The following is a 141,684-nucleotide window of genomic DNA, read 5'->3' on the forward strand; positions in this document are numbered from 1 at the left end:
ACTTGATCGATTTTAAAAGTGCGTCCGAACCCCGCGCATGCGCAATCTCAATCTCAATGTCGACACAAAATTGAAATAAACCACCCTTTTCTGTCATTATTTAGGACGGATATTTCTCTAATAATAAAAATATTAATATAATTGGCCAATTTCTTAGGCATATGATGTAGCGAATTCCCATGAAGATTTAAATTAATTTAAATTAATTTCAATCAATGGGATAGCAACCACCACCGGAAGATCGCGGAGAAATCGGTAAACTCAACGGAGTTAATTCAGAAAAATACCAAAAAAAATTGTTTGTAGGATATACAATATTTACTCTCTTTATTTCTCATCAAATCAGTATATACTCCCACACACACGTGTATCTTAAGAGCCCCTCCTAAAGGGGGGCTTATAAAAAAGACACTGAAGATATTTTTTCATAATATAGTCAAGAAAGACCTTATTCCTACTTAAAAAATATTTTCTTTAAAGATTAATGTTACATCGGTCACTAATTAAGACAAATCTACCCCAAATAACACGTACACAAAATTGAACCCAGTTTCTCACATTATTTCCTCAAATAAATCATGTTTGCGGACACCATTCTGATCGTATTTATCTCAATATGTACAGCATTATTGGGAGAAGGTATGAAGATGTGCAAGATAGTTTTTGATTTTGAGATAAAGAAGATCTAAATCATTTTGTGACCACCTCAAAATATTCGAACTTTGATTTCGACAGGTCCTTAACTCCACTGCCTTCATGCATGTCATGTGCAATCGTATTTTTACTTCCCAATTTGATATGTCCACAAAAATTCTTAAACAACCTTCACCACACTCTGCTGAAACGATCAATGAATTCTTTAAACTGTGCAGCTCCATTTGATCATGATTTATAAACAAGTTCAATTTAACAAGTAAGCCCTTGGTCATAAGTGCTGATTTTAATTACCAGCATTGTAATTTTACATTGAGAGTTTTTAACATTGTACATTTTATAACACCTTGTTTTACATGCTTTGTATTTTTATATTGTATATTTTGTAAAGTTGTATGTTGCCATTGGCCCCTTCTTTCAGGCCTCACTTGGCTCCTTGTCTACCGAACGGAGACGTACCAAAAACTAAAGGCAGAAGTTGATAAGCAGAGCAAAAAATGTAAGTCTGCATGCAGAACCTCACTGAACAATCTAACAGATTCTCCAGTGACAAATCTGAGTTTAGTGAGGTGTCTGTCATGGTGATATACAGCTACAAGATTGAGGAGACTACCAGTACACTCATCTAAAATGGATAATTCGAACCAGGATGGTTGCTTATGTCTATCTCGCACACAAGGGGATGCATGATGCATTTATTCTTCCATAATATTTATTTATTCCAGTGGAGAGGCAGAAAGAAAGCACATCCGAAAGTGCTGATAGGAGTCAAAAGAAGAAATTAGGTGAGTTGCAGAGTTTTGAATGAGGGAGGTAAAATGTGCAGGTATCAGGTGTCTAATGCATCTTGCTAATATCAAAAGCCAGTGAATGCAAATATTATGATGTAGTGAAAAAAATTGATTTCCCCTAGAATTGTTTATACATGTAGCTCTTGTATATCAAATGCAACTTTTATGGTGCACTTTTCATCAAAAGTATAAATTTACAAGGTATCATTTCTCATAATGTTTAAGGTGAATATTTGACATATCGAACATGTCAAAACACAAAACTAGTTAGCTAATTCTGAAAACAATGGTTACTGAGTAACTCTTTCACTATAAGGTCATTGTTTTATTAATCAAGTATGTTCAAACAAGTTGGAGACGCTTGATTGGCAAGTGTAATTAGTATAAGTCTTTCAATCAGAAACATGTTTGATTTGTCAAAGTTTGTATTATGTCTCCTTGGTGATTTTGTGTTGTTATAGTTTTCATGGTAAATCAAGGATGGTATAATGGTCATTCAGGTCTTGGACTCCAGCCTGGGAACACACATATTTGGACTTCCAATCTGTATTTGTAATTGTAACTATCAATGTATTTGCTTTCATGAAAGTTTATTGAATTAGAAGAAGTGAACAGAACCTACAGGACTCCAATTTATTTCTACCGCTAGTCTCCTTCCTTTTTCCCCCATAATATTTGGTGGAGAACCCAAAGGATCCAAGAGAAACAAGAGGAAGACGCCAAGCGAGTGACTCAGCTCATCATGACGATATCGACGCTACCTCAAAGTATCACATCGGTGATAGCAACTCTTGGATTGACCAGCACCCCTAACGAATGGGATATTTCAGCAACTGCAGAAGGCACGTCGCTAACTCTCTTCTGGAATGCGGATGGAGCTGTAAAACGAACTGCTGTACCTCTACGGATGAAAGGTTTAAAATCGCCTTCAACACTTCGGCGTGATAAACACCGTATGGAGCTGTATTTACAGACAATCAAAGGACAAAACGTGAGTGACAAGTCAATTAGCATGCCTTCAGTGTCTGCGCTAGGCCCACAGAGGTAGGTTTCAGCAATTGCCAAGCCAGATTCTGCAGAGACACTAGTCAACAATGAAATGAACTCCTCCCAAAAGGAAGATCGGCAGTTAATTCAAAGTAGAAGTGTGTCGTCACAAACCGATGAAGAACTGGTCCCTACAGTTGTGTCGGTTAGTGTTCAGTGCAAATCGGACTCAAAATCATATGCAACTCAGTTTGCTCCAGAGACAATGTCTACCACAGTGCAATGCAGCCAAGAAAAAGTCTCCAAGGCGGTACAGTACGTATCCAGCAACCCATCTGTTTCTGTGCAGGTCGCCTCCGAGCATCGCTCAACTTCTGTCCAATGTGAAATGACCAGTCTGTCTGACAATAATGCAGTGAAAAAAAAAACGGAAGTAGTACCAATCCAGAACGTGCACAACGATGAACTATGGACCAACTCATTGAACAATGCCACCCATTTCGTTTCATCCAGGAATAGTGTTTCAAATACAGTGCCTGCATGTTTACCAAATAACCCAGGAATAAGGAATAACAACCAAGAAAATCCGATGAATGGGGGTCCATCATTTCCCATGTACAGGATACCGAAAATGGGTTCTGCTGGGTGCACCCAGAACATCGCCTCACCATGGACTTCAGTAAGGCAAATGCAATGTTAAATTTAAGATACTAAACAAAAACAAAAAGAGTAGGGTTTCAGATGTGTGGACAATTGGAATTTGCAGGAGCAAATCTCTTAAAACAACAGGAGTATTTTATGGGGTAAATTTTGTTATCACATGACACTGAATATAAACTGAATTTTAGAACAATGAAATGATTTGATCTGCGTTTGACATTTATACTGGACTTCTGGCCACATTCTGAAGACGCAACTATTTTCATCTGCCTCGAAAAAGATGTTATGAATTATAAAATTGACTTTCATTTTGATGAGTTTATGTGCACAATATAGCTATTTTGACTATGGAATAGTGTGAAGAATTATGTTCACTTATTGAATTTCATGTTACTTCATTTTGCAATTTCATGTATACTTTTATATGGTTTCGTCTTAAGTGACTTCATTTTGTAATTTCATCTATACTGCTATTTAATCTTGTCTTTTGTAGACAGCATATAATTCGCAGGAGCGAATTTGATTTTTAAAACAACAGGAGTCTTTTATGGTGCACTTTTCATCAAAAGTATAAATTTACAAGGTATCATTTCTCATAATGTTTAAGGTGAATATTTGACATATCGAACATGTCAAAACACAAAACTAGTTAGCTAATTCTGAAAACAATGGTTACTGAGTAACTCTTTCACTATAAGGTCATTGTTTTATTAATCAAGTATGTTCAAACAAGTTGGAGACGCTTGATTGGCAAGTGTAATTAGTATAAGTCTTTCAATCAGAAACATGTTTGATTTGTCAAAGTTTGTATTATGTCTCCTTGGTGATTTTGTGTTGTTATAGTTTTCATGGTAAATCAAGGATGGTATAATGGTCATTCAGGTCTTGGACTCCAGCCTGGGAACACACATATTTGGACTTCCAATCTGTATTTGTAATTGTAACTATCAATGTATTTGCTTTCATGAAAGTTTATTGAATTAGAAGAAGTGAACAGAACCTACAGGACTCCAATTTATTTCTACCGCTAGTCTCCTTCCTTTTTCCCCCATAATACAACCCAATGTTTAAACATGTATATTTTCCTTGATATAATTTCCCTTCATTTTTACAGAACGTCAGGAAGAAAAGTTAAAAACTAACAACAGGGATTTATCATTTGTATGTATCACTCACTTCCTTAACTTTTAGGAACTAGTCCTGTTGTAATGCTCTTTGTCAGTAACTCCCTTAACAATGAATTAGATGAGTAATTTCTGGAGGTATTGCAGAGCTTTGAATAAAACAGAAAGTACGACTTTTAACAGACAGCACTGCACAGCTTTGCTCCTGTCTCACTTTATGACAAATTGCTTATGATATTGTTTACTACTACATGTAATGCAATTTCTTGCCCTCTGCTCTGAACCTTGGCTCTGAATTTGAAATATTTTGTTGGTAACAGATTTTCTAATGATCTCAAAATGATGAACCCATATATTTTGTAAACCATCCACGTTATCTTTCAGGTCAAAATGAAGTCAATGTTTGCCATCGGTTTTGCCTTCACTGCCTTGCTTAGCATGTTCAACTCCATGTAAGTATGTAACATCTTTTTCAAAGTCATTAGAAGTAAGAAACATTGCATTTGCTAACTGTTGAGTCTGCCATGGGTTCCTCAGCCATGTGTCAGCAGGTGGCAGACCAATGTGCCTTGCACCAAGAACAACAGGATTCTAAAAAAGGAACAGTAAAATTTTACTAGGTTTATTTGAATATTAAACATGGGCTCTGCGCCATTGTGATCCTTCAAAGAGGAGGCTCGGCTCATTGGTGATGAATACCTTTACTTTTTCTCCACCCCGTTTATGTAGTGATGTTTCTGTTCTGGTCATGTAAAGACAACATTAATCTTCTTTTCTTCAGATTCGACGGAAGGGTCGTTGCCAAATTGCCATTTGTCCCCATCTCTTGGTTACAAGGAATCTCACACCGGAACATCATGGGCTCAGATTATACTGATTGTTCCTTTATATTCCTCTACATCCTGTGTACCATGTCCATCAGACAGGTGAGTGCACTTCAGCCATTCTGTATCTGTTTTAAAACATTGCTGGGATGTGGAATTGGGTGTCTCTCTTTGTTGAGCCAGTGTGTGTTCCGAATATACATCTGTGAGAGGCCTTGTTAGGCATTCTGGACAGTTTCAACTCTCCGTTCTGAGGTTCACGTCATCAGCACTACCTCTGCTACACTTCTGCTGACATTTTGACAAGAGGATTTGACTTAGGCTACCAAAAAACCCAATGATGTACTACAAGTAATCTTTCTTTGTTTACCGTTACAGAATGTCCAGAAGATGCTGGGATTCGCACCGTCTCGTTCAGCCAACAAACAAGGCGGTCTATTTATGCCACCGACAGCACAAACAAAGTAACAGGTTGTTCAATAGAACTTTCATACACATGCAGCCTCGCCTCGAATTGTAGAGATCCCTCATCGGTATTGAGTGCACCTTCCGGAAAGGACACCGCTGTTGATATTGAGTAAAGGGATATTTCTTCTTTGACATTATTGGAGGGAAGGTTTGCAACCTGGACTTGGCAATGATTCACCTACCCACTACAAAATTGAATTTTGTATTCAGAACAGACTTGGTTTCTATGTGGGAAACCATATGGTTTTCACTGATCTTTATTTCGATGTTAGTTGTTGGTTTAGCAATTGTAACTGACCAAGGGCCTGTGTGTGGTTTCTCCCTGCAATTGAGTCAGTCCTTCACACTGGCGAGACATTCCCTTCATAGCTCTTGACAGAAAGGGCGATCATATCAAAATAGTTAGCTGGAAACATTTTTGTATCATTCAGGAATTCAGCTTTATATATGATTGTGGAGGAAATATGACAAATCGGAATCTTATTTTAACAGTCAAATAATCATGTTGTGATTTCCACTGCCACTGGTCTGTCCTTAAAATATCGAAGCAGGGTATCAAGTGCTGCATATAAACAATGTATTGGCAACAAAGATGATAGCATGTAAGCCCTGGGTGTCTGTCATATACTGGGTATATCTTGAAGTTTTGCAGAAAAATAATTTCTACACTTCAACAAATTGCAAACATCTACCTGGTAAATACTTTGAAAACAATTACATGTACCTCTGGAGTGATTCATTTGGTCACTGTCTACTTGTCAAATTTAAAATCATTTAATTGTATTTTAAAAAGTTTAATAAAATATTGATATTAACTTTGATATCTGTATTCGTTCGTCAAGCGAAATAATACCAAACTGGAGGAATTGGCTGGCTCACCAATTACAGGGTGTATTGTACTTGAACAACTTAGATTGCAACTAATGTGTTTCAGATGTATAGTGGAACATCGCTTAGTGGACACCTCTATTAAGGACACTCGTTTTGGTCCCAAATTGGTTATTTCCATTCAAATTGACCTCTCTTATCAGGACACCTCTATCAAGGACAGCACTTGTCAGTCCCGAGGGTGTTGTATAGAGGATCTACTACATTCTTCCAAGACCACATTCCTTATCAAAGAAGCATGGTGCTTTTTCTGTGGGCTGCCCCCTTCTTCCTCCAAACAAAAGAACAGCTGTCCCTTCTTCCTCTACACCAAAGAAGGACTCTCCCTTTTTCTAAAACAAAAAAAGACTATCCATTCTTCCTCTAAACCATAAACAACACGGTAATTTTCCCCCCGAAACCAAAGAACGGCTGTCCCTTCTTCCTCTAAAGAACACCATCATTTGATTTCTTCCTTCAAGAGAGACTGCCTGCACTTCCTTTAAAGCAAAGAAATACTATCAATTCTTCCTCTAAAACAATGAAAGACTGCCCGTACTTCCCCTGAACTGAACTAAAACAGACTTTCTTCTCTTCCTCAAAAGCAAAGAAACAAAGATGTATTTTTGAAATATATCATTATCAATATAAACACAACTAAAGCTATAGATTCATCTCTTAGTCATTCTACATGTATTTCATTATAATCATTCAACATAGCCTCCTACAAAGGTCTACGCCATTCGTTACATATTTGAAACATCGTTTCACAGTACACTACAATCTGCTTCGGCTGCCAAAATTAAACAGTTAACGCATTAGAGATCACGACACTTCCCTATCAAGGACAGCACTTGCCAGTCCCGACGGTGTGCTTATCAGAGAGGTTCTACTGTACTGTTTGTGTCCCTGTTCCAGCTGGCTTCCACAAAAAGTCACCTTTCAAAACTTTGAGCAACTCATCACACAATATTAGTCTCAAACATTGGCTTATTGTCAATGAACCTATCGAATCTGAAGCAAGATAAATCGATACTTTGATAATCCCCATCGTATATCAATTCCATGACTGCACGTCCAATTGCTGGTGCGTGTTGGAGTCCATGTCCACTCGATCCGTTACAAAACAAAAAGTTGGTGAAGTACGGGTGACTCCCAATGATTAGGTTTTCGTCCATGTAGTTGTAGTCGTAGTAACCGGCCCAGGCACTTTTAACCTGGAACAAAGGAAGGAAGAATTTGAAAAAGTATGTCGGAGAAAAATATATTGTTGGTTCAGAAAGAAATTATTTTGATTAAGTCAGCAACACTGTGGAGTGGCTGCATATGAGCAATACATTCACAAGAGCAAATGCAGAACACATAACATCAAGTCACAACGTTACCACTGTCATCCTTAACTTATTTCGAAGACATTAAACTTGCTTCTATTAAACCTAGTGGACGCTGTTTAGGATGACCCCTTTACCGTTCAAATCTAACTTTCATCAGCGAGCTAGATTATGTTTTTACCTTTATCTCTTCGAAGCCTTTCACTCTGTGTGCGAGTATGGGCCAAATGTCGTTGTTGAAAAATTCATAATCAACATCTAACGTGTCGGTGGGTGGTTCTTCCTCTGACTGTAATAGATGAAACAAAATGAATGATTCTCAACTCAAAAACCAGGAAGCAAACACTAATATTCAACTTTTTACGGGGCCTGACATTTTCATAATTTCAGCGGAGCCACAAACAGACCAGGAAAACACAAAAGGCCAGGAAATATCAACAAATCTACGACTAATCAAAATTTCTTAAAAACCTACTCGAAAAAGCATGCAAATACAAGTATAGTTTGTACTGCAAGCACATCACTGAGCATAAACTCTTTTTTTTTATTATGTCACTTACATTAACATGCATGTAAACCAGTTGCCTCTCACATATCTACGACCATAAGATGAATTGGATCTAATAGGCTGATTAATACGCCAACACCCGCCCATCAGTGTTGAACGGATGCCGAAAATCTGGAAGCCTACATGTACTTTCATCTCTTTCAAGATTTTGATTGTGCATCTGACACCAGTGGTGACCACTATGGAAAAGGTTATACCAGTGGTGACCACTATGGAAAAGGTTATACCAGTGGTGACCAATGTGGAAAAGTGTTAAAGTGTAATCAGGTCTTTCAAAGGTAAGTACTGATAACAACAGAATGGACACAGACAGGACAGGAAACTTTTTGGAGAAAGTCAGCTGTAAACACAAGCAGATGTTGATGGCGTGTGCTACATGTACAAGGAGATGGTCAGGAATCATTTCATAAAGCTTTTCAGATGCCTTTACAGAGCATTTGAGACGGTTTCAAGAATAGATACTGAATTTCCAGGTGATGGTTGTCTCACCAGACGTTGTTGCGTTGGTGCTATGAAGCAGGCCAAAACCAAAGGTTGGCACAGAGATTTGGGTCAAGATGACCATGCCATCCAAGCAGTGTTTGGTGGGACAACCAATACCGAAAGTGAGGTATAAGTTTCTGTTCCAAAACACCTCGAATTTAACATTGAAATCATTTTGACTGCTTTTCGACCACTACCATATTTTGTACCAACCCAACCCGGTTAAGGTTGCCTAACAATATCCCCTGCCACGAAAATGAGGCACAGTGCTTTATACACTGTAAGGAGTGCTACATGTATGCTGTAACCAAGGTGTTTTTTGAACAGAAATGCGTTTGAGCTGGTTAGAAAACTATTCACAGCCTTTGGTACAATCAAAGATTCATTTCTACATTCTATGATAGGGGAGTATAGAATTAGATAAGGCCGGAAAATTAGAGTAGGCATGAATTATATTTATAGTATACAGAACAGGTCTGTCTGAAAATGAAAAGGAGAGAACCCCCAGTGAGGGGAGGGCATGAGACACACATTGGTACTTACACAAAGCGTTGCTGATTTTACCAAGTGACCAAAAATCTGCAATTTTTCTGAATTTGGGATAGTGCTGCCACCAGTTACTCGCACATGAACAAAAAATATCACGGGGATATTCAAAGCCACTATTCCACCGGACACACTTATCAACTGGTATACGTTACAATGCTTTCTGAATCTTCAAGTTTCAATTAGCACTGTGGTTAATGAGAGATAGTGTTATTAGTATCGTACACAATATTGACATGGGAAGGAGTCTACAATCCCAATCACAGCCCAAAAGAGGTCATCAATTGACAAAATAAGTGCCTTTGTTCAAAGGATTTATCGTTGAATGCAATCAAACTACCGGTACATCATTTCTGATCAGGAATTGTCAATTTTAACCTGGAAATATTTCAGATTGGTCACTTTGTGAAATTGGCGACAAAATGTTAAAAGGGAGAGGAAAGAGGTAAGAGAGCTACCGATTGAGGTGTTTCAGGAATTGGTACTTTTGGAGACGAGCTGCCGATGAAATGTCCACCGAGTCCCTCTTTCCGAAAATAGACGCCTGTCGGGTCGATCACCATGGGAGTGCTTAGGCCAGGTCCTTTAGGAGCATGCCAGGAGTACACAAAACGTTTCCTGAGAAAAAAGGAACATGTACAATACCATACTGTGCTTAGGTGTTGAGTGCATTGAAAAAAGTGATATGCATGAAAATTTGTCCATGACATAAATCAGGGCTTCATCTTCTTCTGCATTTGATTTTGGACATCACACTCTCAATTCTGTATCAGTCACAAAGACAGCAGTACAAGCTAGTTCATCCAGCCATCCTTGGTGTTCAATTCTGTTCCATCTGGCCAAATCTGGCTGAGAACAGGCTGGGAAGTCGAGGCAATTCCTGCAGTACATGTAAGTGGAGTGGAGTTGGCACTTGGACAGTGCTGCATCACCAAACCAAGTCTCTTCACGTTGACTCGTAGACAAGGTGTCCAGTTCTGAGATATCAAACGATTTCAAACTCCCTTCTGTCTAGGAGTCTGAGAGTATAGCAGAGTCAACTAACCTTGCTTCCACTGGGAGCGGTAGCTGAAATATCCCTTCACCCGTGCCGATGCCTGCCAGTTCTGCAATCTTTCCAGCAGAGTGTCCAGCAGCATTGATGACAAAAGCGGTGGAAATTGGATGAATCTCATTTTCTGGCGACAAAACCTGGAAAGTATTACAAAAATCCTTTAATCTAGTGTTCTTTGATCGGTTTTGAATTGTTCTCATCCAATTTTACAGAGACTGGCAATAACTCAGGTTTTCTGTCCAAAGATTGTGGAAAGTTGGAGAGAAAACTCTGAACTTACATTGACATATCTGAGCACCTTCTTCTCCTCAATTTTCCCTCCGACCACATGCTCCCTGTCTGAGAGGAACTCAAAACCTGTCACCTCGCCTTGGATGTACTTGACCCCAAGAGACTGGGCTTTACGTTTGAAGGAAGTCAGCAGGCACCATGGGTCAAACCATCCTTCGTTTTCTATGCCTGAAAGTGAAATACCAAATCAGAATATTTTCAATATCATCCAACAAGAACCTGTCACCGCCTCTTTTGGGCTTTACACTTGAAAGAAAAACCAGAAGGCAACTTGGTGCATGATGTCTTAAAATCTGTAAAGTCACTCAGCAGTCAGCAAGCACTCTACTATTGACCCCTAGCTGGTATTAGGAACCCGATGACAAGTCGGGGACGAGATGTTGGTCTTTGCTTACATGATGCGGAATGTTCACAAACACTGATATCACAACACATACCATAGGTGCCAGCCTCTATATCATCTGTGTTCAACCACGGCCATTTTCCCTTCAGTTGTTCCGCGGACATGAACTCAACTGCTGCACCCATTTCCCTGCAGGAGCAAAACAGAACTCAACATTTATCAAGGCAGCAAATGAATGCTTGCTTTCTATTATAATCAGGGCCTTGTTGAGGTAGTTCAACTGTCTTAGGGTCTCTGCTAGAGAGTTCTTTGGAGAAATAATTGAATTCACATTGACACACAGGCAGGCTGGATGAAGAAGAAGAAGAAGACTACATACCTTTGAAGTTTGTAATTCTTCTCCAAGCAATCAGCGCCAGCCTTAGTGGCCAAGAACAAGTAGCCCTGAGGATTGAATTGGACATCTGGTGGGTCCATATCTGACGTCGAAAAAAAAAACATGCGAACAATAATATTCTGAGGCTGCAACATTCAAAATAGTTTGGCATGTCTTAAAATCAATGATAGTAGCAGAAGTCAAGCTCAGATTTGCCAACCTGCTAAAGGGCATCCACTTTTAACAGGACACTTTTAAGATATGCAAGTGGCCCAAAGGATGATGGTTCCTCCTTTACCCAAGACACTGGAATGTTTACTCACCAAACACGCTAAGGTGTTGCTTGATATTTCGGAGGAAATCTGCCCCAAACATTGACATTTGGATATTCTCTGGGATGGAGAACTGTTGACGGATGCCACCAACGGACAGGACGGTTGAACATTGTGTATACTGAAAGAAATCATATTTACATAAGTTACAAAAGACCTCTATTAGGCCCCATAAAAAAATGTCGGCATATTGTTCATTCTTTTACTTTTGTGTCTTTTTCAATAACTGTGACTGTGTACCCTTCAGGACTTCTCTGCTTCAGAAAATATGCCACGGCTGAGCCAACGATTCCTCCCCCGATGATCGTGATGTCGGATTCAACTGGATAGCCATGTTCAAGGTCAACCTTCCCTGAAAGAAAGAGGAGCACATTTTTAAAGGTTTTTTATTCATGCAGACTACTGCACTTGGAGAATACAACTTGAAAGCCTTTTTTCGGGTCCCAGCAGAGGCCGATGGATGGAGGCACTTGTTCCTTGCTGATATATGCGGTGTTGTTGCTGTCAGCTGTCAGCTGTCCTAGGGAGGCCCTGTCCTTCTGCATGCTATAGAGCGCCAGGGTTTTGTGGTCACGGTTGTGCAATCGGCTCACCTCGGGTAAATCAACGAGGCCTCCTCGACCCTCCGCTGCGCGGCGGATAGGGTCGAGGTTGCCTGGACTAACCGGTATAAGATACCTTTACGATAGGCCTAGGCCTAAACCAATCCTTCTGTCTGCTGGGGGGGGGGGGGCTTTAGTTGTCACTATTGACTATATACATGTCTGATGTAGTATCATTTACGTAGTCAATGACAATCACAATGTGATTGTGAATGTCTAGACTAGTCTACTGTCAGTGTCATAACTCTCATGCTTGCATGAAGTGTGGAACATACCTTCCAACTCCTTTTTGATGACCCCCCATGGACTTTTGTAGTGTCCTGGCTTTGGCAACTTGATCGGTGGCTTCTTGCCATTTCTGCCTCCCGTGCAATACGCCCGGACAAAGCTGTTTAAAAGAAATCGAGACATTTTATTATGGACCTGAAAAACTTCTCATGTTGACATTATGGATTTGTGTACCTCATGTACATGGGGTGTACTGCTTGTGTACATTTTGTACATAAATCTTTTTTAGTACTACAGATAAGCGACTGATTCTGTACTAATCGCGATGCAAAAAATAAACAATTGTAAATATCATAAAAGCACTTCAGAGTTGTAATTTCGTATCAACTTGTTCCAAGAGATAGATTTTTCAGTTTGCTATTCAATCTGACATGTTTTAGTGGATGTTTTGCTCATTTTTTTAGTTCAGTCCAAAATTGATATTCTGTACAATTTCTCTCCATTTAAAAAACTTTGCGATTTGGCGGGAGTTTTGCACACTTCCGTGTTTACATTTTATTGTCAATTTCTCATCAGATTTCTAATTCAGTTGCAGTCTTATATAACCAGCTGTAACTGATCTGATGTCGATATAGACATTCATAAACATATGTCAATCGTGACTGATAGGTATATTTTATTTTCCTTATTGAAATGATTGCAGAGAAGGAGATCACCTGATGATCACTGATCATGCTGATCACACAATGAATGATTCAGTTCAGACAATGATTATGTCGACAATCATTTATCATTAGTCTCAGTCATAGTGCATCAATCATTGCATTAATCAATCTAAATCTCAATGACAATGAATGATGAATCAATAAATGACATTGTCTTTGAATGACAGTCGTCCGTTGACAATCACAATGTCATGATGTCAATGACAATGACAATGTCAATGACAATGACCACTTGACTTGTTCATACTTTCGGCCAACTTGACTATATTCTATTATTGGAATAAAGATAGGCCTAGTGCATAATCCGTCCAAAAAGGCGATAGAAAAAAACCGCTAGGCCTACAGCATAATAGAATACTGATATCCGTGTTAAAAAGCGTGAAATCGAAATGCACCAAGTTTGTCAAAATTAAATTGGGCTGTGATTAACCGTGGGCTAAGCTACTGATGAATGACGGAACCCCGGCATCGAACAAACAAGAAAATACTTCCCGCGCAGCAGCCGCCATGCCTGTCGCATGCGTCATGCCGGTTATGGCCTCAGCATCTCATCAGATCGCACACCTACGTGCAGCCAACCTGGCGTGGATGGTGACCTGCAGCATAAAACAAACTATACTTCATTTCCATTGCAGGAATTCAACTTTCAAAACCGAACTATAAAGTATCACTATCAGTGACTGGGCTAAAATTGAGAAGATGACCTCCTCCACCTCTTACATGAGCACATGTTATGAAAGCTATCTGCAAAATGACGGCTCAAAAGATGGCCCTGGAAATTTGAAAAGAAAGAGAGAACATTCATCATTGGACAACACTTGTAAGTAATAATCGCAAAACGGGTAATAAAGCGTCTTTCCCAAGGTCATCAACAAAGAGGTCATAGGTTGCTACATCGAATGATACCAATCTGAGAGTTTAGGATCTTTGTGAATGTCTGATACTCTGATGTGAGCGATGGACATAGTAACAATCTCGTTATGGACCTATGATGTAGGCCTATGAGTAGATTATACAAAGTCTCAAGCTGAAGTTTCACTAAACAATGTACTACAAACAAGTTTGTCATCGGTGTTGCTGTGAATTGTTCATGTTAGGCCATGTTCAAGTTTTATATTTGTAAGTTCTTCTTAATGTTACAGCTTTCTGATTGGACTTGTATGAGGTTTTGATGAGCTAAGGTCTAAATTACTTCACACTTTTCAGGTGAGCCTGAAGACTTGGACGAAGACTCGTGCTGCATGTTAGAATATGTCCCGAAAATTGCTGAGTTTTTCCGTATCGTTGAGAAGATTGGTGAAGGGACCTTCAGCAGTGTTTACTTGGCAAAGTTGAAGTCGCAGCCAGACGTTGATCAGATGTTCGCGTTGAAGCATATCATCCCAACTAGTCATCCGTCACGCATTGAAAATGAGCTGAAGTGCCTGCAGTTGATTGGGTAAGACATGTAAGATTATCCACTCATGTCCTGTACCCGCTTTATAGGACGATGCTGACAGGAGCAACAAATGAAATTGTGTGAGTGGTCATTTGAGTGGGACGTCATACCTCATTGCATCTTTGTGCAGGATTGGACACAAGTGGAATTATTGACGACATCTGACAACATTTGTCACCAGAACAGGAGTGTCCATCTATTCTAAGATTGAGAGAAATACAAGAGGGCTAAAAGCTTTGAGTGTTGTGTTTCCTAAACTCTTCATGCTTGTACTTGCAGGGGTGTTGACAATGTGATTGGTGTAAGCTGCTGCATCCGAGAGAAGGACCATGTAGTCATAGTCATGCCTTACTTCAAACATGACAAATTTCAGGTGGGTATATTCATTAGGACATTTTGTGTGTGTGTGGGGGGTGGGGGGTAACACTCTGCTGTCATGAATAATTCGATATCATCCAGGCTAAGTAAAGATGTAATCCGATGTCCCTTCAGAAATTAGAAAATATCTGGCTCTCCAATAATCCTTTGTAATAAGTATCTTTCTTTGTTCCAGAGTTACCTCCAGTCCATGACTATCTCAGAGATCTGCAGCTACATGAAGCATTTACTGATTTCTTTGAGAAGGGTTCATCAGTTCGATATCATTCATCGAGATGTCAAACCTAGCAATTTCTTGTACAATAGAAAGAGGAAAAGGTACATGACTTGTAGAGGCCTATTCAGTATCGTCAAAGGGGTATTATTTCTGAACAAGGCCATTTTGCACAACAAATCATTGGATATGTCTCGAGTGGACAACCTGTTTAGACAGTTGAATCTAAGTTGAACTACCATTTATGAACAGACACAGCCACCTTTGATAAAGGCCTTCACAGAGTATGCTTATGTGCGAGAATCTACTCAATGTGAATGTGGAAACCCGACTCCAGCTCATCTGCTTCAGTCCTGCTCCCTCATGGAGAACAGAGAGGAATACTGGCAAATCGCCACCACCACACTGACAACAAAGCACTGGGGGCAAACTGTCATATTTCGCTACCAAAACAGACTGACTGTCTAGCGTCCTCTCAAAATATCCGAATGCAGAGGAAGAGGAATCCAAGTTGTAAAATTTGTCTAGTCTAGTTTTAAAAGAATTTTCCATGTTTGTTTCAGTTATGCTCTTGTCGACTTTGGCCTCGCTCATAAAGCTACGGTGCTACTAAAGGAAAAGAAAGAGGAAGATTCAGATAAAGCGAGCCTATCTCCGGGCAAGCGCAAGACTCGCAGATCAGTGGAGAACAAGGTGAGGCCGAAAATCAAGACTTCAGGTCAGCCCCCTGAAACTGTCATTTGAATGATGTGTTATGATTGTCCTTTCTCCCTGTTCCAGACTCCAGCCTCCCCGGAGAAGTCACAACAGACCGACACGAAGAGTAGTTTGAGCGAACGAAGTCAGAATATCTTTGATAGCGGAAAAATGACAATGAAAACAAACGAAAAGGCATCTGAGGCAAAGAAAAGTCGCATTCCAGATAAACCTGTTGCAGTATTCAAGGCTTTTAAATCGCCGCGGCGAACATTGTTGAATACGCGGGCCATCATGGCGAGTACTGGGTTGACACTGACGCGGAATGATTCTGTGAAGCGGTCAATGGATGGAACATTGGCCCATCGTCGGACGTTGTCGAAACCTTTCGGGTTCAGAGGAGGACAGTCCACTGTTACCTGCCATTGTTTTGGGACGCCATCGGTTTGTACGATGTGTGTTTCAAGGTGAGATCAGAACAGAAACCGAGTTGCCATTGTATGCTCTTACAATTTTAGTTATGCTCATTTCTGAGGAATTGATTTCACTCTCACTATTTTGTTTTCAGGGCAAACCAGTCAGCGCCCCGTGCCGGAACCCCAGGCTACAGATCACCGGAAGTCCTCATGAAGTGTCCGTCTCAATCAACATCAGTCGATATCTGGTCTGCAGGCGTTATATTCCTTTCACTCCTCACCCAACGTTATCCATTTTTCCGAGCCAACAATGACATGACGGCCCTTGCTCAGATCATCAGTGTCATGGGAAGCGGGGATGTGCAGAAGGCTGCGTTGACTTACAGTGAGTGTTCACAACTGATATTAGACATAAGTCAGGGCTGGCAGTAATTTCTCTTCAGGCTGTTGTCTTCTTCCACTCATAAATGTTCCGCATCTTTTTCAGACAAGAGTATGATCTGCAGTCCAAACAGGCCCACAGCCCATCTGAAGAACATGTGCATCGCACTTCGGCGATGTACCAAGTCACCAAAGCATCGCGCCAAGCGATCGTGTCCGGAAAAACCGGACGAACACGACCCGCTCTGTGACGTCCCAGACACGGCGTACGATCTCCTGAAACGGTTACTGGATGTGGATCCGAACACGAGGATAACAGCGGAGGATGCATTGAATCATCCTTACTTCACATCTTGATCTTGAATTTGAACTTGACTTTGATCTTGTAGACTGGTTCCCTGTCACAGTAATGTACATGTATGGTAGACACCTTCCCCTGTTCAAGTGGTAAGCTGATAATTCTAGGATGGGTACTGTCCAAGGGATAGTCGCATCTGATTGGTGGGTGTACAATGACGATATTCACTGACTGAGAGCAAAATAATAACAACATCGGCAATTACCAGAAGAAAAGTGTTTCATTAGAAGTGTCTATTTTAAGTGTTGGAGAACGCTTTTGTCTGCTTGGGTCTTTTCTATGGTTTGTAGTCTTGTTGATATGAAAATTTTTACTTTTTGTAATAAATAACTGCCAATTAATTGAATACCTGATGTTGTTGTATTTGATAGTACCAGTAGTCCCATTTGTCGATTTCTTGGAAGTGATGATGTTCTTTTCAATATTCAACACTGATACCGAGATGTGGATCCTACTCTTGCTGTGGTCCACCTGCATATGCATCCCTGGTGGAAACCCAGGCTCCTGGCAGGTCCAACCGTGCCAGACAGGTCTTAGGCAAAGGTCCACACCAAAGTTGGCCAAAGATTTGATGATGACCCTTTGAGGAAGCACCCCTCCATTTGCTGGGCAGCTATGGGCCAGCAATTCATTCCGTCCTTATACAAAGTCAAAGACCCTGTCTAGGTACCGAGGATAGGTTTGTTGATTCCCCATTTGTATCCATGCCACAGATCCATTATTGCATTGAATCTTTGGGGCTTCACACAGATCAAAGTTGATACGAAAGCGGGATGTCATTGCATCCTTTGATAAACAGCAATAAGTCATGATCTTTGGACATGTCAATCTCAGACATATGACAAAAAAACAAGGGGAAAAGTTTATAAAACACAACATACATTTTATTTATAACAATTCAACTAGACACAATGTGGACTAAGTACATGTACACAATGTTCTATGGCAATACATGTAGTTATCTGGATAAATTGTTCACACACTAGCATGTTCATATTCATGAACCACTACTACATACATTTGATGATTCTAAACCACACATTTCTACATGTCTACGCCTCTCAAGTTGGCCACACTGACCAGAATATTTACCTTAATGTGTACCTGGACTATTATTTTCCAATTTCATACTGAAATGACACATTTTACACCAAGCAGTGCCAGAATACCTGAAAATGCCAGGGTTTGTTTTTATTCTGCAGACTCGCACAGGGTTCCTTGTTATCTTCATTCTGTTGAACATGTCATTAACTATGTGTCATCAAGGGGCAATTCATCAGTTCCAACATTGGCTCCATCTTCTGCAGATTCAATTTCCCTCCCTGTCTTGGCCGCGTGTAAATGCCGACTTCATGATGCAGCACCTTCTTTGAGAACACCTGGTACTGATTTGAAAGTGTCTTCCAAAACAGAATTCACTTCTGCGAGTCGTTTTTGGAGTGACCTGTGTTGAGCGTCTAATCTGCCTTCTGGAGATTCATCGATATCAGCTTTTACACCATTGTTTGTCTTCAATAACATTTCAGAGCCGAGTAACTTTTTTGAATCATAACTTGAAGATCTAGTGATTTGGTGATCTGCGACCTCAGGCAAGTCCCTATCTTTATTTTCTAAAGAACGTTGGGGCTCCTCATCGGAATCATACATCATTTCACTGTCACTCCCAGAATTGGAATAATTTGCTATTCCAACAGAAAACTCCTCTAAATCTCCCGTCTCAGATTCAATCGCACCTTCCATGACTGTTGCAGCCCTCGGTGTACCATTATGGACATTATCGTTTGGCCCACTATGCTCCATCACATTATCAGACCCGCCCTCCTCAACCGCATGATCAGAAGCGTCCACCGGTTCTTTCTTAATCAACATACCCATTGTAACATGCGGCGAACTTGTCTCCCATTTAGGAGATTTGACTTTGGACTTGGCAGCACGTTTCTTGGATGCTGGTGCCTTAAAGCTTGACCATGTGTTGCGCTCCGTACCGACCGGGATAGGCCCAGATGTAATCCTCAACGGCACTGCCTCAGGATGATGCTTCTTCACATGTTTCTTAAGCTTGCTGCTCTGTTTGAAACATTTATCGCAAAGATCACATCCGTACGGCTTGGTATCCGAATGCGTCTGTTCATGAGCGATCAAATTACTCTGCGCAGTGAAAGCTTTGTCACACAACTTGCACTTAAAAGGTTTTTCACCTGTGTGGATGCGCTCGTGTGCGATCAAATTACTTGGCGCCGAAAACACCTGACCACAATGTTTACAAGAGTAGGGTTTTTCACCAGTATGAATACGCAAGTGACTTTGAAGATGCGAGCTCCGGGCGAACACTTTTCCACAGAACTGGCACTCGTAATTCGTCTCATGCATCCGTGCATGCTTCTTTAACAAGTACCCATTAGAAAAGACGCGTTTGCATAACTCGCATTTGTGTTCTACTTTTTCACGGAAATGTAATGCCTCGTGATTCGTCAACGTGCGCTGGCAAAGCACAGATTTGTTACAGTAGCGACAAACGAATGGTGTCTCACCCGTGTGGACCGATTCGTGACGTTTCAGGTCTGTACGTCGCTTGAACGTTTTGTGGCATATTCCACAACTGTACGGTCTTTCACCGGTGTGCGTTCTTTCATGTGCCGTCAGGTTGGAATGTGACGAAAAAGCACGGCCACAGTACTGACAAGAGTAAGGTCTTTCTCCAGTATGAATACGGGAATGGGTAGTCAAGTGACTACTCTGCTTGAACGTCTTCTCGCAACATTCACATTTATAAGATTTTTCTCCGATGTGGATGTTTTCGTAATGTTTGACAAGATTTCCCTTCAGGGCGAAAGATTTTTCACAATAATCACACTGAAAAGGTTTTTCACCAGTGTGAATACGCAAGTGGCGATTCAAGCCCCCAACCCCTGAGAAAATTTTATCGCAGTGTTCGCATTTGTACGGTTTCAAGCCAAGGTGTTCGCGCTCGTGGCAAATCAGATCCTTCCTCGACACAAATGTTCCATCACAATGTTTACACTTAAGTGGATTGTTTGCAAAACGCATATTACGGCGTCTGCTAGAATCCACCCCCTGTATCGTGGAGTCCGAGAGAGCCCCGCCCAAATACCGCGGCTTAAACTTGTCATCCAATGACACATTGTCCAGATCTATTTCTCCATGACTGCTACTGCTCTGTCCGGAATGCTCCAGTTCAAAACTTCCTGGGGTGTGCTCAATCATGCCAATGGAACTTGAGAGCTCCGGTGAGTCGACTGGTTCCGTCTTGATCCCATCTGCCAGCGACTCAATCTTGGCATCGTGCACATCTTGTTTTGCTTCAGAAGGATGAGCACCTTCGACGAAAATACCATCATGCTCCTTCGCCTCAGAATCTGTACCACTGTCAGAATATTGTTCATCATTGTCTGGATGATAATCTTCATCCCCATTATCACCCTTTTCAGCATCATGAGCCTCTGTTTCATACTCCTCAGGATCGATTGGTTCTTCTTTTATGAATGTGGTAGAGACAGGCTGTACGACTTGTTCTGTATCACTATCTTCCATCGTGGCAGTGTTTTTTTAAATGTCAGTAAGTTATAACAGTACAGTTCACCACACGGGGTCGAGAGTGAGACGTGGCCTGGTCGTGGGTATGCTCTTTAGACAGCGTCAACTTTTTCACCACTTCGTACCTTTCAATTCAAGGGTACATACATGCATATCTGCATATATGTCAATTGTCATGAAGCTGTGTGTTCACTCCACAACAACAGACGACACACTTGTGAAATGTGCTTTGGCCGGGGCCCATCTTCACTAATTAGTAATTTTCTTCGATCGTGAAGAGAAATTACTCCTTTTCCCGCATTTCTGAGGTTACTAACAATCATCTGCCTTATGTGCATCGATTAAACATCGAAAGTATTGCACCGAAATGTGTTTTAAATGACAAATATTCATATTTTTTTCTGAATAAAAATCGTGCAACGATACCTCGAGAAGTACCACTTTTTGACAGTCTGCTAGCGACAATAAACGCAACGGAATATTTTGTAACTATTTTCACACAGTGTGCCTCAAAAACAAGGCGTTCGGTAAACATGATCCCCATAGCGATTTGAAGCATGTAACGTGTCAATTGGCTAATTAAAGAAATATGTAATCCTCTCATAATACTATATCGAGTCGTAGAGAATTATTGTTTTCTTTAATCAGCCAACAAACTCACACATACATCTGGATGATCTTGGTGAATATATATGCTCAAAATATCCTTTTTTGAGAACAGAGTGCAATTAATTTAATATTTAGACACAGGAAAAGAACTGAGGCAGCAGTTTGTCATTTGCCCAGCCACATTTTGTCCAAGCCAGAGACACACTCAGAATATACAGTATATTCTGAATACTGGAAGGGCCAACATCTAAGAAAGAACTGAAGTGTTGTTCACAAGAAAGTGGAATCCTGTGAATTTTTTTGGGCCACCCCTGTACAAAAGCAAAAGCAGATGTTTTTACACAAATATAGAAGTATTTTTTATTTTATAACTTAACGCCTACACACTTTTAGAGCGGTTTACAGGTTTATACATGAATAATCTACCTTTGTTTTTTTTTGTTTACAACAGATTGAAAAAAAATACACAAAACTTTCCAAGACCTTGTCTTGTCAAGACAAGATTAGTTTGGTTTCATAAAACAGGAAGAAAACGTATCCTGCACCAAAAACATAGCATGATTGCAGATATGAGAGAATATAGTATACTTTTTTGTTCATTATAATACAATAAAATTGTCACACTTGAAGACACTAACTCAATATATCTACCTTAGTAAAAAATATTTCAAAGACACTGCCAAGACAGATGTAGTAGGCCATCTGTGTGAACTGGCAACCACACACAGCATACAACCTGGTTTATAATGAACTGTGACCCATATTGAGCCTAATGACTGTAAGCCAGCGACCACAGGGTAATACAAGAAATTGCAGAACTTCTGCAACCATCAGCAAGTCATCAATATTCATAACAGCAAACGAACAGACTCCACAACTTTCAACCCCTCCTCCTAGACAGAACGGGATTTTTCAGTTTGTTGGTAACTTCTCGATGGGTATGTTGAACCGGAAATCTTCAGGGAAGAGAACCTGGGCCTTCGGGTACATCAACTTGTACGACTGACGAATGGTTACCTCTGCAACACCAGCAATCTCGCCAATGTCTGAAAGAAGAGGAAGAGAGGTTTGTGATTAGTTCTTGAACGATGCGGGCCATCGATTATTTTAAATTTTTTAAAAGATCACTCAAGACTGACCTTTTTATTGAAGGTTTTGGGTAATTATTTTATCTCACCTTTTTATGCATGTACAAAATGGTTTTATCTCTGTAAAGCGCCGCTGACAATTTATTTTTAAGCGGCACTATATAAAGTTTTATTATTATTATTATTATTATTATTATTATATTGAAGAAAAGGGCAAGGTTTGACAAATCACATTCTCTATCAGTCATGACCGTGGCAGCAGAAAACAAATGGCAAAGGATTTGGTTGTGCTATAGTCCAATAACTAATGCAGGAAATGAGATGAAACAAACTTCGAAATTGATCACAGCTGCATGTGGCAGAAATTTTGTCAGAATGATATTTTGGGCGTTATTTGAAATCAGATTCACTTCATCTTTTTTCTGTCACCTCATGCCTCACCTTTTGGCGCTTTCTTATGTTCTGATGCTTGGGACGCCATATAAATGGCAGCAGCTGCTACTGATATTGGACTCCGCCTGAAGAAGAAATGAATTTTATTTATCGCAAAGGTGAAGTAGTGCAATGTGAATGTCTAGGCCCCTGGCAAAGCAGTCACCCAGGATGTTGAGCAAGGGCACCACAAGTGAAGTGTTCAGGACATCGCCCATGCCTAAAAGTCAAATTTGTTTATCATATTGTCATGAAAATGACACCTAATGAAAGGGCAGCTCGACTTGGATTATGAGACACTTTTTACTACTGAACTTCTATATCTCTCATGCCAGGCAATGAAGTATAGTAACGATGCTGAAAGAGTGTCAGCACCAAAACTTGTAACTCTTACCCCGACACGAGATCCAGGTCCATGGCTTTGCGTGCTATATGGGTGGCGGCCTTCTGTACAGATTGCGGTAGGTTGAGATTGGAGCAGAAACGAGACTGGAGAAAGAAGTGAGAAGAGATCAAAACATATTCAGGTATGGGGAAAAAACCTTTCTGTAGAACTCGCATGAGCCCCTAAGGTACCCATTTATATGCCTGGGTGGAGAGAGAGACCAACCTTGTCTCACCCCAACAGTCAGTTTCAAACAAGGAACATCTTCACTGCTAGCTGAGAGTCCGAGCCACAGGCAGAGAAGGCCAAGCTTTGTTGATGGCAAATGTGCCGCTTGGCATCAATGAGGCATGAAGCATGAGTAAATGCTGCATTGTTATAGAGATTTGTGCGGATTTCTGTCTCTTATAGACAAAATCCTGTCTCTTATAGACATAATCCAGTCTCTTATAGACATAATCCTGTCTCTTATAGACATAATCCTGTCTCTTATAGACAAAATCAACGAGTGAATCGTAAAGGAAAACGAATGAGCCGCCAACTATCGCATAGCGGACATAATACTTACCATGAAATCGCCAGTTGTAATCAGTTCGACGCTTGTTTCCAAGGTTTTCAAAATCAGTTTGAAAACTCGGCCAATGTCTTTCTTGGAGATCTTCGATACAGCACAGATTTCTAAATGGCAAAAATGAATAACACCTTGTCAGGGGGCCATCAAAAATACTTAATATATATAGAACAGGAGTGTCATTGACATCACTTACTGGGCCAGAGAATCCTCTGGAGCAACACCCCCTTGACATGGACAGGAGAGATGACCAGCCATGAAATTTGTTTGGGCTTTGGTCAGGCCACTGAAGACTATGGTCGAATTCAGAAGGTGCCAGTGCAGCACACCAGAGCATGCGCTCCAGAACTGCTTATGCTGGTCCATCCACCCACCCAGAAGCTATGAACTGGTGTGAATGAATCAGCACATCACATGGACCCATGTGGCCGCCTGAAATTCCCAAGACTGGGTATAACAGTCGCTGTATGAGAGCCTTACCTTTGAATGTCCTGGGGACACCTTCTTGTCTACAAGCAATGTACAAACATGCAGCAGCTATAGCCTCATTACTTCGGCCTTTCAGTGACTTAGATTCATGGACTTGTTTGAATAATGTGTTGGCGCGATCCTGCAATGGAAAACAGGACAATGCAGCGATACTTTCTGAGGCAGAAAAAAGGAAATCTTCTAAAAATCGGGAAGGTTTCATCCCTGAATCAAAAGACAACTGTCCTCTACATCAAGGGTCAGGTTTTGAATGCAATGTTCAAAGAGGTGCTGCCTTCTTAATGCCATCTTTTCTTTTTTGCGTTATAAAGTCGGCCGCGTGGCCTGTGAATTTACAAATCCTAAGAGAAGCAAAACTCTCGATTTGCTCTTGGTTTTAAATGATTGCTTACCGGTATCATCCGGGGTAAATTCAATCGGTCTCCCATTGTGTTAATTTCCTTGATCGCTCCAAGAAGTGTCCGGTCTGAGCTGCTCAACTGGAAACAAAAACAAAGGGATTCAGTTTACATGAAAGATTTACAAAGGAAAAACAAGTGCAGTTACAATGAAAATACTCTTGGACGTGACAGGGCTGAGAGCAAAAAAAAGACATTTGAAATGTTTTTTCTAAGACAGGAACTGCTCTCACATCTCATGAGGAGAGAAATTCTTGGTGAAACAGATGTGGACAGTGGTGTCGATGAGGCAACAGACTTTCCTGTATCTTTCACTACAGCAGACTTTTGCCAAGTATTTTTGGTCCACATGAACCCGCAGACCACTAAGTGTACGCCTGACAAAAGAAACGTTGACATCTTATGTGAAACTCACGGTTCTTCTGTTCTTGAAATTGTTTCCAAATGCGTCAGGAGCGGTGCCCTTGTCAAACTGGATCATGGTTGAGAGATCACCACCACCTAACAAAGGGTTCTGGAAAAAGAATGAAACAAGAAAATTAACAATTTCTGGAATGAATTGAGTGGTTCTATCGCAAAATCTCAAGCGTCCCTGTGAAAGAACACTATAGCCGGGGTGGCGTAGGGTAGAGGATGAATTCTTTATGTGAAAAAAATAAAACCAATGGCTTGTAGAAATACAGCCTCGGGCAGTCAAGCCCCCACCTGCCCTTGAGTCAAAGGCAAGGCACTGCCACCTCAAAACCAGCCTAGGCAATCCAAAGAGCTGTGGTTCCAATCCAAGTCAAGGCAACTTGATTTTTCCGTACTTTTTTATAATATGAATGTCAGCCATTGCCAAATGTTATCTCTTGATGTACATTGTTCATGTTATTGAACTGAACAGCTGGTCCTGAAACAGGTCTTAAACAGGTTTTGATATTCACCTCTGAAGCACCAACACGACACATGTCTTTTGAATTTTTGTCGTTGCTGAATGTCCTCCACTCTGATCCGACGTCAATGACTCTGGAAGACAAATCAAATGAGGGATTTTGTATCTAGTCAATTCCGATTTTCATTGCATGTGATTACCAGTAATAACACAATGAAGTGGCTTAGTAGGACTGCTAAAAGCATGAATAATTTCTCTAGTGCTCACAATACGAGTTGACCAACAAATGCAATGTCTTAAAAACAAAACGTCTTCACAGAGGTCAACATGTCAATGATTGAAAGAGACTCATTTCATTGGGCCCAAGTTTGTAGCCTGTCATCCTGCATCCACCAGAGCTAAAGTCAAGAGGAGCAAGTTACGTGTACATTTTTAGCCACAATTGCAGTGCCTCTAAAGCACTCAAATTTTTAGGCCTGAAAAGATCTTTTTCACTCTGGTTTTGGGTCTTTTTACTTCATCAGACCAAGCAATCTTAACTCATTGTTTTTATTCCTTACCTATCACCGACCACAAGTCCACACTCTGAACACACCATGTCCCCTGCATGGTAGTCCTCTATCATATGCGCATCAGGATGATTACGACACCCTACTTGACCTGAACGTGACCTGCAATTAAAACAAATTCATATCATGGAACGTCTCATTTCTCTGCATGTGGACATAAAAATTGAAATACCAAATATATGGCAACACCTCATGACTTCTCTGGGTTCAAAATCGGAGTAACATTAGGCCTACATGGACGACAGTAAGTCGAAAAGCAGGTCAAAAGGTCATGATGATGTACATCATAATGTACTGGTAGTGGTAGGTGTTGTAAAATCTAAAAATGCTGACACACACAGTCAGCAGTGTGTCATCACACAGACAATCGAGTTTTTCTATCATCATAGCATCATGCAAAAACTGTTAGTTTATCATGTTCCCGTTCACTAAATTCTGGTTCAAAGTGTTCTTTAATTATTCATCTTTCGTCTTGACAACAGTATAGATATCTTAGAGTGCATCTTTTGTCAGAATTTGAAGAAATATAAGGAGAAAATCTACTACGTACCGGCTTGTGCTGGCCATTGTGAAGATCTGACTCAATGCAGATTTTGCTGCGAATGGAAATTTATCTTGCGCGACAAAATTAACGTGCGCGAGAATACCAGTTTTTTTCGCTCTTCCACGAGAATTTCTGTTGGAGATACGAAAACCTTGCAGACGAATTTTGCAATAATGTGCAAAGAAGTTTAACAAAATCATCATTTTCCTTACATCTCCTTCATCAAAAGTAAATACACTGTTAAATCCCAATACTCTTCTTGTACTCATTGTAATTAGTCGATAATGTAATACCTTAGTCTCATTATTTACACGGAAATTGTGATATAAACTTACGCATTTTTATTTATATTTTTACTACGGCGACGTACGGGGTGTTCCAAAAAGCTAGCGTTACCAAGAAATTTACACCATTGCATAGCTAAAGCCCTGGTATGCCTACCGTTCTGTTTTATGATCCTACCAAGGTTGCTTTAGTTCTGTTTATTTCATTTTTCAGGATTTCTGACGTGATTCTGCCAGTCGTGTCTACTCTAGTCTAGTATGTCTAGGCTATACTAGTTAGTCTAGGCTAATTAGCAGCTGACAATTATGTCTCGAAAGATCATCTCCCTTGTTTCAACCATTGGTCTGTCTGCCGGACTGGGAACTGTACTCGGTATCAACTATGAAAGACACAACCGAGAAAAGCATTTGAGTCACCTGAGAGATTTATTCAACCTTCCAACAATCAAAGCAGCAGAAAAAGAGTCAGTTAAACTTCCAGCCACTCAAAACAAGACCCTCACTGTATCCAAAGACCACGTTGACGCTAACGTCCCAAGCAATGCCACTCAAATCATGCGCTTTGGCTTCCCAGGTTACGATAGCATAAAAACAAACCATGACTATGTCCTATCTTATGATAAAAAGAATCGTGTTCCACATTGGGTTTACGAGCACTTATCAAGGACGAAAATGAACGTCCCGAAAAACTTGACTGATCGAAACCAGTCAGAATTCCTACCCGATAGAGCAATTCATCGCTATTTCCGTGCTACTAATGAGGACTATCAAGGGAGTGGATATGACCGCGGCCATCTTGCGGCAGCGGCAAATCACCGCTTGTCACAGGCATCATATCAGGAGACATTCTTATTGAGTAACATTGCACCGCAGGTAAAGATCAATCTAATTGAAGTTGAGAGCAGATGTTGTATGTAAAGTCCCTAATAGTGTCGGTAAGACAATGACACATTTAGTCCTGGTCCTTGCTAGCACTTGTAGGACATTGTTGTCTCCACAATGTCACATCCAGTCCTATAGGTGAGATTGTGTATCACATTCAGTCTCATTTGATATTGAGACTGTCACATCTGGTCATATTTGAGTCTGTGTCACATTCTTTCTCAGATGAGACACTGTCACATTCAGTCATAGAAAAGTTTGTCTCGCATGACAGTGTCTGATGAGAAACTTGTATCCAGTCAAGAGTTTGTGTCATGTCCTTTCTCCGATGAGCCAGTGTCACATCCGGTCATGGTTGAGTCTGTGTTATGTCCATTGTCAGATAAGACATTGTCACAACCTGTCAAAGTTGAGTCTGTGTCACATCCATTGTCAAGTAGGACATTGTCACATCCAGTTATAGAAGAGTCTATATCATGTCCATTCTTTAGATGAGAGACTGTTCATCTAGCTCTAGATGCAGTTCCTCTTCACTTAATGAGTCACCATTATTTAGAGGATTCAAGATGAACATTTCTATGGAATGTGATGTGCAAGACTGAAGTAGAAATGATATCTTCAACACCTGTTTTTCCTGTATTTCAGGTTGGTAATGGTTTCAATCGACATGCTTGGAATGACCTAGAGAAGATGACAAGGTCACTTGCCAGAAATTTCAAGAATGTCTATGTCTGCTCAGGACCACTCTATTTGCCCAGGTAAGAGGAGACTTTACTGAAAGGTGCCCCAGAAATGCAAAATTATGTAAATGTAAATGGAAAAGCATTGAAGTGTTGCCTGTCCCTGTTGGTGTATAGTCCCTGTATGCTTGGGGTAATCATTACGTGGGGGGGAATCATCGGTGTTACTTTTGTTTGGTTGAATGCCCAAGTTTCAGGTGGAGCAGCATCTTCCCGTAGCAGGTTTTGGAGCTCTCCCAAAATACATTCCTGTGGTGTATTTTAGGACCTATGCAAGGGATGGTGGAGCAATTACTAATCTCACAAGACGTCCTTCTGGATTCCTTTACACATCAGCTTCAGCTTATTATTAATTTCTTCTTGTCGTCTTTTCAGGAGAGAATCAGATGGCAGAAACTACATCAGATATGAAGTGATCGGCCAAAACAACATTGCAGTACCGACACATTTCTTCAAAGTCCTGATTATGGAGACGGAGCAAAATGATCTGGAATTGTTATCATTCATCCTGCCAAATCAATGTTTGCCAGAAAAGGTCGACTTAAATGCATTTGTTGTACCAATTGACTCTATTGAACGAGTAGCTGGGCTTGTATTTTTTAATGAGAATAATCCGCCAAGGTTTAAGAAAATTAACGGGAGGAGATTGTTCTAAGAGTTTTTTTCTCATACGCCAAGCAAGATTCAAAGGGGTTAACGGAGAAAGCGGATCAAACTAGTTGGCCTCATCGCCACCAGGGGTGCTAGAATCTTATATAATAATGCAGATTGTTGATGTGTATCTACATGCTGCCGGAGTGGAACAAAGGAAACAGCCCCTGTCACCTCGGAGGTCATGGGTTGGATTCCCAGTTGGTCATGTTATACTCATGTGATAGAAGGGGGACCGTCTTGGACAGTGTAGGCTTCCTCCAGCTTGCCCAGTTTCCTCAGACAGAAGTAGCGCAATGACACGATAAAACATTCTTCATACCAATGCAACTACATTGCATTTATAAGCTACATTTTCATACAGCAAATATTTTGTTCATTGACGAGTCGTCGAATCGTCTAGTCATTTACAATGTGTGTGATAATGTTTATGAATATTGTCTCTTTAATCCATGGTTGTTGATAATCTGCATATCGGGATTTTTGTGCGATGCTTTGAATAATAAAATGTGTTCATCAGATGTATATTCTTGATGAGTTCTTCACTTTGAAATGCATACCTGATGAGACTTTGTGCCTTGCAGAGAGATTGGAGGATATAGATTGTATATAGATAGTCTTTTGATGAGGGAGGATACATCTCGGTTGGACTGGACGACATCAAAAATATGTTACCGAGAAAATAACCCAAGACATCAAATACAAGTCCGGTACTCAAAATGGATGTTGATGAAGGACATAGGAACACAGATATAGAAAAACCATTTTATTTATCAAACAGAGTACATGTTTACAATAACTCGCCTCATTTCATGTCTCACAACGACCACAAAACTTATATCACTAAATTCATATATATCTATTGTCATGATTGTCCTGAGAAACTATCCACAAATCCATAGAAATGTGTGCCTGCAATTTAAACCAAGAATATGGATGCGGCAGGACTAGAATACGTTAGATTCCTTAATCAAATATTATCATAATCCAATGCATAAATATGAAAATTATCACAAAAAGAGATCACTTCAGTAATTGTATACTTGTACCATAAGTAATCTGACTTTGCATTGTCAAGTGCGTAAGTTTAATCTACATAGGTTTCACTCAGAAGTCGGTAGTTTGAAATTTGGAAAATTTCAAATTATGTGCATACATACCAAATATAAATTTCAGCAGAAAGATATACAAATTCTACAAATACCAAGTTTCAGCTTAATCGTATGCATGATACTGCATTACAACATTACGGTATAGGGCGTTTCTATTTTCTTGGACACCAGTTATTAAGAACGGTGTACGCCTTGAACGAAATTCAAATCCATTCATTTACTGGGCTGTCTATCACAAAATTATTTCTATTTCAAACAGACTAGTACACATTTTCCGCTCCCCTTACTTACATTTTACAACAACTGGAGAGCAGCTGCACTCACACATTTAAATACAGAGATCATGATGAAATTGAGCAAGATCTTATCTGGAGTTGCTCACTAATATTTCAAAAACACCTAGGTACATGTGAGGTAAGCATCTTTCCCAAAGCAAGCTCCATTAAGTCCTGTGCACATCGACTTGAATTTGTGTGGCAACTCCTGGCTGTTGTTCTGAAACTGTCTCTGCCCGATGCTGGTCTGAGTTTTCTGGCTTCCTCCCGAGAATCTGCATGGCGGCTATCTTGGCACGGCGGTATGCTCCGATGAATGTGATACCAAGAAATCTGAAGCGATATAGAGTAAGCTGATTAATTAGTTTCAATTAAACATAAATCATGCTTAAAGAGATAAGAGACACTCATGCTTACGGAGATAATGGACACTCTCCTGCATAAAGAGATAACGGACACTCTCATGCTTAAAGAGATAACAGACACTCATGCTTAAAGAGATAATGGACACTCTCCTGCATAAAGAGATAACGGACACTCTCATGCTTAAAGAGATAAGAGACACTCATGCTTAAGGAGATAATGGACACTCTCCTGCATAAAGAGATAACGGACACTCTCATGCTTAAAGAGATAACAGACACTCATGCTTAAGGAGATAATGGACACTCTCCTGCATAAACAGATAACGGACACTCTCATGCTTAAAGAGATAACAGACACTCATGCTTAAGGAGATAATGGACACTCTCCTGCATAAACAGATAACGGACACTCTCATGCTTAAAGAGATAAGAGACACTCATGCTTAAGGAGATAATGGACACTCTCCTGCATAAAGAGATAACGGACACTCTCATGCTTAAAGAGATAACAGACACTCATGCTTAAGGAGATAATGGACACTCTCCTGCATAAAAAGATAACGGACACTCTCATGCTTAAAGAGATAACGGACACTCTCATGCTTAAAGAGATAACAGACACTCATGCTTAAGGAGATAATGGACACTCCCCTGCGTAAAGAGATAACGGACACTCTCATGCTTAAAGAGATAACAGACACTCTCATGCTTAAAGAGATAACGGACATTCTCATAGAAGCTCCCTACAGGTCTGCTTTAAAACTCGCCACCAGTGTGAGTCTGAGATCCCGACCCACTTATTTATTGTTGATGCTGTGATAACTAAACACCAATTGCCGAGGCTGACATTACCAAGCTGATTGCCAATAAATTTCACAAGCAGGCAGCTCACTAGTCAACATACTCTGAGCATTAAAATTGGACAGCTTTGTGTGTGTGACTTTGACAGTGTTTGGTGATGGATACAGATTCTGTACTACAACGGTAAGTGATGGTTCTGTCGGATGCCATAATTGGGATGAAAATTCATGACATCCCATGGTTTGCCTGCCCCTTTAAAATAACATGGTTCATTGTTTACATGAAGTGAATACAGAGGCCGAATACTGGCCGAAGGACACCACCCTGACCACAAAACTCTCGGGCTCTATGGCGGAACTCTCTATTAGGGACAACAGGCTAATGCAAACCCGCCAAAGGCAAATGTAACTGTTATAAGGATACAACAAACTATGATGTACTGACAGCGAAATCCTCCTCCCTGCTCAACCCAATCCTATGAATCCCTCACCCAAGTTGTCCCTTTAACACACTTTTACGACAGTGTGTCCCCAAGTTCCATCCATCGTCATTCACTAAATGACCGTGAAACTAGACAGAAGCCTCGTTGTCAAACATGTAAAGGAAAAATATCTTATTTGTAGAGATATTTCATAGTCAACAGAACGCTTTTCAAATATGAATACTGAAATATGGCACAGCTGCACAATTGAGCCTTTCACGTACTGAGCCATTAACAACACTCGACACATCGGATTGTGAGCGCTGCAAGGCTGCATGGAACTCCAGATAAAGCATTCTTCTTCAATTACCAGCAGTGAATATAGCTGTTTAAATTTTACACAGGGAATCACAAATTGTTCAAATTTGATGTTTTCAAAGACGGTAAGCTATACTAAATCGTTTTGAATTTATGTTTGACATATATCTTGCTATTTTAAAAAATCATGTAGGCCTATTAAAATGTACATGGAGAGGCATATCTTTTTTTATATCAATGGTGTACTATGTATTTTATTTCGAAATTGCAAACATTGATGCAATGTTTCAGTGAATTTGCACTACAGCTTGCTCAACTCAACAGATGCAAAAATAACAAGGCTTGTGTTAAGATCGAAGGAAAACTTTGCAAACAAAATGTGTATGGATATCTTGTTATGATCATCTTGCAACAGATGCACGATACAAGGCCGGGGAAAACTTTGCAAACAAAATGTGTATGGATATCATATTACTTCATCTTGCAATAGGAGCACTATACCAGGTCAGGAAAACTTTCCTTAGTTGGATACAGCAGCAGAATGACTGTCATGTGTTTTGAGGCTGTTGAACAAGATGACACTTGAAATCTTCGGGCCAAAATATATTTTTTGGGTGGCTTTGGGGGGGGGTTGTTCCCACTCTAACCCCCCCCCCCCAATCTACGCCAATCTACGCACACGGTATATTAGAACTTACACATACATTTCGTTGTCAGTGCCAAGTAAACATCTTATCATCCCCAGGTATTAATGTGTGTATTGACCCTCAAGCAAACAACACGCTGCCAAAATAAACACTAAGGATAATTTGTCAGCCACTTGGGAAAATTAAGTTATTGCAGTGTCACAGAATGTTTGAAATGAAATGTCAATATCCATGGACTGTTCCCTTGGGGATTTGTGGCATTGTTCCATCATCGCCATTTCATGGTGACTGTTTCCTCAATTAGTGTTTGCTTGCTGTACGGCTGCCCCCTGCCCCGGCATGGCTCGGATCAGCCTTCCCCCCCTGCTCTCTCACCGTTTTATTATTCACGGTAATAAATTTCAACTTGTTTTTCCAGAAAACAGCATCCACTCTGTAATGTTTGTTTTCTACCATTTTAATTGTTGGCCAATAAAATCATGACATTGCTCTCAAATGAATTTGAAACTAAGCAGTTAGTAATCTGATGTCAACAATAAAACCACAACTGATGTATGTTTTACTACAATAGCTATGGCAACTAATGCAACCTTATTTTCATTAGCCAGGTTTGAAAGTGCATTAAAAAACACAAATCAGCTCTAGGATGCTGATGATATGCACCAGCACATTTCATTTGGTAATTGCCTATTTGATATATATCCAACCAAAAGCAATTAAGTATGAAGGTATCAAAGTTACATCCTCCCCCACTTCATTAGATCACTAGCACGGCCATATTTAACTTTTGGCACAGAGGGGGTGGGGGATGAGGGGCAGATGCCACCCTGCCACTCCCCACTAGATACAGCCCTGAAAATATGCCAAGTGTGCTTGTTCCACAAACATTTTGTATCTAATTTTTCAGAGTGACCCGCAGCCAGCAAATCATCTGTTATAGCGGCTGAACCGATATTGTGGTGAATAACGGCGAGAAAAATGGAGTACTATTCAATGTCTACGACAACATCGAACATGTCGATTGACGAAATCTTTATCCCTTCACCGACAGTTGCAATTCTCATTGGGATTGACGTCTGCTTCATCATCCTTTGCATTGTGGGAAATTTATCCGTGCTAATCACAACAGCAAAGGCGAAGACTTTACGCACACCCTCGTTTTTGTTTGTCCTCTCTGTAGTTCTCGGCCACCTATTGGTCGGATTCTTCATCTTACCAATGTTTATCATCAGCCACTTTCCGGAAAAGTACATGACCACGCCGATATGTAAGGTGATTATGTATTTGTCGAAAATAGCGAGTAATGCAAGCATATTGTCCTTGATCCCGTTAACTGTTGACAGCTTTTTGAAAAACAGCCGCTTCAACAGGAAGAAGAATTTAACATATTCAAATGCTCTCATCCAGTTAGCAATTGTTTGGACTATTTCGATTGCATATGCCTTATTTTTTCCGTTAGTCTACGAAATGGTCGAAAAGGTTTTCCCAAAGGCAAACAATCCGTCGCAATTCTGGTCGACAAATATGTGCGACTTCCCAACCAGACAGTCCAAAGCTCACAAAATGTTCTTAATCATCGATATGCTAATCATGTACATTATACCGGTCATCATACTTGCTTCGATGTACATCCACATCTTCTGGTGGCAGTGGAAGGGCCTGGCGAAAAAAAAGGTGCACGAAATAAACGCAAAGGGTCGCGCAGCCGTAACAAAAGCTGGCGTGTTATTCCTAACAGCATTCGTGTTCTGCAGCCTTGGCAACTACGGTATCATGATGTATACCAACTGGGGACCAGGTCACTTTGTGAATATTCATTTGTGGCAATCCGTCTCGGCTTTATTCGCTTACACCCAAAGCTGGCTAAACGTCGTACTTTTGATACTTTTCAATAAACCGTTCCGGGATGCGCTACTTCATCGTAAGGTCAACAGCACACAGGAGCAGATTTCGGAGATGAAGGAGTTGAAGAACGGCACATCAGGAAGTCTCGAAAATATTGCAGAAATACAGACAAATATGGGTAAAAATCAGGAAAATATTGCAGAAATACAGAAAAATATGGATAAAAATCAGGAAAATATTGCAAGGATTGAAACCCAAGTTTAGGACAAAGCCACTTGATCAAGGCTTGAAGTCAGAACGGAAGATAAAACCACTTTTTGGGGTACATCAAAATTAATTTGAAACCTAAGAGAAAGGCTTACTTTGTCTGGGACTGAGGGGTTCATGATTTTGGCTTTTTGACGAAAACAAACTGGCAGTCAAGTGTTGCCTTTTCAAAATGTATATCAAGGGCGGGGTCATGATTTTTACAAACCTCCATTCGTCTTTCTATTAGGGACACCTGGTTGTCAACATTTGATATTTCAAAACGTACATTAACAACCATGGCCGTCAAAGAGTTAAAGGGTGAACTAATCAACAGACAACACTACCCTACATGTTGCATCAAAGAAGTTGTTTACCAGGAAACCAGTTGTTTACCAGAGCTAGAGCATACTTAGCGTGATGCAAAGTTAATGGTGATAGTAACCACCAGACAATCGTTAATAGATAGCGGGCTTTGAGCAACAGTTCTCTATACTTTCATATATCACTGTTCAATGTTGTTAACCATGCATTGTGAACTATACGTATCGACAGATGGTATGCTCATTAATATTAGATGTTGTTGCGGTCTGTCTGTGTTGTTGTGGTCTGAGGTGTGGGACTGTAGCAAGATTAACACAAGGAAAAACACAACAATTTCTTAAGCAATCTTAATCTCAAATTTCAGCATCCTGCCCTTTAAAGGGGGAGTATTGGCAGGAGCTAGGTGGTCAACCTGTTGTCCTAAGGTGAATAATTATGCACAGTTTGGCAACTTGGTTGTATTTGATTAAGTCATGAATAAATCTCTCCTACATGACTGAATAGTTTTGACGTATCATACTGTGACATAGAAGAGACCCCTATTGACAACCTAGTATAACTTTATCTTGCCCACCTTGCTTCTGCCTACAGTCTCCCTGTAGAAACCCAGCAACGAAGAAAAGTCTAGCTGTGATTTAGCCAGGATGGATGGTGCTAGAAAAGTGTCACAAGGAAGTTAATTCCAGGCGTTTAGTTGTTCTGTTTGGAAAAAGTTCTTCTTAATGAAGTTTGATCTCTAGCGGGTTTCGGCCAGCTTAAGCCAGTGAATTGTTTTATCACTGTTTCTCGGAAAATATAAACAGGTTATTTTTTTACCAAATGTTCACTAAAGTGTTAGCGATGTTTGTGAGTTCAGTCGAGGCTAAAACCAAGACCTTATATATTATTTGTACAACCTACTAAAAACACTTAATAATACTTGCGTTACCGGTGTATGATATTTGATAGCATGATATTCTAAGAAATCTTTGCCACAAGAATAAAAAATGTATTGGATTTGGCACACCCCCACTACAAAGTTATTAGCAACTGCATATGAGATGCATGGATGTCAAGGCAACGTCATGTTTAACAGGATTTTGATATAGGGTAAATTTTGCGAATGTTGGCCTCTGGGTCAATCGTGATATAAACTATTCCTCCATCCAGACAGCCTGTATTAGTGCCCAATGACGACCCAGCCAGACTTACTTTACACTGTTAGAAATGCCATATTATCAAATGAAATGCTGTGTTTAATTTTCAAATAATAAACCAATCATACATAAAACACAAAAAATTGTTAGTACACTTCTTACTCTTAGATTTTCATGTACACTTGCTCGTTAGAATACGAACAATTTGGTACTTAAAATAGTTCCAACTGTTGCCAGATTGCATTTCTCAGTACTTGTAGCAGTAGCTATAGTCCTTTAAAGGCGTACGCCGTTTGTTAAAAAAATTTGAAATTCATAATTGAATTTGAAAATTTCCAATTACATCAATGCGTACTGAATAAAAATTTCAACAATGCCTTGGGTCTACAGATATACGAATACTTCAGTACCGAGTTTCTGCGGAGTTGTGTGCATGATAACTGCACTATGGCATTACGTACAACTGCATTTCTTTTTTTCCTAGACCACCTAAAAATGGTGTGACCCTTAATAATTGAAAGGCAAGCACTTCAAATAGTCGATAACCTCATCCGAGACAATCACATGGCATGGAACCAAAAACCAACATTGACAAACCATCAACTCCCAGTTACATTTTAAGTGGAAAACAAACAGATGTGGTCGACACCATTAATATTGTGTACATGCGCTTATAGGGAGACCCTGTTATACTGACGGGAAGATCACTTTTTAATGGCCCAGTTCTTTGAAGTATCAGCGGACAAGTGCATATTTTAACACCGACCGAATAAAGCCACTTGAAATAATAACCAATTTGCAATGAAATTCCCTGCGATTTTTTAATCATAAACATATAAGGCGATGAGCTTTTATATTTTTGGTTTTATACTCAACGCCCTTTGCCGGTAAACACTTACCAACAACCGACAAATGGACTACAAAAGCACGGACCAGCTAAAATTATATATCATTTCAACTCGTTACACGAATCGTGATTGGTATAATTTTGATCACGTTGTCATTTGCCGCTCGACTAATCTGTCGTTTCACTGCAGCTACACAAAGGCTAACAAAGTAATGGGCAGGTGATTGATTGATGTCGCTTGTTTAAATCAGTCATCAGAAAATTATATGCTGCACGAGCACATCATTTATTCGGGAGGTCGTCGTAAACAAAAGGACTGCAACATGCAATGGAACCTCCCTTAGAGGACACCTCTCTATTACCGCCACCTCTCTACTAGTTTTGATGCAAAGTTAGTGCATCCCATTCAACTTGACCTCTAATCAGGACATATCTCTATTAAGGACAACACTTGTCAGACCCAAGGGTATCCTTTAGAGAAGTTTTATAAGGTGAGACTCTTGCTATTGGTGCACAGATCAGCCTTCTCTACCAAAACCCGAACTGGTAGAATATTTTGGACTGCCTTGGATATTCTTAACCTAGATTTCCCAAAAATGAAACAAAACAATACTCTAAAACAATGCTCATTGCCTCTAACATGTCTAAACGTCTGACAGAACAATCTTCATCCCTAAGGATGATACACTCCAGGTAGCTATGAACACTCAACAATAGCAATTACCGGTACTGAAAGCCCGGAAATCATTGCGAGGCTTTTTTAGCACTTGTCATGGCTACAGATAATCGTAAAAATTAGCTGTGTTTGATAGCAATTTGTCAAAACGCTAACTCCAAGGTAGATGCAATTTCAGAATCCACAATGAAATACCACAATGAAAATGGCCGCAAATATTTCTGCTTTCACAGTAATTGCGAGATTATCAGAAGAGATTGCGGATGATGTATGGTCATCATTACCATGGTTAATGGTACAGCAGTTAGTTCAGCATCAATGCCTTTGCGACGCTTCATTGTACAGCCTGTGGCTCGAGAGGAGAAATCGATTCTAGCGGACAAAGACCAAGATGTTACAAGATTAACCCCTCTGGAAAAAATCTCTTGAGCCTACCAATCAGAGAGGCATCCGTAATCCTAATGGAAGTGATGAATGGAGAAAAAGTGTGCAATTGCTGGAAATAATTGCTAGAATCTTGCACGTTGCAGACAGCATGACAAATGATCGCTTCTTCTTTAGCTAATAATAGACCAGTTAGGTCAGAATCAATGCATTTGAGACACTTGACCCGAACTGGAAGTGGAATCAATAGTGTCTGCCGACCAGAATCTGCAATGGGAATTGATCTGCATTTCATTTTTTCATTTCTCATCATGTGGTTTACAGTTGTCCGTTTTATTTCTTCTTCTTCTTCAGCATTCGCTCAGCACTTGGAGATGATTTTCTCCAGGGAGTAATCCTCCTCCAAGGCGGGATGAGCGTTTATGCATGACACTACGGCTAGGCGCCAGTTGGGTTTATAGGCCTAGTGAATCCGACTTCGGAGAGAGGTTGAGTCCACGCAAGCTACTCATGTTTCTCACTTGGTGGGACCTTAACCCGCCCTGGCATAGACACCAGATACAAGATGCTTCATCTACAAGATCATACTTCTAGCTAGGCAATCAATAATCTAACATGGCATATCATCAATGACCAAGTACCGGAGGCGAAATTCTTTTTCAAAGTAGCATACGATTATTTATAGCTCCAGGATGGGTGTTGGCTTCTGTGCAAGAGACTTAATTACCTTCTTGCTCGTAAACAAGGCACTCATATCAGGACCAGGCACTGAAGTTTCAGTGGATGTTCACGTTAGCATTTCATCGGTAAGTGATAAATGTGCATGTACTTTAAAACCTTTTCCAAATGCTGAAAACTTGATGAGTATTTTTATTCTTTTGACACGTGTTCTATTTTCGTTTCTAATTACATGTAGTACACAACTTGATTTTGATGATATATCAAATTTGGACAGAACCTTATTTGTCAGTGTTTCCTTGGCTTTGGCATATGTAGGTGACACAAATTTGGGTGCCAATTCAATGGTTAGTTGTTGAAACATCCCTCAGAAAAGCCCTCATCTTCGCATACTCTGTAATTTTAATGAAGGGTTTTCAATTCACAGCACCAACTGCTGTAAAACAGGCCATTCGACTCGTGACCGACGTACAATTGGTCCGCCAAGGATCCTTTCCTGACTATACATGCTAAACCCCCTCCCAGAGGACAGAGTAATATGCACCACAGAAAAAAAAGGCAGAAACAGTAATGAATCAGAAATCGCATTCACGGCACATCAAGCCAAATGTACTTTTTGTCTACTGAATGGAAAAGTCTTGTCCTGCAGCAAATGTATTCTTATAAAAGTATCGCATTTCTCAGGTGAGTTCTGATGTATAAGGTAATCGGCAATCGGCAATCGGCAAACAGATAACTTATACCCCTTCATGGTGGTTTGCTGACAGAAAAAGTTAAATACATTTTTTCGAGAGATGCCCAGTAACCTCCCATAGAGGACACCTCTCTATTTAGGACAACCTCTCCATCATGGACACTACTTTTGGTCCCAAATTGGTTGTTACCATTGATCTCTCTAATCAAAACACCTTTCTATAAAGGACAGCACTTGCCAGTCCCAAGGGTGTCCTTAATAGAGAGGGCCTACTCTACTTGAGCCTTTCGTGTGAGTTTCAAATGTATAGTTCTGACAAAGAATCATTGTCACAGCGCCAATGTTTATATTCTCAAAACATTATTTGTTGTCTGATCATGATGAATTTGTCATTTCCACACTATTTGGCGCTAGAACATTTTGACGAGTTAATGGATCACCTGCAGGTCCAGACAGCTGACTGACAATTATCGACAGTTTTTCCAATAGATCCATTCCAACAGCAGTTGGATTGGATCGTATCCAGTGAAATGCAGCAGCTGAATAAATGTATGACCGAAGGATGCCTGCGCTGTAAAACATATCAATGAAATGGTGGACCTACTGACATGTGGCTGAACATTTTCAATGGATATGTCAAGAGTTGAGAAACAATTGAATAGATTTCTACACAAATATCATCTTGATTCGGAATTCCGATATAAGGACACAAGTATCAACTTGATTCCAAATTCAAAGACCCAAGGAAGCAGGTGAGAATTTCATTCTGAGCTTATGCCCTGAATAGACCCACACGCTTCCACTTCCAGTGGGATTCCCAGCTGTTTTCTGACACCGTTCAATGATAAATTGGTGTACCATCTATTGTCTCAAAACCCATTTCAAATAAATATGAACAGCTCTCCACTGTAAGTTTCTCAACTTACACTGTAAGTTATGTTCCAATAATCGCCAAGCACTTTTTTCTCTGATCACTAAGGGGAGGATGAATGCTTCATACAAGATCATGTTCAAGAAACTCAGCAGGTGCATCTTTCAGCCAATGTGAACACCTTTTAGATGAGGTGACTGTTTTCTGAAAGCCTCGTAAAGATGTCGGAGTCGTTTTGATTAGGCAGGAGGATTTGACCGTGTCAACCCGCAGATAACCATCAGTTTAATCCAGGGTCAGAACGCGTGTACGAGGAGAAAAGCATACGAATGACTAATATTAACTATAGGATGCAAAAAGGAATTATATGGGTTTTTGATTTCATAATTGTCTTCACATGACTTCCGAACAATGAGGAAGAACAAGACTTCCAATGAGGAAGAACATATTTGTGTTTCATGCAGACAATTCTGATTGGCAGATCCGAGAGATGGGAACAACCCCAGCTTCCTTCAATCACCCATAAGTTCCGCGCACAAGTTTGCTGGCAACCATTTGAGAGCTAGAGACCTTGGGACATACATGTAGCAGATAACTCAATAACTGACGTCCGCGAAGGCACTGCGCTAGCTGTCATTCTCTTGGAGCATCATTAAAACCAGAATTTTGATGACCTTTTTGCTTGGATAGTGAACTAAGAGCTAGAAAACTCGAAAGACTACACTTGACGATTTTGCTTGGATGACAAACTTTCGACCAGAGAATTTCGGGTATTTTTAGGATAATTAAAGGTTGCGGCCAAACTAAGTTGGATACAATCTTAAAGGACTACGTCTTTCGTCAAATATTTGAAATTTGTGATTGAAGTTGAAAACTTGAAATTGTGTAAATACGCACCGGATATAAACGTCAACAATGCCATTATGTAGACAGATGTACAAATACATCAAGGACTGAGTATATTTAGATGCTTAATAACTGCACTACAGCATTGTGTACACAACAGCATGCATTCCTATTCTCCTGGACCACCAGTAATTACAAACAGTGTACCACTTTAAAGCTCTGAGACTGTTCGTTTACATTGTTTCTCATGTTTGACCATTATGACTTCAGAACAAAGGTGGGAATAAAGGGACTAATTCGAAATTGATTTGAATATTGAGGAAATTTGATACTGCATGAACAAGGTGAATAAATCACTCTTTGTGACCTGTCAATAACGATAGATCACCTATCAGAATTCAAGGACAAGGATTCATCGACTTTCACAAATTTATGGACAAACATTTGATGAAAGGTCTTTGGCTTCGCTGAAAATGGAAGCAGTTTGTTTACTTCACTTCACTTCTCAAGTGATTTTTGACAATTTTTCCAGAACTCAGGTAATGGAAATCTACAATTCAGGCTCTTCAATACCACTCCATCCATAAATACCTTGATAGAATATGGACAAATCTGTCAAAGGCGACCTTGTCTTTGACAAAGAGAGGAGGCCGTTTGTTTCCATCATTTTCTGAGGTAGGTGTTTGACATTTTCTATTTAAGGAAGTCTGCATTTTTTTCCCGATGCCATTCAAATATTCACAGGGGTGAACTAAGGAGTCCAGAAATGAAGGCCCGGTCACCTTTGTAAAAGAAGGGGTGCCCAGGTGTTTTTAATTTTCCATAATTCATCTTCAACTTCAAAGAAGATTTTCCAATATTGGGCAGACAACATATGGTGACAATTAGAAAATAGATACCCAGTAATCTTGCTCTTCTTTGCATTCGTTATCATTCTCTGCAGATGCTACAGTCCTAGCCCCTAAGTCAATAATGAATTTTTGGAATTTCTCATTGCTTTTCAAACCTTTCCGACACTAAACAGGAACTTTCATCCTCATGGCCTGCATATAGCTCATAGGGAAGTAAATCTCACTGTCTGCAATTCAGTGTCTAATCACAAAGAAGGTAAACGCTTTTTGTTTTTTGTGGGTCACAAGTTACATGTGGTCTGACATCTTCCTACCTGAGAAACAGCTAGATCAGGTACTACATAGGCACAGGCTGACCTGCATTCGGCCTACCTGATACTGTAAACCATGTTATATTTGTGAACCTAATAAGTTTGCCGTTTTTACGAGATGAAGAGTAAGTATGGTAAAATCGTTAACTTAAGCGGTGCGAACATTTTCAACTTAGTAGTTTTATCATTGGAAAATGCACCATTTTGCAGATATAAATTGATGCATTATCTGAAAAGGATATTTCGCAAACATTTAGGGCCGCGAAAATAAAGGTGTATACAGTACATATGGACGAGTCACTTCACTGAACTTAAATCAGTAACCAGACAGGTTGATAGTGGCAACCAACAAAGGTCTGAGGTGAAGCTTTCAGGTAAGCAAAGAGCAGTTTCTTTAACATGTTTAAACATTGTATAATTTGAAAAGCTTTGTTTGTTTCACGAGAGGCTTTGATTTTAAGATCACTTAACTTGCATCAGCAAATAAATTACAGCTTTTTTTCAAAGATTATTAACTGCTTAGACGGTCTAGATGAGCCAGTATTATTCTTCTCAGCATTCTAGCTAAATCAGGCAAATTTGTCAGCAAAACATGCTGTCTAACATGATGTTATGAGCCAACATGCTTTCTAACAACCAGGCCCTACTCCCCACTGATTGGCACAGACTTTGTTGTGACAGAGACATGACATTTTTTTGGGGCGTTTTGACATCATTTTGATGCATATCGGCATCAAAAGCAGAACCCTCTTTTGGGATGCTGCACAGGCAAAAAACAGATCACCAAAAACCTAAATGTTAGCTTGATATTCTAGCCTCATCCTAAAAGAAAACTGCCAGGAAAGAACCGATAATCGGGAAGGATCGCCGTGCCTATCCAGCATAATAACAGGAAAGAACAGAGCTGCTTCTCCCTGTTGTTTTAAAAAGAGTAGAGCAGTTTATTAATGAGATCCGGACAATGTTACCCAAGATAAGTGCCAGCAGAGCCAAGAGCTCGATCAGGCTTTTGTTAGAAAACAGTCCCGGAGATGAAGCTTCTTCCGATACAAATGAAAAGCAGTTTTACTTGATGTAACAGCAACGTCAATCAGAGTTTTCATTGCAGGGTGATGTAAGTTGGAAAATCTCATCAAGGAATATTTTGTTTCAGAAACAGAGACTGTTTTTGTTATTTGCTCAGGACATTACAAGTGTACCTGAGCTTCTTCTAATCTGGGCGTTCATTTACAGGGTTGGTATATTACTTTCCAAAGCAATGATTTATTCACGGACTTACCAAATCATCAATCATCTTTGTCTTTGTCGATTGTCAACTAGATGGGCAATTCCTCGTCAATCAAACCTCATCAAGGATGCTTTGTTTCAGAAAGAGTGGCTTGTGGTCGTACATTATCAACTTAAAATCTGTCTTTGCCTTCCTCAAGGATATTTCCTTTCAGAAGATTGACATATGTGACCCGCTCTACCAAAACTAGGCGCTAATGTCGCATCTGAACTTGACAGGTTGATACGGACTTGTTGTTCATTTCCCTATTGTAGACCTTTGGTGAAATGTAACCAAATCAGTTTGTAATAGATTTCACAAAAGGTCTACAATAGGGAAATGAACAACAAGTCCGTATCAACCTGTCAAGTTCAGATGCGACAAGCGCCTAGTTTTGGTAAAGCGAGTCACATATTCATTCACCAGATACTTTTCTACACTGATGTATGTGGACTCTAGCACTTGCTGAACAGTTCCAAAAAACCTGAGTTAGTTTGGTGGATAATTTGGTGAGGAAATCCCATCAACAATGTTTTTTTTTAGAAACAGACACTTTTTCCTAATCATTTCGAGATTTTTTTGTATTTAATTGTGGTCCAGGAAAATAGAAATGCAGTTATACACAACGCGGTAGTGCATAATGGTATTAATAGTATTTGTTTAACTGTCTCACAATGGTAATGCTGAAATTCGTATTCAGTACATTGTATATATTAACACAATTGGAAATTTTCAAATTCAATTAATTCATATTGTAACGATGGGCATAGACCTTTAAGGTGCGTGGGAGTCAATCCAAAGGGTCTTATGTCCTTCATAGGTCGAGTCGAGATTACAACTGAGCTGAAATGACGACTGCAAACGATACCCAAGCGTGTTTTCTGTGGAGACCTACAATAGTGAGTTGTTGTGAAGTGTTATGGTACAGAACCTGGAAAATGAAAGCACTACCACTATTACTTGAAAAAACCCCACCAACATCTAGACCGTTAACCTCTCATGGGAGAAGACAGCTAAATTGGCTACTTTGCCATAACATGGTGTATAAAATGATTTCTAGAACAATTTGTGCCACTTCAGAGTGAATTTATTGGATGGGAAACAAATGATTATGCCTCTGATAATTCTGTTAAGGTACATTAAACAAACGACATTCGCATCAATCAAGGGCATTTAAGGGGTAGACAGCTGTTCATGTTCATCATATGAACTGGTGGCTCAGGGAAATAGTAATACACATCGCCATAGCATAAGCCATTATGCATGCAAATTTGCTGAAACTTGGTATTCTTATGACTTGTATATCTTACTTCATCTGATATTTATATCCAGTGCAAATTCACACAGTGAGTTTTTCCAATGCACTTGTTTTAGCGGAAAATATCTAAAAATTACTTTGCATTAAGAAAGAGTTTTTCAAGCCGAAGGTGTGGCCATTCATCCTCAGAGGATTGATTAGGGAAGTTGGCTTCAGTCCAGGCTAATGAATATCTTCTTCGATTTTAACTTGTGTAAGTGGTCAGAGGAGCGTACCATTACCATGGTAACCCAAGGTAACGTCCATCACTTGATTAAGCCGATATCACTGGATATCTTTGCAAATTGATCCCTCATCCTGAGAATCCCAGCCCGGCGATCCAGGGGATGAAAAACCTGTTTGAGGTTTTTCATTAGCTCAAATATGTTCAGGGGTATTTCACTTCTCAGAAAAAACTTCATAATAGCTGCACATTTTTGTTTGCTGAAAAACAAAGCTTCTCAAAAGCTGACAAACCCATATTTTTAAGAGTGTACATGCATGCATAGTCACAAATGTGCACAAATGGGCTTAGCATCTGACACGGAATAACCTTAGTTTTATATCATCACATTAACACATATTATCTAAAATTAATTCTAAACCACTTTCCATTTTGCAGGCACGGCTGTGAAAAGTTAATAGACATTGTAACTGGGATCGGGGAGGCCAGTTACTGGTATGCGATGATCCAAAATTTACCACAGACAATGTATCAGAGTGGAACCACCGGATGGACTCATTTTCAGATTACAGGAAATACGATATACAATCTCTAAGGAAAATTGACGGGATCAAAACTTGCTGAAGCAATGGCTGTGGCCATCATGTTGCTTATGAATTCAATCAATACTATTTCAGGGTTCAAACTGGATACATTTAATACGGGTTGGTTGTTTTTGGTATGAAACACAAAATATGGATACAGGTCAGGCTGCGTTTACAATATTTCAGGATACCTCATTTTAAGAAAAATCAAACATGCTGGATGAATTTACACAACATGGACATGTTGTTCAATCAACAGTAGCGAACAAATTGGTTTGTATCGGGACAGGGATGGAGAAGTGTTCTTTATTGGTACTCAAAGGCAACAGAATTGGAGTTCACCGTACTTTTTTGTGACTCAGGTAATTAGACATAAACATTGCCCTAGTGGAGTTATTATGCAGGCAGATTTGCTGAAACTAGGCCTTTATGGTTACTGTATATCGTTCTACACAACAGCATTGTTGCCAAAATATTTCAGTAGATTTTTACACAAATGGAGCGGTCGGATATTTGAACAGACGTTTTAGGCCGCTTAAATTGTCGCAGCTCATCCCAGGAATACCAGATGCAGGTTGCAATGGAAGTAAAAGATCACAAAATAATAAACGAAACCAAACACACCCACGAACTGGACAGTCCCCTGCTGGAAATATTCATCGCAATCGACATCATTTTCATAATGTTAAGCGTCATCGGAAACACACTCGTAATATGGGCCATCCTCCGCAACAAAATTTTAAACAGTCCATCATTCATGTTCATCATATCAGTCGCCGCGGCACATTTATTTGTCGGAGTGTGCGTCCTACCGATGTTTATTGTCAGTCATTATCCCAACAGTCACATGACATCATTAGTATGCAAGTTAATGATGTTCATGACAAAAGTTTCAACGTCGGCAAGCGCACTTTCTCTCCTGCCGATGGCGATCGACTCTTTCAATCGCTACAGCCCATATACAAACAAGCGAATCCGATTCAAGGATGCCTATACTCAAATTGTGATTGTCTGGACCGTGTCAATATTGTACGCAATATGGGTGCCTATCATGCATGATAAGGTCGTGGAGATCCACAACACAGGGAAAAGATACGTGAAAGTCCAAATGTGCGAAGTGACGGACGAACGACACGAAATGTTTAAGATTCATATCGTAATTGACTTCCTCTTCATGTACGCTGTGCCATTATTGGTAATGATTGTGCTCCATTGTACGATATCTTGCTGGATTTGGCGCCACGTTCAGAAATCGGCGGATAATTCGGCTCAGCAGATGCGCATGATGACAACGTGCTCCGGGATCATACTAGTGACATCATTCGGCATATTAGGGTTTGGAAATTATGGGATGTTATACAGGATATTCTGGGGCGAAGGTTACTTCCCTAAAGCGTTCCTTCTACGCGATGTCTTCACCCTTTCTTCATTTTCTCTTTCTTGGATTAACGTTGCGCTGTTGTTCGGTTTTAATCCAATTTTTCGCAAAGTTGTATTTGCCACTTTAAAATCGCAGAATCAGTCGAATGGTGATATCAACTCAACTCATGAAAATACCAACAGAATTGGTAGTGCACCAACAAAAACGAGTCCTGCCCCCAATGAAATCGACTCTATTTCTCTCTCACTAAAGAGAAAATTAGAGACCAGGGACCTAGACAATGAAGGTGCGTCCCTTTGTGTGATTCAACTCCCCCAAACGATTGTGGTGAACAACCCCGAACACCCGACAACTGAAGTTTGAAGGGTCACTACAGGCAGGAGCCCGGGAGTCAAAATAGTTATCTTCAAGTGACTTATATGCAGAGATACATGTAGGTGACTCGAATGTGTTAGATTCAGTGATAAATCAATTTCTTGCACAGGCACCAATGGTTTTAATGTAATGTGAGAGAGGATAGACCCCTATTGGTGACTTTGTGTAACTTAATCTGACCTACCTGGCTCCTGCCTATAGTCTCCCGCAAAATGCAGCCCCCGCTTAGGGATAGGACAGGAGCCAACAGGACTAAACAGTACACTTTGAGAGGCATGGAGGGTTCATATCAAAATTAATCTCTTGATGATAATTCATTTTTTTACATGTTAATTCAAGTTGATAATAAATTTTTACGCGAGTGATTCAGTGTTGTAGAGGGTTGTGGTGAATAAGGACTGCTTAAAAATTAAAAGGTTGAGTGTTCAAATATCCCTCACACAGGGGCATATTGGTGAGAGCACCGAGATTGTAATCAGGAGGTTGTGAGTTCAACTTTCAAAAGGAACACCACAGTTTCATCTTTGTGTCCTTGGGCAACACACTCAACCCTGAACTGCTTCGACTTTAGAATGAGACCTAAAACCAAGGCGGGGATGACTAGATCAATGACACTACTCAACGTCCACTCTCATCTTGCAGGTAATGGAAATGGGAGTATAAGAAAAGGTGGCAGCCCCCCCCCCTCCATACACCCTTCCTCCCAAATCAAGGGATGTCAGTAGTCGTTCTGCAACAAAGTTATTCAGATAGCATGGCTGCATTTCCAACATTTTGGAAGATCAGATCAGAATTTCAAAGGATCATATTGATTACTATCTTCAAACCTCTGCCATTACGGTACATCTACTTGCAATCTGTTGCCAATAGGTTAAAGTGCATCAACAAATTAAATACATTGGGGAGCCACCATGAACCAAAAAAAAATGCATTACAACATAAAAACAGACAGAACCATCATAAAGAATAACTTCTGCACCAATTATTTGATGCCCCCATTGCGAATTAATGAAAAAAATACCAGCACTACCAATTGACATTTTGACTGACAACACTAAACAATTAGCTCTCCCAACAGACAAATTAACGAAAGAGCAGAAAGAATGTTACTTTCCAATGACACATTTTAGAAATATCTCCAAAGTAACAACAAACTTCACACACCAATGCTGCGTTGAGTGCTAGTCACCTAACTGAAAAATCGACTCACTTTAGACAGGCATACTCCACGACTATAGTGACGCCGACCATTATGACCCGCACGTAGGACACGTGGCATACACTAAACACCCATGCCGTGAAGAACGGGAAGCCGATGATGACGACAATGGCGACGGTCACGAAGAGCCACTGGGTTGTCTTGATACCGTCTGGGAGCCACACGGCACCCTGTTTGAGATTATACTGCAATGGAATAAAAATAAAGTCAACACTTTTGAACTTTTTACTGGTTACATCGCCTCTTTGTTTCCAGTGATGACAACCGACTGTATCAGGTGGACTGCCTGTCAGGGCTCTTGAGCTCTACAGTACCTGTCCACTTGGGATTCTTGCCAGCCAAGACTGCTGGAGTGTGATTCAAGTGTGATGAGTGCTAAATAAAAGAGGAGGGAGACACCAGATGAGGTGGATAGGGAAATCGGGTTGTAAAGGTTGAGATGCCATCAGCTGATCGCACAGACCACACAACCACTCCCAGAAACATACCTTTGCCTTACAGATGCCACAAGAAAGTTTATCAGGTGCATTCTGGGATTCCATCAGCCATTTCTGAAGACACTTGTGATGGACGGCACTTGTGTCTCCGCGACATTTGCACGGTTTAACAAATGTACCAAAGCGCGGTTCATCTCCCTCATAACAAATCCAACATTCCAAATTCTTATTCGAAAATGTTTGACAGCTGTAATGAATTATTGGTTTGACGCCCTCTAACTTAGATTCCTGGCAGCTAGGTGATGCTCTATCACATGAGTTGTATCGCTGCGCAGTCTGGTCCCCGCCTGTTATTAACTGTGTCCGTTCGTTGGGGGCGTCTAATCCACTCAGAGATAATAACGTTTTAGGATTTAGTATCCACAGCTGATCAGGCCTGAAATACAGATTTTTAAATTGATTGATAAATAAAACAACACAAACATGTGAATAGAATAACATGAATGTTGTTAGTGGCGATGATACTCTGTAGACTCACCTTTTGACGTTCCAGAGGACACAAGGGAACCATAACGCTGCTCCCAATTCAACGACACGGAACAAAACATCCAGCGAGTTCTGCTCAATTATCGACAAACTGAAAGAACACCAAAAGTTAGACATGACTGAACACATAGAGACGCTACATATCATCACAGCTAAAGCACCATTTTTGACATCAAATTTGATTGACCAACGTGGAACACATTGTTGTCAGTGCAACAATGGCAGTAGCGAAGCGCGGTGATGTTATCCATGCATGGCAAACTGTGTAGGTGATATCTGCAAGGTCAAGGACATGGATTGACGTCTGAAATAGATGCCTAATGACGTCACTGCCCAGCCCCTATACTCACTATTCTATGGATAGGAACTGTCCCACCTCCAGGGAGAGTCTGACCACAATGGAGAGCTGCAGCAACGCTTCAGCGAGGAGGCCGCATCTTGATAACCACAGCTGGCGGGAGTCAATCATGCAGGTGTCTGACTCTCGGAAGCTACCATGAATCTGATGAAGAAAACAAAAGTATAAAAAAGCACTTTAAACAACCCACCCCTGGTAGCTAGCTACTAGTTGCGTCATCAAGCTGTGTAAACTGACATACTTGTAGAGAGTGCAAATTATCAAAATCAGAGTCGGAGCTATCACAGCAGAGAGGTGGTGTTAGTAGGTTTTGCATCTGATATTTCTCCCCCACTTCCAAGCAGCAAATCCTTGATTTTGAACCCACCTTGAAGTAAACTTGTATGCCATAGATGAGGAAGAAGATGAGGACAATCAGCATGAAGGCTGCAAAACAGCCCTTGAAGATGTCGAGGAGATATTGCTGCAACAAACAAAATAAATGAGAACAAAAAGCAAATCTGTGCAATCCAATGATGTCCCATACCCGCTGGCGCATTTCTGACGGAGGAATATCGGCAATTGTGAAAAATAACTGTCTTAAAAACGGTTGCAAGTGCTGAATAACAGCTATGTCAGAATAGGCCTAGTTTGCAGCAGCGTCCAAGAGATCAGCAGTTGTGTCTAATTGATTGCATTCTTCACAATGCTGACTTACCATGTAAATTAGCTGCGTACTGTAAATCTTGGTGACGGTGAACTGGGCAGTTAAAATGGCGTAGAAGATGAAGTTGACGAAAAGGAAACTGACAGTGGACTTAGTGAGGAACCTTGGCCTATCGCAGGGAATGTCGGATAAGTGGAAGTTCTGGAACAAACAATCGGAGAAAATTGAGCATGCAGACTCTATTCATTCATGTGAAAGTTTGCTCAAAGACAATTTGGGCAAGAGATAGGCTGGGTCAACTTGTATATGGAAATGGCTTTCAGCAGGACCGTGATTGTCCAAAAAGATTGCAAGAAACCATTTAATAGTTTAAGTAGGGTCAAGGGACCTGGGTGTTCAAGGGGTGTGCAAGGATGCCACAGTAGACTTGTGGCTTGGACTCTCGGCCAGTGGTCAAGATAGTGGTCCCGAGTTTGAACCTAACAGTTGGCAAGAGACTTCAGGCAAGTCTCTTTGTCCAGTCTTTTTCCACCCAGGTGTATAAATGTGGTGGGTGGCAGTCAGAAATGCACAGGTTGTATGCACTGAATGCACTGAAGGAGCAGCTCATCTGAGTTGTTCTGAAAGGTTTCAGGATAGAATGAGGTAAAGGTGTGAAATAGGATGACGCCTCTTCCGCAGTTGATATTGGACTATAAACCCAAACCTTAACTTAACCTTTCAATGAGTTTAAGGCCAAATGACTGAAAGCAGCCCTTCCATTATTGTATTCTATACACAACACTCAAAAGAGTGAACACAGAATAATGGCAAGGCCAGCTTTCCCATTTTATCTCACTTACCTCTGCCCAGAAGCAGACGACAAGAGACACACAGCTGAGGAATAATGGGTAATAGGCTGACAACAGATTCTCGGCCCATGGTTCTGGGATAAAGTCCTGAAGTGCAAGATGAGTATAGTGTTAACCATGAAATGTTCACCAGTTCTTTATTTTCACGCGATTTTTACAAATACACTTTCAAATGAGAACTTATAAACTGTGAAAATGTCAACCATAAACCACCAATCATTACAGTTTTGTAGCAAATGCAATATTCAGTCGATCGCCCTTGATAGCTCACAACTGAGTTCGCTGAGGAAGGCGGGGAAACCCTATGTCAACTGATGATGTAATACGTAGAAAGGGAATCACCTCAGGGTGAGAGTGGGGAGTCGGGAAGGTGCACTACTTCTGTATTACCTCCACATATTGGACCTACTTACCACAACATAGAAATAGGTTCCTCTACTGATGGCTGCCAGGGCAGTCAGTGCATATAGAGTCTTTTGGGTGGTGATTCGAAACGTATCCTTCAAAGACCGCTTCTTCACGTACTCAGATCTCATACAGAAAAACTGAAATGAAAGAAAATATTTCTGTGGTATTTTATAGTTTAATATTGCCAGGGAAATCCAAATTTTCTCTTGAGAAAAAACACAATGCAGATGATTTCGTTTAAACCAAAATGCGACTTACCAATTGACAAATTGACACTAGCGCCACCACGTAGAAAATGCTGCCAAAAACGCACAGATAACTCAGGTTGCCTGCATCACAAGCATCTCCAGTATAGTGCATCTGCAAAAGGGAAACAAGGCTATTTATTGTAGTTTCCAATGACAAGACACTTGCTTCACTGAAGGTCGAAGACAGCCATCTTGCAAGATTGATGTCAGCCAGCACTAACAGTCAGTCCTATCGTGCAATGGTCTTCTCTGAACAATTGCTGTTTAGGTCCACTGGTGACATGACTGATAATAGGACAGGCAAGAGGAACCCTCACTCATTTTTGAAATTTGTACACACAAGTTTCTCCATGCACACACGCTCAAAACAGATCCTAAAAACATTTCCGCAATAAAGCTATTCAGTGCAGGTTTTGAAATCACGATCGACCCATATAATGAAAGCAAAATGTTCAAAAGTTCATGAGAAGAAATTGTGCTTTAAATTACTGTTGATATCAAAATCATTATATCGAACAACAGCAGAGGTACAAAGGTATTGGGATGTTGCATGGGCCCACAGTGAGAGATTGATCTCCGGTTTCTTGACCTCTAACAGTCATGTGCGGAGCTGTTGCATACTGTTTTTAACAATGCTTATACATGTACAGTAAAACCTCTCTATTAAGGACACCCTCGTGACTGACAAGTGCTGTCCTTAATAGAGAGGTGTCCTGATAAGAGAGGTCAAATTGAATGGAAACAACCAATTTGGGACCAAAACTAGTGTCCTTAATAGAGAGGTTGTCCTTAATAGAGAGGTTGTCCTTAATAGAGAGGTGTCCGCTAACAGAGTTTCCATTGTACTTACATGGCATGCGCAGGAGTTCCCCTGGCAAACTCCATGATGTGAACAGTTTTGTGGACAGGATGAATCTGGTTCGTGCAGCATCATGGACCGATCATGCTCAGATACCCAGCTCAAAAAATCCTAAATATAAACAAAAAAGTAGACATTATCTGTTTGCTACTGCTGAAACACTGATCTGGACTTTGTTATTATTCCATCTGAAAAAAATTACAAAAAGTGACCTACCAGGTGTCAGAAAACTATGGTCAATTTGAAAAAGAGTCGCTTTCAAACAGAATAAATCCAATAAAGATTGGACTAATATCCATAATGAGCAAGCTATCAATGTTTGTTTACAGTCCCGTGAGAGAATTAAAAGTAAGTTTATGAGGTCAAACTTTATCTTAGAATCTTATGGTCACTCCTAAAATACTGTTCAATACAAAATAGCATATTTTTCCTGAACGATCTAAAGAGATAAAGGGAGAATCTAAAAACAGATTGAAGCCAAAAAGACGAATATTTTTCCTTCGGAGGTGAGGAGGTCACCACTTTTACCATCCAAACTTTGTCTTTTTTCAAATATTGAGGTTTCATCATCACAGCCCCAACCTGGGGCAAGGCCCATCCACTATAATATTTCATTCAGAAAATGGTGATTTGTTTTCATAATGATCATAATTACAGCCCCTCGGTGAAAGAAAATGCAGACAGTGTCAGTTTGGTAGTTTTTTTATGGATGTCACAGGAGAATGACTTAACACTGTCATTGTGTTTGTCTGAATTTTAAAACTGTCTCTTAGGCCTGTTAAAACAGTGAAGCAGCAGCTTCCTCTTTTTTAGTCTTTGAGAGGGGATGGGGTTCAGCACGACTGGACTTAGGTAAAAAAAATGACCAGTTTACTGCGTGGGAAATAAATAACACGCACAGAAGTATTTACTCTCTCACTTTAGTGCATCTGTTCTCATTGACCTCAATCACATGATACTTCAAAATAGAGCGACCAGATTTTCAAAATTTAACATCTTGCCATTCAAAGATCTGGCATTCACCCAGGGCAGGGGGCACGTGACCTTTTATAGCAAGAGACCTTCTACTACACAGGATATCTGCCCCGACTCAACTCCAGTCTTTTACACATCCTTCCCTCCCTCGGTGAAATGCATGGACCCAAAAAATGTCATTTGAGAACCCCTCGATTGGTCAAGACCACATTTGGATAGTCTTCCAGTGCTGTATTCCTCTGTGCGAGGAGCATTTCAGAGAAAATCCAAACTTCCACATTTTTTCAATTAACGTTTTGGAGACTATGTAAGAGTAATCTCCAGAAATCGTACTTTCCAGCGCCTTGTTGAACTAAACAAAACAAAAACACAAACAAAATGTTTCTAGTTATCATAACAAATAGAAAGTGAATGTTCAACAAAGCGTTGACCGGAATTGAGCCTTAGTTGTCGAACAGCTAATATCGAGTACACCTGCATCGAGAACTAAAGAAAATTATCAAGAAAGTGAAGGGCCCATTGTTGACCAAAATCAAGGTCGAGTGCATTCTAAAAACCTTCGTTTAAGAGAGCTATGCTCTGTGTTATTTGGAGTCTTAAAGGAACCATGGTCTGACCCTAGGTGGTACCAGCGTATCTGGCAAAGGGTCTATAGAGGTTCTTCACCTACGTCACATGATGAAGTTGCCAATTGTTTTGCACTGCCATATTGGCCGTCACAGTCGTGGTCACGGCGTATTAAAGGAAATGCATTGGCAGGTGGCCGTCAAACCGTCACAGTGACGTCACGTGAAGAACCTCTATTGAGAATACCAAAGGCGCCCATGCATATATCATACATGGAATCCATCATCATGGATCACCACGAATACAGTCACAACATGAACGGCCTACATACAACGTGTACTGTACAGCAGGATAGTTTGAATACACTGCCCTAGGCTATAGCCTATACTATAGTGTATAGGCTGTGTCAGTGTGTGGGATACACGAACTACAACATGTAGGCCTAACGCCTAGCCTACTAGGGCCTGGGGCTGGGCTAGTCTTAAAACTTAAGACGATAAAAGAAAAAAATACTTCAAAGATGGAGTAAATCCGATTGTCTCAGCCAATATACGTCTATGGTTCATTCGACTAGGGCTGGGGCTGGGCCTACAACTTCTACACAATCTATTCTTTTGTGTGTGCGTGGGACACGAACAATTTCTCCTCACAAAAAGGGATCAAATGAACATGTTACCTCAGACTCTTCTACAAAATAAATCTAACTGAATAATTTTGACAGCATCATAACGAAATCAGGTGTTTTGTGGAGGGTTTCATTGAATTTTCGTTTGTTATTGTTTGGGTTTTAAACGTTGTTGTTGTCTTTAGATGTAACACCGGTTCCAAGCTCGCCTCACAATTCCACGAAAATCCGCTGTCCGCCAATTTTGTCCCCCAATCAGAGACATCGTATTTTCCGGCGGGTTTACGAAGTTACGATGTCTCTGATTGGTTAAAGAAGTGCGCCGCGAAGGTCTCCCGCGAAATTTGCATAAGTCCCCCCCGCAAATCGTCCAGAAGACTCCCGCAAAAATACCTCTGCCGCAAAATCCAAACCGTCCTTGGCTCCTGATTGGTTTAAATTGGGTCACGCGGCGAGATTTTTACGGCGCATTCTTTTGCGGCGTGTTTTTAGCGGGGCATTGTTGCGGCGCATCATTCGCGGGAGGCCTTTGCGGCGCAAGTACATGTAATTAATAGGCCGATATATTCTGATTTATGTCCCCTCCCGCCTACCATAGAGGTCGAAAACAGAAATGTCCTCGTCCTTACTTGCCCCTAATGCAGTAATATGTAAAGAGCAAGCTCTAGTGAACTCACACAACTGTTTGACATGGGGGAGCCCCCCCCCCTCACCCCGTCCTTCTGACATATTTAGCCGGTACATTGGGGGATGAGTCCCCCAAACCCCCCCCCCCCCCCATTTGACTCTAAAAATAGAATTCCTTGGAGACGCTGAACAATAAGGCCCCATAAAGAAATAGTCCCAGCCCCGGTAGCTGTCTCATATCTGCGGACAGAAGCAGCTCTTTGTGGTGAAATAATAATTTAATTTTCCACCTGCTAGCCTAGATATTTGTGTATGTTTCTTCACCAGTTAGTTAATAACGAATTTTTGTAGCTGATATATTCTTAATTGTTTTAACGCGTTTTTTTTGGATTCGTTTGGCGCCAAAATCAAGAATGGCAAATTTACGATCTTGACACTAGAGGCGCTGATGTCGTTCCGGAACGGAAGTGTTGGTCTTGAGAGGTGGTAACGGACCGAGTAACTATGATGGTTCAGAATGAGTTCATCGGACCCGTTACCTCCCCTCATACGGAGTCCGGGACGGCGGAATGGATCCAAGGCTTGAAGGTCAAGATGGTTATGTGGCTGTCCGACTTATAACTTAGTTTGTTTGTTTGTTTGTTAAGGCGCCCAAACGATATTGCAGCAGTTTAAGACGCTTGGCCGGGCGCTGGACCTGGGGAAGTGTGGCGACAGGTTGAAACCCTCAGAGCCCCCCCCCCCCCCCCACCCCATGCATCCCCTCCCTCGAGAAATGCGAAGACTGTGCTCTTTGCGGCTAGAGATAGCCTACCACTTGCAAGAGAATCATTATTTTGTTCCACTGTCTGTCTTCCCCCGGCATACCTTTTCCATATAGGCCGGGCCAATGCTTTGTTGAAAGGGTCAGGAAAAACATTGCCTCCCGGGCGACGAGGCAGGTCCACTGCATCCGGGGTGCAATCACCAGGCGCAGTATGAGCCAATGCCATCTGATGGGACAAGTTGGTACCAGTCTAAGAGGGGAGGGGCGTCTCCTAGGCCATGCCGACTTGGGAGCAGTGAATGTCAATTAAAAGTGTCCTCCTTTCACTTTGATTGTCACATCGTCCCAGAGATGAGGGGGGGGGGGTCAAAATTTAATGGCAATTCCCGTAATAGGGGGTACAAGCAATGACCCCCTTAATTGCGGAGTGGGGGGGGGGGGAGGGTGTACGGGTGACGTTTTCAAGAATGGGAAGACCACCCAACAAGTGATATCATAACCAGGAAATCTTCCTGGAAACTATTTTGAGATTCTCTATTTTTAGATCTGTCAACTTGCCAAAATATCAAGCGCCTCAAACCCATGCCGATTTATCGGCGGTGAATATCAGTCCTAAAGTCTCTTCATGCCGACTTATCGGCGGTGAATATCAGTCGGAAAGTCTCCTCCTTCAAATTGCTCGACACAAAGTAATTGAATGACGGCCTGAATTGATAGTGACAACCTGATCCCCTTCTTCTGTACAACATGCACTGTGCATTTTGCTCCGGTCAGCATCCCTAGAACCGTTACTCATTGAACACCTGGTCTTCAATTATGATGGCTTTCAGTGCGTGTCTCGAGCGACAACCACGAGTGAGTGTAATGTTAGTGTTGCCGCGACAGAGGACACGTGGGAATGGAAGGGAATACAGGGAGACTACCGATAAAGTAACAGCCCTTCTGACGGCCGATCAGGGGGAAGTTATCGGCGGTGAAGGATGGATATACGCACAACGACGGTAGATCGGCATGCTCAAACCTAGTCCCCTAATATTTATAAACATTAATTTTAAACATTAATTTGCACAGCAAATGCACGCGGAACGATCTTGCATGAGACCCAGGTTCGTCTGCAGCATTCTCGTTCTGTTAGACGCGCGCATCGTTTTGCTCCTCAAATTCTCAATTTTCTTGCGGAAAAAGTTTAGCAAGTTTTACAAAAAGTATATGAAAACGTTTATCAACATAAGAAGAATAAGATGTGTTAAATTTTTATCTAGTTTTGTGAAAGATTTGGTGAGATTTCGAGGTTTTGAAACGTGATGGCATGATGGAGATGCAATTTTGACCGCTTCTCTCAAATTTGTAAAAAAGCCGCGCAAAAAGAAGCACCCGTGTAAGTTTTCCATGTTATAAAGACGTTTCTGATTGTATATTTCATTTTGTGCTGTGGTTTGAATTGAATTATCACCTCAAATTCGGTCGAAAGCAATGAAATGCGGGTCGATTTGGTGATGTCATGGACATGTATGCGAATACAATGTTTCAATGCACTGTAATGCATTAGAACTCTTCCGCCATTGCAAGGTGAAATTGAAATTGAAATAATGATTATTGAATTTGAAGTAGAGTCCATTCACAGAAAGGGTCTCAATAGGGAGAAGTGATTACCCTGAATAGTAAAAATTCAAAGAAGTGGTGAAAGGCAACAAGGAAATATTTGCAAACCGCACCCCTGCAGTTGAAATGGGTAATTTCAATACCCTTGGGAATCTTATGCACACCCCAAATATTAAGCCCTCACAAGTCAGCGACCTAGGGATGGTTTTCAGGTAAATTTAAATCCATATTCATCCTCTTTATTTGTCTGAAAAAATTCGAAAATATTGTTTTTAAACTCAAAAATAGGGCCCAGGGTTTCAGATGTTGCCTTTGATGAATATTTTTCCTTATTTTTGAAGGACAAAATCAGCATATTATGGCAATGTCCTGATATACAGTAGGCCTAGTATTATAGAGGCCCATGCCTGCACATGCAGGCTAATATGGAAAACTCCAAGCAGAGGCTTGCCCCCACAAATAGTTTCCAGATAAAAAAACCACATGCATGTTGAAATCAGAATCTCATGAAATCGTATTGCATCAAATGAAGAGAAAAAAGGCTTTGGGGAATTTAAATTCCCTTCGAACTTTTTCTTTTGTGTAGACCTAAGCCAGCCAGCATCACTCGGGCCTACCTGCCTTCATCTGTCCCCTAAATGCTCCCCTTCTTTCATGCTTTCATCCCTATAATCCAAGGTTGTGACTTTGTCCTAATATCTCTGTGACGGTGATCACAGCCTGATTGTGACATTGTCCTTGAATCCAGCCAAAGGCCACTATGATTTGGGACAACAGCGTCTTCAACAAATGCCCAAATGCCCAAAACTGGTCCCAGGATGCCTTCATCACTGATTTTCAAGATTGACTTTGTTATGCTGTAGATTACAACCCGATTTTGTCATTGTCTCTTGCACATAGGCCTACAGGAGTGGGGTGTGGGGAAAAAATAATCCCTCTTCTCAAGAAAAAGTATAGTATAAATAGGCCAATTTCCAGATGTGCATACCGGGAAACTTGATTCTTTACGAGAGGCCCATCAGACATGCAAGACATTGGCTCTTGTCATTGGCCCTTGTCTTGCGTATTCAACCATGAAAACCTCTTGTGAAGATGTCTTGTTTCAAGTGGGCCAGAGGCCTATTCCCAGTGTTGAAATGTATCTTAAATGACTTTATTCTTTTCTTTTAGGATCAGTGTCAAGTCTGATGATTTCTCCAATCCCCCCAGCCAGCTTGAAACTTGATGGATGGGTCAGAGCTTTGTGAAAGATTGGTGTGATACGCTACCTTCACCGAGACAGCGTCTTCACTGATGGATGTGACTTTGTCTTCACTTCTTGAGGACATAAATTTTGTCCAAAGTAGGTAGTCGTTGTCTTCAGATCATTTGGAATCTGATTTTGATCCAGTAAAGCTTATCCCCATCATGATGGGGATAGTTATGTTGTGACCATTCAAAAATGGTTGTTCAGTCTCCTCAAGACAAAAATGGGACAGACTACCAACCAAGTGTAAAAGCGGAGGAAGAACAGGTAAAGGCAACACTCATCAAGCTATCAGCATCTTTATCACATGTCCAGCTGATGGTTGTGGCATTGTCTGAGAGTTGTGGTTTGTTTTCACCAAAGATTCATTGCCTTGTTAATATAAATTGATACATTGCACGTTTCAGGGTCTTGATCCAGTCCGATGACTCCCCTCTTCTCAAACCAGACGGTGTTGCTGCTCTCTTCAAACTCTGGACAGCTTTGAGCTTGGCAAGAAGGATGTGACTTTGTCTTCAATCGCCAAAATACTGTCTTCTTGGCAAAGTTGTGTCATTATCTCAAACGTCAGTAGGAAGAGATTGAACTTCATGATCGTGAAGTGTTACCATTTTAAAGGTGTTTTGGTTATCAGTACCTCAATGTTTCAGTGCGAGTCAGGAGTGGTCCAGCTCACTGTTGTGAGGGTCGTACCTGGAACTTGAATGAATACACTTTGAAAAACTATGACTTGAAATGCCAATTTTTAAATGAACAATGCCTTATCTCATGTGACACTTCTTATTCTGGCATTCCTATTGACGGTGAATATTCCACTATTCGATTTCTATTGTGTCGAGTGAACAAGGTGTGTTCTCATCTCGAATGGAACGAAATGATGTCCTCCAGGCCCAACTCAACCTGCTTGATTTAGAAGGATACGAGGTAAGTAAAGTAGGTTGTGATAGGTGTTTTTGTCTGTGGAACCCCACCTGTTGTGACCAGAGTTCACAGTGACATTTCATATTATTTAGTGAGCATCTTCGCATGTGTCTGAATATGAAGGATTCCCACTTGGAGACTTCTGTACTCTTTTCAATAGAAATGGACGCGTCTTGAACATGAAAGATTTACCCTATCTTGGCGGAAATTGTCCTCACATCAACATGAAGTCAGTTGTCACGAGGATGAGACATCCCATTTTAAATATGTTCAATTTTTAAACTGATTTTCCCCTCATTTTTTCAGATCGAGTTCGGGCCAGAGATAAAAATATTCATCTTGTTGAGGTAAACAGACAAGCTGACTTGAAATATTTGGTTTTCTGTACACATGGTTTCAAAGTGTATTTGTAAGTAAAAGGCCACCTGATCTAATCAATGGATGAAAACATTTTTCTTTTTAATATTTTTTGGCACAAAGGCGACAACTGGATCTTAAATCTTTTGTCTTTGCTTGCTGCCATTGTTGATACCTTCTTCTAGACTGTCACGTCTATTGTAAAGTGCCATTGATCGTTTACAGTGGATTTTGGTTCTATAAATCATTAATCAATTACTTGTTCCTATTGATTACATTGCAAGATAATTTGCAAAAGTGAAGGAGTTGATGTTGCAATGCGGTATGATGATATAGTATTCAACGCATGACATTGTTGCTTGGTGTAAATACAAAGTAAATATGATGTCCGTGATGGTGGTGGTGCCACGGAGTATATAAATATGATGTCCGTGAAGGTGGTGGTGCCACGGAGTATATAAATATGATGATGTCCGTGATGGTGGTGGTGCCACGGAGTATATAAATATGATGTCCGTGAAGGTGGTGGTGCCACGGAGTATATAAATATGATGTCTGTGATGGTGGTGGTGCCACGGAGTATATAAATATGATGTCCGTGATGGTGGTGGTGCCACGGAGTATATAAATATAATGATATTAATGAATAGTAAAATATCTATACCAAGCAACATGATACCCTTAACTGGCATTTGTTGGTTAAAGATGGACATATTTCATGTCTGGAACTGCATCACTTCTTCCCTTATGCTCATTTTTTATTCTAACTGTCATCACTGGATGTCTATAAAGTTGAGAAAAACCTTTAATGAGCTGTGCCTTTAATTTTTCTAAGCGTATAAGTAATGAATTCTTAATACAAAATCAAAAAGAGTTTTTTATGTGGCCGATGACGCAGAGCTCGCTGATCGCTACAGTAGCTGCCAACAAAAACGTGCTCAATTGCGTTGTATACACGCCATGTTGTATGGATTTCCGAATATTTCTAAATAGTCAGCCAGAAGATAGCAAGGAGAAATCCTCAGAAGTCTCAAAGGAGTTCAAACGGTGTGTTTTCGTTCCATGCAGGGCATTTCATCATTGCTGTCAAAATTATAGTATGTTCTCCTCTTTTTATTTCAGAGGATAAAATGTCCCTTTTTTTTAAAAATTATGCTTAATGGGGTATTGAAAATTACTATTTAAAGTGCTCAGTTTATAATGTGCACTTAACTGGTAGTTTTTGCTTGAGATTCTCAACAATTTGCAAAAGTCAAAAGGATTGAGAATGAAAAGCAGATTTTCATTACCCTTACTTGTATCCCAACCTATGAACCTAGGCTTAGTTTGAAGGGAGAGCATTTGATATACACCTGCACCTTTCGCTCCTCAAATCCTTTTAGCTCGTCCGAAGGGCTGCTCTTTGAGAGGATGCATTTGCTGTATGATATTTGTATTGCCTTCTGCACCATAAACTTTTCCTGTATTGTATGTATTGCTCTGTCTTGTTTCCAACAAAAATGGACAAGGACATCGTCCTTGTCCGTTTCTGATGCCATGTATTTTATCAAAGTGTATGAATGTATTTTATTGTCGAATTGCTTGGGGTCATTGTTAGGAATGCTCTTCCCTTCACCACAGTCACTTCTGTCTGCGCGCTGGCTGTGGTCTGCTTCTGAGGAGGGGGGTAGGCTTATTTTTTTCTCACCTCCCAGCACTTGCTCTGCACATTTTCTAAAGCTGAATGAAATCATAATAAAAACGATCGACTCATACCTCCCATATTTTGGGGTGGGTGGGATATTTTGTTCAGCTTTGGACATATTGTATATTTTGAAATGTAAGTTCCGAAATACCGATAGCAAGTATCCAGGACGCATCACATAATCGTACGGGGGGGGGGGGGGAGTGGGGGGAGGCTTATGGTCAATAATCAACCTAGTGACCTAGCCAGATATTTCTTGTGGCTGAACAACAAATTTGAGAGGAAATGTAGATCTAAAATCTTTTGAAAGAGTACGAAACTGGAAATATCATGGGTGGGGAGCAGACTTGAGACTGTAGAGAATGATCCTTTGTCATTGTTTGTCAGTTGCAGCAACTTTGAAAGGGCTGATATGTGATTATGCCAAGGGGCATGAAATGAAACCTAATTGATAGTCTTACAAAAGAGTACTTTGCTTTCGTTTTGATGTGTAGAAGTTTCAAAACAAAACATTTGGGGAGGAAAAACATTAATTTAGAAATGTTGTCACCAAATTGGGAACTTCCATCATGAATCTTTTTTGCTTTTCTGTATGAATGTTTCGCATGGCACTGATGACTTGCATCGGATAGAGACAACGAGAACAGAAGGAAGGAAGGAAGGATGCCACAAAGATAGAGAATCCGATGCAAAACTTATTTTTCTAACTAAATTTGACTTTGGGGTATATTCGATACTGAAACATCATTTTCTTATGGGATGGGCGGTTGACATCACCAGATGAGTTCTGCAATTTGAAGACAAAAATCTGAAGCTCTCTTTTTCTGCAACTCCGCATATTTTCCAATGTTATTGGGAACATCAGCCAGTGCCATGTGATTGAAGCAGAATCTAGTTCTGTGGTGTCAATTTCATAATATGGTGTCATTTTATGAAATTGACCTTGCAGAGTCGGGTTTTGTTTCGATGTCATTTCAGGTGATGGATAAGGGGATTCTTCGCCAAAGAAGTCACAATCGGGGTACGATGGGAGGTGAGTGGTAACTTGTTTTGCTTAGTGCTTACAACTTGAAGATCTGGTTTAAAGAAACACTCTTTCGCGTCCCCAAACCCGTGGTCCCTGCCACTAATTTGGTCCTCTTCATTCTTGTTCCAGGGTGCAATACTAATCAACTTTTGGATAGAGTTTCAGCTTCTGTGTCTGGGATGGGAAGGGGAAGAGAGGGTGTTCTAGAGCTATCAAAATATAGCTGCTTCAATGAGAGATATGGCTACTGTGAGGAGAATTGTAGCTTTGAGTTGAGACCGATAGCTTCGGAGACAGAGAGAGGTGGATTTATAGATGATCTTGCAACTCTGTCTCTCAGCCCAGTTTCATTTGCCAACAACCATATTCGTATCGGCAAATGAAGCACCTGTAAGTTCCAGCCTGCTATTGAAGGGGGTGGGGAGGGGGTGGTCAAGAAATGGATTCTATGTCACTTTGCACCACTGACATGTTCTTGTAACCCAGACTTTTCCTCAATCAGCTTAAAGCACACCAGGCATGGATCCAGACCCTGAATTTGAAAAATTCACTTTAAGTTTACCTTGCATTTTTGGAAATTGATGTGAAAACACCAAGGTGAACTCTACCTCAGACTCCTGGATCCACCATTGAGTGCCAATAAAAACATCCTTTGATTTCTTCAAAATTCTAACTTGGCCTAAAGATGCTGCTCTTAAAATTGTCAGGATTACTACATCCAGTGGAACAACATCAATCTGAATCATACCTCAAAAATACATCGTCAAAATATTTGACATTTTCAAAGATGTAAAACTCTCCTGCAAATGTATATCATGATAAATATTGCATCATGATACATTCAATTCCTTTAGATTCAGATTAAAGCTTGCACTTTTAACTTGCACTATTTTTTTGTGGGGGGTGTCAAACATATATCGATGATGTTTTCAAGTGGTCTCTTGGACTGTGGCATTGCTTTCTCATGGGAGGTAGTGAATGTAATCAATTAGTCCGAGGGACTACACCTCATACCATACTTGTGATACTGTGGACCGACCGATTGCAGTTAAAACGAAAATTTGTGTTTCATTATGGCCTTATGATCTTGATACTATGGGTGTTCTGTCAGATACACTAATCACACTAATGAAAGACAGCTTGGCTTGCTGTCTAGAGTGCAACACAGTTTGGATTTTGTATTAAAAAGACGGAAGCTAGCTTGTTGTCTCAGACGCAACCGTTAGGATTCTGCAAAAAATAGAGCTTGTTTGCTTGGGTGATTTGCTACAGGTGTTGCACAATTTGGAATTTGCAAAAGACAGTTTTTTTGCTGTCTCAGGTGCAACATTGAGGACTCCTCAAAAAGACAGCTTGTTTTGCTGTCTAAGGTGCAACATTGAGGAATCCTCAAAAAGACAGCTTGTTTTGCTGTCTAAGGTGCAACATTGAGGAATCCTCAAAAAGACAGCTTGTTTTGCTCTCTCAGGTGCAACATTGAGGAATCCTCAAAAAGACAGCTTGTTTTGCTCTCTCAGGTGCGACATTGAGGAATCCTCAAAAAGACAGCTTGTTTTGCTCTCTCGGGTGCATCATTGAGGAATCCTCAAAAAGACGGCTTATTTTGTTGCCTCACGTGCAACATTGAGGAATGCTCAAAAAGACAGCTTGTTTTGCTGCCTCAGGTCCAACATTGAGGAATCCTCAAAAAGACAGCTTGTTTTGCTGTCTCAGGTGCAATAGTTATGAAGCCACAAAAGGGTTGTTTGCTATCCAATGTGTGATACAATTTGGAATCGGCAAAACACAGTTACTCTAGATATGTACCACATTTTTTAATCGGTAAAAAACAGGTTATTGTGCCATCTTAGCCATAAAACAAGGGTGTATTACTAGTCCTGCCATATTGAGACAAAAATGCTTTGAGCAAACTTGTCTCTGGTACAAATCAGTAGTTACAGTTCAAGACAAGTTATGGTTGCAAGCAACTCAATTTTGACAATGATGATACGCGGCGCTTTTCGATGGGCCATGTTTTTTTAGGAGGAAACATTCTCTGTCCTTCTCGTCACAATTTAAGGTAGTTACCAGGTAATGGTATTGTGACAGGGAACCCTCTCGGTATCAACTTGCAATTTTCTGATCGATGGCAGATTTTTTTCTGTCCTCTCCCTCTGCAGCGCTTTTTTGTTCGATGGGCCATTATTTTTTAGGAGGAAATAAATTCTCTGTCCCCCTCGTCACAATGTTAAGGTAGGTACCAGGTTATGGTATAAGTGACAGGGAACCCTCTCGGTATCATCTCGCAATTTTCTGATCGATGGCAGATTTTTTTCTGTCCTCCCTCCGCAGCGCTTTTTGTTTTTTTTGATGGGCCATGTTTTTTAGGAGGAAACATTCTCTGTCCTTCTCGTCACAATGTTAAGGTAGGTACCAGGTAATGGTATTGTGACAGGGAACCCTCTCGGTATCAACTTGCAATTTTCTGATCGACGGCAGATTTTTTTCTGTCCTCTCCCTCTGCAGCGCTTTTTTGTTCGATGGGCCATTATTTTTTAGGAGGGAACAAATTCTCTGTCCCACTCATCACAATATTACGGTAGGTACCAGGTAATGGTCTTGTGACAGGGAACCCTCTTGGTATCAGTTCGCAATTTTCTGATTGACAGCAGATTTTTTTCTGTCCTCCCTCCGCAGCGCTTTTTGGGTTTTTTTGATGGGCCATTATTTTTTAGGAAGAAATAAATTCTCTGTCCCCCTTGTCACTATGTTAAGGTAGGTACCAGGTTATGGTATTTGTGACACGTAACCCCCCTGTCGGCTACTATTTTTCTGTTGGTTGATTTTATTTCTGTGATTGTTTTTTTCGGTATTTTTCATTGCTGACCAGACCCCATGACCAAATTAAAGTCGTTATCTCCCTTAACATTTTGCGTATGACTCTGACACAATATTATGGTAGGTACCAGGTAATGGCATTTGTCACAGTGACCCCTCTCGATATCCGTTCGCATTTTTACGTGGGCTGATTTTTTCTGCGATTGATATTTCGGTGCTAACCAGACCCTAGGACCAGATTATAGCTTTTCCTTCCACATTTTGCATATCACCCTGTCACAATATTACGGTAGGTACCAGGTAATGATATTTGTGACAGGGAACCCTTTCGATATCAGCTCGCAATTTCTCAACCGGCATTTTTCTACGATTTTTCTGGATTGATTTTCCGTATTTTTCGTTGATGACCAGACTGAAGGCCTTCCCCCACATTTTGTGTGTCACACTGTGAATAATGCACAAGTCCTTTGTCCACGGGGAATGTGACATCAAAACAAAGGCCTTGAGTGTGATACTTTGCCTGACACATTAATGTGGAGACAGGCCTTCTAAAAGAATTTTCATCTCCAAAACGGTTTGTATATTTTGACTCAAAAATGGTTTGTATGGTGTTTTTTCTTCAATATCTTTTCCCTGTATCCCCTAAATGATGAATGTTCCCTGGGTCTGCTTGAGTAGCTTTCATTGTAACCTGTGACAAAAAAGCGCATCAAAATGATGGTGCTGTGTCAAAAGAATATTGAACTGTTTAATGATCTTGTTTAGTACTTTCAGATGGCGCTTTTTATAGGAGACCTCCCCGTGGTAGCGCCGGGGGAAACCTTTGAAACTGTGCAGTGCTCTTGAATTTTTAGAATGCCTAGTCCATTTGTGAATTCCTTTAATAATAAACCCCAATGGAAATTCTAGTGATGCCACTCCAGTGGTGATATGTAGAGTGGCACGAAATCCGACCACTTGAGCCTGTGTATATCAGTAAAAGGGACTTGTCAATCTCAAACAAGGCAATGCAGTTGTAGATCGTGTCAACAGCATGTCTGCATGATGCGCCTCGTGGATGTGATGAGATGGGGGAAAATATGGTGTCAGGAAGGAGGCAGGAGATCAATTCTTTGCGGTTGAGCCTTACACAAGAAGGCCTCGTCGCCTATTCACAAATAGACCAGGCATTTTAGGAAAAAAAGAATTGAAATACATGTAGTTTATACAGGGTGACAAGGGAAATTTTGCGAATCACATCATGAATGGATTGGGAAAGTTAAAAGAGCACTGTGTAATGTTTCGAAGCTTTCTGCAAACAGCCTATCTTTATAAAACATAAAGCTACAGGATATAGAGTCTTGGCTCTGTGCATAAAAATACCTATAATGGCTTGGAAAAGTTGCCATGTCTTGTTTGTTTCTGGAAAAGTAGTTATTTCTAGATACTTTCGACTTCAAGGTTTCAGATGAAATTTAACATTTTATTCAACTGCTGCATGTTCTGTGTGAAGTCACCAAAAATTCGAGTGACAATCCAGTGCTTTACAGAGATAAACCCACCGTGGATTGACTGGAAGAGAAAGCCCAGCCTTTGTTTCAACATAATCGATTGTCTTTTTACATTTGAAGAAAGCATTCAGATTTGTTGTTACTGAGGACTGGGAGATATACCAACATTGATTCAAGTAAAACAGTCCTTGTTGCTGTTCGACTTCCTTGAACAAGACACTTAACCCCTTTACAAGGTCAGTGGGGCTCACAATGGGGGGATAGTGCATGTGCTCGATGTTCCTTTGAGGACATTGAATCAATGCTGCAGATTAGCACCACCTTTCCCCTTGTCACAGTGTCAGGTTTTAATAAAGGATTAATTTTAAAAATACATAATTTCTATAATTAGAATTTTATTGATCTTGGATATTATATTGTCCAGTTGTTTTCTAAAAATATTCAAGAAGATGCGACCAGAATACACCACATACACTCGGGACACTAGTGTTGTATTGGGAAATTATTATTTGCCGTCACTACTTTTTAAAAGGTAATGTTACTCCTGCAGTTCCTGGGATGCATCGTAATTTGACAATGGTAAGGCTCTCTGCTAATGAGTGATTTTTTATTCTGTGACAAGTGACATTTCCATGACAACATCACTATTAATGATCATCGGCAGCTTTTTTATCTCAATATTGTCATGTTCACGCTGGTCGTTGTCGCATCAATCAAAACTGCTTGCTTTGAAGCTGTGTCTGTCACCATTATGTAATATCATTTAACATTATGATGATCAAACCCCTGCAAAATAATTTCGAACCGTTCTGAAAAATTTCCAATAAATGGCAGCAAATGACAATCCCTCAGATACAGTTGGAACATTGCCGGCTCTTTCCAATAAATGACAGCAATAATGACAATCCCACAGATACAGTTGGAACGTTGCCGGCTCTTTCCAATAAATGACAGCAATAATGACAATCCCACAGATACAGTTGGAACGTTGCCGGCTCTTTCCAATAAATGACAGCAATAATGACAATCCCACAGATACAGTTGGAACGTTGCCGGCTCTTTCCAATAAATGACAGCAATAATGACAATCCCACAGATACAGTTGGAACGTTGCCGGCTCTTTCCAATAAATGACAGCAATAATGACAATCCCACAGATACAGTTGGAACATTGCCGGCTCTTTCCAATAAATGACAGCAATAATGACAATCCCACAGATACAGTTGGAACGTTGCCGGCTCTTTCCAATAAATGACAGCAATAATGACAATCCCACAGATACAGTTGGAACGTTGCCGGCTCTTTCCAATAAATGACAACAATAATGACAATCCCACAGATACAGTTGGAACGTTGCCGGCTCTTTCCAATAAATGACAGCAATAATGACAATCCCACAGATACAGTTGGAACGTTGCCGGCTCTTTCCAATAAATGACAGCAATAATGACAATCCCACAGATACAGTTGGAACGTTGCCGGCTCTTTCCAATAAATGACAGCAATAATGACAATCCCACAGATACAGTTGGAACGTTGCCGGCTCTTTCCAATAAATGACAGCAATAATGACAATCCCACAGATACAGTTGGAACATTGCCGGCTCTTTCCAATAAATGACAGCAATAATGACAATCCCACAGATACAGTTGGAACGTTGCCGGCTCTTTCCAATAAATGACAGCAATAATGACAATCCCACAGATACAGTTGGAACATTGCCGGCTCTTTCCAATAAATGACAGCAATAATGACAATCCCACAGATACAGTTGGAACGTTGCCGGCTCTTTCCAATAAATGACAGCAATAATGACAATCCAACAGATACAGTTGGAACATTGCCGGCTCTTTCCAATAAATGACAGCAATAATGACAATCCAACAGATACAGTTGGAACATTGCCGGCTCTTTCCAATAAATGACAGCAATAATGACAATCCCACAGATACAGTTGGAACATTGCCGGCTCTTTCCAATAAATGACAGCAATAATGACAATCCCACAGATACAGTTGGAACATTGCCGGCTCTTTCCAATAAATGACAGCAATAATGACAATCCCACAGATACAGTTGGAACGTTGCCGGCTCTTTCCAATAAAAGACAGCAATAATGACAATCCCACAGACACAGTTGGAACATTGCCAGCTCTTTCCAATAAAAGACAGCAATAATGACAATCCCACAGATACAGTTGGAACATTGCCAGCTCTTTCCAATAGATGACAGCAAATGACAATCCTACAGATACATACAGTTGGAACAATGACAACTATTTCTAATAAATGACGGCCCTGACCAAGACTGCACTCTGATTGAAGCCCCAGCGGAGAACAACTGGGCTGGAGGAGCAAAATGTTGAGAGAAGCTGCAACAGAGGAAGACCTAAAGGCCGCAGCCAAATTTGTGACATCACGGATCTAAGAATTTGATGCTGCGTCGAATGCTAAGAAGAAGACCGCCCTGACAATGGTACACCAGCTGGAAAGTTGGAATACAGATTTTCCCTTTGCAGCTTATTCCAGCTCTGGAATTAGATTTCGTAGCAAAATCAAGTTCGGTTGCCAGCTTTCTGGCATCATCTGGAACTGCCAATACAAAATTTGAGTTTCTAGCTAATGCCGGCACTCTGGCATAGATAAATGATCTGGAATATTTGGAAATTCCCAGCTTTTCTTTTCGAAATTTCCAGTTAAATTTCACTGGGGAGTTGCACAATTTGTCCAGGAATTTGACATTAGTGATGGTAGACATTTTTTCTCTGGCTTCTTCAGGCGTCCCTTATTTTCATTCATGACCACCAAAGCCTTCCATCACAAGCACCAAGCAAATTTGATAAACACCTCACAAAAAGTAAGTCCAATTCTAATTGAGTGGATGAGTCAATAGGCAATGCAAGCAGCTCGCACCACTCAGCTGTTCATATTGCATGTTTCAAAAACTAGTCCTGTCAGTAGTCGACGTAGTAGACGTAGTCTGTTGGAGCTACAGTTGCTGGTCCACCACCACCAGTCGTCTCCTGAAGTAGCCAGTCGTAATATTTCCCCACATCCACATAGTATCCGTACTTTCCTTTTCGGGCACACCCTTTCCCCCAACTGATTACACCCACCAGGAACGTCCGTTCTCGAAGCTTCATGGTATAGGGACCGCCACTGTCGCCTTGACATGCATCTTTCCCGCCCTGGAACAGAGGTAGCAGAGCCTTTAAAGGTCTATGCCGTTTGTTAAAAATTTGAAATTTGAAATTGAAATATCAAAAGTCCAATTGCGCTAATAACTACTGAATGTGGTTGTGGACAATACAGATACTACATGCCAAGTTTCAGCAATGTTGCATGCATGTCAACTGCACTATCGCATTGTGTGTATCTCTGCATGGTGATTTCCTGGCCACAATTAAATACTTGGGAGTCAATATTTTTTTTTTTTTTTTTTACAAAGAGTTTATTCGGTTTATATTGTACATGTATTTTACAGTTAAAAGCCGAAAGCTTAAACTACTGCAAAATAAAAATATATGCAAATAGTTACATAAGTTTATGAAGATACGAATAGTGACATAAGTTTTTTAAAGATAATTTGAAGAGATATACAGAATATATAATTGAGAAACATGTGAAGTTGATATGTAGTGAATTTCGCAAAAAAGAGAAAAAAAAAAAAGGATAGATAGTTTGGAAAGTGCAGGGGGGCGGGGGTGCAAGAGTTAGGAATGATCATACGAGTTTGGGGTTGGCGGAAACGGAAAAGAGGGAGTCAATATTGTTTCATGGTTGTACTTACCTCTGGGACACCTGCACATATCGTTGTGTTTTTACCAAAGTGATAAGATGTGGCACTTCTGCATTGTGCTTGAGCAACAATTGGAACGTCCACCGTCTGAAACGGGAGTAAACTGATTAATAAAAGCAAAGTGAAAACAGTGGGCAGAGCATAAACCAGAGTGTAGTCTGGCCAATGTGTTCTATTGTAATTGTCTGAGGACAACCAAATGGATCCCCAAGCTCCTGCCTACATTCCCAATTAAATATTCTTGGTCATTTTTACATTAAAATCACATTTTTTTACACGTCTCCGTTGCTACGAGGAAGTTCTTGTGGCAATGCAGTGTCATTTGTTCGATAGAGAGATTTAGACAGCCCGAGAGAGTTGCACCTGTAATATGGAATTCGTCAGAACAGAGCATTGGTAAGAGACTCCATGTTTGTAACTATATAATTTACACCGCAGTGGTTAGTCTCTGTTAAAGAAACTGGTAAATCGGTACCTGTAGCGTTTTAGCACCGCCTTGGTTTTTTTCGTCAAGTCTCCCCAAACCGACAATCGTGCCCACTTTCCCCTGCTTGTATACATCTTCTTCCGAATAAAAGCTGCTCTTCTCCAGACAGGCTGGCTTAATCGAGTCTGAGTAATTCCCCACAGGCACACTTAGCTCTAAGATCGCGATATCATTGTCGTAATCGTCTGAAAAGTAAGTAAAACATTTTTAGAGGCGTGAGATTTACGATTCCACTGAATTGGAGCAGTTTCCTGCTCTGAAACCATAGATTCTCTTTCTTCCTCTTCTGCATTCAGACCACCATATCCTTGGCTCGAGCGTTGCAGCAAATCGACTCTTTGTTGCAGGTCTTCGGCAGTTCCCAACAGCTTTGTCTTCAGTGCCTTGTCTTCTTTCATGCAGAAAGTGACTTCAGGCGTTTTAGTGTCGAGTCCACATTCGAAGCAGTCGGATGGAGCCCGAGTCTCGTTCAGGTGCTGGTGGCCTGCAGTCTGCAGTTCCCTTGGCCTTAATCCAGTTGATATATGGAGACTTTCTCCCCCAGAAAAATGGAAATTCAAATATCAAATACAAATTTTCTGGGTATCTGAGGGCTAAAAGTACATGTATAAGTAGTTATACGCTGCTTGTGGAAAGACCCCTTGAATAATCTTTGTTTCCAGAGGGGGGGAGGGGGTTTACGCCTCCACTAAATCTGCCTTTGCCAAAGCACCCTCCTTTTCTCAGACACGTGGATCCGCCCTAACTTTTGTGGGGACACTGGGACTGAACTTGCAATACCCAGTACTTACTGTTAATTATATTTTCTTTTGGATGTCTTATCACACGGCTGATGGGAATATTTTCATTTATGTCACAATCTGGCGAGTGGCTCCCTACTCTTATCGACACATCTTTCGAGGGGATCAATTTTTTATTAGGCTTTCCCTTGTAGAGACAATGGGCTGCTGTAACGACCCACTTTTTGCCTATCAGTGTCCCACCACAGTAAACTTTCGGCTTGTCCTAAAAATTGGAATTTATTTTCATTTCTAACATCCTATCAAAACAAACTTTGCACAAGATTTGATGGTCTATGGATATCATGAGTGTAGCAAGCAGGAGGGCAAGGGGCAAATATAATGATTCAGCATTATGGCAGCGCAGGGCATAATTCAGCTTTAGGGTGAGGTAATAATTCGACTTGATGGTTGAGCATAATTCAGGGTATTCGAGGTTTTCATTGGGTGATTCAAGGGTCACTATAATTTAAAATTATGCCAGGCAATAATTCATAATTACATGTAAGCCAACACTTAATTCTGAATTTTGTCTACTCCCGCCAGCCATGAATGGCATACCACTTCAACACCTGGTGCTTACCGTCCTGCAGAGACCTACAAACCATGGTGCCGACCCTTTCTCCGCGTCTTTTCCACCAACAATCTGACTGACCACCCCAGCATCTGTGTTCACTTTTTCATCATCAACTTCCTGGATATATCTGTCGGACCTGCCGCAAACTAAAGGCAAACACACAAAATCATAGAGGCTGCTAAAAGATGTGTATCAAATTAGTTTGCCAACTGCAAAATTTATCAAACTAGAAAAACAAACTGACATGCATAAAAAATGGTTTGCATTCTTTTCTCGGACAAATTCCACTGGTGGGGAGAAGACCACAGGTGGCGAATATTACATAAACACCTCAACAAAAGTGAGTCCCCCTCTAAACAATTGTTTATAATTTCTAAAGTATCCACAATGCGATGAAAATTGCAGGACATCATCATACTACCATCATTGGGCACAATTCTTGAGTTTACAAATCCATAAGCAACTCGCCAGATTAGAACCTACCGTCAGCTTCCGAAGACACTATTTCCAAGTGGTACTTGGTCTGTTTCATGCAGCCGCTAGAGTCCGCAGTCATATACGTCCAGCCTCCCTGGTCCAGAATATTCAAGGAGGCAATACTCAGCGAACCATTTGGTGAAACTTGGACGTGATTCGAACTATTCTGCCCCACCGGTTCTTTTTTTTCGTTGAAGTATGTTAACTTATATGAGTTCTCTGAACTGGATTTCGTCCATATAAACTTCTTTACACCTCTCTCCGTGTTATTCAAGGAGAAAGGGTCACCAGATTTCTTTATGTAGTTTCCGCCGTCTTCTTCTTGATTCCCTGGAAGGAGAGACGAAATTACACAGACATGATCCTATACTCCACGTTAGTCCATACTGAACTTCCAGCGCTATTGCCTCCGTTACCTCTGCCCTTATTAGTCGCGCTTAGCAATATCAATACATTGAGGGTCAAGATGTCCATAAAGATATTCTTCATACAAGTGTGAATAGTATCTTTGTACAGTGAGATAGGAGAGACCCTACTGGCCCCTTCGTTTTACTTTATCTGCCCGTAACATGGATGCAACCCTTAGAGGTTTGTCAGGCACTATAAAAAGCATCAAGGTTTGAATCGTATGTTACCAGCATCAGCACCTCCATGCGATATGGGCTACATACCATTTGAGCAACTCCCAGAAGTGGTGAAATTGACCCAGGCACCTTTCCTGACCGCTGCGTTTTTGTTGAAAGCTTTACAATGATAGCGCCCCTGGAGGTCTGGGGTCAGCTTCCTGATGACTAGACGACTTAGCCTGTTGATGACCTCGACTTTGACCAGGCTGTTTGGCAGAGGGCGCCCACCGGGGTTCACACGCACGGTGTTATGATACCTTATAACAAATACAGACAAAATAGATAGCCGAGCCTTGAACATTTTTTGATGCAAGCGTAAAGGAATTATAGAACTAAAACTATAAAAGGACCCTCCGCTTCTGAAGAAAACCGCCTGGAAAAAACGGTTGGTCTTCTATGTTACTCCCAGCACAGCACCAACAGTGTCAAAACTAAATGATGGGCAAAAAAATCCTGATGTCATTTTAATGAGAGGTCTTTTAATACAATGCATATATTTCAAGTTCTGTAGTTCCCTGGTAGCGTACACATTAACTTGGCATAGCCGAAAATCACCAGCTGGAGTCGGATAAGAGCTTTGCATTTTCATGATTTCCTACCAGTTTATTTGAGTATCGTCCTGTAAAGTCTGACATTCCAACTTAATCTCATCTCCAAATTGGGCGGCAAGGGAGTCGTGAGGTTCACGCAGGAATGTCAGCGGCTCTGAAAAAGTACCAGATGGAATTAGCCAGAGAGCATGCATAAGATCACCCCCAGCTATCAACCCCCCAATGAAATATTCCGGTACTTCTAGCCATGACCATGTGTTGGTAAGAGGAGAATTGCCAGGACACGCGTCGGATGGTTCGATGCAGTGAGGGGAGATGGTGCGGCAGTTGGTCTTTGTGAAGACATGGTGGAAGCTGCCAATGACGAAAAACAATGGCGAAGGACCCTCGCAATTTGATGGTTGAACCAGTAGTAAGTATGGCCATACCCAGGTGACTGTCCCCGCGTGACCAATAACACTACCGATATTAAAGAGAAAACATTGGTGTGGATGGAACTAATAATGGGAGGCAAGGAGAATGATACCCCTGTTCGCCACCATGCACTCGCACACAAACGCTGACCCCTCTAATGATGAATTTCATGTCTTTGGAGGCGTTTTAGACCTGGCTTGCGAATTTCATGTCGGGTATAGGCCAATCGTTACATTCCGTTCTCATGCAGTTAATGATTTTTCAATGATCCCGTTTTGAGAAGTCATGGTTTTGGTTTTGGTACTTTAATTCGTAGTCCTCGGAGGGGAGTTTAATGGTCCTGCTCAAGACAATTTTTGAATGAAGAACCAACACATAGATTATTACGCCCGACTTGTACCTTTAAGAAGTTCACATCGCTTTGCATGTGAATCAAAGTTGGTGATATATGGACCAAAAGTTACATGTCATATAACATTTCACTAGAAACAGTCTTTGATCGGTGAAACTAGAGTATACCAGTTACGAAACTTACCTTGTGATCCATGCGTGATAAAACTGACTCTCCATTTGTTAATCTTGGAGAGAATGACCAGCGCAATCACCAGCACCCAGTCTAGGAAGATTTTGATATTCATTTCTTGAAGAAAAAAGAAATAAAAATTCAGTGGACGATGTAAACCGCGCTTCCCTCTCGTGGTCAAGGTCACCACAGTAAAGTTTAGTGTCAGAATTTTGTGGGTACAGTTTTTTTCTACCGACTATTCTATCTGAATATTGTGGGATAGTTTCAACGTGTTCATCATTTTAGAAAGTTACTTATACTCAGTGAGTGAAGAAAATGGAAGAAAAAAGTGGGCAATCCCTGACAATTCTTTTCAAGTCCTTTTTAAATCATCCTGAGATACAGGTTTTTGATATTCCTACCTCGTTTGTATGAAGAGGCGAAGTATATTGAAAAAAATCTTGTGCTAGGATATGTTTGAGGGTCAAATCTTTTTTCCAGACCTATCCACACTGAGCTGCTGTCCTAGCCTGTTAATTTCAGGCTCTTGTGCTGAAATTCCCTAATTGTCAGAATAATGAATATTGAATTGCGAAAGTTGATTTAGAAAATGAAACAGTCAGACTTCCTTGTTTATGTAGAATCCCACAATTATCAGGTCAACTGTGGTAAAAATCAGTGATGACTCATTATAACGATAAATATGATAAATATGATAGGGCCTCATGTAACAATTCGGTTCAGGAGTAATTGGGATAATGTGATGACGACTGGGAAGTAACCCATTAGACTTTTTATTAGAATACTCATGAACAAAGTCAGTCACTTACACGACCTTCCCGGTTTATTCAATTTCTTTCAGATCAGATTACAGAAGTTCTTGACGGAATATGTGGCTTCTGAAACAAACTGTACTGTATACCGCCAAAGTATCACTGGCATTTTATTTCTCTTGAAGCGCAAAATCAAAAATTTCCAACAAAATAATTTTTTATTTGAAAAACCGGAAGAAACATCCATCCGTCGTACATACATGTAATCCACAAAACTGATAATCGTGATCCTAACTGTTCATACAGTCCAAATCACAAATAACATCCATCCTGCTTCGCGTCATTAAGTTAACGCGCAACGGACACAGTGACGCGCTTATCTCTCTATGTTTCGTGTTACTGTTTAAGCGCGACCTATGTGCTGGGTAGCGCGCATTCCATGCCGACTTATCGGCGGTGAATATCAGTCCTAAAGTCTCCTCCTTTCACCGCCGATAACTCCCGCCAGGTAATCTGTCGGACGCATCATCATAAACGGGTTGTCAATCAAATTGCTTGACACAAAGTAACTGAATGACGGCCTGAATTGATCGTGCCAACCTCCGGATCAAGTTACCCTTCTTCTCTACAACATGCACTGTGCATTTGGGTCAGGTCAGCATCCCTGGAACCGTTAATACTCATTGAACACCTGGTCTTCAATTATGATGGCTTTCACTGCGTGTCTCGTGCGACAACCACGAGTGAGGGTAATGTTTGTGTTGTCGCGACATAGGACGCGTGGGAAAGGAAGGGAATGCAGGGAGACTACCGACAAAGTAACAGCCCTTCTGACGGCCGATCAGGGGGGATTTATCGGCGGTGAAGGATGGATATACGCAGAACGACGGCGGATCGGTATGGCGTGTTCATTGGCTATTCTGAGCAGCGGCAACAAGCCGAAGTCTCTTATAAACCTTTCGTCGCTTATTCCTTCCTTGACCGCCCGTGACCCCAGTGCTGAATCTCCATTGATGCACCGTATAGCCATTTGGAGACAACCAAGTTGTCCCCATATAGCTTCATCCTGCCTATATAGTCCCCCTTTAAAAGAATGATCATTGAAGCTGTCACCTCAGGATGATTTTGTTAATACGCATGGACATTTGGATGTCCCCTAATGCTGGTCAGAAGCGAGTGGATTCATCAAATGTATATAACGAGGACAGCAAATTACGACATTTCATATTGTTCTATACTGAGAATTATGAATTTATGTTGTTGTATCCCATTTCATTATATAATCCCAACAGAAGTGAGAGCAAAGCGAAATAGCGGTTGATTCATGCATTGGCCTGTTAGCCTAATTCATACAGACCTATACTTCGAACTCTGTTCTAGTGTTACTTTCCGTCGTGCAAATATTCATCAAAAGTCTGCTTTGCCGACTATGAAATGATATAGGCCTACTTATGATTTACTGTTCCTTCTTTATAATTTAAACATATGCTGCGATTTTCAGCTAACAAATAATTTTATTTTGAGACAAGACCACCATTGATTTTTTAAGCATTTTAGCAGTTTTAACTGGTCGAACATTGACAATGTTCGACCGCGTCGCATCAAATACTGCGTGGGGTTGTGAATCTGAAATTTTGGTACGATACTCCGGACCGTCAATATTTAGTTTAGGGTTTTGCTTTAATAAAGAATAAAAAGAATTTTAAAAGGTTGATTGTGTCACATTGTGGATACGTATTTGGAAAGTAGGCTACTATACATTTGAGGCCGAGGCCGCGAAAAGACCCAATGAAGCCGTATGATTCATTGGGTAAATGAACGAAAATCATGGCAAAAGTAGGGAGCGCTGTATGATAGTCCAACCCAGATAGAGCGTGCATACATCTATAGTTTGTCCAATATCCTTTTCATAAAAGGGGGGACACGCGTTGCCTTGGGTTCGTTTTGGTTGCAGTAGAGGCAGACGTGTAAGTGGTCGCCACAAACCATTTCGGTACCATAACGAAACACTTTTTCCCCATAGAAAATCATCCTCTTGCAAACAGGGCCTACAAACACGACTTCTCCTTACGCATCATTCTGCATTTCTGAGGGAGTAAGTATGTATCGAATGAAATGGCCTGATATTGTCAGGACGATAGAAAACTAGCGAATGAAAATACTATTTAGTGTTAAAGGGGGTCTATATAGGCAGGAGCCAGGCAGGTCAAATCAAGTTATACAAAGTCGCGAAAGGGGTCTCTCCTATCTCAGAGTACATCGAATTACTCACCCTTGTACGAGGAGTATTACTCCAAGTGCCGCAGCAGGTTTTTTTAGGTTGTCATAACAGAGCCGATGGTCGTCAAAATGTCAGGGTTAGTTTCACGCCAAGTTTATAGCTAGTTCACAACCTAATCACTGAACTTACCGTTAGCGTTTTCGAATGCCGTTTATACTTCCGAAGTGAGTGGTGTAGTATGTAAATGTCCTCCCTGCGACAAAGAATATTAGAATGAAGGTATAACTAGGTTCGTGCTGTATATACATTATGCTATAGGCCGGGTCTCTGTCTTCCGGGTTGCTGTTCCAGAAAGTGGCTGACCCATATTGCGTAGTTCACCGAGGCTGACGAAATGAGATCACATTTGAGCTCACTTTTGTATAGGGATGGGCCGTCAATCTGCCATAACCGGGCATGCAGTACACACTCCCAATCATTCTGCCACTCTTCTTGTATGAAGTAGAAGTACACGTGTAACAGTGGTAAATGGTAAAAAGAAGCAACAACGGTAAAAGGCAATCCAGAAAAATCTATCTATCTAATGTCAATCCATCATTGAGTGTTCCCAAACAATTAGCAGAAAAACTCAGTCGTTCGATACGTCAATTACACTCGAAAGCGTTTTAATACACAGGTGTGGCGGGGATAGTAGTCCTAGGGCTGATAGTCCGTGTAACAATAGCCCGCATTGCTAAATGTTTTGGTTAGGGTTAGCGGTACAATAGATCATGCTGCTTGATTGGTCAAATACAATGCTACCGGACTATGACTCCAGGGGGACTATATCCGCTGTCACACCGGCACAAATTGTCCCAAACTTCCTTTTCATTCTTCGATTATCAGAAGAACTTAAGAAAACAAAAATTAAACGAAATATAAGTAAATACTTTATTGCAATCTCATGCATTGTCAATGGTGTAACATGTACATGTAGGCTAATGAAAAAAGATGACGATAGACGATCATGGTCTCTATAGAACCATATAATCCGTCATTGTTCAATAAAGACGGACACATTTTCCAGGGTAACATTTTAGACTGCTATACCGGATATACCACTAACAGATTTTGTAAAACGCCGTTTTGAGCATAAAATATACATTTGATTCAAACTCCTTTTCACTGAATGTAGACTGGAGACCAATGAAAAGTCTATGCCTAATAGAAAACATATACATGTACAGCAAAAAAGTAAAGGGGCATCGCATTTGTTGAAAAAGGTTTAGCCTTGAGCACAGATCGATACATGCTAGTGTTTCATAGTAAAAAATCAAATCAATAATGAAAAGAATCAGAAGAACGAAATAAATATATTCATTGACGGGAACAAGCGTTTCATTTCAACCTGGGTAAACAGGAGTGTCTAATCCTGAGCCGTGAAAAAGGCAGAGTTGCGCCGATTATAAATGTCGATCGCCTCACCAGGGGCTACATGGTTCGCATTGGCCGCTGCGTAAATTTGGCTATACGCCACTGCGAGGGAGGGTAAAGACCTCCATTTATTTTCGTTACGAGGACGAATTTCAGTGAGTTTGGTTCTTCTGGTTGGCGGATTAGATCCACCTTGTCATAAAATGGCCGTTATTTACCTAAAGGCAGTTGTTTTCTTCCTGTCCGGTAAGTGAATTGCATCCGTAGGTAGGCCTATATATATGTACACCTCATAGGCCTATTACTCATCAGAGCTCTTGCATCCAAAATCTGCAGTGTTATCTACCGAAAGCTTTATAACCGGGACCTTCATGTACGTGTACATGTACTCATATTCCGTAATAAAGACGTTTGAAAGAGTTGTCAAGTAATGTAAAAGTTGTACTGAAGAAGAAACCAAGCTTTCCCTGTCGAGGTACATGTGCTGTGCGTGTATATATATTTTGTTTTTTCTTTGAATCTAGCCACGACAAGTTGGAGCCTAAGAAACGATGGTTGGAATTTCGACATCAAATTCACAGGGTTTCGTTTTACAAACATCAGCAAATGCCGCGAGAAAAGTTTCAAATCGGGGCTGTATATGACCAAGCTTGTCCTACCTTACGGTACCCATGGGGAACGGACTATGTGTCTTGGTATCTACTACAAGAGGGTGGAGTTGAGGGAGACGGGACAGGAAAAGAGTTATGTATTTCAAGCAATTTCTCATATCATAAAATTATATCACATGTGTGCTGGTGACGACAGTGGCAGAACCTCAGAGATGTTCTTTCAACAGTAAAGTTGATCGGATTATTTTTTTTTTAAACAGTAAATTGTATGAGTTTGTAATGTCACGATAATGAACTAACTGACGAATCGCTTTAAAGTGGTATATAAATTGTGAGAAAGGGATTATAGTGAGAAAAAAGGCTCAGATAGATATCACGTGTTTCAGTTATCATTCTATGTTGTATGATAACATGTACATGTAACTGGTCAAACTACACAATACAGTCGTCTTCCAAATATTAAATAATTAAATAGGGCATCGTCACTGTTTGATAGAAGGGTTCACCTTAAGGATTTCACCAAAAATATATAAGGCGAGCTTATACATATTTTTGATTTCACGTTTTAGCCAAAATGGTGGTGACTTCATTTATGGTCAATCCTCAAGCTGAACAGAACGCTTGGTTTTAAATTTCAGGTCTACAAACTACTCAAGCTGCACCTAACCCGCCAAGAGTAGCGTTTTTCGTCGGTCTGAAGAATCATATAAAATACCTACCGAAAGATCATTCCATACTCAAGTTTGATGAAGTGATAACTAACGAGGGCGGTGGGTATAACGTTACCGCGGGGGCGTTCATTACTCCCATCGACGGCATATACAGTATCACCGTGACCATTTCTCCTTTCATTGATGAATGCACATATAGGGTAAGGTTTATTTAAGAATGATGAAGAATTTGATCAGGGGTGCAGACGTGAGGGGCGAAACCAAAACATTTTGCAACTGCCGAACTTTGCAAGAATAAAAAGATGTCTGTCTGTTATTCAGGGTGGGCAAAAAAACGAAGAATTTTATTAAATGCGATTCTGACAATTAGGCATGTGGCTTTGCATTTTTTTCACGCCGGTGTAGGAGTTTAAAATGTCCTAGGATAGAATGCCCGGGAAACAAAGGATATGCGCTTCAATCTCTGAGCTATTGACGGTCCGGGTCTCTATAGAACCATATTGCAGAATACAGTAGGGCCGGACACTTTTTCCAGGGGGGCATTTGTTACTGTTATAGTGTTACACCGGGCTGCACCCAAACAAGCATATGTGTTCTGAAAAATCAATCAAATTCGCCAGAAATCGCATGTAGTGAAAAAACAAACCATCATAAATCCAAACCTTGCTCCGATATATATACAGTATGTTCAACATCGGGCTGATGCATCAGTGATGAAGAACGGGGAAGAGCTGCTTTCGATCGTGGTCTGCGGACACGTATGGGATACATCGGGGAATGATCTCGTTCTGACACTGCGAAAACACGACAAAATTTGGTTACGGCCTTTGGATTCCTATATACTTCATGGGCGCGGCAACACTTCGTTTTACGGTGAAATGATGACAACATTTTCGGGATTTCTGGTGGTGTCCACGTTGTGAACAAATGTCCTCGGGTCGATCAGCGATTATGATTTTGTACACAGAGGATTTGGTTGTAGGTAGGCTATTCTAGTCACTGAGCTCTGAAGCTATCATTTTATCTATACACGTCCTTCGAAGGTTTGATTATAGTGCATCGTGTATAAGGCGGTACTATTTTAGTACAGGTGTAGAAGAAGTGCGAGTCCCCCCGGAATATAAGTCCGGTCCTTTTGTTAAAGTGAATAGAGACGCCGAGTTCCTTTGTTGAAGATTATGTAGCTAACACTAACCAAACCATTAACCACATTCGTTGACAGAACACAGCTATTGCATGGGGTCCTGCATTCCTAGGACGTCCATTCCTTTTACACCGGCATAATTATATTATAGTCGTGAATGGCTGATTTCTGGACTGTGGGGCTATAATAATTGTACCACCTTGCCCTGTGAAACAAGCAGTATCTTCTGTTTGCAGAGCGACAACACCAACACTGCGATTGGAATAATGAAGAACGATGAACGAAAATACAATGTTACTGTGTGCAAACATGTTTGGGATGCATCTACGGTTCGTGTGTTGATACCTTTGAATGAGAGTGATCGAATTTGGTTGAAAGTTGAAAACAATGCATCTACATTTTATGGTGACTTGTATACAACATTTTCAGGGTTTATTTTATAAGCCAGGGGAAGTTGTGAATCCGGATTAGTGTGACGTTGAGGCTGTAGTGGATGAGAATGTGAAAATCATGAAACAATAACAATTGCTTCAGTTTTTCTGGCGCCATTTTGAACTCAGGCCACATCGTGATGAAGCATGCATACCACGTGATAGGGCAGGTTACTCGCAAAACATAATCAGTTTGAACTGATCCGGAAGAAATGCTAGTCCTATACCTAGGAATAGACGTCCTAATCGCAAACGGCTTCCATGAGAAAGATGACTGATGAGTTATTCAGTGTTGGTCTGGTGTGGTGACTGGGGACTTGGATTCCAGGGGGTCTTGTATTTCTACCACATCGGTTCATCAGCAACATTGACTGTGCGACGCGTTCAGAGGTGGAAACATATGATTAAACTTTCTTTAAGGGCAATCGATCAAGTTTTCTGGGCGACATTGATTACAATTACATGTACGTTTTCACCATTTTATGTAAAAATCTGCACATTCTCCAGAAAGTACCGAACGAATCCCGGCCGATTCCGACTATTTTAACCCAATTTTGATGGCATGAATTTGGTATTTGTGGCAATATCTGATCGGGAAATAAAACTTCGAAAACTAGTGCAATAGTTAGCCTACGCTATGACCCGCAGATATCGTTGGTCGAAACCTACGGCTGCAATGAAGAAGCAGACCTCCTTCACTCTACCAATTTGACACGTAACAGGTGTTTTACGAGAGACTATGTGAACTCTGTAAAGCCTCATGCGAACAGAGTCCCAAGGGCGCAAATTGGACGTCATCTTTCCGGCCAAGATAGAACAGAAGCTGTCACTTTGGGTTCACATTCCAAAAACTGCTAACCATGGCGTTACGTCCTAATTGTTGCTTTATCTCTAATTGGAAACACAATAGATAACGCTAAATTAGGATAACGCCGATGTAAGTAACTACATTTTTTCTTGGAACAATAAAAACAAGGAATAAAACTGATTCTGGTTTCTCTCTTCTGGGCCCGGCTGTTTAGAATACGTTTTGTCACTCACGCTGGCGTTTACATAATATGGCGTTAAGTCTGACTGACTTAAAACGAAGGAGATAACGCCAAGTTAAGGTAACGCCAGCGTTAGTGACCCGCAACTTGGTTTTGAACAACCAGGCAAGATGAACTACATGTATTTCCTGAATGCCTATATTGGCCTGGGCGGAGACCTGACGTTGGCATATTTTACTCTCATGTCACTCGTATAAGGTCATTAAAATCTTGAAGCACACGCAGGATGTGATTGCCAAATGCAGTGGTCGCATCCTCTGCATCCTCTCCCTTTTTCTTCTGCGTTCGCTGTCCTGTTCTGGTTACGAATGCTGTCGTCTGTCTCAAATACGGTCCTGGTTACAGTATAGCTTGATCTTGATGCAGGTACCGGATGGCCAGAATTCCTCCTTCAGGGCAGCTTGTTTTGGGCATTTTGTAAGAATGTGTCGCGTGTCGAGGAAGAGTTTATCGCCTGGCCAGGGGTTATATGCAGCGTTCGCACTGACCGCTGCATAAAAGTATTAAGATGACTTGTGAAATTTTATCTCAGTTCGATCACTTCAAGGTGTCGCACAAAACGGACCTGTAAGCCTAGAAAAAGCAGCAGTAACGGAGAATGAAAAATGAAAAATGAAAAATGAGATCAAGATCATCTCGATTTGGTCTCCATGACTTGGCTCCTCAGATTTATTCAGAGAAGTCTACATCTTTGGTTAAACGGGACAGTGTCTGGTAGTTTCCGGTTAGGTCCAAAAGCTAAAACAGTGTTCAAAATGTAATGCTCGCTTAAATGTGTATACCATGCAGATTTAGAAATATATTTGCTTCCTAGCTTTCTGCATGCTGCTTTACAAACGTGAATCTTTCATTGCCGTTGCGGTACCACTGGGAGCACATGCCCCGCCTCAGGCGGCACGTCATGCCTTTCTCATTCCAGTCAAGGGCACTGCAGGCACGACTCAGGTTACACATTTTGAAACATTGGAATGGCAAGACGCGTTTGTAGACCATCAGATCGTGCATGTGACAGTAGCCATCTTGATAGACGTAACCGAGATCTTTGGCGACGCGGTGGCGAAAACTGTCGAAGGCTGTGAAAGAAAAAAAACACTGTCCATTAATTAGGGCAAATGACAATAAAAAAATTGAATCTCGTCCCCCCCATTTTTTTCGTTTCGCAATTTGCTGTTTACACACCGGAGCAGACACGCGCAGCCCGTGCGGACAGCACATCCGTCATATGACACTGACTGCAGCAACTTTCGACATTGCCTGTGCTTTCCATTCTTCACAGGTCATGCGAGAATGAACGAGCTATACTTACCCTGTACATTCGTCTTATCAAAGGATGCCAATGTCACTGACTGCCGCAACTTTTGACATTGGGTGGTTAGCAGGTAGCATGTTTTCTTAACCAGATCATACGAGAATGACTCACAGGATGACATAATTGAGCAGGCGTCACTACAGTTGCCGATGGATAGACTTGCCGGCACGCCAATGGCAATGCCCATCTTGTCACAGAATCCTGACCTGTATTTGTAGCCGAGACGTTTGCCGACCCCATTTAGATATTTTGCTGAATACGGAAATAAGATAATTATTATTCGAAAGGACTTTTGCTCGAACCTCTGCAAAGCTCAGAAGCCAGAGTAGACATATATTCATCACTTTCAAAGAGGCGCAATCTTTGATCGTACGCACGCGCACTGATTTCTTTTCTACCGGTCTCGATCGACGTAATGCATTCCATGCCTACAATGTACAAGACTGGAATGCACCGGAAGTAAGCCTCTTGAAACGATGCCATGCCAACTTACTAATACAGCTTTGTTTCTTCTCATATTGCGCAATCGTCTTAAACTTCCTCAGCCAACTCGCGTTCTTGGCTTTCTTCCGCCACGTGATCGGCGCGAGATGATGCCAGCACATGCGCAGCGCGCCCGCGTAGTCCACACCGTAGCATTCGGGTTTCCTCTCGCAATAGTCCCGACATTCCTTTGACGTCCATGATTTCTTGCGACCGGGGATAACCGAGGCCATGCCGTGGTAATTGACATACAACTCCATGCATCCTGTAGAGGGAAATATCATGTTGCCTTTGTTGCAGAAGTAGGAGCTAAACGTTTTAAAGGCTTCGCCGTTCTTTAAATATTTGAGATGATTTTAGAAAATTTTCAATTGCGTGTACTGAATATGAATTTAGAAATTGTCGTTCAAAATAGGGTATAGGCTAAGAATATTCGGTGGTACTTTTATCTTGATGGTAGTCCGGGGTCACGTCGAAAAGACAAATTTCTAATGTAGTATACTCCTATGGATGCGCAGTGCCGATTGGATGTTTGAGAAAAGTTACATGTGTACTTGACTGTGATGAGTCTTAACGAAGAAAAAAAATATCTTGGTGTAATCCATGAGTAACTTTGTTATTTGAAGAGAAAACACTCACTCGTTCCCGAAGCGAATTGGTAACCTGTAAGAGATCGTGGATATCGTTATTACACCAAGTCTCGAATTGATGGACTCGGCTTATTCCGCCATTGAAAAGAAAGACGTTCCTATCGTTCTGTTGCTGGGACATCGATCTGGAGCTATGGAGTCGGCTTGAATAACGGAGAAACGAAAAAAACCGAACGGTCCAACAATTTTTTTTATTTCTCATTTTGTGTCATCTTGAGCAGGTCGAGGGGACGACATGATAATTCTTCCAGCCCAGAGAAAATAACCAACCGATGTCCTTTCCCAACCACAGCCATGATAAATCATTAAAAGTAATTCTGGTATATATTATTAGGCCACTGTAGGCTATGGTTTGTGAGTTCGGTTTAGATAGTTTCTTACTACCAACTTACCAGCTCCATCGGGCCCCACCACTGGGTTTTTGGCTGCAAAGTAAAAACTACGTCAGAAAGTGTTTGAAAGAAAAGGCCTCAGTAAAAGAGAGACTGACTTTTCAATAGGGGAACACTATTAACACGTCATTCTGAGCGCTCCCACTGGCAAAATAAGAAGAAACAGATAAAAACGAAAACATTTAAAACAGAAATACGGATAAACTTTTATCGCTTCTTTACCTGTACTTAACCCTTCAAAACTTGTTTAATTTTTTCAGTGTTTCATCTACCTTTGTCCGTCTTCGCCATAACGTGTAAAGTTTTACTCCCGCCGAGTAACCGCTTACACGAGGTGCGCTTGAGTTTACACGCCATGGACCTTTCGTCCCACATGACGGCCAAGCATTCCACGATCGCCGAGCATTTCTCCAAGCAGGACTTAAGAGAGAGGTGCTCCTTGTCCAGTTGACCACCAATGCACATGCCTAATTTGTGTGTGTATCCAGCTACCTTTAGTAGTACTTGTTGCTTCTTCCTTTTCGCTGATACTGCAGTGGTTAAAAAATCAAGGTAATTACATTTAACCCAAAGCAAAAAAGTGGCGTATATATCGTAAAAATATTGACACATTTTCCTCGTTTGTCTGAAATATCACACGTACCAGTAAGAGTTAAACGGAGTTGCTAGCCATCGAACTACAATAAGGTGCGCGTTTTATAATTTTCGTTTTGAAATTATGGCCAGATTTCGCCCGAAGAGCAAAGTTTTCCCGTAAGTAGGCCTAACCCTGAGACACAATAGTCTTACCCTTCCCGGGAAGTCCGATGAATGAGAATGCGTGTTTCTCTGAACGGATATTCTTGCACGGCGTGTTCATCAGGATGCATTTGTCATCGACAACATCCTTCTTCACTACGAATGACATGCAAGATGGCATCTCGTCGCACCTACGAAGTACACAAATATACATAGTGTACGGTCAGTTGTTTTTACTAATTTGACCATCATGTATATCCTGAGTATGACATACACGTCATCAACGGCAACTCTGTTTCTTTGCACTCGGTGTGCACATTGATGACGTCTTTCTCTCGTTCATTGCATGTTGCGTGCACATTGATACAAAAATGTAAAACCAATCTCTCTTTCATTGAAAGTGGCGTGCACATTGATAAAATCAGTCTCTCTTTCATTGCATGTGGCGTGCACATTGATAAAACCAGTCTCTCTTTCATTGCATGTGGCGTGCACATTGATAAAACCAGTCTCTCTTTCATTTCATGTGGCGTGCACATTGATAAAACCGATCTCTCTTTCATTGCATGTGGCGTGCACATATTGATAAAACCAGTCTCTCTTTCATTTCATGTGGCGTGCACATTGATAAAACCAGTCTCTCTTTCATTGCATGTGGCTTGCACATTGATAAAACCAGCCTCTCTTTCATTGAAAGTGGCGTGCTCATTGACTAAAACCGATCTCTCTTTCATTGCATGTGGCGTGCACATTGATAAAACCAGTCTCTCTTTCATTGCATGTGGCGTGCACATTGATAAAACCGATCTCTCTTTCATTGCATGTGGCGTGCACATTGATAAAACCAGTCTCTCTTTCATTGCATCTGGCGTGCACATTGATAAAACCGATCTCTCTTTCATTGCATGTGGCGTGCACATTGATAAAACCAGTCTCTCTTTCATTGAAAGTGGCGTGCACATTGATAAAACCGCCGGATCTCTCTTTCATTGCATGTGGCGTGCACATTGATAAAACCAGTCTCTCTTTCATTGAAAGTGGCGTGCACATTGATAAAACCGATCTCTCTTTCATTGCATGTGGCGTGCACATTGATAAAACCAGTCTCTCTTTCATTGAAAGTGGCGTGCACATTGATAAAACCGCCGGATCTCTCTTTCATTGCATGTGGTGTGCACATTTATAAAACCAGTCTCTCTTTCATTGAAAGTGGCGTGCACATTGATAAAACCGATCTCTCTTTCATTGTATGTGGTATGCACATTGATAAAAATCTACCTCCCTTTCAATGCATGGGTTGTGAACATCTCGTACCTTTTCTGGCACTCCCTCACTCCTAACTTCACCATCGTGATAGACTTTCCCACACAGAATCCTGCGACCAATCTGTATCCTTCCTTGCCTGCGAAATCCTTATATTCCTTCTCTGAAAATGAAAACATTAATTTTGTTCTTCCTGTAATGATCACTGAGAAGAATATAGAAATTTTCTTTTATTTCTCAAAGATTTTTGAAAAACGGACGAACAATTAGCTGCTTTGAATGAATGGATGGGGTGGCATATTATGTCAAGGGACTCAATGTACTTGCCTATGCATTGCTTTGACTTCATGTAATGGCCTACTGTGTCTGTATGTGTCGTCCCAGAACTCAGTCTAGTGGCCGTGATAAGTTGGTACCTATTTTAAATAAAACGTTTTTTCAGCATATACCGGAGAACTATAAAGTGCAATATTTTCGCTAGCGTTTGATTTTTCACGAATTTGCACGAAAAGAGACCCGGTTTCGATTTGCAGAAAACATTTTTTGATTGGAAAAACTGGGGTTTTTTTGTTAAGTTTTATAGAGGGGAAAAGGAACTTCTTTCGGTTGCATTCAAGCCTAAATTTCATCTGCAACAATATCTACAAAAAGGCTGAATTTATTACTCGCCTTCCTTCATGGACAAAACAACGGCCTGAGTGACCGACGAAATCCACCCCCATGCATTTGACGCCAGCAGCCACGCAGTGGTCCCGACAATGCTTGGACGTCCAAGGCCGTTTGTTATACAAGTTGGCGCCGAGCGCGTGCTTTCCGGGATATAGCTTCATACACGCTGTAAATTCGAGCAAACAGATAGCCCTGTTACTTTAATGTACAAAGTCTTTGTTTGCTACTTGAAGTGACAACGAAAATATCTGTCATCATATCATGCAGTCAAGTTGAAAGTCACTTAAAGAAAGAAAACTTTGCAAACAGAAAAATAGATTGAGAAAAAGCTGAACGATCTTCGTTTTTATTACTTTCGAGAATGAATGTCATATTAACCTGGTCATATTACGTCGTTTACGGTTATCTGTAGGAAGCTATGAATAATTCTAAACGCACCTGTTTAATGAAAGGTGTACATGTATCTGTGGAATAGATGCATTCCCAAATTGCCCGGATCGTTTACCCTCTTAAAATGAACGCCATGTTCTCAATACTGACTTGAAAAAGTCAGTCGTGAGAGAAGTGTCTATCATTTTTCTTTATTTGCAAGTCTCGATGCACCTCATTCATTTGAACCCAAATGTTGTAGGCCAGATTGACAAATCTATGTATAGACAACCGATTTAAGAAGAACACTACTTCGGGCTCTTACTGTCTCCTTCAACATGTCTCCTCCAAAGTTTCTTGTAGACGACGGGTTAACCCACGCACACGCAACACGTGCTCTGTACTTACATGTACTTGGGGCAAACTGATATCCTAGAATATTGGAATAGAAAACAAAGTGTACATTATTTATCAGAAAAAGGAAGTTAATACAATGTATCTTGGAATCGTCCGTAAGACTATCCCAAAGGAAATGTAAGCGGTTTCGCGTAATTTACGTCGATGACGTTTTAAGAATTAGCAAATCTGGGCAGAATTTGAACAACATTTTCATATTTTGTATCCGGTTACGCATGCGCATACCAGAATATGCTATGTTACTCATTAATGCGCATACGTAACTGGATACAAAATCTGGGAAGTTTTGTCCGAAATTCTGCCGATCGTGGCGTTGATTCAAAGTACCTGATGAGGTATTGTCAGTTGTCAGATGAGTAAAAGTAAGGGGACATGTATGGAGCAAAAAGAGGCTTATCAGCATCCACCTTTGGCACGCACCATTAATGAAAAAGTCACTTATTAGTATGACTGGTACCAGCATACTAAGCAGACGAGTGAACGGAAAGCTTAAGGAGGAGGTCAAGATACATCCAGCCAATTTTAACGCTCTGTATACGGCTTAGTGTCATTTGTAAGTCTTGGCATATATCAGTAGTAAAATCGAGACACATTCTTCTAAAAAATGACTTAAGTTGTCATGAAACGGCGAGGTGATAGTTGATCCAATACTGTTTCTATACTAATTGTCGAACAGATAAATCTTATCAGGAATATTCCTTGGAATGATGCTATGTATGTCTGCTAGATGAGTACGATTATATAGGAACATTACATTATGAGGGATGCGATTTTTTAAAAATGAATTGCGTCATACTTACGTGAGCTTGATGTGGCTGTTGTTTCTACTGCCGGCGGAACATCTGACAAAAAGTTAAAAAAATACAACAAAGTCAAAACTTCCAACATGTTTGCATTTTCAAGTGTTTCACCTTGGTTTTGTACCTTTTGTACCAGTATATTCACAAGCTATTTTCTGAACCATGCAATTTATTTGAAAGATCTCGGCCGAATATCGTTTGAATAATATTCACCCCTGGTTCGTTTTTAGATTTCCGATTTGAAGCAGTTTTGGGGGAGTACCAATTTTTGGACACCCGCTATAACACGTTAGTTTGTAACACGTCTGTAAGTTAGCTCGGAATATCATGATAAATCAATTACTTAAGGGTAGTTTCTAAGTTAACAATTTATGATAGGCCTATTGTGCAGGTTGAATTGCCTATTGCTCTAACCGTGATTCTACGCGGTCCCTGTGAGACGCAGTGGCATCCACCAATAACATTGGGCCAACTCTACAAGTAATTTGCAAAATACAAATGGATAGCGCAAGTAAAATCCTATCAACAAAATAATCCTTGAAATATCCAGTTTTGCTTGAAAGCAACTCACACTTACTACAGGTAAAAAGGCAAAGAGAAAGGACGACCCCTCTCCACAAACAAGTATTCTTAAGTGTCATAATGACAGGTTTGATGCATTTCTATCAGAGAACAGATGCACCGTTTGCAATTCGCAGATTGTCACGCGTTAATGCAATGTAAACCGGAGGATAATTTGCAAACTGACAAAAGTGGTTCTCTACAGGAGGACTGGGACTAGCCAGTGTTATTTTTCACAATCGATATGCCAACTACAGTTTTCTGTACAGTCCTTGGTCTAAGGTTAGTCACCTCTTAATTGATTACCTGAAGAAATTGATATCTTAATGGCCTTACTGGGTTTGTTTTTGGGATGACGCACTCACTGCTTTTAAAAGCTGGCTGGGTTAAGTGATTCCATCATTATTCTTCTGGTTTTCGGTGAGCGTTTCTGGGTAAGAAGCTATGGTAAGAAGATATGGCTTAAATAATACTTGACTATATGTATCTTATTACAGTGTGTCCAGAAAGATTCTGAAACTTCAGTAAAATTGAAAAACGCATCTTGAAAATGTATTGTTTGAACTATAAGTATATAAGATTTACACAGAGAAGGTGAGTGACTGACGTATACTGCCAGTGTCTTGTGCAAGGTAAGGTAAGAATTCTGCCAATGAGATATGGCTTAAATAATACTTGATAATATGAATTTTATTACAGTGTGTCCAGAAAAAATCTGAAACTTCAGTAAAATTAAAAAACACATCTTGAAAATGCATTGAGAAGGTGAGTGACTGACGTATACTGCCAGTGTCTTGTGCAAGGTAAGGTAGCAAGGTTTGAAGATCAGTTGCTGAAACTTTATTTAATCAAAGGGTACGAGGAAGGCCTCCTATATCAAGCCTCGGGAAATTGGAATCTTATTTTCTTCGAAAGAAATGAAAAGAAATCAATTCCATTTACCTTAGGGGACTGTGGCGCTGTCTCGCGGTAGAGGATAGAACTGAAATATTCGTCCAAAACTTTCAGTTCCAGCTTTTACCGCGAGACAGCGCCACCGTCGCCTAAGCCAATTTTAGGGAAATTGAGCATTATCCGGGGTTGTCTTGGGACTCAGTTGCTGCAACTTTATTTAATCAAAGGGTACGAGGAAGGCCTCCTATATCAAGCCTCGGGAAATTGGAATCTAATTTTCTTCGAAAGAAATGAAAAGAAATCAATTCCGTTTACCTTAGGCGACGGTGGCGCTGTCTCGCGGTAGAGGACAGAACTGAAATATTCGTCCAAAACATTCAGTTCCAACTTTTACCGCGAGACAGCGCCACTGTCGCCTAAGCCAATTTTTTAAGGAAATTGAGCATAATCCGGGGTTGTCTTGGGACTCAGTTGCTGCACCTATATTTAATCAAAGGGTACGAGGAAGGCCTCCTATATCAAGCCTCGGGAAATTGGAATCTAATTATGTACGAAAGAAATAAAAAGGAATCGTTATATATAGAAATCGATCGTATATGGTTGGGGTCCACAAAAGTTTGTGGTTGGCAAGGAGTCACAATACATATTCTTGTCCTGTGAGGTTGTGATCAGTGGGTCAAGCAAGTCATTTACTGTGCATTGGTTCCTGGCCAATTTTACAGCAATTTCTTGTATGGTTGCTTCTTGAAGTCTTGGTCTGCTCTTGGAGCAGGGATTGGGGGCTTTAATCTATATATCTTTGTGCGGACGCTCATAACCGATACAACGCATCTACATCAGAAGGACGGGTGCAATTGTAGGTTGTGACTCTGTCCCAGACAAACCACCAGAGGAAAGGCAATTCTAGGCTCGAGTGTAGACAACCATAGTAGTTAGGGTCTAGATGAGGACGCTCAGGACTGGTACTATGTCACAAATCAACTAACCTGCATCAGACTGATGGGTATAATCACAGGTTGTGACATTGTCCCAAACAAGCCACCAGAACAAGGTAAACTCTGGGCTGGAGTACAGACCACCATATTAACTGTAGTCTCAATGCCAAGAAACAAACAACACAGCCAAACCTTTGAGTAGTTTAATAATATCAAGACCCCTCTACAGCAAGGCACAACTCAAAATGCTATTAAGCTTTTCCACAGCACCGACAGGCTTAGGATTTTTTCTCTCTTCTGCAGCTCCAATCCTACAATGTCATGTCAAAGATTAAATCAAACAAAATGACACTTGTTCCATTGTACAATCTTAACTCCAATAACCAGATTTACAACTTTTCAAATCACATACTACTACAGAGCACAAACTACACAGTTATAGGCCAAAATGGGCCTGCTCATGGTCAAGTAGAATCACCGAAACTATCCTCAAATGAGCCATTGAATGCGACATGTAACAAGCAACACTAATTTACAAAAGATGTGAAAGAGTTAACCGTTTGACGGAATGCCACATAACTATCAGGTAATCTCCCTCTGAACTGGTGACAATCGGACTGGCCTGAAATTCTCATTATCGTCCACTCCTCAATAAAAATCCAAATAAAATGGGGTCGTTGTATACAGTTGTACTGTATTACCCCGATGAGAAGCAATTTCAACTATGTCCCCCACTCTCAACCAAGATATTTGTGCGTGCCGGTTTGACTACGGGCTGAAGTTGACGATGTACTCCTGACGGAGCCATTGGGTTCTTCGCCCACTCATTGACCGAGGCATGGTGACCTGGAGACAGTGACCGGGTTAGCACTGGCTGGTCGAAGGACATATTCACAGGGCGTCCATTCGCAACTTCTCATCTTTCAGGTACTACCCATTCACGTGGACCAAGTCTTACCCAGCAACCTCCCCCTACATAGCGTGGGGTACCAACCCACCGCAGATTCAGGAGATGTGTGCAATGGTAACCAGATATCCTACACCACACCAGATCTCAGAACTGGTAATGATGCTGCCTATTCGCAACAGGTTTAACCGCCGTCATGCCCCTTTGATTTCGCCATTCAACGCCACCATCGGGACACAGGCCTCAAATTGAGGGATGGGCTTTAATGATTATTTCAGACCAATCAGAATGTCACAAGCCCAGAGCGAAATCACCAGACAGTTATATGGAGTTACACCAAAAGGCTCACCCCTCACTTCATTTGTAAATAGGTGTTGGGTATTTTTGTCACATTCAATGGACCCAGTCCAACAATCTCTTCAGTGCGGCAAATCGCATAGGTTTTTAAAAGTGAAAACAAAAAGGTCACTCCACTGAGCTAAGCTACAGTAACTTATAGAATACCAGGTGTGGTCATTGGGACACCCCAATCTGAGAGCCAAGAGCCACGAGCACCGTTTTTTTACAGTACAGATATGCAGAGTACCGGTAGGCCCTAGTGATAGTGTATCACTACGCTATCTAATTGCTTGAATTGGTAGATTTCAATTAAGAATTTACAAATTTGAGAAATACATGTATGCCTTTATAAAACAATTTTGATTGCACTATTTGTGCAAGGCTACATGATACAACAGGAATGACAAACATGTGTGAGTACGCAGTGTGTGAAGTGCAGACTCAATGTACACTGTACCCGGCATATTGTATAGACGGCGTAACAACAGTATGATAAAAAATCTTGGCATGGTAGACTGTTAACAATACCACTATCCAGCCGGCGATGTCTTACGACGTCATAAACGGTTACAAAATAAATTTATTTTTTATCAAGTAGGGTACCTGTAGGCTTAGGATTCCCAAAGATAATAAATTTATATTCATTCAAGCCTATACTTTTTCTTTGGCTCGTGGCTCTCCTGGCGTACCTTAATTGGCTCTTTAACCCGTGGATATTCCATTGTACAATCTTTACTCCAATAACCAGATTTACAACTTTTTAAATCACATACTACTACAGAGCACAAACTACACAGTTATAGGCCAAAATGGGCCTGCTCATGGTCAAGTAGAATCACCGAAACTATCCTCAAATGAGCCATTGAATGCGACATGTAACAAGCAACACTAATTTACAAAAGATGTGAAAGAGTTAACCGTTTGACGGAATGCCACATAACTATCAGGTAATCTCCCTCTGAACTGGTGACAATCGGACTGGCCTGAAATTCTCATTATCGTCCACTCCTCAATAAAAATCCAAATAAAATGGGGTCGTTGTATACAGTTGTACTGTATTACCCCGATGAGAAGCAATTTCAACTATGTCCCCCACTCTCAACCAAGATATTTGTGCGTGCCGGTTTGACTACGGGCTGAAGTTGACGATGTACTCCTGACGGAGCCATTGGGTTCTTCGCCCGCTCATTGACCGAGGCATGGTGACCTGGAGACAGTGACCGGGTTAGCACTGGCTGGTCGAAGGACATATTCACAGGGCGTCCATTCGCAACTTCTCATCTTTCAGGTACTACCCATTCACGTGGACCAAGTCTTACCCGGCAACCTCCCCCTACGTAGCGTGGGGTACCAACCCACCGCAGATTCAGGAGATGTGTGCAATGGTAACCAGATATCCTACACCACACCAGATCTCAGAACTGGTAATGATGCTGCCCATTCGCAACAGGTTTAACCGCCGTCATGCCCCTTTGATTTTGCCATTCAACGCCACCATCGGGACACAGGCCTCAAATTGAGGGATGGGCTTTAATGATTATTTCAGACCGATCAGAATGTCACAAGCCCAGAGCGAAATCACCAGACAGTTATATGGAGTAACACCAAAAGGCTCACCCCTCACTTCATTTGTAAATAGGTGTTGGGTATTTTTGTCACATTCAATGGACCCAGTCCAACAATCTCTGGAGGTACCGTCAGTGCTGCAAATCGCATAGGTTTTTAAAAGTGAAAACAAAAAGGTCACTCCACTGAGCTAAGCTACAGTAACTTATAGAATACCAGGTGTGGTCATTGGGACACCCCAATCTGAGAGCCAAGAGCCACGAGCACCGTTTTTTTACAGTACAGATATGCAGAGTACCGGTAGGCCCTAGTGATAGTGTATCACTACGCTATCTAATTGCTTGAATTGGTAGATTTCAATTAAGAATTTACAAATTTGAGAAATACATGTATGCCTTTATAAAACAATTTTGATTGCACTATTTGTGCAAGGCTACATGATACAACAGGAATGACAAACATGTGTGAGTACGCAGTGTGTGAAGTGCAGACTCAATGTACACTGTACCCGGCATATTGTATAGACGGCGTAACAACAGTATGATAAAAAATCTTGGCATGGTAGACTGTTAACAATACCACTATCCAGCCGGCGATGTCTTACGACGTCATAAACGGTTACAAAATAAATTTATTTTTTATCAAGTAGGGTACCTGTAGGCTTAGGATTCCCAAAGATAATAAATTTATATTCATTCAAGCCTATACTTTTTCTTTGGCTCGTGGCTCTTCTGGCGTACCTTAATTGGCTCTTTAACCCGTGGATATTCCATTGTACAATCTTTACTCCAATAACCAGATTTACAACTTTTTAAATCACATACTACTACAGAGCACAAACTACACAGTTATAGGCCAAAATGGGCCTGCTCATGGTCAAGTAGAATCACCGAAACTATCCTCAAATGAGCCATTGAATGCGACATGTAACAAGCAACACTAATTTACAAAAGATGTGAAAGAGTTAACCGTTTGACGGAATGCCACATAACTATCAGGTAATCTCCCTCTGAACTGGTGACAATCGGACTGGCCTGAAATTCTCATTATCGTCCACTCCTCAATAAAAATCCAAATAAAATGGGGTCGTTGTATACAGTTGTACTGTATTACCCCGATGAGAAGCAATTTCAACTATGTCCCCCACTCTCAACCAAGATATTTGTGCGTGCCGGTTTGACTACGGGCTGAAGTTGACGATGTACTCCTGACGGAGCCATTGGGTTCTTCGCCCGCTCATTGACCGAGGCATGGTGACCTGGAGACAGTGACCGGGTTAGCACTGGCTGGTCGAAGGACATATTCACAGGGCGTCCATTCGCAACTTCTCATCTTTCAGGTACTACCCATTCACGTGGACCAAGTCTTACCCAGCAACCTCCCCCTACGTAGCGTGGGGTACCAACCCACCGCAGATTCAGGAGATGTGTGCAATGGTAACCAGATATCCTACACCACACCAGATCTCAGAACTGGTAATGATGCTGCCCATTCGCAACAGGTTTAACCGCCGTCATGCCCCTTTGATTTTGCCATTCAACGCCACCATCGGGACACAGGCCTCAAATTGAGGGATGGGCTTTAATGATTATTTCAGACCGATCAGAATGTCACAAGCCCAGAGCGAAATCACCAGACAGTTATATGGAGTTACACCAAAAGGCTCACCCCTCACTTCATTTGTAAATAGGTGTTGGGTATTTTTGTCACATTCAATGGACCCAGTCCAACAATCTCTTCAGTGCGGCAAATCGCATAGGTTTTTAAAAGTGAAAACAAAAAGGTCACTCCACTGAGCTAAGCTACAGTAACTTATAGAATACCAGGTGTGGTCATTGGGACACCCCAAACTGAGAGCCAAGAGCCACGAGCACCGTTTTTTTACAGTACAGATATGCGGAGTACTGGTAGGCCCTAGTGATAGTGTATCACTACGCTATCTAATTGCTTGAATTGGTAGATTTCAATTAAGAATTTACAAATTTGAGAAATACATGTATGCCTTTATAAAACAATTTTGATTGCACTATTTGTGCAAGGCTACATGATACAACAGGAATGACAAACATGTGTGAGTACGCAGTGTGTGAAGTGCAGACTCAATGTACACTGTACCCGGCATATTGTATAGACGGCGTAACAACAGTATGATAAAAAATCTTGGCATGGTAGACTGTTAACAATACCACTATCCAGCCGGCGATGTCTTACGACGTCATAAACGGTTACAAAATAAATTTATTTTTTATCAAGTAGGGTACCTGTAGGCTTAGGATTCCCAAAGATAATAAATTTATATTCATTCAAGCCTATACTTTTTCTTTGGCTCGTGGCTCTCCTGGCGTACCTTAATTGGCTCTTTAACCCGTGGATATTCCATTGTACAATCTTTACTCCAATAACCAGATTTACAACTTTTTAAATCACATACTACTACAGAGCACAAACTACACAGTTATAGGCCAAAATGGGCCTGCTCATGGTCAAGTAGAATCACCGAAACTATCCTCAAATGAGCCATTGAATGCGACATGTAACAAGCAACACTAATTTACAAAAGATGTGAAAGAGTTAACCGTTTGACGGAATGCCACATAACTATCAGGTAATCTCCCTCTGAACTGGTGACAATCGGACTGGCCTGAAATTCTCATTATCGTCCACTCCTCAATAAAAATCCAAATAAAATGGGGTCGTTGTATACAGTTGTACTGTATTACCCCGATGAGAAGCAATTTCAACTATGTCCCCCACTCTCAACCAAGATATTCGTGCGTGCCGGTTTGACTACGGGCTGAAGTTGACGATGTACTCCTGACGGAGCCATTGGGTTCTTCGCCCGCTCATTGACCGAGGCATGGTGACCTGGAGACAGTGACCGGGTTAGCACTGGCTGGTCGAAGGACATATTCACAGGGCGTCCATTCGCAACTTCTCATCTTTCAGGTACTACCCATTCACGTGGACCAAGTCTTACCCAGCAACCTCCCCCTACGTAGCGTGGGGTACCAACCCACCGCAGATTCAGGAGATGTGTGCAATGGTAACCAGATATCCTACACCACACCAGATCTCAGAACTGGTAATGATGCTGCCCATTCGCAACAGGTTTAACCGCCGTCATGCCCCTTTGATTTTGCCATTCAACGCCACCATCGGGACACAGGCCTCAAATTGAGGGATGGGCTTTAATGATTATTTCAGACCGATCAGAATGTCACAAGCCCAGAGCGAAATCACCAGACAGTTATATGGAGTTACACCAAAAGGCTCACCCCTCACTTCATTTGTAAATAGGTGTTGGGTATTTTTGTCACATTCAATGGACCCAGTCCAACAATCTCTTCAGTGCGGCAAATCGCATAGGTTTTTAAAAGTGAAAACAAAAAGGTCACTCCACTGAGCTAAGCTACAGTAACTTATAGAATACCAGGTGTGGTCATTGGGACACCCCAATCTGAGAGCCAAGAGCCACGAGCACCGTTTTTTTACAGTACAGATATGCAGAGTACCGGTAGGCCCTAGTGATAGTGTATCACTACGCTATCTAATTGCTTGAATTGGTAGATTTCAATTAAGAATTTACAAATTTGAGAAATACATGTATGCCTTTATAAAACAATTTTGATTGCACTATTTGTGCAAGGCTACATGATACAACAGGAATGACAAACGTGTGAGTACGCAGTGTGAGAAGTGCAGACTCAATGTACACTGTACCCGGCATATTGTATAGACGGCGTAACAACAGTATGATAAAAAATCTTGGCATGGTAGACTGTTAACAATACCACTATCCAGCCGGCGATGTCTTACGACGTCATAAACAGTTACAAAATAAATTTATTTTTTATCAAGTAGGGTACCTGTAGGCTTAGGATTTCCAAAGATAATAAATTATATTCATTCAAGCCTATACTTTTTCTTTGGCTCTTGGCTCTCCTGGCGGCACTTAATTGGCTCTTTAACCCGTGGATATTCCATTGTACAATCTTTACTCCAATAACCAGATTTACAACTTTTCAAATCACATACTACTACAGAGCACAAACTACACAGTTATAGGCCAAAATGAGCCTGCTCATGGTCAAGTAGAATCACCGAAACTCCAAGGCCAACTCCAATTCCAACTCCAATCAACTCCAAGGCCAACATAGAAAACAAAAAGTCCCTTTCTGCTGAAGAAGTAAATGACCATGTATTTGTTGTGCCTCACAGTCCTTCCTGATATTCTTCATGCTCGCAATGTTCTCAACATGTAGTAGTGTACTTTCTGAGGACCTAATTGGTGGACCATTGCTGAAATAATGACAAGGACTGATTTTAAGGAAAAGAAAATTTTGTTATACTGTTAAAATGTCTTTCGATGATCTCATCTTGCACATTTTTTGATTTTGATATCTTCTTTTGCCAATTAAGACATACTGTAGTTTTAAAACAGCACTCCTCAGAAGTTCTTTGGGCAGATCATGCAGGGCTTGCAGCAGACCTGCTTCCTCATTCTGCTGGATGTAGTATTCCACCATATTTTTCACCTTTTTGGATGTGGGCACTGTTTAGACACAGATTCTGGCCCGATTACAGTAGGCATCATTTTAAACTGTATACCAATATCTAAAGTGGAGTGAATTTGTCATTAAACCAACTTGCGTATAACTCCATGTCCAGGAGGCAGATAGGTATGACCAACCTTTTGACAGTTTGTCAGTGGATGCCAAAGCAAACTGCTTTGTCTTTCTGATGTCGTGTGGTGACGGTTCTCGCTTGAATTGCGTCGGTGACATCCATGCCCAGTCTGATCTTGAAACAGGCTGAAAAATTATGGGAGACCATTAGAATTGTAATACATGTATTTTGTAGGCTACGCGATTCTTTGATTTCATGCCAAGTATAGATCCTTTCGCTGGCCAATTTTCAGCATCTAATCATGACATAAGATAGCATACATGCAGCTGATAGATGCCTACATTAGGGTAGTGTAACATAGGCATATTGACTTCTGCTTCAAGATGATCATCAGAGTATTGACCTCATTGTCATTTACTGGCTTAACCAAATATTGTGGTAAAGTTCAACTTGACCACTTGCAAACACATTGTTTTACTGGGAATTTTTCAAGAAAGTGACATGGACTCTTGGGCTCGCCTTTCAAACCAGCATTGCCTGCTTTGTTCTTGCCCTCAGGTTTTTCGCAACAAGTCTGCAAATGGTGCTCCAAAGACCGCCACGCACCTGTAGAAGTTCGATATAAGAATGGTTGTAGATATATCTACTGTCCTCACTCTGTCAATGGTGTACGTGAACATCATGACTTGCCGAATCTTGCTGTTCTTGCTCCGTAATGTCATTACTCGCCTCTCTTGCCATCTACACATATTGGTTTGCAGAAGGGCTGGAAAGGGAGTACAAATCTCATGATAAAACCCTGCTGAACTTTGTGACATTCATGCTGGCTTTCCAAGACACAGCGCAAAACTGTTGTCTCTTTGGCAACATTCTGGTACAACTTCTTCAATCAGTACACTCCCAAAGCAGTGTGGTCCCAGAGAGGCATGCATTTGGTCTTTCCTGCAAGTATCTTTCCAGCCATTTAGGACTACCTGGCGTTCTTTGTTATTTGAAATGAATAAAGTGTACTGATTGGTAAATATAGCATGCTTTCCATTGCACTTGGTCAGCTGCTCATCTTATGTTGACTCTTCAATCAGTTTGGAATTCTGTGAATTGTTTGCAATCAAAGCTCAAATTGTTCATCTGATTTGCCAGTGACCTTACCTATTCAGATGCAACATACCACACCCAAAGCTTTGAAAATATTTGAATGTATTAGCAGTTCCAGTAATAGAACTGTCAGACTGGCACAGTAAGGCCGATGTTCAAAATTAACTCCAGTACCAAATTGAGAAAATTGTCTTCTATTTCAGTCGACAAAAGACCAAATGAAGTGTACGATGGACTGAGACCTTAAGTCCCACAAAGGATAAGGAGCAAGGTCTTCCATAAACTTGGGTGAAGTCATTCACGCACTGCTCATTAAGTTCACCGAGTTGTCTATAAGATTAAGAACCTGTGCAATAATAATTACCCTAACCAGAGGCATGGCTCCAGTCACCCCGAACAGTTGTTAACGTTTCAGTCTGAAGCCACCATCATGGCCTATTGTTGTCTTCCGACCTGCCTTTTGAGTGTTTGTCTTCAATGCTGATCCTGCAAAAGTAGACAATCTTGTTGAATACAAAGAATTGGACCATAAAATTTCCATCTGCAGTACTGGTTCCCACAAGGTAAACAGCCCAGCAATGGGTCATTACCCTGGCTGAGTAAACTGTTCTCATAATATTCAAAACAATCCTGCATACCAGCTGACCATCTTAGTCGCACATACTGGAAAAAGAGCCGACTGAAAAACTCCCGACACTTCTAGTTGCTTTGTATATTTTAATTGTTAAAATTATCTATTGACATCCTGGTTGTGGCTTTGTCCTCAAAAGACAATTTGGGATGAATCAAAACAATCATAACAAATACCTCATAATATCTGACCATGCACAAAGTTATCATTATAAGATTGATTTTCAATGAGTTTTCATCACAGCAGGTTAATGTTGGCGTTATATTTGAAAGTTGGAATGATAACTTGTCCTTCTGATGAAATGATGTATGTATCCATCATTGAAAGCCCATCCTCTATGAAGGAAACTGCAACGATTTCAGGTTTAAATACAAGTAGGATACAGCATATAATCACATACTGTACACGAGTTCAACTTCCCCACGAACCTTGTATTCTGATAAGATTCCTTCCATTGATCTGATCTCCAGTCTTCCTCTTATCTCCAGTCCAAATGGTGTTGCCTCAGGTTGCCTCAAGGGTCAGCAAATCTTGATGGGAAGTTGGCCGTGGTATGGGCGGAACCTGCAAACCTTGGTAGTAAACTGGCCTAGACTTGTTAACCAGTAGGAACACGGTGATAACCATCTTTGATCAGCTGCACTATTTTCCGGCTTGATCATCAACACATTGAGGTGCTGGAAAGGATCACAATTTTCATTAGATTTTTTGTTCTAAATAATAAATCCAAATTGACACAAAATGGTCACCATAAGCTTCAATTTCCACATCTAGATATCCATCTGTTGAAGATAATACAAAGTCTTTGTAGAAACAGTTGCAATCAAATCACTCTGATCTGAAGTGCACCATAAAATAACGATCATGACGGCTGAAATTGTGCTCAGCGATTAAAAACAGTGACCACCTGCAGTTAAAGGTGTTTACAGGGTTTCAGCAGGATTTAAATGCTTCCTGGCCTTCCATTTCTCAGCCATTGTGTAAGTTTGGCACAACCTCAAAATCTATTTACTGCAAGGACGTCCTCAGCCCGTCCCCCACCAAATTTCTCTTATACTTACAGTGGCGAGTCTTCTTGCTGACCAGCTTTCACTTTCTCACCAAGTCCTAGCATCTTAATCGCTGTCTCCGACTGGCTCAGATCACAGCCAAATCAAATCATCCCAACAGCAGAGCATATTTGTTACTTAACAAACTATCATGCCAGTTCTTAATTGCCAAGGTAGGAAGTGAATGAGGACCCTCCTTTTGGCATCAACCACGATCATGTCTCTGTTGGCAGCCTTGCAAAGCCTCTGTGACAATATATTCAAGTTGAACTTTCGCCCGACTCTATAAAGTAAATCAAAAAATTTACACAAAGTGCTATAATGTTTCTCCAGCTCTGCTGTTCATGCCGCAGGCAACATGGCTGGAATTTCTAATAGTTAGCTTGGTGTGGCCCTCAGCTACTGTTCACAGCAGGCATTCCCGATGCGAGGTTTGAAGCATCTCCAGCATCCTGTGATGGTTTCCCTTGGGCTATGTGACAGATGCAGCACCAATCTTGGACCTCAGCTGAAAAAGAAACCAAACTATTATAACTAGCATAAATGGATGCCATTAGACACGAAATTCTGACATTTGACATCCTGAAGCTTCCATCCTTTCGTTGACTGGCTGTTGATATTTCGTCGTAGCAAGATTGCCTAGCCGAGGTGGCTACTTGGTACATATACCCACTGCAGGGCATCCTGTTTTAGAGCCCTCCTCTCGTCTTCCGACAATTCAAAAACTTTAGTCAGCTTGATTTTGTCATTTTCAACTATAACAAGTGCAATGACTGAGTGGCATCGCTATGTCGGCAGCTCGACTACATTTGATCAGAGGCAAGGACTTTTTAAACTGCAAAATTACAGCAGAATGAACTCTGCCACAAAAAAATGACACCCCTTTGGTTGACAGATTGTCTATGGATACTTAGCCTCGCCAAACCAAACTGTTCCGTCTCCCTTGGACAGCCTCGGTGACATCCACTCCCGCTGAACAAACCCAGGCTCTCTACTGTAGTGGTTCTGGTCCTCTCCAATGATCTTGAAACCAGGCTGAAAAAGAACTCAAATCATTAGATTTTTGTAGGATATAACAGTAACACAACGAGATCTTTTATTTCTTCATTATCCTGAAGCGTTCATCATCTTGCTGACTGGTTCACAAGTAGTCTAGTTGAAATGGTCACCTTATAGCTATGTGGCATGGCAAGTTGCCATCACCCCAGTTCATAGTTAATTATCCTCTGTCGTCGTCATCATCATTTATTACTGGACTCTCAATGACCAATGAATGTCAGGTTTTTCGCAACAAATCTGCAAATGGTGCTCCAGACCGCCACGCCCTTGTGGAAGTCTGATATAAGAATGGTTGTAGATATAACTACTGTCCTCGCTGTCGTTTGCCTATGGAATAATAATTACCCAACCAGAGGTCTGGCTCCAGTCTCCCCAAACAGTTGTTAACATTGCAGTCTAGACGCCACCATCCTGGCCTGCCTTTGAGTGTGTGTCTTCAATGCTGATCCTGCAAAAGTAGACCATCTTGTTGAATACAAAGAATTGGACCATAAAATTTCCATCTGCAGTGCTGGTTCCCACAAGGTAAACAGCCAAGCAATGGGTCATCACCCTGGCTGAGTAAACTGTTCTCATGATATTCAAAACAATCCTGCATACCAGCTGACCATCTTAGTCTCACATCAGCCGACTGAAAAACTCCCGACACTTCTAGTTGCTTTGTATGTGCCTGTCTTGACTGTACAAGAACGACCCACAAAGAACCTAAAATTTGAATTGCTAAAATTATCTATTGACATCCTGGTTGTGGCTTTGTCCTCAAAAGACAACTTGAGATGAATCAAAATGATAACAAATATCTCATAATATCTGACCATGCACAAAGTTATCATTTTAGAATAATTTTCAATGAGTTTTCATCACAGCAGGTTAATGTTGGACTCTCCACATTGATGTTGAATTCTGAAATGTATCTGACCAGTCATGGTCGCATCAAGAAGTTTCCTCATGACCAACCCCAACTCTCTTGGTGTAATTCTTTACACAATGGTAGAACCCCTCTGGCACAACTTATGTGTCGTCACCCTTTACTCAGTATGTGTCCGTCATTGAAAGCCCATCCTCTAGGAAGGAAGCAACAAAAGATTTCAGGTTTAAATCATTAAAAGTTTTACCTCGAAATGCTCTCAACTGAAGTGGTTCTATCTTGGAAGTGGGTATGGCAGTGAAGTGAAGTGAATCCATTTGGTAAGCACTTGTCATTATGCAAGAAGTCACATCTCTGGCAAGGCTGTCTGCAATAAAACAAATAAAAATCTTTATGTTGAATATTGAAATGTATCTGACCAATCATGGGTTACACCCAGAAGCAAGATGGAGTCTCATCACTTGTTGAGGAGGAATACTCCCTGGAAAATAACATATTTGAGTGCAGAGCAAATGCTTGGGACAAAGTAGAACATCCAGTGGCTCCTCCATGTCTAGCCCTCAACTCCATGGGTGCGGTTCTTTTCATAATAGACTTGTAGGCTTTGACACAGGTGTGGTTTTCCTCCTCAGGCACAACTCTGAAAGGTGTCATGACCCTGTACTAAGTTTGTTTATGACAGCCCATATCTCAGAAGAAAGCAATGGTTCAGGTTCAAAAATTTATGTTTTACCTGCTCTAGAACTGAAGTGGTTCTTGCTTGAAAGTGGGTGTGGTGGTGAGGTGAACTGAATCCATAGCTCAGCGTTTGTCATTGTACAAGGAGAAACATCTTTGGCAAGTCAGTCTGCAATAAAACAATTCAAAATTCTTATGCTGAAGACTTAAGTGTATCATCAACGACCAGTCCTAGTCAAATCTAGAAGCCAGATGACTGAAGACAGGGTCACTAGGCCAAATAAACCAACTGGCACCTAACCTTAGTGGCAGAAAAAAAACACACATCCCACCTTTAGAAGAACACTCCCTGGAGAATAACACCCCTAACTGCAGAGAGACTGCAAAAGAAGAACTTCAAACTCTATGGGTGTAAATTAATTCTTCAAGTAACATACATAATCTTCAGACATAACTGTGGTATCTTCCTCCACCACAACTTTGAAATGTGTCATGATCCTGTACGACCAAGTTCATCTCTGACAGCCCACCCCTTACCTTGATGCTCTGGAACTGAAGTGGTTCTTGCATGGACAAAGGGATGGTGATGTGGTAGATTGAATCAATGGCTCTGTACTGTCATTATACTTGTTTAGTTAGAGAAACACCTCTGGCTAGGCTGTCTGCAATAAAACAATAAATAATAATTTGTTTATGATGAATATATATTTAAAAATGTATCACACAAAAGCAGTGGTTACATGCAGTCATTCCTGAAATTTAAGTTTTTAACTCAATGGGCAAAACCCATCCAGGTCTCGCTTCAGTCAATTCCATGTATTTCACTTGGGGATAAATTGCACTCACAAGATTTTGCCTCCTTATCACTATCAGCAACTGTGATCAATTTGAAAAATATTCTAACAAAATGCAACCCAGGAGGAGAGTCTGCATAGGTGAAATTCTCGCTCTTGGGGCACTGCATTGCAAGGACAAATAGCCAAAGGGTGTGGAAAGAGTAGGTAGGTTTGGGCGAGGTCAAAACTTTGATCAGCCGCAGGGACAGTTACTTGGAATGTAAAAGAAATGTGACAATTCTCTTTTGTCCATTTTTAAAATTAGCCACAGAAAATATTGCCTTAATTTTGTACTCAATCTGACTCAGGCAGTTGATTATGTGAGCTGGGCATCTGGGTAACATTGCATAACTTTACCGACTCCAGTCATTGAACTGCATAAGAGGTAATGGACCAATTTTTGTTATTTTTACCATGTTAAGCTAGTCTAAATAAGGATTTTGTGTCATGACTGGATCTCTTTAAGGCTGGGATCTAGCATCCCAGCAGTCAAAGGGGTACCTTTTATGATTCTTCTTGTTAGGGGTATTTTCTCATGGCTCGACTCGCACAGAGATACAAAAAGCTAAAAAGGCCATGGGAAGGGGGCTAAAAATTCATGGTCGTAAAATTGGTCATTCCCGAGAGGGGTGTTGTAAAGGAACCAGCGTAGTCATACTGTATACAACCTGTGTGTGGGGGGGGGGGGGGGCATGAAGGAAGTGGGTTTCGTTTAGGCCCATAGCATTTATATAAAAAAAATATTTTGCAAATTACCAAATTCTGGTCATGCACAAGGTATATTTCGCTTTGCATACAATTAATATAATTATTTGGAAAGCACCAAAGAAAATCCACGCCCAATGCAGCGCACATGGTCACAGCTCAGCGCCATTGTCGCAGCACATGGTCCACACGCATGCGCAATGACCACTGAAACATCGTGTTCCATTTTCCATAATATTCTTTTTTTTTAGCACGTTTTTCACCAGAAAAAACGCTCAAAAGATTGATAAAGTCCAGTTTACCAAAAGTAAAAATACACAAAGACCATAGATATTTGGCTCATATAACTTGATCAGGATGCTGGAATGTCAAATTGACATTTTTTTGGAGGAGATGAGCGCACACTTGACAAAAATATCGGCGCCATTACAATGTTTCGCGCACCTCCACAAAAATCACGAAATAATGAATCGAAGATGAAAAATACGACTACAAATCTATACAATAGTGAGCTAGAACATCTGAGCTATAAACTTACCGCCAAAATATGTCTTTATTCGAGAAAAGAAATGTAAAAATCGACGGTTTTAGCAGAGAAGTGTTCAAGTTCCCGCCTGCATGGTCTGGTTGAATTCAACACGTGTAGCAGACGATTATGAGACATCTGCGCATGCGCATTACGTCATTGATTCAGGTGGCACTACACAGTGCGGAGGACGGCGTCATTTTCATTGCATTTAATTCATCACTTCACCGATAGGTGACGCCACCTTTGACAACACTAGGATCCTGAAAATAGTAAATAATTAACCAAGAAATGGCATGATGTGCGATCTTCAAACGGGCCTCAATCGGTTCAAAATGAATGATTTGGGAATGCCATTACCACCGGCAGATAGCCAAATGCATCTAGTTTCTTTATTTGATGTGAAAACATGGTGATCTCGGCTATTTTTTCGCAATATGGCCTAGAATTTGGACGAGCATAATTAACACTCGCACAACTACGCCCAACCTCGAGTGGCAGATGGGGGTATGTTACATATTGAGGCCAAACTGGGGACTGAGGCCTGCTTCAAATGGCACAGAGTCAAGGCTCATAAAATCGCCAAAGATCCCTCTGCACATGGAAACTAAGACCAGGGCGTCAAAGTAAATAGTATTTGGAACAGGTTGGACCTATTCATGAACATGGAAACGGCTTGCGTCTTAAAAACAACATTTCTCTGGGGGACAAAACGGACCCCGTCCCCACTGTGTAGTGCCACCTGTGTTGGCTCCGGCAGAGAGTATACTGTATCTTACAATCTGCTTGGAGAACGGAGAACACGCCCGAGGGAGAACAATACTATTAGGGAGTTTTCGCAAATCCCCGTAACGCCAACTTGAACGCCTATCCCAATGTTTGACCAACTATGTTGAGGATAGCCGTTCGCATTGACGTTTCGGGCCATTCAATGTTAGCCTCGAATCGAACTTCAGGCAAACTGTTTGGTAAGACCTGTTGTGATTCTTCTGGGCCACCGTAGAAATGTGTCAGTTGGTAGCCGCGCGGCGGTCTCGGAATTGGTCCACCTTAGGTCAATAATTAAGAAAAATACTTCACAAAATAAAAATGACAGGATTTTTGCTGCTTCCTGTTTACAAATTTCTCCCAATTTTCGTTTAGTAAAAGTCACTGATCATTTGAAAATGGATTCAAGACTTCGGTAACATATCTATTATCCGATTCAGTGGTCTATATTTATGTTGCATTGCGTAGAACATGGTAATTTTGATGGCAGCTTGGGAGCAAAACTCTAGACATTACTCATCAGTACATACATGCGCATGCACACACACACTGCACTTATAGTTATAGTTATACTAATGTCTTTACTCTGAACTCGGCTCTATTATACTAATGTCTTTACTCTCAACTCGGCTCTGTAAGACCAGGTTGATAATACCGCCCAATACCGTTACCACATTTATGATGTTTATTCATAAGGACATTCATCCAGGTTAGGGGTGTTACTGTTAGGCCTATAAAAATTCTTGTCAGACCTCGCTGCTTCGAATCGTGATTTTGGGTAATCCTACCTATGTCGTTGATGATCTAGTCTTATACAGCCGTTGAGAGTATATACACAAGGTATGCAGTATGAGTATAAGTATAGTGTGTGTGTGTGTGTAGATCTACATCTAGAACTAGGTGACAGTGGACATGCTATATAACTGAGATGATGTCCATACTACTTCAGGTGTAATAAAAATTTCTCCCCAGTACCAATTATAGTAGCAAATGTATTCTGAATATATATGGCATGTACATGTACATATACAGTAGCCAACAATTTCCCCCCTTGGCAATGACCGTCCCTCGAATATGTTCTGTACCGAATTGGCTGCAATAGACCCTTTTACACCAGGCGGAGGAAGTCATTGCAGGCCCAATCAAACCTAAATATAGGCACAACAAACAAGTCAAAGGTCATGTGGTGTGCAACCATGTGGTCTTTTGTTTGCTGCTTGTTTGTTGTGGCCAGCAGTGGCTTCCTCTGCATGGTGTGAGGGCCTCTATTGACATGGATTGGCACCCATCGGTTTCAAGTATTTGAAGACCTCCGCAAGAATGCTCTACAAAAAATCAATTCCCCAACCTTGGTTTGATTTTTGGAATGTTTTTAAAATGTATTTCATTTGAAGGATCATTTTCATTGCAGGGAGAAGCCCTCAAAACTGTTTGAAATATTCGTTGAGGTGGCACGACCCTCATCCCCGAGCGAAGGTAATACACACACATTTTACATTCTTAATACCTTAATTTCCATATAGATCATGAAGAAGACAAACTCTACATCTATGCTTGTATGACTTTTTAGGTCACGTAGGACATGTTAGTGTTGGGCAGAAAACAGAGTGTAGCACGTTGATATCACATGCAGTGTTGTGTTGAATTTTTAGGAATTAAACCAAACTAGACGTATTGGTTGCCTTGACGAACACTGCAAGTGTGGATGGAGTATGTAAAATGTTGGCAAAAACTATTATGGGGCCTTTCTGGAGTTTTGGACCAAATGTTAGCTCTACCATTTTTTAGTGTGACAACCATTGGTTTTATAAAGTTTTTCAAAAAGTTAAAGTTTTGGGTTTTCAGTCTGATATCGGCTACATTGACCGTCCTTAGACTGCAAATAGCAGGCAGTGTTTTTCTTTGGACATAAAAGTGATTGTAAATTGTTCCGAAGTTTGAAATTCTCTGAGATAACTTCGGTGTGAAGGTTTTACTCAGAGTCAGAAAATCCTCCTAGTTCTGTGAATGTGTTGCAGGTCAACTTGTTATTGTTATATGTTTTTTTTTATCTAATCATATAATCACTGTACATAAATGTAATTGTAACTTTGCCTCTGATGGGCGTTATTGATTTGATGAATGAAGCTGAATCTGAATCTGTTTCAGTGCCATTTGTACTTCAACAGTATCCTGATCCTTATGATGATAAGGCAAGTATTACAAATAAAGGAAATTGTCTTGAGGTAAAAAAGGCATTCTCTGTTTTGGTGGCATGGGATATTAAAAAAGGCTACCCTACTTATAATGGAATTGAACTTGCCACTGATGAAAAAATAGAAGATTTTTAAGAGAAAATTGTGAAAAGGTAGGGTGTCACACCCTGCTAGATCTTTGTCTAGATGACAAGGACTTGTATGTACTGAACATCACCACTTTTTCACAACACTTTATGTTTGCGATTTGCGGACATTACCAAAAACTTTTTGGATTATGATATTGCTTTAAATTTTTCCAATCAAAAAGCTCTAAAAAATTACAATACTTGTATAGTTTATGAAACGTGATGATGCGTCTTGTCTTTATTGCAGGAAGTCCTGAAGTCGATACCTCAGTTTGTTTTTCCGTGTGATTTTCAATGGTAAGTTGTAACATACACAGTACATGTACTTGAAAACACCTTTCTTCTTGTGATGTAGCACTGTTCACAATGTACATCGCACGGTACCTCCTTTTGGCAGCTGCGGTTATTGACGGGTGACCATAACCTCTTGGAATAAGGAAGTAGCCTAAATTTCATTTCATTGCTCAGTTTGAGGTGTTTAAGAATGGAAATTGATTCCACAATGTCAGTATAGGTTGTCTCGTCAAACACCATTGGGGTGAAGCTGTCATTTGCCCCAAACTTCAGCTAGCCGCATCGGTTTTAGGCTACCTCTAAGCCCGACCCTGGCAGTGTTTGGTGAGACAACCAATACCTCCAATGGCTTCATCTCCACCATGCATGCCATGACCACAGGTAGCTTCTTCTCATAGTGCAATTAGAGAGTACAATTTTCTGAAACTGTTTCAAAACTGCCCTCGCCCAATTAGTTCAGACTTGAGCCCAGAGGTCCATCTTCACGGAATAGAACAGGGTTGTGCTTTAAAATGGATAATTGATATGATGAGTTGTTTCATTGATATTGTGGGGTTTCCATTTCAATTTTTCTAGCCGTCTCCTGCTGTCAGAATTGCCAAGGTCTCGAGGAATTGTCCATCGGTAAATTGTACATTGTATATGCTTGACCACTGTAACACATAAGGGACCATCTCAAATACCATGAAGCTACAGAGGATAAAATGGTTTCATCTGAGGGGGGGATTAGATCTATAGGCCAGGGATTTATTGTGACACCCTTATAAAAACTCCAATAACAACTTCATGCTGGATAGGCATCGTATAAAGGTGAAATGGTCTCATCTTTTTTGCCTTCACAAAGTATTTTAAGATGGTCCCTTATTCGAGTAAAACTGGGCGTCAGTAATTGGTGAAGCGGGTTAAAAGTTTGCTCAGCCGGATGTGTCCCTGATCACTGATGCAAACTTGGAAAATGGCTACTCCATGAGTTTTGATTGTGATGTTGCTCTGTCATTTTTAAATCCTTCTTTGACAAGTTTAGAAAATCATCTCCCAACTTTAACAAATTCTTCAGTGTGGTAGTAGGGTAAGTGTGTTCGTTCAAAAAATGTCCAGGCTTTTTTAACATTTGTGACCCTCTTTGAGTAAACCTAGTTTAGGTCTGGCTTGGTTTTGAAGGGTCTATATGGTGACTTCAATCATAACAAGTAAATGCAACTGTTGCAAGTGGTTGAAGAACAGCATGTTCATCATTATATCACAATAGTTTTTCGAAAGGAACAGGCCTAGCCCCTGCCAGGCAACTTTGGCAAGGTTTTCTCAGAGAGGGTCCCATTTTGTACAATTCATATATCTGACTGTCATCTCATATTCTATACTCTCTCTATAAGTTATAATTAATGGGATTTTATAAGAAATTTGAGCTAATATCATTATCTAACATATTCTTCTGTTAACTCTTTGACCACTTGAGGCAAAAAATGTCGGTTCCCCGAGTACCAGGGTCACACACTTTTTCAAATGTCAAAAGTAAATTGAAAACATGCTCATTACACCCTCACTAGTCTTTTATTTTACTCTCCTGAACCCCCTAAAGCATCTTTTGTAGGTCGACTGGCAGTTGTGATCCTTTAGATCAGAAAAACTGGTCAGAATGTACAGAAGGTAGCTTACTAGTTGTCTAACTTACAAACTAAGCGTTACTAAATGTCACTTCCAATCAGTGGCATTGTAATCTAGCTGACGAAGGATCTAGACTGGTTAGACAATTCCATATTATTTTCAATATGTTATGATCTGTGTTCCCAACATACATGTAGATGAACATACAGACTTGTACATGTGTATTCTATGGTGAAACTGCGTAGAATAGAAAGAATTAAAGGAACGGTGTCATACACTTGTCTTTGGGTTTAGAATGCCAAGCCGGCACTATAGTCTATAGAGTTCCTGTCGAGGGCAGTTTTTGGATGCATCAGAGAATGTACACAGATACCAGTTGTGGAATAACTCTGTTCTGACCTTCACAAAACAACTCTGTAGCTTTACATTGATGACGTTCCGTTCACTGATTAACTACGCCTGTACGGCAACACTTCCTTTAATGTTGATGATAACATGTTTACCATTCAATATGATCAACCGAATTCTTGGAGCAGGTTTATCATCGTTTATCATTAGCTTCGTCAGTCTATGCTAGCGAGGTGCACCAAGGTGTCTTCCATCAGTCAGTTACTTCTCGGAAAATTGGCTTTCATACCTATTCTCAGGCTAAACAAAGTTTTGTTTTATTATTTCAGCCAGTTATTTCCTGTGATTCATTTCAAAAACCTGAGTCAGGTTATTGGCAAAGATAGAACACCACAGTGTTCTCCACTGCCTATTTTGTCAGACCAAAATTGCCATAAGACCAAAGAACAGACAGAGGTATTTGTTACCTGCAGACGCTGTGACAATATTATTTGAAGTTGAACGAGTTTGAAATCGAAGGACACTTTCTTGTTGATTGCCTCACTTCTAAGCAAAAGGTACAATAAGTGGTTATATAGAGATATTTGTATCAATGAAATTGTCTCTTTTTCTTTGCAGCCCAAATGTGGATCACTTCACTTTTGTTCTGACGGACATCGAAAGCAAGTACAAGTTCGGATTCTGCCGATACGCGACCCGGGCTGAGACATGTTTGTGCATCGTCAGGTAAGTTAGAAACATGACACCAGGCTACACTTCAAAGAGTGGACAAAGAAAAGAGATGTGTACACCACTAAACTGATCCTGATAGCCAGGTGGTTCGAGCATCTGCCTCATCGACAGACGGTCTAAGTTTGTGCAACGTTGTTTGCCGTTTTTGGATACAGCCGACTTAAGAGCCCTTGAAATAAGAGATTTTCATTGCATAGACATGAGATAATTAATTGCTGTGATGTGTAACAAAATATCCCTCATCTGCGAGTAACACAATCACTGGCTTTGATATCAAAACAAATTTGCGTGCCTGTTTTCAGTTGCCTGCCTTGGTACGAGGTATTCTACAAACTCCTGAACAGTTTGGCGGAAATTTTGAACCGGACGGACAATAACGCCATCGGACCACTGCTGTCGGCCATCACGCAGCGTCCCATGCCATCGCCTAATGAACAGGTCGAAATTATATCTGCTTGTGCCAAACAGGTGAGGTTATTCTCCAAAGCAGGCATGATAGTCAAGCATAGGGTTGTAATGGAGTTACTTGCAAGGAAGAACCCAGAGTTGTGTCTGTATGAAAAAATGTGGGGTCCCCTCCCCCTTCGAGCTTGATACAGTCTTTTATGATGTCTATGTACCTAGGCAAACAAAAAACACGACCAGAAGAGGATCTACTCCTAATAGGTGAATGTAAAGTAGTGCTTGATTATAATCTGTTCTACTTGGATATGGTTTGTTATGATGGCCGATGCAGTTTTTTTCGTGTGTCCAGCATTCGAAATGTTTGGTGTCTACCTTTTCAGTCTTTCACATTCACATGTCCCGATCCTGAACGCTTGCCTACAGTTCCTGAAAATGTGAGTAAAAATCATTCTGGCCGAATCAGCAAAGAATAACTCTCCTGAAACAACACCTTTTCAGGGAGTGTTTTGCTTTGTAAAGCGCCTGAGAATTTAAGTTTTTCTTTTAATTCAGGCGCTATAGAAATTCTTATATTCATTCATTCATTCAATATAAGCATCGCATTCTCCACAAAATTCCTGTAAAAACTTTGATGACGCTTGCTTTAACAGATTTTGTTAAGACAGTAGTTACGGATCTGCAACTCGAGGTTTATCAAGATGTAATGTAGCGGTCAACGTGAATTCTGTTGTATCTTTCCAGAGAAATCTAACTGAGTATTATACTGCCATCGACCCTCACAATATGATGGTGATTTTTGCCAGGTAAGACTTGCGTTTTTTGCTTTATAGACTCCGACAAAGTTGACCTCAAGTCACACAATGCAGAATTGTGTCGACAATCCTGTTAGCCTGTGATTGTTGTCTCACAAGTATACAGTGCTATTCTATAAGAACACAGCTTTTGTCGTTTTTGATCAGAGCTTTTGATTGGATAAATAAAATGACGAGGATCTGGGTGTCTACTGCATGCATGTCATTACTCAAGCCTGCAAATATCCCTGAACCCTAGAATTGTATTCTGGGGTAAAATGTTCGAAGACTTAAAAAGATTGAAATCTATGCATGTTTGTCTTTCCAGTATGCTGTATGAGCGTCGTATTTTAATAACGTCACGTCGGATGAGCCGCCTAACTGCCTGTGTCCATGGGTCTGCCTCACTTCTCTACCCAATGTACTGGTAAGTGCCAAGCTAATTCATCAGTCCTTTGATATTCATTCTCAACAGGAGAGGTTGCAGTTTTGGCATCTTGAAATTCTATTCCTCGATCAAATGGCAAATTCACCATTATATTTTTCCTCCAGCTATAGCTGTTGACATCAAAAGTAAATTTTGCCTGAAGCTCATTTAATAGTCAAATGAATGTAGAATAGTAAACTTAAAGAGCATTTAGTGGCTGCTTGGACCAGTTGTGCTGGGTCATATAAGAAAGTAACTTCGGAGGTGACCATCGAATGAGTTTCCGACAAGTCTGATCTTGCTGCGGTATGCTTCATACTTTACTGATAGACGTGTTCATTTGATTGCAGGCAACATCTGTATATCCCAGTCTTACCCGCTCATCTCCTTGACTACTGCAGGTAGGTGAAGTCATAGTCAATCCTGGCATTCGATTATCACTATCAGTGTATAAAAACAGTTTTTCAGTTAAAGAAATATGAAGTCAGGGTGTCATTCTGAGCACTTAAGAGAAGCGTGGATAAAAATGTATTAAATTTACTATCAAATATAAAGTGAGATCAAAATTCGAATTAAAAAGGCCGAAATGATTATACCGGGAACTGATGACTGTCCCAGGAAAAATATATTCTCTTCATATTTCAGTGCACCGATGCCATTCATGATTGGAATTCATTCTAATCTTATGACGGTGAGGAATTTACTACATATAGCTTTGAAATTTGATAGAGATGAGAGTTATGGCTTGATATAAGACCTATTCGACGATGGGACATACATGTACTAAGAAGATGGTGTGCTGAGCACCAAATGATTATATGACCTCTGCCCACTTCATTTATCCTGAATGTGGCTTACTTCTATTTCAGAAAACAAAACCGATGGAATTGGGTGATGTAGTGATATTAGATGCTGATAACAACACAGTTATTACTGAATATGATGACCTTGCTACCCTACCTCCGGAGATTGTAAGTATAGTTTAAATGGAGCTCCTGCCTTCATCGGGGAAGGGGGGCGGGTCACACAGTTGACAGGCAGATTTTACTTAACAAAAACTTTCATGGGAAAGTGCATATAGTGTGTTCAGATTTAACTCGACAATAACACCTGCAGATGCCCTAATATCCAATCATCTCCCTCTTGAAGGGGTGTGTAAATATACGGCTTCAAAAACTATTCATGGAAAAGACTTGTATGTTCCCATCATTTGACTTTCAGGTTTCATCACTAAAAAAGAGGTTAAAAGGTCAACAAACTGACAAGATCAAAACCGATAGCGGCCTGGGCGGGGATGGGCTTGCACGGGCCTTTCTCAAGGCGCTGGTTGGCCTGATTGGGGGATATCGAGATGCCTTGAAGTTCCGAGAAGGGGAGCAGATCACATTTGATCGGGAAGCGTTTGTGATTTCGCGGCCACCAAGTATGCAGCCATTCTTGGAGAAAATATTACAATTACAAATATTTGTGCAGGTAGGGAAAGATGAATTGTTTTATTCTGTTATGAGTTTATCAGTTGAAGATTCAACCGCTTGCCTGACCTACTTGTCTCTACCCTTGTGCCTGGACTCCTCTGCCTTGCAGATGCAAAGAAAACATTCGAGCAGAAAGTGCCATCACATGTAGCCTGAGAGTTGCAGTGTTTCTTCTAATGAAAATAGAGTGGCGCAGTACCCTGCCCCTCTAAAAGTGCTCCATGCCTATTTTCAAAACAGCTGGTGCATTTTCTATTACAGAAGGCTTCTAACCCTGCTCTTTTTCTCAGTGCACCCTGCCCTTTTCATTGCTGCTTACCAAAGACGCTGCCCTCCAAAGAAAACTAAGTGAGCCAGGCTAGTAGTATCAACAGCAGAAATATGCTATTTGGGTGCACCCTGCCCTTTTCTTTGCTACTTACCAAAGTCCCTGCCCTTCCAGAGAAAACTAAGTGAGCTAGGCTAGCAAAATCAACAACAGAAATATGCCATATAGGTGCAAACCAGCTTCACAAGACATTGCCTGAAAGATTTTAGTTGAGTTTTACGACAGTGTTTCGAACAGAGAATGTATTCATGAAATGGTTTACATTTAGGTAGGCCATCCATCCCTGATATAATGGGGGACCCCATCTAAAACATTTCACTACTATTTCTTCAGTTCATCAACGACCGCTTGGACCTGCTCAACACGGGGCAAGGCTTCACGGACGAGTTTGAGATGGAGGTGAACATGTGGGCAGATAAGATGGGCACGAGTTCAAAATATAAGGAGTGGCTCAGTAGTGCAAAGGTAAGCATCCGGAATGAAACCTTTTAAAAATTGTTAGGGCTAGTAAACCATACCATTGAAACCTTTTGGAAAAATTCAAGGCTAGTGAATTTAGACAAAGAGTGTCTCAAGATAATGTCCAGAAGGCACCCAAGGTTAGTTACTCAAATGCAACATGACTGTTCAACATGGCTTATGAGTCCTGGCTCTTCCCACTAAGATACTGATCTCCCCATGCCTTTAACCTTTCAGAAAAAGGGGAAGCATTTAAAGAGGGAAGGCAAAGAGAAATGGAACGACTTCACAAGCAAGGTACTGTCTTCATTAGAGTAGAACAGAATATAGAATCTGCTACAATCCAAGCTTCCTAGAATGTTGTCTCAATAACATGGTATCTCCTTAGTCCCTGCTCCTAATACACTTTCTACCCAGCAGAATTGGCATGCTGTACACATAAAAGAAGGACTTAAGTTGCAGGGGGGGGGGGGGGGGGAAGAAGCCAGCCTTCTGCCGAAGCCATGTTAGATTACCTCATGCAAAATCTCCACTTGTTCCTTGTCATACTTTGAGAACTGCTTTTACACCTGCCTGTTCTTTAAAACCTAGCGTATGATGGGCATGAAACACTTCGATCCCCCAGGTGGGGTGGGTATAAAAGTGCCATCCAATCCAGGTCATAATTTCAGGCACAGCAGATACCATCAGTTGAATCCAGTTCCTGGGTGCTTCTTTACTGACAAGTTCTCTCAATAGCTCTGTAGGCCTTCAGTACTAAACTTGCTTTACTAACCTCACAGCTTTGACACATGCGGACCTATTTATACAAAGATACAACCTAGGATACCGAACTACTAAAAATGATGTCAAGACTCTGTTAGAAGTGTGAGTTATGACGTCATTTAAGTAGTCATGAAATACTTTTTTAAAGCATAGCCCTTAGTCAAAATCACAACACCTTTTGGGATGCCAATTTCTCATATTGGCCTTATGCCAAGTTCCTTTTGCAGTAGTAAATGAGCCGCAGCTGCCCTCTACAATGACACCACCTCGGCTGATTCTCACCACGCCTGCTGATCTATTCTCTGCCGCTACTGCATGTACATAGCTATGTTCCATTTCAGGCTAACCCAGCCGTGAAGTCAGCCGTCAGGACCGTAAGTTTTCTAATTAGTGCTTGGTTACCTAGTTGAGCAGTTAACCCATTTCACGATCATGGGTGATATGAATAAAGACTAGCAAATGCTTTTATCTAAAACTCCATGTACATTTACACTAGGCCTTTCTGTACAAAATTGAAGTAAAAGCATTTGCTAGTCTTTATTCATATCACCCCTTATCTTCTGGTGATAGGGCCCAGTTTCTCAATCAGTGTTGGCAGTAACTTGGGCAATAAGTCCTAACGTTACTGGTGTTAATTAAAATTACGGAAGGGGATAGTCCTTAGTTGAGGTAATACTGGCATTTGTCTCAAATGGGGGTGATAGATGTTCCTGTGTACTAGATTTCCCCTTAGTTGGAAGACAAGATCATATACTGTATATCAAACTCAGAAATCTTTTGCGACCGTTTAATTTTGTGGTTCGACCTGAAATTTCAGATTCCGAGAGTACTGTGAAAAACCTTGGATGTGATGAGTGATTTTGTTTCTCTCCGCAGGTAAAAGACAAAAGCAAGAAGGCCTACAAAGATTTTAGATCAAAATTTGATGATTTGAAAAAGGTATGGTATATCTTCAGAATTGTTTAAATTCTATTTCACAAAAAGGTGTTTTTAGGGGAGAGTTTTAGTGAAACCCTCCCCTTGAATTATTGATATTAGCAACCTTTATTATAAGAAATTGTAACTTCAGAGAAAATATTAGTGCATTGAGGGGAGGGGGCAGGTGTAGAGGAGTGATTCCACTTCTGCAGGGAACCGCCTAGGTTTGCCTCGGTGGTGAAGCTTTGAATACAGAGATAGCAAACTGGGATGGCAAACTGCTCCAAGTTTTAACAAAACTTGTGTGGAGTCTGTCCTTTACTTTAGGGTCTGTGCGGTCTTCTTTTCCTTTCTGTTCAGTTTTGAGCCATAGTAGTAGTAGGCGGTGTATCTTGACCTACTTTGCAGTGTAGAAAGATTCGGTTTAGTTAGTTGTAACGTTACGCGATATTGTATCGCCACTTCTGCGTTGTATCGCGATACAATATCACGCAATGTTACAAGTAGATATTAGTATACCTTCATCTGAGAATTAACACCTCACCAACAGCCAACAGGTTATGATATCCCTTCTTCGTTTTGTGTCTTAGTCAGCTTTTACGCATTGACTCTGACATGTGGTTGCACGTCAGCCTGATGATTGAGAAGTTGTGGGTTCTAATACATCCTAACTGGGCCAATACTTGTTTCCCCTACTGGTTGAATTTAAGTGAGAACTTTGTATCGCCCCCTTGACACCCCAGAAAGCTTGCAGTTGAGACTGGGATGATCATACTTAGCAAAAGTGCTTTGAGCAAGGTTCAAGATACCAGGCAAAGGTGCTAAATGAGTGAATATTTGGGGGGTGGGTCTCTTGAAACTTTGAATTTCATCCCAATGGCTTTGTTGAATTTTTTGCCCGACAGGATACTTCCAAACTTGGCACGATTCTGCCCCTGCAAGACAGTGATGATGATATGCATGCATACCAGAAATTCTCGGTATTTAACATTTCATTTAAAAATACAGCTTTGAAAGTCTTCAATTCATTGAATTTTAAAAAGGTCTGTTTCCACTACATCAGAGAGCCCAGGAAACTGCCCAGTTTTCATAGGTACATGCTTAATTTCTGTTGGCATAGCAATTGTAACTGACCACAAAATCTTGGCTAATTGCTTCAGTAAACATTTGTTGTGGAAACAGGCCTTGAGAATGTGTCTGCCTAGCGGCAAAACATGTTGTCAAACTGCTCTATCCTGCTGGCCCCTAGTAGGTCCCGGCTTTGAGTTTGCAATATTCTTACCCTTGTGAAAGTCATGGGGCAGGAATGCTTAACCTCGGGGAATGTCCTATACTGCTCTGTTTATGGTTTTCCAGTGGGATAATTGATATGTTGTTGTTCCTTTCGTTGGTCAGAATCAGAAAAATCGTAAGAACAGTGTTCCCGACTCTCGTGGTATGACTCGTTCACAGAGTCTGTTTACAAAATCGGAGGTAGGCACCCGGGTAAAAAAAACTTCATCCGAAAGTTTGATTGAAACACAGAATGTGACTCTTTGAGTATTGTTCAAGAGGCAGGAACCTGCAGAGTGAATATTTGGACCGAAGGCATTCTCATGAGAAACTTGAGCAACATCACATTTCCTCACATGTACAAACATGAATGCCAGTTTAAGATTTTGACTATGGTTTTTTTTCAAACGACCTACACATGTTTCAGTGTTTATCATCAATGGCAAAACAGTGTTTTTCATCAATAGCAAAACACTGATTACTTTGTCAATGAAGGGAAATGATTCAGGGAAATACTGTGTCCAGATATACACTTTGAATCATCCAGCCCTTGTGGGGTGTTTCAAGGCAAACTTGGGATGAAGTCACCTTTAGTTTCATTTGAATTCTTTTCTTTCGCCTTCCGCCTCTTCCGGAACCAAACCAGGAGAATAGGTTTGCCAACTTGGTGTGAAGCATTTGGGAAACCAGTGGTTTGCCATATCGTCGGAGTTGGTGGTTGCTAGCCATTGGTGATCTGTCACAGTGACCGGGAATTCTGGTTGAGTTGCGGCCTCAAGTTGCCGAGCTTGTTCTCTTGCGAGGTATCACCCATTGACCCCTCCCTGCAAACCTGCTGCTCCGTTACATTTTCCCCTGCCACCTGTTTAGATCGTAACCCCTGTAAAAATTACTAACTACTACCTGTCCGGTATGTCTTAAAAAAAACTATACGTGGCCTGAGGCTGACAAACGTTTGTGAAAATGTGAAAACTTTTACTGAATTTATTATTTACTGGAAAGGAATTGTGTGGAGTGAGTCTATGGTCAAAGACATAACAACTCCATGGGGAAGGGGGTTCGGTTTGAAATCATCTTCGCGCTTGATCATTGTTCCCTATTTTTCCACTTATTGGACAAAAGTTATTCTTCAGCTTCTAGTGTTATATGACTGCTGTTATTTTTGATTTCAAAGTTGTGATATATGTAGAATTTGGCACGGAATTACACTTTAGAGCAGAGTTTCAATTTTGTTTTGCCTGTACCGAAAGCAAGGTTGCAAGCACATCAGCTTCCAGTATTGTTCTGTGTTAGATTGTAAGAAAAGTTATGAATGCTGCAGCGTTGATCAAATTAGATTAAATTCAGGGAGTAATATGACACCAATCTTTCCTTTTACTTCCCTGGAATGTGAATACGGGAGATCATGCTGCACCCCCAGGGGCCCACTCTCGGAGAAGTTGGTATTCACAGCCGCGTCCTGGAAAAAGCTGACTAGCAAAGAACCAAGGTTGCCAGGCAGATTCTTCTTCTCACCCCATTGAAAGGTGTGTGGTTTGAGGCTGCTCACGAAAGGGGCCTTGGAAAGATTTCCCGGTACACAGATGTGCAACCACTTCTTTGGGAGTGACCTGAAGGGCTGCACCCTTACAAAGAAAGCTGCATGCTGTTGTAAAATGCATGTAGAGGTTTAGTTCTCATGAAACTCTGTAACGGTATCAAAAGTATAAACGTGTTTTTTGTATCAATTTCATATTTATATCGAAAAGGTAAGCTGGTCCGCAAAGTCTCGAGCACACTTTAATATAAAGCACCGTAACTCGATCAAACGGGTGCTAATTCGGGACGACATTTTGGGACGGCTTTCGAATGGTTCACATAATTTGGGTTACAAGGTAATTGAATTGAAAGATTTGGTGGTGTTGGCTGATGCCAGAGCTAATGTACACAAGCAACCCATCTACTTCTAACCCATTCTTTTTGAGTTTGTGACAAAACTTTACCAGTAACTAACTAGGCCTAACTATTTTGGTACTTGTCAATTCATTTAATCATGTGATGTGGTGGGAATGATCTTGCATGCATCTGGGAAGTTTGGATCTGATTTTCAAAACACATCTTCTGATGTCCGATCTTTCAAGCATTGATAAAGACTAGTCTAAATCTTTATTAACCCTTGATATGATATGACAGTGCGTTCAGATTGAAGGGACTTCCGAGTAGTTTAATTGGAATTAACAGCCTGTTGGAGAATGGTGTGGCTATTTGAATTAAGAGTTTAAAATAACTAACGTATTAACCATATCGAATGTTAACTTAAAATCTTTCAGGAAACCTTTGAAAATTCTCTTTACCTTTGTCTAACTGATCAAGTAATAAAATCAAATCCTCAAAGTCTATTTGTATCTATGAAGCTAACTTTTACCTCTGCAGTGTTCTAATTTCCTGTGTTCCATTTAAAAAGAGGATGAAATTACCTTTTGACATTTCATCAATTTCACAACTTTTAACTTCGCTGTCTGTTTCAAACGATTTGACTTGGTCCTATCTCTTGCAAAAAATTGTATGGCGGATTGTGACGTGTTGATAAAAAGCCAATAAATTTTCAGAGGCCTGTGCTTCGATGGGTAAAAAAGACACAAGATTCAACCTCTTGCTACTGAGGAAGACTGATTAGTCTCTGTCCCTGGACTCGGACTCCCCAACCTCATGTTGTGCATGGGTTGAAAAAGATCAACCACAAAATACCTACTTAATTACATGCTACATAGCACACATGAATGTAGAGAATGGGACAAGACCAAAGGATGTGACCAGCACATGGGAGACAGTGTGAGACAAGTTGCGCTCGCTTTCTGGCAAGTTTAAGAAAAGTGCTGATGGAAATGTGTTCACTGATTCACAGGTAGCAAGAGGGTTGATTCGAGAAAATCGGCAAAAACAAAATTCCCATGAAAATTTAGGGTTTACGTCAGTCACTTTGTTAGAAATAGGAACCAACTTAATGTAAAATCGAACTTGCTTTCTTCATACTCTTCCTATGCTTATAGTTCGTTTGAAGTCAAGTTTGATTGGTTTGACTGGATTAGAACTCTAAAACACTTAGGTTTCAATGTGAAATACATTGGGCCTCGTTTTGGTGGCAGAGGTTTTGGTGTCGCAACCATAACTGCATGGCTTGGGGTAATATTTGGAACCGGTGGTACACAATGAACAATTCATCATACTACAGTTGACTATTTGTAGGTACTACATGTTTGAATCAATCTGACCACCGTCAAATTTGAGGCGTTTTGGAATAGAAAATGATATCTTGAAATCGACACCTCATTGTCGGTATCAATTCCTTTAGCTAAAACCTGGCAGCTTAATTGCGGGACTTCGATATGTGTTGCGAATTGACTAAGAAATGGAAGTATTTCTGTGAGGAAAAGAACATCATAGACCATGATGTCATTATGGTACTGATGATGATGATTTCTTGGCATTTTTTGGTAATTAAGGGGTGGCAGATGTTAAAAACCAATCTAAAAACAATCCATTCATAAAAAATTAAAAGGAAGTAAGAAAGTGATCTTTCACCAGCAATGTCATTGACATCTGTCAAGACTCTGCACTCCATACAAACTTGACTTCCAATGGATGTAGTTTAGTCGCATGCTAACCAGGTCGTTCTTCACTCTGTAGGATGACGACATTCTGACGTCTGTAATATACCGCAGTGGAACATCCCATGCCCTCGGCCGGGAAGGTGGCGCCACCACCCTTGCACAGCAGCTTCGGCCATCACGAGTAAGTGTTTGGCCGTCCTGGGAGCGATGCCCCATCACCTACCCTGCCCCTCTGGTCAGGCCGTCAACCTGGTAATGATGCACCCACCTCTCACCCTACACCTTTTGTCTGGCCATCACCATCACCTATATGTACCCTATCCTCTTATCAGGTTATCAACCTGGGAGTGACTGCCCTCTATTCAAAAAGTACCTCGCCATTGCTCATCAAGTATTTGTCTAACTTTGAAGCAGCACACCCAACCTACCCCTCTTGTCAAACCATCTGCCTTGGAGTGATGGCACACCATTTTGAAATGTAGCTGTCATTGCTTATCCAGTGTTTGTCTTACCTGTGAGTGGGGCCCCACCATTATTTTAAAGTCCCCTTCCCACTCACTCATGTCAACCCTTGGTAGCCCTATACCCTGCAAGCAGCCTTTTACCTGGCAGCTTCCCCGGGGCCAAGGCTTCCAACCTTTCGAAAAGTTAAAGTTCAAAACATTCCCATGTTTCTATGACCTTTCACGAACAAGCGGCGAATCCCAGTCATATATATTTCCTTGTAAATCCTCAGGGGCCATTGGTGATGGTAAGAATGTTCATGTGACATGAAAGTCCTGCCACGATACTGTAAAATCAGTCGGGGCGTGGTTGAGGCTTCTAACTATCTAACATTCTAAGTGTCCTACAGAGCGCCTGCTGCCACCTTTGGAGTCGCGACAGCTCCTGGTCAGGTTTGCAGTACAAGGCATTTAAATAACAAAAACCTTGAATTGGTTAGTAGTAGTGGCTGCCCTATCGGAAACATCTGCATGTAGCTATCAGGCTGAGTCAGTCAAAATCATTACAGCCTGTTTAATACAACATCTTGTGTAACAACTTTACTGTTACAAAATTACATTTTATGAAGTCTTTGCTCTAACATCTCTCTTCTCCAAGTTTACTTTACTGCCATTTCATAACATCTTTGATATTTAACCATTTATGTCCTTTCTTCATTTTCATAAATCACCAGTATCATTAACACAACTTTCTGATATAATACTTCCTAATTCTAATACAGCCTCACAAATTTTCTATGACACAAAACAACGAAAATATCTTTGCATTTTAACATTTGTTCATTATTGGTTAAGGCTATCTTGGTATAAATTCATCTGTTTTCTTGAAGGATATTGGTGTGTTTTGCCCTTATGTTTTATTTTGTGATGGTGGGAAGTTAAAGTGTCAATATATTTCCAGCCACCACGACCCCCACTTCCCGACCGCCGGCAGACAATGGGTAGTACCCACCGATTGGGACAGTCTCAAACATCAGGGTAAGTTCTTCTCTTACTTATTCAGTTGGAGGTGTTATTCCCCATGGAGTATTCTTCCTCACAAGTGGGAGAAGTGCCACTAAGGTTAGCTATGGATCTTGAAACCTTGTCCTCAGTAATATGGACATGGAGAACTAGGTACGCGTAAGGACTTGGATCACAGTTGACCTCCCTGCATCTGCTTGCAATCACACCAGCACTGTTCTGAATACAAGTCCAACACCTTAGCCATTAGACCATGGCGCAGTACACAGTGGAAGAGTGTCTTACTTGGGGCCAGAATGGCATGCGGTCAACTGGCTTGAAATGGCTGAGTACAGTGCAGTATGTCTGCGCCTCAGTTTCTACAGAAAGCTTTCTGGATTAGCCTGGGAAGAAAATCTAAAGCGCTTTCTTTCAGAAAGCTGTACAGATTGGGAGCACCACCCGCTATATGAGAAATGACATTCTTCATTTGACTTTAACAACTTACTTTCTTTATTTAACAGCGTTACATTTATTTCCAGGAAACCAAAGCAGTACAAACTGATGAGCTTGGACGACATGTCCATAGCCGACAGCGACAAGATGCTTGAAGCACCGAGGACGAGCATACGATTATTTGACGACCCAGATATCCAGTTGGCATTGAAGAAGTCATACAGTCTGGAAGATATCGTATCTAAGTCTAAGAAAGAGAGTTTGGTATGTAGAGTTGGCAATTTTGTTTCCCTTCAACAGGTTCACCTCTAGAGCTGCTCATCTTGAAAGAGACGAATGAGAATAAAATGACTTTCGAGATACAAATTTGGATACATTCTGAAAAAGATTATTACCTCTTGTAGCAGGATAACTTTGACATGGGTGCATGGTTATATGCTGCTCCCTTTCATTATCATGCTGACTGTAGGCCTATTGTTGTATGAGCTTGCCCAGGCCAGTTGTCATGAGAATCCCAAGTATGCCATAGCATTTCAAAATGAATTCAGTACAAAAACTTATTTTGATAACGATTTGCTAAGCAGTAGAAATTCCATGTCTTTGAAAAATATGCCCTATTCTTGCAGCTTGAAGATGATGAAGAAGAAGTGTTTAGCGAATCGTCCAGCGACGACGAATCGGAAGGTGTTAAGATTCTAACCGGCCCACCAGTTGCTCCGCCAAGGAAGAAACGACCCGTCGAATATACGCTATCAGGATCAAAGAAATACTCATCAGGAAGCGATACGAGTTCATTGTCTTGTCCTGGGGATGAGGTTGACCACCCGATTGTCCCTCCGAGGCGAGCAAGTTCTCGGCGCACGGAGAAAGCACTCATCGATTTGAATTCGCCAGAGTCGCAGGTGGAAGGTTCTGCAAATGCGTTTGTTGATAATTTTGTTCAGAAGCGTGCACAAGATATCAACCATGGTTTTCCCACGCTGGCCTCAATACGTGGGCAGGAGGTAACTGGGCGAGAGCGCACTCCAGAAGCGGAAAATGCTGTCCAGAAATTACGGGATATGTATGCCAGACTCGAGGACACTAAAAACTCGTCGCCGGAACATGAAGTAAATTTAGACATCCGCACAATCCAGTCGCGGCATGTTGGTAACGTCACAAAATTAAAAGCGGTATACCTGGGTCAAGAAGAGTCACCCGTGGCAGCCCATCGTCCGCTACAGTCGCGCTCATCGGTGGTTTCTCGGTCACCGGCATTTAAACGACCAAGTGATGAGAAACCAGAGTTACAACGCTCTAGTATAGAGGGTGCTTCAGACATGGACTTATTTGATCCGCTATCAAGGTCGAGCGTTTCGCCTCAAAAAGGAACAACAACAATGACTTCCGAGGATGTTAACTTACTCAAGGACTGGAGTTTGAATTTTTCAAGTCTTGCGTCGGGTTCAAATTCTACTGTTCCTCAGTCCTCAGTTTCGAACATTAATCAGAATATATCAAATCAGAATCGAACAGTTGGGCCCTTCTGCGGACCTAGTGCTAATCAGTCTCAAGGTCTATCAGTACAGACTCCACCACAGCCTAGTGGCTATCAGACTGGATATACATCGAGTGGTTTTTCACAAATTTCCCAGACGGGTGTTCAGCCGCGCCAATCACCTTCTGGGTCACCAAACAGTCTTAGGTCAGCACGCCCCCCGCATCAACAGTTCATGTCATCGCCCTCACCCCCTGGTGCTCAAACCGGTTTAATGTTTACAAATTCTGCGCCTCCGAGTGCAATACCGGTGCCAACTCCAAGGAACTCTATCGCCCAAACGACTCCTCAAAACTTCACGCCGGTACCGGCTCCAAGGAACTCGGTTGGTGGGAACCCGACTACCCTGCTGCGGATGAATACTACTGGTGCTAAGACGACTGCTGATCCATTTGGTGATCTGGTGGATATCAGTCAAGTCAAGTCTTCGAACAATCAGCAGACGTGGGAGAAATTTGAGTAGAAGAATATGATTCTGTAAATGAATGCTTATATTTAGATCAACCTAGCTTTGCTTTCCCGAGTCTTAGAAATTGTTGCTTCTGAAGAAAAATACTTGACAACCAAAGATCTGTCCAATTTGAGCTCCTACCAGAGAGGGATTTAACTTTGCTGCTGCAAATGGGTGTGAGAAATGTGGGTTCATGTGGTTGCCTTGAAGCCTTAGGTGCTACATGTATATGTCACCCAAAATGGTGATTGTGGCACTGCATATTGCAGTGAAATCCCCTTAGTCTACGTGCACTTTTTTGGAGGGGGTAAAGGGGGATAAGAGTGCTCTTAATTATTATTATGAGACTTATATAGCGCTAAATCCAACTGGTTTCAGTCGCTCAAAGCGCTTCACATTATTACCCCTAACTATTGGCCTGTACATTCTTGGTTCAAGCTCTACTCTCTGGGAGTATTACAGGTCCGAGCTGCAGCTATACATCGCTCAGGACTAACATTCATAGTGTGGCAACTCTGCCAGCTAGGTACCCATTTACTCCTGGGTGGAGAGAAGCAAGTAGGGTTAAGTGCCTTGCTCAAAGACACGAAGACGAAACAGCAGTGACCCTTCCGAGAATCGAACCCACGACCTCCTGATTATGAGCCCGGTGCTCTAACCACTACGCCACTGATCTACATGTATGTGATTGTGGCACTGCATATTGCAGTGAAATCCCAATAGTCTAACTACACTTTTTGGAGGGGGTAAAGGGGGATAAGAGTGCTCTTGGTCCATTATTAAAAATGATCATGTTGTCAGTGTGAATAAGTAATCAGGAGATGTTTATATAAGGTGCTTTATGTAATTAGAAATATAGTCATGCTTTTCATATCTGCAGTACTCACCTGGCTGAATTAACGAATCGTTGAATATTTCCATGCTTATATTATAGGTTGAGTACATGTATATAAAAAACGCAAGTCCAGCTCTAATGATCATTACAGTGTCCCTGTGAGGAGGGTGGTTCACGGATGCCTCAGAAAATGAACCCAGACATTCTATCAAATGCACAGGGATGTACACTAGCAGTGCTTTCCGCACAGAAACTCTGTGACAATCATTAGTACCAGCCGGCATCTCGTGAAACTCCTCCTTTAAATATTTGTTCTCAAATGTGCAGTTGCGCGTGATTACAATTATTGTTCTGAAAGAAATATAAATTGGTGGCCCCCTGTGTAAGTCAAATTTGAGAGAATTTTTTTAGTAGATAGATGTAAATTGTATCCTACATGTACATGTACCTACATGTAGTCTATTAAGATAAGATAAGATAAGGTAAGATAAACTTTATTTTTCATCGGTATGGGAATACATAAAAAACGTGAGCTGTGGTGGGCTCTTCAACCGATATCTAACATGATTAAAATAACAAAAGAATAAATAATACAGAGTTATCACAAGATTAATTTACAAATAGTAAAACAATAGCCCTACAGGGTTATGTCTCTAAAAGGCAATAGTACAAACACAGTTTAAAAAGCGCACATAGCACATTTACATTTATCACTACATTTATTGATACATGTATTCTCTGTTCATCTATTATTGCCAAGCAATAAGGGCTAGTCTGTTGGTTAATTCTTACCGTTTTGCTGATTACTCAACACAACGTTCTTTCATTCATATATTTTATTTCGTTACCAATCTCTAAACAAAAAAACTAAGTTACAACAAATCAATACAATATCATAGTGACATTACACTGACATTTACTACAGTCAATACAATCTCCAAATTTGGTACCTTCACATTATATTGCAGTTGTTTCCAGAGGATTTATCAGTAAATGGGATAAACATGTATATGTATATCAAAATGGCTATCAGAAAGCTTACCGTCACCAAATACCAAGTCACCATAAAGTTATCACTTTTAATACCCCACAGCACATACAACAGTCTCCAGTCCATGATACAAGAAAATACAAATTCGAGAGTCCAACGTTAATAATCCAAGTCTGTTTGATTCTAGGGCTTTGAAGGAAATTATCTAGTTCTACTTATTTCAACTTCAGAAGTAGTGTTACAACTTTGGGCAACTTTGATGCCAGTGGGGTTCCTTTTTATCTGTCGAGGGTAATGAACCACTAATTGAAGGTATCGGGTCTGTGTTGACTGAATCCTTAGCAAAATATACTGTCTTCCATTCCTCTTTTGGCGTGTTTGGACGTCCTGACAACCAATTGCTGATTCTTGCCCACAAACCTTGTACTGGTTCCTCTCGTGTCATGGTCGTCATTGATGTTGCTCGTTTGAGAATGTGTTCTTCATGCACATGTTCATTCTTGATCTTTAGTTCTTCAAGTTTGAAATTTTGTTTGTCAATTTTTCGCATACGTTTGTCTTCTTTGTTTATCTTGCTTTGTTCCCGTTTGTGATATAAACATTCGGCCCAACAGCATTTAAGACACTTTGTACAACCCATATTGTTATCAAGCTTACAGGCGTGCAGCAGTTGTACTTGGCACTGGCTATTTTTCTTAGCCTTCTCTGACACCTTTCGTAACCTTAACTTGAGTTAACTTACTCTGACTCTTATTCCGAGTGGTGTTGGTATGAAGCAGAAACTTGATACGTCAGAGTGTGTCAGTGGTGACCTATAAAAACAAAAGTTTATCCCCGATTACTATTTTTAGTAATTTTGCTTCTGGTAACTGCTATTTCAACATCTAGCTTGGGTGCCAAATGACATAGATTGACATCTATAACTCCCAATCTTTTGGTGCCCAATGACATAAATTTATGTTGATCTGCAGGGTCCCATCAATTGTGACAATGTTCTCTTTTACTGCGAACTCCTTCTAATGGCCTTGTCCTGATCTTATAAAATTTTTGCTTCTTCTGCACTCTCTGCAGGGTTTGCGACGTGGAGAGAGGTGTCAAAATGGGTGATCTGGGCTCAAAAAAGCAGGTTTTTGACCAAAGTTCACCCCTTTTAAATGAACTCAAAAATAATGATATGGAGGAGATATAATGTTGAAAGATGGTTCTTGGGGAATCTAACGCAAAATACTTAAGCCCATTTTCTCCTATGAACTTTTTTTAGAGAATGATGAAATGTGGGCACCGGAGAACCGAATCACCAGTACATGTACAAGTACAAATAAAGTGTCAAAATTACATATACGTATTGTGTATTCTGGTGTTGTAATTTTGGCAGAATGGCAATATTGCTTTTGGCAGATTCCCCGTATCATTCTTATCTTTGAACATGCCATCAATAACTTTCTGACTATCACAAAGGATCAGTTTTTCTTTGAAAACAGATTGTACAAAAAATACACGCTAAATTTGGGTGGTTCATTAGTGGATATACTTTTATTTGAATCAGACAAAATATCCGTTTGTGTCCTTGATTTTACTTGCCACCAAGATGGGATATTAGAAACTTACTTTTATCCAATGCTCTACTGTAACAATTCCTGAGTCAATCTGACAATGCCAGCACAATATCACAGAGTGGATAGTGACGGTCGACTGGGTGTTTCAGTTGTTGCAAAGTGCGACTTAGTTGCCTCTGGGTTACCTTTTTAATGGCCTAAAATGTATTCATCGAACTACAAAACGAAAGGCCGATAAAGAGAGTGATCAACATGCGATGTGAAAGGCGAGGGGATTCCTTAAGGAAACCACCTTGGGATTTACCTACTATAAATTTGACATATGTCAACCTTGCCTTCTATGTCGCGGCAACTGAATCGATTGTCATTTGTTTTTGGCAGTTGCTGCCATTGGTTGCATTTCTTGTCTTTAAGTGATTGTCTCTATGGTTAGAGAGGTCAAGGCATAATAATGGCTGATTGTATAAGTTTATTTGATGCAGTGCATCTGCAGGAATGGTAAATGTTTATGGTTTTCATTGGATAAAAAGTGAGGACTGTGCCACTGTCTGGTGGGTTTACTTATGAGAACGAATGAGGCACAATGTATTTTACATGGAAAATAACACTGCATTACAACCAAGATGTGTGAATGCCTCAAGTTCTCTTGCCTTGTATGACATATGATATTCTTGACTTTGTTTCATAAGCGTATGAATAAAGCTCTTAGTATAACTACTTATTTTATATATTATAAATGAATTTATTGTTGTGTACTCTGAATAATAAGTACATTTGCCAATCATGAATAAACTGTGATAAAAAGTTATATTTGTGTTTATTTGGTTTTGCAAAAAAAGAAGAGTGTTAGTAGAGTCTCTGATACCTTTGAAGTGGCCTTGAAGTACTGTTTCTTCTGAATTGACTCCAGGTACAACATTGTCTTTACATAACACAGCAGTGGAATGTCCAGCCTGTCCTCACTAGGGAGGTGATGCTTGACTTGGCAGCTTCACCAAGTCGAATCTTTCAAAACAATTTATTTGAAAGACTCGGACAGGACATGGCCGAGGACAGACCAGCCTGATCTCACCAGAGCTGTTGGTGGAGTGAGCAGTCTGTCGATACCAGGGAGGTGACGCTAGGTTAAGTAGCTTCACCAGAGGACACTGTTGGATCAGACTGTCGTCAGTTGAGAGGCATGCAACTTTGGACTAACCAGCTACAGGCTGTCTTTACCAGGGAGGTGACACTAGGTTTAGTAGTTTCGCCAAAACACGGTGGAGTCAGACAGGCTGTCTTCATCAGAGAGGCGACTCTTGGTACAAGAGTGTCTTCACATGATGTAATCGTTGACTGACCAGTCTGTCTTTACCTGGGAGTTTCAATAGCTCCATGCGCCAGAGGAGACAGTGGAATCTGATCAGGCTGTCTCCATCAGAGAGGCGACTCTTGGTACAAGAGTGTCTTCACATGATGTAATTGTTGACTGACCAGTCTGTCTTTACCTGTGAGTTTCAATAGCTCCATGCGCCAGAGGAGACTGTGGAACCTGATCAGGCTGTCTCCATCAGAGAGGCGACTCTTTGTACAAGAGTGTCTTCACATGATGTAATTGTTGACTGACCAGTCTGTCTTTACCTGGAGGTTCAATAGCTCCATGCGCCAGAGGAGACTGTGGAACCTGATCAGGCTGTCTCCATCAGAGAGGCGACTCTTTGTACAAGAGTGTCTTCACATGATGTAATTGTTGACTGACCAGTCTGTCTTTACCTGGGAGTTTCAATAGCTCCATGCGCCAGAGGAGCCAGTAAAATCTTACCAGGCTGTCTCCATCAGAGAGGCGACTCTTTGTACAAGAGTGTCTTCACATGATGTAATTGTTGACTGGCCAGTCTGTCTTTACCTGGGAGTTTCAATAGCTCCATGCACCAGAGGAGACAGTGGAATCTGACCAGGCTGTCTCCATCAGAGAGGCGACTCTTGGTACAAGAGTGTCTTCACATGATGTAATTGTTGACTGACCAGTCTGTCTTTACCTGGGAGTTTCAATAGCTCCATGCACCAGAGGAGACAGTAAAATCTTACCAGGCTGTCTCCATCAGAGAGGCGACTCTTTGTACAAGAGTGTCTTCACATGATGTAATTGTTGACTGACCAGTCTGTCTTTACCTGGGAGTTTCAATAGCTCCATGCGCCAGAGGAGACAGTGGAATCTGATCAGGCTGTCTCCATCAGAGAGGCGACTCTTTGTACAAGAGTGTCTTCACATGATGTAATTGTTGACTGACCAGTCTGTCTTTACCTGGAGGTACAATAGCTCCATGCACCAGAGGAGACAGTGGAATCTGATCAGACTGTCTCCATCAGAGAGGCGACTCTTGGTACAAGAGTGTCTTCACATGATGTAATTGTTGACTGACCAGTCTGTCTTCGCTCGGGAGGTGAAATCTTTTTCAGTAGCTTCACCAAATATCTGTAGTTGAACTGGGTATAACTGCAAAATACGGTTTTGAGGTGTATGGGAGATCTGGAAGACTGTGGTTGTGACATGAAGAATAAGGAATGGTCCTTGATTAGTCTGCATCGGACTTGGTGACATTCGTTTTGAAGATGTGATAACCGGAAGACACTCTGAGGATGTGAAATTTTATGAGGCATCCGAAGTACGCGGGCCGGTGAAAGAAGGAGAGAATGTGCCCCTGCGAGAGGTGTCCGGATTAAAGTATTTATTGTTTTATAGGGGCCATGACAAAAGTTCTAAGACTATAGCTGTTATGTTCTCAAAATATCAACATTTTTTGAAAACTTTCTTGATGACATGGAAGACAATGTCAGTCTGAGTACTGAACCAAGATTTGGGGTGAAAACATCAAAGTCTAATTGATTGAGAGGGAATATCGTTTTCGTGATATTTTGAAGAATAACTGCCAAACCAATATTGACATAAGAATTTCGCTTTAACATCTATCAGATTATGTATCTATCATCAATATCCGGCATTTTCAGCGTTATATCACTCACAGTTTGCGGATGCAGACCACTTTAAAAATACCTTGTACCCAGGTCTCACAGGTTTTTCAGTCCTATACATTCATGCTCATGGATGGTCATATGGGCCCTGGATCCAAGGCCCCTTTCTGAGTTTGATGGCAGAATTTTGCAAAAATTTACCAAATATTTAAAAAACCATGAAGCGGTTGGAATTTTGAGCCGATTTTTGCATGCAGCATCTGTACTACATCAACAACTACATTGACAGTGTTTTATTGGTTCTGACATGTTTAGATATCGATTATAACAATATATCATTTTGTGTTTTTTATGGATGGATTTTCAGGATAAACACAAGCGATGCTCAGATGCTAACAATTTTGGAACGTAATGATAGATACATATTCTGATTGATGCTAAAGCGAAATATCGATATCAGTTCTAATTAACCATTTATTCTTCTAAATATCACGAAATGACAACTTGATCAAGTTATCAAAATATCAACATTTAAAAAAAATGTTCTTGATGACATGGAAGACAATGTCAGTCTGAGTACTGAACCAAGATTTGGGGTGAAAACATCAAAGTCTAGTTGTTTGAGAGGGAATATCGTTTTCGTGATATTTTGAAAAATTACTGCCAAACCAATATTGACATAAAAAATTCGCTTTAACATCTATCAGATTATGTATTTATCATCAATATCCAACATTTTCAGCGTTATATCACACACAGTTTGCGGATGCAGACCACTTTAAAAATACCTTGTACCCAGGTCTTACAGGCTTTTCAGTCCTATACATTCATGCTCATGGATGGTCATATGGGCCCTGGATCCAAGGCCCCTTTTTGAGTTTGATGGCAGAATTTTGCAAAAATTTACCAAATGTTTGAAAAACCATGAAGCGGTTGGAATTTTGAGCCGATTTTTGCATGCAGCATCTGTACTACATCAATAACTATATTGGCAGTGTTTTATTGGTTCTGACATGTCTAGATATCGATTATAACAATATATCATTTTGTGTTTTTTTGGATGGATTTTCAGGATAAACACGAGCAACGCTAAGATGCTAAACATTTTGGAACGTAATGATAGATACTTATTCTGAGTGTTGCTAAAGCGAAATATCGATATCAGTGCTAGTTAACCATTTATTCTTCTAAATATCACGAAATGACAACTTGATCAAGTTCTCAAAATATCAACATTTAAAAAAAATTTTCTTGATGACATGGAAGACAATGTCAGTCTGAATACTGAACCAAGATTTGGGGTGAAAACATCAAAGTCTAGTTGTTTGAGAGGGAATATCGTTTTCGTGATATTTTGAAGAATTACTGCCAAACCAATATTGATATAAAAATTTCGCTTTAGCATCTATCAGATTATGTATCTATCATCAATATCCAACATTTTCAACGTTATATCACGCACAGTTTGCGGATGCAGACCACTTTAAAAATACCTTGTACCCAGGTCTTACAGGCTTTTCAGTCCTATACATTCATGCTCATGGATGGCCATATGGGCCCTGGATCCAAGGCCTCTTTTTGATTTTGATGGCAGAATTTTGCAAAAATTTACCAAATGTTTGAAAAACCATGAAGCGGTTGGAATTTTGAGCCGATTTTTGCATGCAGCATCTGTACTACATCAACAACTACATTGACAGTGTTTTATTGGTTCTGACATGTCTAGATATCGATTATAACAATATATCATTTTGTGTTTTTTTGGATGGATTTTCAGGATAAACACAAGCGATGCTGAGATGCTAAAAATTTTAGAACGTAATGATAGATACATATTCTTATTGATGCTAAAGCGAAATATCGATATCAATGCTAATTAACCATTTATTCTTCTAAATATCACGAAATGACAACTTGATCAAGTTCTCAAAATATCAACATTTTTAAAAAATGTTCTTGATGACATGGAAGACAATGTCAGTCTGAGTACTGAACCAAGATTTGGGGTGAAAACATCAAAGTTTTGTTGTTTGAGAGGGAATATCATTTTCGTGATATTTTGAAGAATTACTGCCAAACCAATATTGACATAAAAATTTCGCTTTAGCATCTATCAGATTATGTATCTATCATCAATATCCAACATTTTCAGCGTTATATCACGCACAGTTTGCGGATGCAGACCACTTTAAAAATACCTTGTATCCAGGTCTCACAGGCTTTTCAGTCCTATACATTCATGCTCATGGATGGTCATATGGGCCCTGGATCCAAGGCCCCTTTTTGAGTTTGATGGCAGAATTTTGTAAAAATTTACCAAATGTTTGAAAAACCATGAAGCGGTTGGAATTTTGAGTCGATTTTTGCATGTAGCATCTGTACTACATCAACAACTACATTGGCAGTGTTTTATTGGTTCTGATATGTCTGGATATCAATTATAACAATTATATCATTTTGTGTCATTTTTGGATGGATGTTCTTGGCAAACACGAGCGACGCTAAGATGTTGAAAATTTTGGAACCTGATGATAGACACATAATCTGATTGATGCTAAAGCGAAATATCGATATCAATGCTAATTAACCGTTTATTCTTCTAAATAACTTGATCATGTTCTCAAAATATCAACATTTTTTGAAAATTTTCATGATGACATGGAAGACAATGTCAGTCTGAGTACTTTTTTCCTCCAGTCACGCGCTATGGACGTTCATCGCAGGGGAACACTAATGAATAGGAACATAAAAGTCATTACACCGACTTGTGTCAGTTTCGCAAACCACTTTCACGTTCGTCTGAATACCGTGAAAAGAGAAACAGACCAAGGATGGAGTGAATGGGGATAAATAGTTTCATAAAGCGGGTCCACAGAAGGTCTGGCTAACCATTTGTCTCTGCAGGCCTAAGTCTCTCGTAACCTTTTCATTCGCTTTAGAGGTACCGCATATATTACATAACATGATTACGACTTCGTCAAAGAATGACGAGTCTCGCAAACCCACAGAAGAGGCAGGATCCACGTGGCCGTCTCGGCCATCTTGAAAACGTGTCTGTGAAATCGTTCACCAAAATCTCAATTTACTTCACGAAAATTCATAGTTCAACAGAAACAACATCATAGAATTGATGGTAAGTTTTCAGGCCATATCAATGTGCAGGTTGTTCATCTAAACTGGTTGTAATTGCCGAGATATTTGCGATTTTTGTTGGTGCTGTACAGTTGGCGGCTTGACCAGAAATGGAAGTCCCTTTGAGTCTCATTATTCGAACTGCGATGCGAACACAGCACCATGGAGGTTGTTATCCCTTGGCCGGCGCAGGCCCTACCTTTGCAAGACCACCAACTACATTATATTGTGATATTTCTTTTCACAGAACGTGTCATTTACCCCCCCCCCTCCCCCCTCCCCCCCCGAGATGCTGTCTGGTGTAGTTTGCAAGAAGTACATGAATTATCATGGTACTGCCCCCAAATTTAACATTAATGCTTATCTACATATCCTTTTCTTTATTTGCAGAGCTCCTGCGTCCTGATGCCCTTTACATGTACAGAGACTGCCGCTTCTCATTTCAACTAAGAAAATAATTGTAAGTACACTAGTTGGTCTAAAACCTTTAGTCCATCCAAGGAAACAAACTGTGAAATTCTGTTCAAACTACAGTGAACTCGTCTGTCTAAAACAGGATTTTGGGACTGTCATGATCAGATATTGACCAATCAGAAGACCCCTTTTATGCTCGTTCGATTCAAACAGCATGGACCATGGAGTTACAGGGCTTCTGATTGGCCAACATATACCTGAGCGGACTTCTACCTATCCCACAATTCTTGCTTGAGGAAAATGGCGACTGTTGAACTTCCTCAACCAATCTCGATATTATATTGAACGTAGAAATACAAATTGTACTCCACGTGCACACATGACATTTTATCGGCTTCGTTTAGGCAAAAACGATTGGAAATATTAGATCACTGAAAGTTATGGTTGAGGCATGTTCGAGTCGAGTTTGCAGTATATATGGCTTGTGAAAATAAATATCGGTCATTTTGAAAATGCCCTTTTCACAGAAAATTGGAGTTTACCATGACAGGCACACATATTCAAGCAATTTACTTGTTGTCCTGTCTTCTAATGTTCATGATATATTGAATGATTTTGGTGATAGTTATGAGTCCTAAGAATTAAAATCGAAGACAATTCTCCCTTCGTCCCTTGTCGCTTCGATTTTGTTGGTTGTGTGTGGCGTAAGCGTATAAACTTGCCACATCTCTAATCTGTACTAAATATTACTTGTGATATTTTTCATAATCAAACATTGTCTTTCATAATCAAACTCTCTTTGTGTCTTTCTAGGACGCCAAAGAACTTGTTCACGTGCTCTATCCAGCCCATTCTCCGCAGATCTTCTCCATACGATGGCGACTCGATTTCAGTTCTTCACGAGTTAATCTGTAACTTCATTTTATCTGTATGATCTTTTGAACTAATCAATAAAATTATTAATTCTTATACAAGCTTCTTTTTATTGTCCACCAAGTTACGATGGGAGCGCACAATCATTCCACAGCTTTCTGAAATGTTTTTCTTGATCTTTTTAATTGAATTGAAAAGATTTTCCTCCTCTGGTGTTTCATTATGAAACTTCTTCCTTGGCATCCTCAATTATTTTGAAAACAGAAACCTGGCATTACTTGGAAAGTTTTCTAAGTTCCATTCTGTCTGCGAAATCCTCAAAAATACTCCAAGTACAAAATCGCTGTGTCATTCTTTTTTCTGTGATTTTTTCTCAAAAATACGCTAAGTACAAAATCGCTGTGTCATCCTTTTTTTTCTCAAAAATACGCTAAGTACAAAATCGCTGAGTCATTCTTTTTTCCTTTAAAAAATACGCTAAGTCCACAAAACTCGAAAAATAAATTGTGCGTGACCTCCCCTCGTAACTTTTTTCCTCTGCAAAGTTACGGAGCGAGGTCACGCTCGAGTTTTTTTTTGACGTTTTTGGAGATAGCCTATATTCTGAGGGTCCCCCTTTTTTTGGAAAAAATCCGTTGATCCGAGGTTGTCCTTGTCCTTTAGAAGGCTGAAGAAGTCATTATGACTTGTTATTCATTGCAAAGTTCGATAGTTATTGCATTCAATGTTTATTTCATGTTCAATTGATACATTTGAATTCAAAGTTTCTATTATGTGCGATTCAATTGAAGATTACGAGATGTTTCCACATACTTTGGAAGACTTTGTGTGCAAATCATGTTGTTATGCCAAAGTACAGTGCAGAGAATATTTTATATGTTGGACAGAAGTGTTTATGTTTGATATTACAACCGTTGAATCGTTGAAGGGATGAAAAAGGAACTTTGAAACAACCTATCAAAGCAGTTTCAAAGACCTTTTTCACCTTTTGCCAACAATTCAACGGAGGTAACGTCAACATAGATAATTCTGCATCGCATATAAATATCTCACACTATACACTTGGCAAAATATCATGAGTTGTACAGCAAGTCTACCAAAGATATGTGATAACATTACCACAATCTTTGTATCGCACATAATAAAAACCTTGAAAAAAAAAGTATTAATTATTGAACATGAAAATAAACACTGAATGGTAATAACTATTGAATTTTGCAACGAATAACAAGCCATATATCGAGGGTCTTGAGGTGTGCCAGAAGTACAACAAAACTTGAGATACTGAAATCTTGTAAGATCTTAGATATGTCGTCCAAAACACTTGTTATTGATAAATTCGATATGATACCATTTCTATGGTTTCACTCGACGTCAAGCTTTTTGCAGCATTTTGTGTATTTTGACAAGTGGTAGATTTCAGTTTTGT

The 141,684-nt window shown here is 40.8% G+C and overlaps 12 protein-coding genes and 4 long non-coding RNA genes across 23 annotated transcripts; 9 read left to right on the top strand and 7 right to left on the bottom strand.

Moving 5' to 3' along the window:
- Positions 1-415: 415 nt before the first annotated feature.
- On the top strand, positions 416-6,324 carry LOC135501449 (calcium load-activated calcium channel-like). Its single transcript, XM_064793575.1, has 7 exons — positions 416-639; positions 1,076-1,153; positions 1,380-1,439; positions 4,207-4,253; positions 4,601-4,668; positions 4,998-5,142; positions 5,419-6,324. The coding sequence occupies exons 1-7, from the start codon at positions 579-581 to the stop codon at positions 5,506-5,508; spliced, it is 549 nt and encodes a 182-aa protein (XP_064649645.1). The 5' UTR covers positions 416-578; the 3' UTR covers positions 5,509-6,324.
- Positions 6,325-7,045: 721 nt separating this feature from the next.
- On the bottom strand, positions 7,046-12,781 carry LOC135501367 (FAD-dependent oxidoreductase domain-containing protein 1-like). 2 transcript variants are annotated; one of them, XM_064793443.1, is made up of 10 exons: positions 12,577-12,781; positions 11,906-12,051; positions 11,691-11,820; positions 11,371-11,470; positions 11,086-11,180; positions 10,638-10,816; positions 10,349-10,494; positions 9,789-9,921; positions 7,888-7,995; positions 7,046-7,592 (listed from the first exon to the last, which is right to left on the bottom strand). In XM_064793443.1, the coding sequence occupies exons 1-10, from the start codon at positions 12,710-12,712 to the stop codon at positions 7,338-7,340; spliced, it is 1,428 nt and encodes a 475-aa protein (XP_064649513.1). In that variant the 5' UTR covers positions 12,713-12,781; the 3' UTR covers positions 7,046-7,337. The 2 variants fall into 2 exon arrangements, with proteins under 2 accessions (XP_064649513.1, XP_064649512.1); XM_064793442.1 differs by having other exon boundaries at positions 9,762-9,921.
- Positions 12,782-12,856: 75 nt separating this feature from the next.
- Positions 12,857-17,462, top strand: LOC135501366 (cell division cycle 7-related protein kinase-like). The gene is made up of 9 exons (XM_064793441.1): positions 12,857-13,198; positions 13,890-14,074; positions 14,461-14,692; positions 14,972-15,065; positions 15,246-15,388; positions 15,848-15,977; positions 16,065-16,447; positions 16,549-16,781; positions 16,884-17,462. Exons 2-9 carry the CDS (start codon positions 13,954-13,956, stop codon positions 17,132-17,134), a joined length of 1,587 nt encoding a protein of 528 aa, XP_064649511.1. The 5' UTR covers positions 12,857-13,198; positions 13,890-13,953; the 3' UTR covers positions 17,135-17,462.
- Positions 17,463-18,024: 562 nt separating this feature from the next.
- On the bottom strand, positions 18,025-21,100 carry LOC135501288 (zinc finger protein ZFP2-like). The gene has a single exon (XM_064793320.1). The coding sequence runs from the start codon at positions 20,685-20,687 to the stop codon at positions 18,486-18,488; it is 2,202 nt and encodes a 733-aa protein (XP_064649390.1). The 5' UTR covers positions 20,688-21,100; the 3' UTR covers positions 18,025-18,485.
- Positions 21,101-21,645: 545 nt separating this feature from the next.
- On the bottom strand, positions 21,646-26,712 carry LOC135501285 (transcription initiation factor IIB-like). The gene is made up of 10 exons (XM_064793317.1): positions 26,656-26,712; positions 26,097-26,207; positions 25,589-25,670; positions 25,078-25,176; positions 24,657-24,743; positions 24,256-24,385; positions 23,773-23,882; positions 23,214-23,308; positions 22,829-22,905; positions 21,646-22,345 (listed from the first exon to the last, which is right to left on the bottom strand). Exons 1-10 carry the CDS (start codon positions 26,670-26,672, stop codon positions 22,212-22,214), a joined length of 942 nt encoding a protein of 313 aa, XP_064649387.1. The 5' UTR covers positions 26,673-26,712; the 3' UTR covers positions 21,646-22,211.
- A 497-nt stretch (positions 26,713-27,209) lies between these two features.
- Positions 27,210-29,396, top strand: LOC135501448 (endonuclease G, mitochondrial-like). Its single transcript, XM_064793574.1, has 3 exons — positions 27,210-27,806; positions 28,461-28,573; positions 28,931-29,396. Exons 1-3 carry the CDS (start codon positions 27,240-27,242, stop codon positions 29,208-29,210), a joined length of 960 nt encoding a protein of 319 aa, XP_064649644.1. The 5' UTR covers positions 27,210-27,239; the 3' UTR covers positions 29,211-29,396.
- A 505-nt stretch (positions 29,397-29,901) lies between these two features.
- On the bottom strand, positions 29,902-55,849 carry LOC135500939 (uncharacterized). Of its 2 annotated transcripts, none has more exons than XM_064792644.1 (12): positions 53,731-55,682; positions 53,506-53,625; positions 52,666-52,767; positions 52,413-52,544; positions 51,991-52,086; positions 51,200-51,349; positions 50,870-50,965; positions 50,495-50,646; positions 50,137-50,235; positions 49,650-50,034; positions 49,153-49,346; positions 29,902-30,926 (listed from the first exon to the last, which is right to left on the bottom strand). In XM_064792644.1, the coding sequence occupies exons 2-12, from the start codon at positions 53,587-53,589 to the stop codon at positions 30,761-30,763; spliced, it is 1,656 nt and encodes a 551-aa protein (XP_064648714.1). In that variant the 5' UTR covers positions 53,590-53,625; positions 53,731-55,682; the 3' UTR covers positions 29,902-30,760. The 2 variants fall into 2 exon arrangements, with proteins under 2 accessions (XP_064648714.1, XP_064648712.1); XM_064792642.1 differs by lacking the exon at positions 53,731-55,682 and adding an exon at positions 55,733-55,849 and having other exon boundaries at positions 29,903-30,926.
- Positions 31,862-36,856, top strand: LOC135500940 (neuropeptide FF receptor 2-like). Of its 3 annotated transcripts, none has more exons than XM_064792646.1 (2): positions 31,862-31,942; positions 34,053-36,856. In XM_064792646.1, exon 2 carries the CDS (start codon positions 34,124-34,126, stop codon positions 35,252-35,254), a length of 1,131 nt encoding a protein of 376 aa, XP_064648716.1. In that variant the 5' UTR covers positions 31,862-31,942; positions 34,053-34,123; the 3' UTR covers positions 35,255-36,856. The 3 variants fall into 3 exon arrangements, with proteins under 3 accessions (XP_064648716.1, XP_064648715.1, XP_064648717.1); XM_064792645.1 differs by lacking the exon at positions 31,862-31,942 and adding an exon at positions 32,524-32,623; XM_064792647.1 differs by lacking the exon at positions 31,862-31,942 and adding an exon at positions 32,657-33,002.
- On the top strand, positions 40,504-48,307 carry LOC135500941 (uncharacterized). Of its 3 annotated transcripts, XR_010449544.1 has the most exons (3): positions 40,504-40,727; positions 42,225-42,367; positions 46,041-48,307. It is a non-coding gene; the product is annotated as an uncharacterized LOC135500941 (long non-coding RNA). The 3 variants fall into 3 exon arrangements; XR_010449543.1 differs by lacking the exon at positions 40,504-40,727 and having other exon boundaries at positions 41,531-43,228; XR_010449542.1 differs by lacking the exon at positions 40,504-40,727 and having other exon boundaries at positions 41,531-42,367.
- Positions 55,850-71,161: 15,312 nt separating the features above from the next.
- Positions 71,162-79,806, bottom strand: LOC135501578 (coagulation factor IX-like). The gene is made up of 10 exons (XM_064793749.1): positions 79,619-79,806; positions 76,466-76,570; positions 75,565-75,670; positions 75,011-75,222; positions 74,346-74,669; positions 73,869-74,008; positions 73,298-73,511; positions 72,495-72,691; positions 72,011-72,106; positions 71,162-71,408 (listed from the first exon to the last, which is right to left on the bottom strand). Exons 2-10 carry the CDS (start codon positions 76,566-76,568, stop codon positions 71,175-71,177), a joined length of 1,626 nt encoding a protein of 541 aa, XP_064649819.1. The 5' UTR covers positions 76,569-76,570; positions 79,619-79,806; the 3' UTR covers positions 71,162-71,174.
- A 1,024-nt stretch (positions 79,807-80,830) lies between these two features.
- On the top strand, positions 80,831-85,306 carry LOC135501824 (cerebellin-3-like). Of its 2 annotated transcripts, XR_010449646.1 has the most exons (5): positions 80,831-81,088; positions 81,367-81,585; positions 82,092-82,324; positions 83,505-84,636; positions 85,115-85,135. XR_010449646.1 is itself a non-coding variant. In XM_064794187.1 (4 exons), exons 1-4 carry the CDS (start codon positions 81,046-81,048, stop codon positions 83,709-83,711), a joined length of 702 nt encoding a protein of 233 aa, XP_064650257.1. In that variant the 5' UTR covers positions 80,831-81,045; the 3' UTR covers positions 83,712-85,306. The 2 variants fall into 2 exon arrangements, 1 of the variants encoding a protein (XP_064650257.1); XM_064794187.1 differs by having other exon boundaries at positions 83,505-85,306.
- A 78-nt stretch (positions 85,307-85,384) lies between these two features.
- Positions 85,385-92,525, bottom strand: LOC135501823 (uncharacterized). The gene is made up of 13 exons (XM_064794186.1): positions 92,416-92,525; positions 91,839-91,880; positions 91,030-91,053; positions 90,253-90,418; positions 89,911-89,999; positions 89,635-89,746; positions 88,372-88,511; positions 87,855-88,112; positions 87,583-87,615; positions 87,180-87,203; positions 86,551-86,805; positions 86,055-86,309; positions 85,385-85,821 (listed from the first exon to the last, which is right to left on the bottom strand). The coding sequence occupies exons 1-13, from the start codon at positions 92,477-92,479 to the stop codon at positions 85,559-85,561; spliced, it is 1,725 nt and encodes a 574-aa protein (XP_064650256.1). The 5' UTR covers positions 92,480-92,525; the 3' UTR covers positions 85,385-85,558.
- A 7,297-nt stretch (positions 92,526-99,822) lies between these two features.
- LOC135501333 (uncharacterized) lies at positions 99,823-104,638 on the bottom strand. The gene is made up of 6 exons (XR_010449579.1): positions 104,454-104,638; positions 103,821-104,069; positions 103,126-103,247; positions 102,273-102,432; positions 101,731-101,851; positions 99,823-101,339 (listed from the first exon to the last, which is right to left on the bottom strand). It is a non-coding gene; the product is annotated as an uncharacterized LOC135501333 (long non-coding RNA).
- Positions 104,639-110,203: 5,565 nt separating this feature from the next.
- On the top strand, positions 110,204-112,074 carry LOC135501103 (uncharacterized). The gene is made up of 3 exons (XR_010449558.1): positions 110,204-110,296; positions 111,293-111,357; positions 112,030-112,074. It is a non-coding gene; the product is annotated as an uncharacterized LOC135501103 (long non-coding RNA).
- A 2,060-nt stretch (positions 112,075-114,134) lies between these two features.
- LOC135500999 (uncharacterized) lies at positions 114,135-131,951 on the top strand. The gene is made up of 19 exons (XM_064792718.1): positions 114,135-114,145; positions 115,070-115,177; positions 115,486-115,651; positions 115,969-116,022; positions 116,330-116,391; positions 116,708-116,806; positions 117,157-117,207; positions 117,452-117,497; positions 117,676-117,777; positions 118,028-118,279; positions 118,943-119,074; positions 119,306-119,365; positions 120,175-120,207; positions 120,710-120,772; positions 121,657-121,731; positions 125,690-125,794; positions 127,018-127,094; positions 127,601-127,778; positions 128,141-131,951. The coding sequence occupies exons 1-19, from the start codon at positions 114,135-114,137 to the stop codon at positions 129,512-129,514; spliced, it is 3,048 nt and encodes a 1,015-aa protein (XP_064648788.1). The 3' UTR covers positions 129,515-131,951.
- A 6,902-nt stretch (positions 131,952-138,853) lies between these two features.
- Positions 138,854-140,323, top strand: LOC135501102 (uncharacterized). The gene is made up of 3 exons (XR_010449557.1): positions 138,854-138,969; positions 139,359-139,428; positions 140,196-140,323. It is a non-coding gene; the product is annotated as an uncharacterized LOC135501102 (long non-coding RNA).
- Positions 140,324-141,684: the final 1,361 nt, after the last annotated feature.

The sequence above is a fragment of the Lineus longissimus genome, chromosome 17 (assembly GCF_910592395.1).
Source record: "Lineus longissimus chromosome 17, tnLinLong1.2, whole genome shotgun sequence".
In the NCBI taxonomy this organism is placed as follows: domain Eukaryota; kingdom Metazoa; phylum Nemertea; class Pilidiophora; order Heteronemertea; family Lineidae; genus Lineus; species Lineus longissimus.

Coding starts and splice junctions, on each gene's coding strand:
- LOC135501288 (XM_064793320.1), bottom strand. CDS start 20,687: ATGGAAGATAGTGATACAGAACAAGTCGTACAGCCTGTCTCTACCACA.
- LOC135500940 (XM_064792646.1), top strand. CDS start 34,124: ATGGAGTACTATTCAATGTCTACGACAACATCGAACATGTCGATTGAC.
- LOC135501578 (XM_064793749.1), bottom strand. CDS start 76,568: ATGAATATCAAAATCTTCCTAGACTGGGTGCTGGTGATTGCGCTGGTC. Junction 75,223..75,564: donor GACGATACTCAAATAAACTG/GTAGGAAATCAT, acceptor ATTTGTTATAAG/GTATCATAACACCGTGCGTG. Junction 72,692..73,297: donor AAAAGAAAATATAATTAACA/GTAAGTACTGGG, acceptor CTTACTTTTCAG/ACGATTACGACAATGATATC.
- LOC135500999 (XM_064792718.1), top strand. Junction 115,178..115,485: donor ACATGTTTGTGCATCGTCAG/GTAAGTTAGAAA, acceptor GCCTGTTTTCAG/TTGCCTGCCTTGGTACGAGG. Junction 127,779..128,140: donor AGTCTAAGAAAGAGAGTTTG/GTATGTAGAGTT, acceptor CTATTCTTGCAG/CTTGAAGATGATGAAGAAGA.
- LOC135501367 (XM_064793442.1), bottom strand. CDS start 12,712: ATGTCTCGATTTCTTTTAAACAGCTTTGTCCGGGCGTATTGCACGGGA. Junction 12,052..12,576: donor CATCAAAAAGGAGTTGGAAG/GTATGTTCCACA, acceptor TCTTTCTTTCAG/GGAAGGTTGACCTTGAACAT. Junction 10,495..10,637: donor AGGTGCTCAGATATGTCAAT/GTAAGTTCAGAG, acceptor AATACTTTCCAG/GTTTTGTCGCCAGAAAATGA.
- LOC135501449 (XM_064793575.1), top strand. CDS start 579: ATGTTTGCGGACACCATTCTGATCGTATTTATCTCAATATGTACAGCA. Junction 640..1,075: donor TACAGCATTATTGGGAGAAG/GTATGAAGATGT, acceptor CCCTTCTTTCAG/GCCTCACTTGGCTCCTTGTC. Junction 1,440..4,206: donor GAGTCAAAAGAAGAAATTAG/GTGAGTTGCAGA, acceptor TCATTTTTACAG/AACGTCAGGAAGAAAAGTTA.
- LOC135501285 (XM_064793317.1), bottom strand. Junction 24,386..24,656: donor ATTTACCCCGGATGATACCG/GTAAGCAATCAT, acceptor TTTCCATTGCAG/GATCGCGCCAACACATTATT. Junction 23,883..24,255: donor TGTCCCCAGGACATTCAAAG/GTAAGGCTCTCA, acceptor TTTGCCATTTAG/AAATCTGTGCTGTATCGAAG.
- LOC135501823 (XM_064794186.1), bottom strand. CDS start 92,479: ATGACACTTAAGAATACTTGTTTGTGGAGAGGGGTCGTCCTTTCTCTT. Junction 87,616..87,854: donor TATGGCGAAGACGGACAAAG/GTAGATGAAACA, acceptor TTTACTTTGCAG/CCAAAAACCCAGTGGTGGGG. Junction 87,204..87,582: donor GGTGGGGCCCGATGGAGCTG/GTAAGTTGGTAG, acceptor GATCTCTTACAG/GTTACCAATTCGCTTCGGGA.
- LOC135501448 (XM_064793574.1), top strand. CDS start 27,240: ATGTCTCGAAAGATCATCTCCCTTGTTTCAACCATTGGTCTGTCTGCC. Junction 27,807..28,460: donor TGAGTAACATTGCACCGCAG/GTAAAGATCAAT, acceptor CCTGTATTTCAG/GTTGGTAATGGTTTCAATCG. Junction 28,574..28,930: donor GGACCACTCTATTTGCCCAG/GTAAGAGGAGAC, acceptor TCGTCTTTTCAG/GAGAGAATCAGATGGCAGAA.
- LOC135501366 (XM_064793441.1), top strand. CDS start 13,954: ATGACCTCCTCCACCTCTTACATGAGCACATGTTATGAAAGCTATCTG. Junction 14,075..14,460: donor TTCATCATTGGACAACACTT/GTAAGTAATAAT, acceptor CACACTTTTCAG/GTGAGCCTGAAGACTTGGAC. Junction 14,693..14,971: donor AAGTGCCTGCAGTTGATTGG/GTAAGACATGTA, acceptor TTGTACTTGCAG/GGGTGTTGACAATGTGATTG.
- LOC135501824 (XM_064794187.1), top strand. CDS start 81,046: ATGGCCGTTATTTACCTAAAGGCAGTTGTTTTCTTCCTGTCCG. Junction 81,089..81,366: donor AGTTGTTTTCTTCCTGTCCG/GTAAGTGAATTG, acceptor CTTTGAATCTAG/CCACGACAAGTTGGAGCCTA. Junction 82,325..83,504: donor TTGATGAATGCACATATAGG/GTAAGGTTTATT, acceptor TTCTGTTTGCAG/AGCGACAACACCAACACTGC.
- LOC135500939 (XM_064792644.1), bottom strand. CDS start 53,589: ATGATGCTGCACGAACCAGATTCATCCTGTCCACAAAACTGTTCACAT. Junction 50,236..50,494: donor CAGTTCCTATCCATAGAATA/GTGAGTATAGGG, acceptor GTGTTCTTTCAG/TTTGTCGATAATTGAGCAGA. Junction 49,347..49,649: donor GTGGCATCTGTAAGGCAAAG/GTATGTTTCTGG, acceptor ATTCCATTGCAG/TATAATCTCAAACAGGGTGC.